At 37.9% G+C, this 123161-nt stretch overlaps 3 protein-coding genes and 1 long non-coding RNA gene across 4 annotated transcripts; 1 reads left to right on the top strand and 3 right to left on the bottom strand.

The window, feature by feature from the left end:
- The first annotated feature begins 24045 nt into the window (after positions 1–24045).
- Positions 24046–26913, top strand: LOC118212260 (growth arrest-specific protein 1-like). Its single transcript, XM_035389973.1, has 2 exons — positions 24046–24368; positions 24525–26913. Exon 2 carries the CDS (start codon positions 24700–24702, stop codon positions 25480–25482), a length of 783 nt encoding a protein of 260 aa, XP_035245864.1. The 5' UTR covers positions 24046–24368; positions 24525–24699; the 3' UTR covers positions 25483–26913.
- Positions 26914–49198: 22285 nt separating this feature from the next.
- On the bottom strand, positions 49199–52986 carry LOC118213233. The gene is made up of 2 exons (XR_004762374.1): positions 52681–52986; positions 49199–50314 (listed from the first exon to the last, which is right to left on the bottom strand). It is a non-coding gene; the product is annotated as an uncharacterized LOC118213233 (long non-coding RNA).
- Positions 52987–63837: 10851 nt separating this feature from the next.
- LOC118212347 (transmembrane protein 8B-like) lies at positions 63838–113390 on the bottom strand. The gene is made up of 13 exons (XM_035390130.1): positions 113065–113390; positions 94397–94586; positions 92075–92282; positions 89549–89682; positions 88525–88793; positions 73771–74150; positions 68711–68807; positions 68290–68413; positions 67267–67409; positions 66447–66625; positions 65634–65780; positions 64860–64976; positions 63838–64260 (listed from the first exon to the last, which is right to left on the bottom strand). Exons 1-13 carry the CDS (start codon positions 113150–113152, stop codon positions 63925–63927), a joined length of 2412 nt encoding a protein of 803 aa, XP_035246021.1. The 5' UTR covers positions 113153–113390; the 3' UTR covers positions 63838–63924.
- A 1359-nt stretch (positions 113391–114749) lies between these two features.
- Positions 114750–121749, bottom strand: c9 (complement component 9). Its single transcript, XM_035390009.1, has 11 exons — positions 121599–121749; positions 121251–121362; positions 120560–120710; positions 119432–119576; positions 119156–119294; positions 117575–117799; positions 116953–117193; positions 116355–116486; positions 116045–116220; positions 115241–115469; positions 114750–115096 (listed from the first exon to the last, which is right to left on the bottom strand). Exons 1-11 carry the CDS (start codon positions 121679–121681, stop codon positions 114939–114941), a joined length of 1791 nt encoding a protein of 596 aa, XP_035245900.1. The 5' UTR covers positions 121682–121749; the 3' UTR covers positions 114750–114938.
- Between the last annotated feature and the right edge of the window lie 1412 nt (positions 121750–123161).

The following is a 123161-nucleotide window of genomic DNA, read 5'->3' as shown; positions in this document are numbered from 1 at the left end:
GAAGTGAGATGTCACACGTTCATTGATCTCTTAGCATACCTCCATGGCCTGAGAGAACTGTTGAAGGAAATGTTCATTTAATGGTTTCATGTGTAAACCACAACCTGTCAGACTGGAAATATTTTTTTATTCGCTAGACTTTGTGATGGCACAGCGTTAAAATTGGGCTTTTCTTTTTGTGAGTTTAAGCCAATCATACAAGAGTGCTTGGAAATAAGCAGGCTGAGGGCATAGCATGGCAAACAGACTAACCAAAATTCATATAAAATGATTCTTTTTTTCTGAATATTGATGAAAACAACATTTCTTTTAAAATATTCAAGAATCTTCTCAGACTGTCTGAAGGGTTAAAGTATTTCAGATTATTAATTGGCCTTGCCTGTATTGGGCAAATACATCCTTGGTTGTTCAAAATCCTAAAACGATTCAAAAGTCAAACATATTGTGTGAGTAATATACATTTTTGATTTTGTCATTGAATCCAAATGTGCAGTTTTGATTGAATTTACCCTTTGGCTGAGGAACTGACAACACATCTGCCCTATCTGCCAATGGTCATGGTTCTTGTACATATCAGTTCTTTATATTCTGTATTTAGTGAACTGTTATGCACATACCTTATCTACCATGCTGGACCCTTTACATTGCTATTGGTCTTTTTGGGGCCTAGAATTGTAGTTTGGAGAAATAGCTCCATCTCGTGCTTGACTTTGGAACAGCAGAGAGTAGACATAAAGGTTCACGGTAATTTTAAGCGCATCCAGTTGTATTGATCAATTTGAAGTGACTTTGAGGCAAAGCCTGTTCAATATTTAAGCATATTCTTCAAAACTATAGAGTAAAATGTTATAGATAATTTTAATGCTGTATTTAGGGGATTATATGGAATCTGTCTGTTACTCTTTCTGAAGAGATTTTTAATGTGACATTTAACCTAAATTTAGCATGTACTTTATTGCTACATTTTTTGAGAACGGGAATAATTTATCGATCATGCATGTCTTTCTGTTAATGTATAGTAAATTGACTGAACCTGATTCTGCTTAATGGTTACACGACATTAAGCTTTTGAATGGAGAAATCCAAAAAATCATTGAAATGAACCAGAATGGATCATGTATAAATTTTGGATGTTTTTTCCAAAATGGGGAAATACAGGGGGATAACTCTTTTTGAAAAAGTAAGGTTTAATGCCAATAAAAAGAAAAGTGTTGCAACTGATACGATGATGTCTCATGCTTCCTGATTTTGCTAGCGGCACTCACAACTGCTTGAGCTCACTTGCACTCCCCAGATGCTCATCAATGAATGCTGCTGGACATGAACCAATATATACACAGGAGAAGACAGGTGTGCTGAATAAATGAATAAAACCCAGGTGCAAACAATGATAAACCAAAGATTAAATACTGACATAGTGACAATGGCTGGGGACATGGCGGCCTCTGGCGGTCAAAAATAGGAACTGTGGCACCTGGAATCTAGGATATGTGATGCACGTGACACAATCTACAGTCCACCTCTGGCCTACCACTATGCCCCAGTGTTAAACTAAGATTATTTTCTTTGGTTTAGGAGAATGGTGTGCCTGCACTGTAGTGACCCTCTCATTAACAGGCCACAGGTGTAACCATAAATCATTTGTGTTTACACAGCTGCCCCTGACGACAAACTCCACCCTCCACAAAATTCTGAACCTCTTAAGGAGGGGGAATCAGGACATGCTTCCACCAGCAGGTAATAGATACCTCGATAAATTGAGATTTTTCAGAAGTACAGTATGTGCTTTATGACAATGTTAGACATACAAGGGTGTACACTAATGAAGTACACTCTCTTCTAAGACTTTATTTACAAGTTTCAGGAGGATACTCAAACATGATATCTTTGGTTCAGCCCACTGCTGTTTCAGGCTAAGAAAGAAAAATCAACAGAAACACCATTTAGCACACACGTACACACACACACACACACACACACACGATGATAACAAAGAGGGCATAATGACCCAGTATGCTTTTTCTGTTGTGTACAAGGTTTGGCAGTTAGCAGAGGGTGGAAAGTTGGCTGTGGAATTCTGAAGGGGATACCTGGATATTTTACAGCTGACTGGATCAGACCAAACTCCCGGTAATGAGGCTCATCAAGGGTCATAGGAAAAACCCCCACTCGCTCCCACACATTTTCCATCACAAGACTCCGTGCACCTCCTCTAACCCTGCAGGATGTCTGCTCACATTAGATCAGATCATCGCCCCTGTGCTGATAATGGGGTGTCCTGCATGGAGGCACTTAAAAACCATATACCCCCTCCCCATCATCCCAAAGCATAGCTTAACCTAGAAAAAGGACTTCGCATCAAGTTAAAAAAGTAGTGTGTTAACTCCATTAAGTCATGTGGCTAGTGGGAAGGAACCTACGATCAGAGAGAAGCATTCAGGAAAGTATTTGACCAGTATACTACAGTTCACTGAGCACTCTGTTAGAACTCATATTTCTTATTAACTTCATTCTGCCTTTTGGCAGTGATTTTAGTTAACAGAATGACACATTGGAGGAACTGATATTGATTTTGGAATCTCTTATGCTAAGGAAAACATGCTATGTCATGGCTTGGAGTCAGTTTCTCAAAAGTAATTGAAATTTTGTTTTCTGTAAATTTTGTTCTTTTTAATAGCCACAGTTGCGAAGTGACTCACTCTAGGACATCATAGATTAGACCATTTGCGGTGAGTGATCTAACTTGTGTATGTTTTGAGGAAAACTTTATTTGCTGAGAAATTAAGTTTGAAATTAAGTCGACCTAAGTTCTGGAATTGATGAGGCGTACTTTTTAATTTTATTTTTTGTATCTCTGGCAGGCATTGTAAGCAGTTAAATGTTGAGGGGGGTTGTCGATTGTTTGAGGAGTGGACACAGCTGTAGGAAATCCACTAGAGGGCACTCATTCTAAGTTTTAAACATCATTTAGCAGCTCAGAACAGGTGGAATTTATCACCCGTGAAACAGAAGCGTGCAAGCATTTTTTCAAGACATTTGTTGTCAGAAGGTAACATGAAAATAACTATCAATCGTACAAGTGCATACTTCTATTATATAGTGTGTCCATTTAATATGACCATATTATATAATTTTTATTATATTTAGTTAAATATGTCTTAAGAATACTAGAGATTGCTAATATTCTTCAGATTTACAATACACCAGTCCCCCCAGTTTATTTATTAATTGATTTTTATTGCTCACACTGTTATTGAATCACAGGATATGCACATTGGCACAGCTATGGGAGCTGTCGTACTGGCTAGAGCCATAAATCTCTCACAGTACCAGGAGGTGTCCTGTTACTGTCTGACTGACACCGCTTCAAAGAACCCTATCATAATGCCATCTTGCTGTGCTCATTGACACCGTTTGCGGATAGGCAGCTGTTTTATTTGGGTGGGTCTAACCAAAAGGGCTGGGTCACAGGAACTAGCCGACCGACGCGATGGAACTGGGTTTCAGCAGCTGCTGTCAAAGGAATGGATTTTGGGTGTAAATCCTTTACACACAGCTAAGTTGAAATGTGGGACGGGTTTAAGTGCAGTGCTTATCAGTTTGGCAAAGAGATCTCTTATATTCTCTTTTCTATGAATTAAGGAAGGATAGCCTAAATAATAAATTCATAGAATACAACACTATGATTCTCCAGGCATTTTTTAATTGGAGTTCTCCAGATTTGTGATGAAAGACACAATGAAAGGCCTCCCAGTGCTCTAAATTGGTGTAGGAGTGTGTTCTATAGGGTCTACTCCGGGAAGGGGGTGGGTGGGTAGGCCTACAGTGACAGGCCTGGTGCAAACACAGACATCAGAGTTAGCCCAGCTTGAGTGCTGTGATCCCCTGACTATTCCACACACAGACAACATTCAGTCCTGCATCAGTGGATGTGTACACATCTCAGTGTTCCTCCCACTGAGCCCTGCATGCTGGCTTGAGTTTTGGTTCTGTTTAAGGGACTCTTGATGGACTCTGTTACTCTCAGCTTCTGATCTAGCCATCTGACAAGTTTACACAGGTCTTTCTCCGTTCCTAGTTAATAACAGTAAGATGTTATAGTAAAGCCTCCAGAATAGTCTGTTAAATGTGACTCCAGCATTAGACCTGTGGGAGTTCCAGTGTAAATAATCAAGCACTTCTTGGACCCCAGAGCACAGCATGCAAAGAACATCTGTTCTTTGCCTTTTTGCTTTTTCTGGGCAAATAACATCTTGGACGTCCTAATTAAAATAGTGTTGTTGCGCAGGCTGGCCATACCTCTGTGGCTGTCTGACCAGAATATATTAATTAATTATAAAGGATGTGATTAACATTTGTCAGTTTGCGGTGACCATTTCCTGCTGTTTAAGGAAACGTAGCATCTTTTAGCTGGGACATTGAAGACCGAATAAACTGATTTTGCAGCCGAACATCCAACACAGTTGCTGAGCCCTAAAAATTGAAATGGGCCTTCTAGTTTGTGGATTGAAAGGCAGGTTGTGGCATATCAGAAGAGTTTTCATCCCTCTAGCAGAATTCAAGGAGATTAGACCATGATCAAAGACTTGGTTGGAATAGACACAAATGCAATGATACTGGAGGTTGGTATTCATTTGTGTATTTGTTCAAGATTATGAACAATCACAAAATTGTCATACTTTACCTAAGTTTCTCACACTCTTTAGTGAAAATCAAAGTAGATGTCCCTTGGTTTGTAATATACTGCACAGAGAAGGAATGAAGAAAAATAAACAAAATGTGCTGCAATGGCATCAGTCCATTGAACCAATCGTGACTGGAGCTGTCAATTATTATAAAGTCTGCTAATGTCTTCTGCCCTTGAAAGCATCGGTAAATATATGACTTCTCAATATTTTGTACAGTATGGGGTGCAAGATAAAATGAGAATGAGCTACCTGAGCCGTAATCCAGCTTCATCCTTGGATTTGTCCCTGTTTTTACACACACACACACACACACACACACACACACACACACACACACACACACACACACGCGCACACACACACACATACACACATACACACAAATGTCATGCATACCTACCCTCATTTATGTGCAGCTTACAGCCAAGAGATTTCATGAACCGAGTGTTTCTTCCTGGCGCCCGTTCCTGAGTGAGGGCATGCGGGCTTTTAGAAGTCCTGGTTCTATCAGTTACAATCTCAGGACAACCATGCAGGGGAATGACGTACTGTATAACTTAGCACAAACAAACTGAACTTCCTGTGGAAGGAGATCTTTAATACTGCATGCTAAAGTCAAAGCGCAGTGTTCTTCACTAAACATAATGATAGAAATATTTACTTCCGTAATTAATACCTGACTGTGATAAATATTTCTTATCTTGATCTTTTTCCCCTGGTGAACTTCACAGGCGTGATAATACAAGGCCATAATGATGAAAAGTAGTAGTCTGCCGAGCCTGATTTTTGACAACCTTTTTAGCACTGGGGGGGACATAATATTGACACATTTTCACAGGCCTGAAAGAAATCGCAGGCTGAATTCATTGAGCTCAGTTGAGCTCAGCGCGATTTTGCCCACTCCTGTTATACTGCAGTACTGTTCGAGAGGACTGCTGAGGGAAATGTACACCCACATATGACCCCAAGCCCTATGCTGCTCCTTAAATGAAAAGGAGTAACTCCTTGCCCCCGTGTCTCAATATTCATTCCTCACAACTCTTGCACCAATGGATTAATTGTATTATTCAAGTTCAGAGTGTCTTTAGTGCCTTTGACACTGACCAAATAAAACAATAAAAAGGAACATAGCTACGATATCCTCCGTGCACATGGCAATGATGAGCTTAATAAGGTGTATTATTTCACAGGAGGCTTGCTATACATAAACAGAGGCATGTTTTTGTGTGCTTTGCCTAACGCTGATAATTCATTCGTGAATATTTATGCCAGGTTCAAGAAATTTTATAAAGAGCCAGCTTCATTTTTGTAAAACACAGAGCTCCTGATTAATCTCTGTCCTTGAAGTTGGCCTTCAGTCTTCTTCGGTCAGCTCCTCTTAAAATGTAAGTGACTCTTAAGTGAAAATGGAAGTGCTTGATCTGCTGTTATTGAAATAATATGCATTTGCTATTGAATGTAACAGATTGTGAAATTACAGAGATGGCCAGAATGGACCACAAATGTGGTGTCTGGTCAGAAAAGTTAAAACAGAAGCAATTCTTGGTGAGAAAAGGTTTGTTTATTTTTTCCCTCAACAGAATTGCATAAAGAGAGCTTTTTTTTTACTGAGAAACGATGAAGGAAGGAGGGCTGACAGGTACTGCTTCAAGTGCTGCAGTCACTCAAAATATTCAATATGTCGGATTTGATAGTATAATTGGATAAAATTAATTTTGTGAAGCAATCCCCTTCCCACCAAAGTCTCTGTCTCTTTCACACACACAAACACACAGACACAGACACACACCCACACACACCTACACACACAAACACACACACACACAAACACACATACAGATAGCTGTTATAGTACTTTACATTTTAGCTAAGGTTCTGAGACTTGGTATTGGAGCATATAAGTCTGGCCAACATCTTTTATTTCATTTCCGTTCTTGGCTTTTGATAAAAGTACTTATATTTTTCTTATGGGGCCTGCTCATGTCAGTAATAATGAATCTGAATTGATTACAGATGCTATAAGTTGTAACAGCTCACAGTACTGTATTGTGTGAATGACTAAATGGAATATTGATTTAAAAATGTGCAAAACTGTGTGATTCATTTATTCAAACTGCATTTTCAATTCATCAGCCTCACACACACATACGCATGCACACACGCACACACACACAAAAAGTGCTCCACTGTGGGCCCATAACAACATCAACACTGCAGCCAACTGTGTTGGTGGCTTTTGTTTGGTGAGATGGAAAAGACGAAACACATCTATCCATTTTAGTACCACTAATAAAGCCAGTTAATGTAGAAGCACATAAACAAGATGTGTCAACATGAAACCTTGCGTGTGATGATGTGTGAAATGTTTTCCATTTTTGTTTCTGAGCCAAAGCAATGTAGAAAGTCCTGGTTTCCAAGATCGTCTTTGGTGAGACTGGGAGACACAGACTGTTACTCTTACTACACTTCAGCTCAGTTCTGCAGAGCCATTCCTTTCACCTGTGGCCCTGGCTGGTGAGACATTTTGCCAAGACAGTTAATGCTATTTTCAGTAATTCATGGATTGCTTCTCCATGCACATTTTCTTTTTTTAGCATTCTTAAAGGCTTTAGTACATGTGACTTTTTATTATTTTATTTTATTGTTTTTAAAACTTCAGTTTAAAAAGAAGACCACACGCAGTATTTCTCCATTTTAGAAACACATAATTTTCAAGTTATTTCAGCTTTTGGAAAGTTGTTTGGGCTTATGCTGAAGGCGTACTCTTTAAAGTTGTGTTATGTGGCAAATTAAAGAATTAAATTGTATGTGTAGGGTATTAGACACCTGTTTTTATTTAAGATAATAATTAGACAAACTGTGCTTGTAAGCATAACAGAGAATGTTAGCAGACCACGATCTATGGTATTGGATGACCTTAAAGAATTATGGAACCCAGGGTCTTGGGGGGGGGGGGGGTTACTTGTGTCCACAGCCCTTATAAACACTGCTTTTATAATTAGAATGTTTTTCTGAGAAGGAAACAGGATGTATTTTTAGAAAAAGATATCTCCAGAGAGCTGCATTCTCATGTAACACACAAACCTCTGAAATTTGAGGTTCTGCCTGTATTGGCCTGGTCCAGGTACCATCTCACCAGTGTTGCCTCTTCAGTGATCGAAAAAGAACCAGTGCACCGCTAGTGTATTCACACTAGTCCAACTGAATTTCAATTCCTTGTGACAGAGAACATCTGGAATTCGTTGCCTGCAAAAACCAGGCATGAATAAAGCTTGCCGACATAGTTCAGTCCCCTGCTACACATTACCATAGATGGTAAGATAGCAAGGAGGACAAAAGTGGTTTGTTTGGAAAATAATGTTGCAATTTCTCCAGGCCATAAAAAATGCATGTTCATGATGGGCCAGGCAGGAATAATGGCTCCTGTTCTAGGTACCATTTTCTTTTGGTCACGGAGTAGTTCATGAAGTTTAATAAAGAAAGAGTACTGTTGCTGGAAAATTAATGCAGGGAAAGAAGTACTGCTGTATTGTTAGCAGTAGCTTAGGCTTAGACCACTAAACTCTTTTAAAACAGGAGTTGCTGTTTTGAATAGGAACCTGCATTTCAGCTTTAGTGCAGTACAGTGGTTTGAGGGTATAGACTACATTTCAAATGAGATTTTGAGCCTGCTTTTCATCGAATACAGCTATGGTGTGCTACACTGCTCTTTCCTCTGTCACCAAATGCACACTGAGTGGCCACTATATTAGGTACATCTGGCTGGTGCCAACTAGGACCCCCTTTTTCTTCCAGAACAGCCTAATTCTTTACGGCATGGATTGGAATCCAATGTGCTGAAATCATTCCTTTTTTTTGCTACACATTCATGCTGCATACCTCCTGTTCTACCTCAGCCCAAAGATACTTTATTGGATTGAGATCAGGGGACTGAAATCATTGCCATGTTCATTGAACCTGTTGGAGATGATGCGTTCTTTGTGAAATGGCGTATTATCCTGCTGAAAGTATCTAACTGGAAAAGGGTAGACTGTGGCCATGAAGGGATGCACATGGTCAGCAACAATGCTTAGGTATGCTGTGGCATTCAAATGATGCTCAGGTGGTGTTAAGGGGCCTAATGCGTGCCAGGAAAACATTTTGTACACTATTACACTACCACCCCCCGCTTGCACAATTGACGCAGGATGGGTCCGTGGATTCATGGTGTTTTTGCATAATTTTGATCCTACCAACTGCATGTCCCAACAGAAATTTATATTTTTCAGACCAGGCAATATTCTAATATTCAGTTTTCCTGTTTTGGTGATCAAGTGCCTACTGTAGCCTCATCTTCCTGTTCCTAGCTGACAGGAGTGGAACCCGGCATGGCCTTCTGCTGCTGTAGCCCATTTACTTCATGTTTCAATGCATTGTGCATTCAGAGATACCCTTCTGCACACCACTGTTGTAAACAGCTGTTATTTGGAGTCTTTCTGTTAGGTTGAATGAGTCTGCCCATTCTCCTCTGATCTCTCTCCTTAAGAAGGTGTTTTCACCCACAGAACTGCCATCACTGGGTGTTTTTTGTTTATTGCAACATTTCTAGAGGCTGTAGAGCATGAAAGACCTTGTGGGCAGCTGTTTCAGGAGTTCTGGAACCACCACGTCTGGCACCAACAATCATACCACTGTCAAGGAACAACAATTATACCTCTTTACCATATATGCATGTTTTATAGTTTGAATTGCCGCCACGTGATTCACTGTTTGGAGAAGCAGGCAATTTGTTTTAATGAGCAGGTGTACCTAATTAAGTGGTTACTGAGTATCGTTTTAGTGATAATTTAAGTATATGGTACATTTAAATGGTAAATGTTTATGATATTTGAGTATCAGCTTGTGGTCAAATCAAGCAAACAAACCTTTTTGCTTCCAGATGAATGTAGCATAGCAACTTGCATTCTATGTTGTTTCTTTTTCAACTATTAAAAAAGGTTTCATGGAATATGACATACATTTGTTCATGTGTGAAGACTCCTTGATAGTTCAAAGTCAAGGTTTAACCATTGCATGGTTGTTGCAATTTGCAATATGTGTCTGCACACAAAGCACACAAAGACAAAGGTATATAACTGTGACTGCAAAAGCAGACAGAATCCACAGATTTTAAGGTTAAGCTTTTATTTATTTGGAAACAGCCTGAAACAGATCATGGCCCTATCTTTTGCTGTCAAGACATAAATATTCACTAATAAATCTCACTCAGATATAAAACTGTTTCATTTAATGTATATACATATACACCCATACCTCTTTTTCTTATGAAAAACATTCATATAATACTGTATCGAGGAAAAAAATAAGGCAAAAAAATAATTCCATTTATATGTGATATAACAGTTTGCATAGGTTTTAAAATTATACCATACATAATGTGAAAGTTAATATGATTAAGCAGCTTCAGCAGTAAGCAGTTTAATCTCTCTAGTTATTCTGTCCTATCTGTATCTCGCACAGTGATACAGCATTTATAGTAGATGGAAGAGATACAGTAGGTGGTAAAGGGAACCAAATAACATTTTTTGTGTAATAAATAAATAGCCAATAGCTTATGTGACGTATACTTTTGAACTCACTCTGTCAATTTGTTGCACTTTTGGTTGTGAAACACACACACACACACACATACAAACAAACACAAAAACTCAGACCCCAGCTCATTTTGGGGGTTTCTAATGTATTTGTTTGAACACATCTGGCCCTGTGAAAACCAATAAACAAAGCCTTTAATGTGTGAGACTGGTTGGTTGCCAGTGTAAATGGTTATACAGTGATTACACGCTTAGTTCTTGTTGTTAGGATTTTAATTTAATGCCTGGCCATTGAGTCTCCACTGCACATAGGGCTTTCTGCATTATATTTCTAGCTTCTTCTAGAAAATAACTGAAAATGAATCCATTATAAATATATTCCAAAGCAATATGATTAATTCAAATTGCCATGGATTGATGTTAGTCATTTACTATCTAGATAAAGAAGGATTACTCTGGTCCATAAATACATGAAAAAAACAGGATAAAATGGTAAGAAATAAAACTGTTTAATGATAAGAAATGATAAGAAGTGTTTCTCATTATACCATAAACATCTGGAACTAAATGGAGTAGATTAGTCAGCCACAGTTGTGGGTAATTTCTGTAGTTTCCAAATTATGTCACAAATAATGACCTCCACATTGAGAATTAATATCCCTTAAGTAGTTTGCGCTCCCTCCCTAGAAGCCTTTCTGTTCTGATCAGTGAAGGAGGTGGCACCTCTTACCAGTGACTCAGCCTCACTCGCTGATTATGCTCTGTGCAATAACTTCCTCTTAAGGCTCCATGAGGGATTCTGGTGCTTGACTCTTCGGCTGACCCCAAACCAGAAACCCCAGCTTTCGTTGAATTATGCTCTGTGGCTTTGAATGCTCTCCAGTGGTGAGTGAGCAGGCGGGCCCTACTCCTTTCATGCATTGTTCTTTCATTAGTCTTATATTCCAAATCGTTAAGAAAGCCGCCCTTCTCAGGCTGGCTGAGTCACAGTATGTCATGCTATTACAAGTCTCAATTTTCTTTTTATTTTATTTTAGTTTCCTCATAAATTAGTTATTTCACATTTGATGCTATTATTGGCTATTATGGGAAAAGTCACACCTCCGTTTGTCTCACATATGGAAAATAGTTTTGATCCAATACTAATTAAAAGGAAGAGCAAGAATACAAATACACTCCTGGCAATTTGTGTATATGGAAAGTTACACTTTTCTCAATGTAAAAATGTACACTTCTCAATGTACAATTGTCTCTGTATAAATAAACGCAGAATGCTGCATTAACGCGGCCTCTGATAATAACCTCTTGACCACAAGCACATAATTGAGCATGTGCATAAAATTTAACGAAAGCAATCGAGTCAATGATCTCGTGTTAATAAATCACTTAGCAATACAAGCCTGTAAACTGTATGGCACTGTGCCTTGAATAAAATGGCACCCCCCCCCCCCCCCCCCCCCCCGGGACAGCAGTCTAGATCTGCACACACACCATTTTTTTCACAGATGTTAAATGTTATTTACAAAAGCTTGAAACTATTTTCCACATCTGAGGATAATTTATTGATATGTGACAGTGCTCTATGAAAACAAAGATGGACAAACACCAATTATTACATTACTAAAATGTAGAAAAAGAGTCAGAATCTAAGAAGCATTCATTAAGTGAGGCAGATCAAAAACCACACTCATCTAATCAAAAAAATGAAAAGCTTCATAATTCAGCCCAGTAACTTTCCAAACATTTGCTTCTCTGCTGTTTTCACGTTTGAGCTGGAAGATGTGGGAACCTGACCCTGGCACAGACCTGGGAGACCTGGGAAACCATGTTCTCCCAATCACTCCCATCTCCCATCACTCCTGTCTGTGATGCCAGGATGCATGGCCAATATGCAAAAAGCGGCTTGCCTCCTCTCCTGCAGGGACAATAGACCATTCAGCCCAGCCCATTAGCTTTGATTGGTGAGAAGGTACAAGGCCTTGCATGGGAACTCCCCATCCCGACTGATTAGCAGAAACAAAGAGAGCAGGCCTAATTTTTTCTGCCTATTTGAAAAAAAAATCTGGATTATCATTGAGGCTTTATCAGCCACAAAATGAATTTCTCACAGACGCCTTTTCCCCTCGCTTGACTGCTGCACACCCAGTGATAATTATAAAGGTTTAATTCTTCCGGTCCAGTGATCCCAGATTATTACAGTGGGGAATTATAGCTGCAATCTACCACATCTTAGCCCCAGGAGAAGTATGTGTGAATGGGTCGTCATATCCAAGGGTGTTTTGTCATGCAGATAGGGACATGCAGCCCTCTAAGACTCACACCCTCCATTCATCAGACCCCGTGACACAAAGACTGGGAGTCCATCACTGGGAGGCTTTCAACTGCACTTTTATGTTGTGATTGCACAGTAGGGTTTTTTTTCTGTATCCTTCTATAAACGTAATTAATTTTATAATTTGACCAGTAATCATGGTTATTTCTTGCAGAGCTGTAGTATTTGCTTGTTTCCAGTTCCTAAAATGCATCACTGTTACAAAAAGGCCAAAATATCTCCATGATGCTGTTACTTCAATTTGAAAAACATGAGTAAATCATAAGTCACAGCTTGAAAAGACCAAAAATGCTAAATGAAGGAGCTGTGATTACAAAGGCTACTGTCAAATATGATAACATGGGGCTCGATTTTTCAGCCAGCACATGGTGTTTTGTGAGATGTCGCACTGGCAAAGTGGTATTTTCATCATGGATATTGACACACCTGAGACTTTCGGTAATTTTGTGACTCCCCGTGCGCCAAAGTGGGAGTAGAGTCGTTGCTGGGAGTGTGTCAGTCTAGATCGTGTGCATTGCAATTTTAGTGCAGCTCTTTGCAATTTTCAAAATGTATCAGATGTATCAAAAGTGCTGTAACTTCTACATGGTGAAACTAAGCTGAGAGTGTGCACTTTAACCATAAGTGAATAGTTTGATTACAAATATAAAATTGTGGCGTACCAAGCCAAATCAAGAAACAAATATCTCTTTGTCCCAAACATTATGGAGCTACTATACCAGTGATTAATGGTACTGTTGATGACTGTCCAATCATTATTCCACAAAGAACAGCGTCTGATTTTAAATGTATTTACCTTTCATCTTACTGAAAGACACATGAAACAGTTAATAATCCAAGTGATTTTACAAAACACCCAAAATATAGGTAATTGAGACAAGTAAACATACACCTTTGTAGTTTCTATGTTGTCAAAACCAAACAGGACATATCCACATACCAAAACATGATATTTGTGCATAATGTATTAAATATTACAGGAAATGTTACTGCAACACCTTGCCCTCCTTTTCCAACTTTAAAATCCTATTTAAACCATGTGCAATCTTAAACCACCAGTAAAGAGCCTGTATACAATGTGATAAAGGAGTGAATTAATGCAATGAAATCCTTATCCACAAATAAAAAAGAGTAGCGTAACCTCACAGATTTCATGGGATTTGCCATGCAGACAGCTATAGTTAAGAGTCTTTCCAATGACTATCTTCAAAACCAACCTTTTTGCTTGTTATTACATAAGTCTTAGCTTTAATCTTTTGTTATCCTACACTTTTTGGCTCATCTCCTTGTCTGAGATGAGTCTGTGTTCCTGTTTCCATAGAACCCTGATATTCTTTTCTGTGGGAACAATGCACACAATGCCTGCTTACGTTTTTCTCCATTTTTTATTGGACAGGTATTTCCTGAGTGGGACAGCCATCATTGCAGCTGAAGCTGATCTCACATTTCTGAAATCTGAGGGCTCTCCATTCTCAGTCGATCCCAGGGTCTGAAATAAAGATCTGTGCTCCCTCTGTCACAGTTAAGGAGGCTGTCTCGTACAATCTCAGACGAATGGAGACGGCAGGCTGTACAAGCACGCACAAGGCAGAAATATTGGTACAATACGGGTGAACAGCTGCTGGTAGGTTGAGGTTACAGGTTGAAAAAGTCACACCTCTATTCCTGAGGTATAGTATGACATGCTGACTGCCAACTTTTATTTAACCCATTAGTCACTGAGTATATGTTAATATATGCTCTGCTAAAAATATCAATAAAAATAAGAATTATAAAGGATATTTTTCTTTTGTGTAAATATTTGTCATTTTATAGATGGCATGTGCAGACAGTCACAAATATCTGAATGACAAGATTATTATAATTTAAATAAATGAATCATTTCTGCAATCAGGCCAAATAATCGCATAAGACTGTGCTGTGGTTCTTGTGCTGTAATTACAGGGATGGTAAATGCAGATAGCTGAAGACTGTTTCCCGTATTTCCAGACTATATGTAATATAATCACTACATATTTTCCAAAAGGACACCATTCATATAGAGAAAAAGTGTTTTCTTTCCTAAATATATTCTTAAGAGCACATTGTGGAACTGTTGTGTGGGACACCGTCAACAGGGTCCAGTATAATACTCACAGCAGCTCTAGGACAGGAATCCCAGCAGTGCGCCTTGTGCCAATTGGCAGTGGAACTCTCTCTAGGGGGCTGTTCTTTGGAGAATGAGAATGACAGAACCCAAGAGGGACTGCCACTTGACAGGAAACCTTGGATGTACATCAGTGAGCTAATTATAACTCAGTAGCACAATGAAAGGCCCTGAAACTGGGGTGCTGCCAAAGTGTCACACGACAGGAGCATGGCATGAGAGGCAAAGGAGTAACAGGAGCCAGTGATGTGTGTGAATGAGGGACACCTGTAGTCAATACCAGTGGGCACTGAAAGCTGCACTTCACATTGCAGATACAGTCGGCATACGCATATTGCAGTCTGTGAGTTATAACACAAATAAATCATGGTAGAAATGACCCATTATGCCATAAAGGACCTTGAGAGCAGACTCCACCTCAGGACTGTAAACTCTGACTGGTCCTGTGTGAGGCAGTGGCAATGAAAATATTGAGCAAGAATTATGAAGCCAAAGTTTTTCAGCCAAGAGATCGGTGGACCAATCTAAAGCTGAGTTAACTATGCCAGGGATATTTCAATCTGGCTCTGTTTTTTCTGGTTTTCATTCTTCCCCTCTAATTGGGCCGATTTACACCTGGAACATCAGATGATTGTAATTTCTTTTACATAAATCAATTAACTATTGGGTAGAAAAGAAAAACACTAGAACTGGCCTTGATTTAAGTAACTAAGCAATACATGCTCTTATCTGAATATAACTCTAATATTAGGCTCACCAGTAGATCATCTAGCTAGCTAGTCAGTTAGATTAATAACATTAATATAATAAAGTCCAAAAATCTATTAAAGCTACTAACGTCCATAACAATTTCCCTTTGCATTTCAGAAGCAAGCACATGTGAAACATTGAAACATGTAAAAAAAGAGTGTTACTTTTAACAAGAATGGTTTTAGATTCCAAGTGTCAGGTGACTGATACCTGTGGATATGAAAACAACCCATATTGAACCCTTCTCTTGCACTAAATAGAATGACATATGCATACCAACAAACCAACAAGCACGCACACACTGCATGATCATACACTGAATCCTTATTCCTGCTGACCTGTACATTTTGTTATGGAACCAGAGCAAAGAAAAACTTTTATATACGCACAATATGTTTTCAATCATTATCAAAAGCAAACCTATCAGGCTTATTAAAGTATCTCCTAAAAAATAAATTTTAAAAAAGCCTTATTTTAATGGCTTTGTAATAGGGCTGTGTGACAGTAATGGTTGCATGACTGAGAAGGTCTATAAACATTAGTCCAGCTTAAATGGCTTACTTTTATTGCATAACCAAAAATATACCCTTTCAAATGTTGAAAGATCATAACCCTTTTTTTCAATGCTTAACCAGATTTTCTTTTCAGTTTAATATTATACTGTGATGAAAGGCATTGAGCTTTAATACAATGACTTTCACTGAGACACATGACATCTGTTTCCATAGCTGTCATAGCTGCCACACAGTCAGTACTGTAGTCACACTGTCATAATTGTCTAACTGCAATGAATGCAGCTACAAAAGGAATTCTAAACAAGAAATCCATTTTAGTCACTTTATCCACATTTGTCTCAAGAAAGAGCTTTTAGAGACCTGTAGTTTATGCTCTAGAATAATGCTCTGGAGAAATGAGCATTCAGCAACCAAAAAATCAGGCCAGCATCAGAGTATTACACGTCTATATTAGCAAATTGTTTCCACAGGGTAGGCTTCTCCCAGTGCATGCAGGGAGAACAGCCAACTAAACATCGCCAGAAATTATTAGGACTACAGATCAAAGATGCCTGGGGTATCACTAAAGGCAGATATTTCCCATAATTCCAACTGCTGGCACTAAAGGTCTATATCTCCCAAAACGTACAGCACTTACTTTTTTCAAACCCCAGGGGTTCTGCCACAGCCATCAGCATAACATCTGGAGTTAATATGCTGGAGAAAATAGTCTCCAAAGCAATGCTCCACAGGTAGACATGGTCATGCCCTCTGCAAAATGATAGATCAGTGGAGAGAGCACAGCACAGTGAACAGAGACAAAACAAATACCCATAGGAAAGCATTGCTATTGCCATGTTTGTTAAGTGACATGCTATGTATTTTGAACTTTTGAAACTCAGATCCTGTGCATGAAAAAGCTATCTATTTCACATCTTCCTGGCAATCTGGAATTGTCATTTACTATGGATATCATTTTTGCTGTAGTACGGGCTCAATTCCCTGCAGTACGGATCTCTGGGAATTTTTCTAACGAATCAAATAACCCTCAAAGGGCTCCAGACATTTCCCATTTTCATGTGCCAGTGCCACGTTCAGAGAGCCAATTCTGGTCTTCAAGTTACGACTTAACAATGTCCCAACAAAATGTGACTGCCATTTTCAGCATTGAGAGAAATGCAAAGCACTAGTACATTTTTAAAAAATCCTGACGGCAGCATCACCTAACAGAAATTAATGGTACTGTCAACTACAATATGTAAATCATCCTCTCAATGACACTTTTACTGTGGAACACAAAGTACTATAAAATGCCATGCACTTACTCTAATCATTAGTGAACATTGAATACAATCTGTGTGGTAATCTCCCCATTTTGAGAATTAAATATCAAGTGCACATTATCCATATGATGGGAACACTTCATTTGTATTTACAAAGCAATTGACAGTTTATGATTTATAATGGACTTTATTTACATGGCTTTAACACAAAGGTCAGTTGAAATGTAATCATGCAATCATATATAGCACTAATTCAATAGTCTGCAGTACCATGATGCAGTTCTTGCTTACCTGGGGTGTCACACAGTCAGATATTCTCAAAAAAGTAGACCTATTCAATAATTTCTAAGTTGGGGGAAATAAATCCAGTATTAGGTGCACAACAGGATTTTTTTTCACATTGAGTTTATAGCTTCCAGCTATTATTTCTTCCTCAAGTTGACTAATGATACAGAGTATTAAGCAGAAAAGGAAACAACAATATTTTGTTCCACACACTAAAAATAAATTAAAATAAAACATTTCTTGACACCTTGACTGATGCATTTTTTAAATAGCAGTGCAGCAGCAACAGAAGTTAATCTCACCCCTGACCCCACCAGCAGTTCATCAGCAACCCCAGCACTGCTACAGAGGGCATGTCCTGAACATTGCACAGCTGAAAATGATTAGAACTTTCCTGCTTTCGTTGTATATCAATTAGTGGTGATCACAAAAAGCTTCAGTATAGTTCATCAGAGCTCAATCAACATTGCCTAATTAAGTAATATAAAAGCACTTCATTTAAATTTTGACTTTTAATTAAATCTAGAATGTTAAAATTGGTGTCATCCCATAGTTGTAATAAGAAGAAAATGTAATGATCCCATGCTCATGATCACCGTACTGGGAGAAAAAAACAGTGAATATCAGTAAAACTGTCACCACACACAGTAATGTTGGATATGTATGGTACAGCGATGACGGCTTCATTACCTCTGGACAGCATGGTGAATCAGAAGCCACCTGAGGGCTATAAAACCCCAATAACCCAGTGCAGGTCCATAACACATGTCTGGATATGCATGTCTAGAGGGCAATAACAGAAGGTAACCCTAAATGCCAGTGGCTGAGAATGTAAACCTTTAGCTGTCACTAGGGGACATACCTGTCATCTCTTGTTTCAAAGGGAGAAACAAAAATATTCAGAATGGTCTAACAACAGTTGGAGCTCATTTGAAATGATAATGACCTCTTGAAGTGGTAATACATATTGAGAAAAAGAATACATGTTCTGGATATTAATCTTGTGGTAGTAAAGTGGCATCCAACCTATTTTTTATTTCTAGTTTTTTTAGACGATTTGAGGAAGTGGCAGTTCATTCAGTTGATCAGTGCCACAGTATCTTGTTGTCTTTTCTTGTAAAAAGTTAACAAGGACTGGGATGCCCCTTTACTACCAGTTTGATAGTATCCTTTCAAAACCATGCTTCAGTATTGCTGGTGGGTTGGCAGGCCTCGGCCCTCCTTCTGGGCATGAAAATGCAGTGATGGGGACACTTTACTAACAGACAGAAATTTAAAAATGTAAATGTGATTCAAATTAGCTATACATAGTCAAAACAATACAGATTTTTAGAAAATTATGAGGCAAACAGGACTGACCTTTATAATAATGCAAAGTCAGGCATGTCAGTAGTTAGCAAATCACTAGCAAATCATCAGTTATCAATCAAAAACAATTTGCAAAGTTTTAGCTAAAGGTTGTACCAAAGGTGAAAAAGCTCTGTTGGCATACACCAAAACAAATTAATTCAGTAATTCTAGCTAGCTCTCCAATTTCAACATTATTAAATTAATTATTCATATTAATTCACTAAAACATTTAGAAAGTAATTTGAACTGTGTGAAGAGTACTGATGATGTAACAGCATTTATAGTATGTGCTGATTGCAAAGGGGCATACTAAGCTTTCCCATAGATTCTTTCGCACATTCTCTGTATACCTCTATAGCCCATTTCAACAGATGCCCATGGTTCTGGAATGTGAGCTGGGATGATTTTAGGGTGATTTGTCAGGGTCTTTTATTTGCGCTTGCTTTCTTTGGCCCTAATCTCCCTAATTGCGATTGGGGTCCTGGAGCCCTGCCAGAGCTGCAAGCTTGGGCCCAGCCATATGCTGAGGTGAAAATGTCACCGGAGCTGTAGTAGAGAACTACGTACGTATCTGGCGCTGTTTTCAGAGGTCTCTTACAGCAAAAATATGTCATTTTAACTGTTTTCAAATATTAAAGATGTTTAAAATGGTAATGAGAGCACACAGTAAATATCAACAAATATCTCAAGCTGTTATGATTGTGCATGAAGTTTTGTTTTGACAGACATTTTCACATAATTATTTTTTTCTTTCCCCTAAAAAAAATAAAATAATAATCAAGACAAACAGGAGCTCGTCCTGTTCAAAAAAATCACACCTAAAAATAAACCAAAATATCTTGATCCCAAAAATAAACATAATATGAGGCTTAACAAAGTTTTTCAATTCTGTGTGCTCATAAAAATGTGAGATATTTAATCAAGGATAATCATGTTTTTAATCAAGTGGCTGGCTGGAGGGCTGAGGTGGGGTGGGGGGAATGTTATACATTATCATTTTCCACCATCACTCTTCAAAAAGCCCAGGAGAGGAAATAAATTTTTTTTTTCTGTGCTCATTTCCTGTAGTTGGATATTTCCTCTTGCACCGCCCGCACTGTCCCTAGTCATCATGAAGATCCTTTGAGACAATGCAGTCTTTTATTTTCTCATCCATGTTTTCCACAACAAATGGCTGAAAGGTCAGGATTCAAGATATTCAAGCTTACATTTCAACTCATATAAATGATTCAATGTGCACAAATACAAGCCTGATACCATGACTGTGTTCAACAAAGAGCAGACAAGTAATAGACGTATACACTGCCTGGAAAAAAAAAAGTTGCACACTCTAATATTTCGTTAGACCTCCTTTAGCTTTGATTATGGCACGCATTCGTCGTGGCATTGTTTCGACAACCTTATGCAACGTCACAACATTTATTTCTGTCCAGAATTGCATTATCTTGTATTGACGACGGGAGAGTCGAACCGCTCCGTAAAGTCTTCTGCAGCACAGGCCGTCAGGGAAGAAAAAATCCATTGCTGGATAACCCGGTCATTCAGTACATTCAGGTACTCAGCTGACTTCATTTTATTGCCGCATAACGTGCTGAGCCTAGACCTGACCAGTTGAAGCAACCCCAGATCATAACACTGCCTCCAGAGGCCTGTACAGTGGGCACTGTCCAAAAAACTCCAAACGGAAACTTTTTTTTTGGCCAGGCAGTTTTATAGAACTGTTTCAAATGTTTTCCCCAGGTAATCGGGTTTTTCTTGACAGTAGGTAAAGTCACAAAATTCTGTTTATACCTGTATTTAATGAGCATAAAACTGATATTACAATTTGTATATAATTTGTTCATTTGTCACCCTAAACAATGTTGTTGTCAAAACACTAAATGTTATCTCAAATCTCTGTTAAATCAGGATCAATGTTACAACTCACTGGATGCAAGCATCAGTCAAATGAAAGCAAAGTAATGTCTATGAAGATACACACTAATATTATCCTGCTCATAAAGTTTTTAATTCTAGAAAATTTCTCTAAAAATTGTTCCCTGACTTTCTGTTACTTACATCACATCACAGAGTATTGTGTATGCTTGCTTGGCAGTGTTTGTAGTGTGTATATGTATGTGTGATCACATAGATTCAAACAGAAGTGCTGTGCAGTATCTTAGCATCAAAATAACGTTTTAACCATAAACACAGATAAGGACCATTGTCAAATCTGTTTGTTCTGGAATGTGTGAAAAGGTTCTCCAAACTCCCTGCAGAAGGATAGTGTTTCCTGGCATCCATCATTTTAGATGTGTGATGTCAGGAAACTGTCAATAATGTCTGCTTTGCCCATCCATGACTGACATTGACTGCATTGTGGTCTGAGCAGTCTCAGTGGCTGGCCTAAAGGTAAATTCCAGAAAGGAGAATGGTACTTAGAACACAAGCCCCTTTGTACCCTTCTCCCCCTCTAGCCACTGTATCAACTTTTTTTTTTTAAACTGAGGAGTGCATTCATGTGTGAACTTGCACAAGATCATTTTACACCCATGCAGGCCCAGAGTCACAAAAGCACAAAAGTAAAAGTATGACCAAAGGGAACCAAGACCCCTGAAGCTAAATCTGTCATAGTTTTAAAGGGTGCTTTCGGTGTTGACAAAGACATTGTCTATTCCATGTAATCTAAACAGACATCACTAAGCATCGGATACATTTTCAAAAAACGGAAATGCTGTTATGTTTATCTGTGGTTATTTATTATTATTTTATTAATAATGAAAAAAAGTGAGAAGTATTTCAATATTAGAAACAATATGGTCACATCAATAACAGATGTTCAAAGACGGTGGTGCCACAGTGGTACATTCTGAATGTCCATTTCACTTCTCATGCATGCTCCACTGAATGATAATGTATGTGTGTCAGTGAGATGGAGATAAGTGTGTCCTAAAATCTTTTACTTTTCCTCTTTAAAAGATCAAAAAAGTAATGACTGATATTGTTAGAACATTATCATTTCCTTGGAGGCCTTGGGTTGGGCGTTATGCTTTTTTAATAAAGATGAGTGGGCTGTCTGCCCTCCTTATACACAGAGGAAAATCAGAGGCAGTTACAGAGATGGGACCACAGAACAGAAAGTCACATGGGGGATTTACATACAGTATGGGCTGAGAAACAGCTGCCCTAAGGACTAAGCTACACAATCCTCCCTGCTTTTCAAATGTTATGTAATAAAACAGGAGAAAATAATTTAACAATATTTTATTCTCAGCCTCATAGTGGCTTCCTTGATTTTCATTAGCACAACTCCGATCCTCATGTTGACAAATGTCAATAGCAGACTCCAAAGGCAAAAAAGCTTAGAATTTAACACATGTGACTAATCAGAAACACCTGTGAAACCATTTGACCCAAATGTTATGGTGCCCTGAAATGGGGGGACTATGTATAAAAAGTGTTGTAATTTGAAATGAAAAAATGAAGACAAGGTTAAAGACTGCTGACTGTCAGCTATAATTTGAGGGGATTTGCGTCCATATCGGGTGATTTGTGTAGGAATTGCAGGCCTTTTTATACATAGTGCCCCATTTTAGGGGGCCAAATGTAATTAGACAGTTTCTTACCCAACCGTATGTTGTTGCATCATTAGTTTATGCACAAGAAAGTTAACATAAGGTCTAGAGGTCTTGATTCTAGGTGTGGCATTTGCATGAGTCTATAGCTATTGGTCTAAAAAGCAGGCCACCTTGAGACTAAAAATTTGAATAAATCAATCTGAGACATATCTAAAACTATTAACTAACTACTTGACACATTGTTATGAAGCAAGAACACACTCAAAGGCAAACAAACTGGTATACCACAGAAGAAAACTTTACATTGTGAAGAAAAAACATTTTCAACTGTCAAACAGATCAAGAACAATCTCCAGGATGTAGGCGTAGGCATGTCAAAGACTACCCTAAAGAGAAGACTACACCAGAATAACCTCAGAGGGTTCACTGCGAGATGCAAATCACCGGTAAGCATCAGGAATAGAATGGCGAGTTTAGAGCTTGCTAAAAAGTACATTAAAATCCGTAGAGTCCTGGAACAAAGTCTTACGGGCAGAAGTGGAAAGTATTAACCTGTACCAAAATAATGAAAAGAGGAAAGTGTTAACAAAAGAAAGGAACTACTTATGATCCAAACCACTTCCCTCATCCGTGAAACATGGTGGAGGAAGTGATATGCCTTGGGCATGTATGACTGCAACTGGAACTAGCTCAGTTCTCTATATTGGTGATGGGACTGCTCATGGCAGTTGCAGAATTAATTCTAAAGTATACATAAACATGCTATCTGTTCAGATCAAACTAAATGTCTCAAAACTCATTGGATGGCACTTTACTGTGGAGCAGGACAATGAGCCCAAACATACTGCAAAAGCAATCAAGGAGTTTTTCAGGACCGGCAAGTGTAATTTTCTTGGCTGGCCAAGAAAATCACATGACCTAAATCCAACATGAACATGCATTTCACTTGCTGAAGAAAAGACCAACAGCAAACAGCCCCTGGAACAAACAGTGACTGAAGATGGCTGCAGTACAGACCTGGTGGAGGTGGTGGTGGGGGGTGTTTATGTATAAACAACGCTGTAATTCCTACACGGATCATCCAGTGTGGATGTAAATGCCATTATATTACAGCTACCAGTCTGCACTTCACCCTTATAGTTTTCCTTTAATTTCTAATATAATGTGGAGGAGTTCAAAGCCTAAACTATCACTGGGACACACACACACACACACACACACTTTCAGTATTCTGGGCTAACATCCAGGGCTTGGGGTGCTCCAAAGAGTTTCAGCCTTGTGACATCTTTGAAAAAAAAATCCGACAAAGATAAAGTAGCCAGCAAAAAAAAAAAAAAAAAAAAACACTGAATAAATTCCACAGGTCATAACGTATTGAAATATTATTTCATAATGATTAACGCAAAACGAAAATATATTTTACCAATGCGGACATACTGTATATCCGTCTAGTCCACTTTCTTCCAGTCCCTCGTGTGCTGGTACTCTTTTCACCGAATTCCAACGTTTGGCTCCACCTCCATACACCCGCCCTTAGTCAACGTAGAAATTTACAACAACTGGCTGAGCCAATGAGGGTATGCTAACCTTTCGTTTTGGGGGTTCAGTCCGTGAAGAAAAAAACTATGCGCCAGATAGTACTCAAGTCATTTAATGCGAAGCACGGTGTTTTGCTTTATACGTTTATTGTCCACATACAAATGATAAAAGTTAGATATGGGATGTTGCGAATGAGATGCTCTCGGTAAGGAGTTAATTGGGCCGATGCGTTTGGAGTGCTTCGCTTAAAGTTGAGGAACACGTCGGGACTGTCGGATTTGTGCATCCCTTGAAAACACCACTACAGAGCTGCAGAAGAAACAGTGGCTCTTGAGCACCAGAGCAAAGAGAGCTTGAGATGTCGAACCAATGTAAGGACTAGGCTACGGCCAAATTTTGCGCTTCTGTGATTATGAAAGTAGATCAAATTGCACTATTAAAAGTAGCAATCGATGGGAGTTTGATACGCGACTTTGTAACTGCTGTAGCTAACTAGCTACTTAAACTTTCTGTTGGCCGACTTGTAGCCTGCAGAACAAACGGCTTTGAAAAAAGAATACCCATTGGATTCCCTGGATTTCCCTAAGATGTATCCTTCTACAACATTTGTGACTTGGATACTTTTGTAGCGATTAAAGCGAAGTGCGACAGCCTTATGTTGAAGTCTAAAATACCATTTGCCTTATCTTCTCTCCTATCACGATGGCAAAACTTGGTAACATTACACAGTACAATTGGAGATTGATTTGGCCAATTTGGTGTCTGTTTGTACTTTTCGGCTACTTCTCAGTTGCCTCTCCATCACATGGTCGCCGATTGATTTGTTGGCAGGCGATCATGAAGTGTCAAGGAGAGCCGGAATGCCACTATGCATACGAGCAGTATTTGCACGCATGTGCACCGGTAATAATAGGAGAGAAAAGGAAGTGTCCCAGCCACTGTATTTCATCACTTGTTCAGCTCAATCAAACTAAAAATGGGCCATCTCTGGAGGACTGTGACTGCGCTTCGGATGCGATCTGCAGAAACACGAAACGGGCAATCGAGCCTTGCTTGCCTAAGACTAGCAATATGGGCTGCACTGAAGCCCGGCGCCAGTGCGAGAGAGACTCGCACTGTAGCGGTGCTATGCGCGATTATTTATTTTACTGTGGTAAACTTTTCAGTGGGGTAAGGTGTACGGACGCATGTCGCAATGTCATTTACAACATGCGCAGCATACCTAAAGCTGAACTCTTGGATACTTGCGTCTGTGATGGAACAGAAAGGACCATATGCGAGTATGTTAAAATAAGCATGAGAACTCTTTGCTTTGACTCACCTGATAAATATGTTGGCAGCGGATTTTCTGATTCGGAGCAAGATGACGAAGATGATTACACTACGGAATATCCCCCGTACGAGGAAAACACAGGTAGTTTTAGCAGACCCCTTAATGTTTTGTCTATGGGGGCATCCATTTTGGTTCTGGTCTCCCAGCTGTAATCATTGAGGTTAATCATCGACCAGAAGAATATTATTGACTCTTGTAAACTGTCATCCAGCTGTGCAATAGCAGATCAGTGTTTTGACTCCAAAGACTATGAACTCGCCTTTATTGTAGTTTCCCAGGGAGCCAGATGACTTTTTATATGGATTAGCATATGTTGTAGACTGTTTGCATTTCTATGCATCCATACAGCTGTATACCCGTTGCGGTAATGATAATGGCTGTGTTGATAATTATGGGCAATATTTCAAGTCTAGTAATCAGTATGTCCCGCAAGACCCAAATGCAAAGAAGTTAATTAAGTGACTATGGCCTTAAAAGAACGATGCTGCATGGAAGTACATGCATTTGTCTCATGCTTTAAGAAGCCCTCAAATGATGATTGCCTTAACCTTTGGTTCAAAGCTGAAAAAAAAAACATAGGATATGATGGGAAATAACTGCATACGTGTTTATTTTATTTGTGACCTAACAATGCAAGGTTGGAAAAGCAAGCTGTATAATGCCAGTACATCATTGTTTGAAACTGCTTTTTAAAGTTTGCCTTCAGGGAATTCTGAGATAAGCATTGCATTTTTATAAAGACCATGTTAGGTTTGAATTTTTGCATAATGGTTGGGTTGTACATATCCAACATGCTATCTTTTTTCATAAGAAAATATTGTGTTCATATCTTAGTAATTATAATTATTTCTTAGTAATTATAATTGATGATCATTCCGGAATGAAAAGCAAACATTCATATTTTAAAGGGAGTTATTTTTTGTGATAAATGTCAACGATTGAACTGCAGAATATTAAAAATAGTCTTCCAGAGATAAGCTTGTGATTGCGCAGTTAAAAAAAAAAAAAAAAAAAAAAAAGAGAACATTCACTGTCTAGAAATGTCTAAATCCACTGTATGACTGCATGGTGTATGTGTAATGAAGGCATAAAACAGAGTTTTAGCAGTGCATACTTGACTTATTTTTATGTTTAATTCCATGTCAATAATCTCTCAATATAAATGTTTCTTATTAAATTGCTTAAATATTTTGTCTATTCAACTGCAAAAAAAAAACAAAAAACGTTTTTGTGCCAAACTCCACTGTACAAGGCCTGCTGGATGCATAAAAACTAGAGACGTCTAATGCACTTGACATGTTTACATACCAATATTTGCTGAACGAATAAACCTTTATGAACCTTGGGTGTAAATGAAAATGGGGAACAATCATTTTCTTTAGTATTTCAGACTTAAATCATGAATATGATTAAGCCAAAAATTGCTGTCAAATGAACTAGGTAATTAAGGCACCCAAAAGAAGCCTTGTTGCAGTGATGTACATGTGAACCATGCTGTCTGCAAAAGAGTTGTGTGTAAATGCACTGATGTACATGTAATGAGTACTAAACAGTTATGAGTAAATTATGGCAATTTTTCTTGATTTTAATATTCCTCTCTTCATGTGCAAAGTTTGGTGTAATATGTTTGCAGTAATCAGTTTTTCTGTAGACTGAAATAACTTGTGGTCCATACTAAACTGTTCAAAATCATTGCATTGTTTCCATGTATAAATATTTTGCTAAGAAATTGCTAAAAATATACATTTTCTAGTATTATTCTTAAAGTACAGTTAGAGACTAATTCTTAGTGTGCTATTTTGTCAATTTGTGTTAGTTTCCTCCAATTTTCAACCACAGTTTTTCCCTGAAGTACCATTAGGAAGCTATGTTAAAACAGTTGAGGTACAAAGCTGCTAAACAGTCAGACAGTTCATTGAACTGACACTGACTACAGTAAACAGAGTAGAATATGATTCATGCTTCTGTGACTTAAATGACTAAAGGTTTTCATTTGTGTATCGTGCACCAAATAACTTCACATTGACCTCAAAGTGCTGCTCACACACTAAAGAAAAAGTTGTTGTTATTATTATATAATTACAGAATGTATTCATACAAACTGCTAGGCCATAGAAGCAAAGCTGTAAAGCATTGGGCCTCCTGAAGAAACCACTACTTACACTGCAAGATAAGAAGCATAAAAGGTGTTTTTGAGTTTGCTGGAGACTATTTTACAATCCAGATAATGTAAAGATGACTTGGATCTTGTTTTAATATAACCGTTGTGCAACAAATATCTTGTGAGAGTGGGGATTTTCTTGCATGCATTTTTTTTCTTTCCCTATACCCTCATAAATAGGGCATGTTCTCCCGCTCTTGTGATCGGGGACTCAAAATCAATGATTGCAGCAATGTTTTATTAGAGGATGGACAAGGGCCCTCAAGCTGAATTAATCAGGGAGAAGTCGAGTGGCACTTCTGTCATGGAAATGTTAAGCACATAATAGTTCAGCCACACAATGTGGAGGCACTTCATCCTTTCAGGCTCGCTGACACCTCTTCTGAGAGGAGCTGCGGGGAAGGATGTGGGAACGATCTGCTGGTTCATAGTCTACACATTGTATGTGGTCTGCTGCAGTGTTGCTTGGAAAGGGGTGGGGGGGGGTGGGGATTGAACATCTGAACGTTTTACTTTCTACACAGTTGCTGTCTATAACTATCTGATAGGCAAGTACTTCACACACACGCGCACACACACATACAGTTTGGTGTCAAATCAAGGCTAAAATGTAATAATTGAATTACCTCTACTAAGAACCTCATAACTATTACTATCAATATTATGACAATTAACTGCTGTTTTTAATTACAAGAAGGGATAGTAATAATAATAATAATGATATGTAATATTATTATTATTATTTTGATATGTAATATTATTATTATTATTATTTTATTATCAATAAACTAAACATTTCCTATACATGACAATGTAATGCAGTTAATGTGTTTATGGTGCTTTGCTGTACTGCTCAAATGAGTTGATGCCACTTTAAGAAAGATTTTCCTGTTAATAATTGTAGCGCTGCTTCAGTATTGCTGGGGATAGTGAAGGAATGGAAGCAATCCCCCCCCCCCCCCACCAAACTTTCTCCTGAAATGTTTTCAATTAACTCCTGGCACTGAGGTGCATGCTCTAAATGGTTTCCCATGCTAAAATGTGGAAAATCTGTAGGCAACGTCTCAGCAGGAGGAGAACGTCATTAAAACAAGCACATCATAATTCACTGATTCTTTGATAATTCACTGATGCCTCCTCCAAAAGATCCTCCATTGATAAGGAGTTTGAAGTGTGTTTTATGGATTTGTTGACAGTAATGATCTTGGATAGATATCCCTGGGCCCTATTATTTTTAAAAGGGTCAGTTTAAGTTATGTGATAAGGGAAGGAATGGCCCAATAGTGTTAGAAGACTAGAAGATATGCTCAATTTATAGGGTATGAGAGTAACATGGGATGTTGTGCTTGGAGGATCCTATGGGTGTGCTGTCATGCTGTATTTTTATCAAAATGAATAACTTATAAAATATAGTAAAAATTGAATAAAAATGCATTAGTATTATGTCCACCAGTATTAAAGTTGCTATTGTTGATTGTGAGTCGTTCTTAAAATAGTATTACCTGGGATTCATATTTGTGCTGCATAACCCACATGGCATTATCCTGATTATAAATATGTACATGATATATCTCACACACACACACTCACACACACCCCCATGCAAATATCCACAGGCCAAGTATATGAAAGGGAAAAACCACTGAACAGTGCTAACAGAGAAATAGGAGTGGCTCTTTTCTCACAAGTGCATGTCAATGTACTGGATCTGTGGTGTTCACTGAATTTACAATAATGGAAATAATCAAACTATTAATTTGTTTTGTTTCTTTGGGTAAAGGCTTTAAGACTTAAGTTTTTTCAGATCCAAGCTGCCACCTTGATTTCATCATGTCAAGCTCTTGTGGAAATAGCAGCCCTTTGAAACGGGAAGGTGATTCTTAATCCAGTTATGCCAGCTGGGTTCTGGTACTCTGGGCTTTAGGAGAAAACTACAGGATTAAATAGTTCCCTGAAGAAACCCTCCACCACTATTCCAGCTATTTGGAAGCTTTATATGTGAGATGGGGGCAGTTTATGCTGAGCACAGGCCTCTTGGAACAGTATTTAAGTATATATAACCCATTCTATGGGTAATTTAGCTACATACACTATTTCTAAATAATTGGACAATTGCTGGATAATCGGAGCCAAACTCTTTACATTCCGCATAAATGGTTACACAAAACGGCAAGCTCCACTTAGTTTAATTTTTTTATTAGTTTTATTTTTAGGTCCAAAGTGGGAGGAGGAGGAGGAGGAGGAAGGTAGTTTGCTTTTACAATTGCCATTGCATTGATGTGAATAATGATCAAATAATGAAGTATGGTAGCAGAAAACAGGATAATGAATATTTCAGTCATATAATTCATGTGGCAGCCCTAATGGAAAATAGTTGACTGGCCCCAGAGCAGCAGTGGCCAGGAGAAGGCTCTGAGCAGGCACACTGCCTGAACTGAGGGGGAGGAAGGCAGGGGCTTCCATTAGGAACAAGCGTGCAGTCAAAGTCTCACACTGTTATTGTATCAGGTTTCTATATCATATTACTTAAAATCTAATGCATATATGGGCTGTGGGGCCAGTGGAACTGGCTGATGAACTGAACAAAGCTGAAATACAGAATTCTTACATAGTCACTGAAATCACCATTTTCACTGTGTGTATGGCTTTTTATAAAAATTCAGTCAGGAGCAAAAATTTATTGCAAAATGCCCGGTGTTTTTTGAGTGTATTTATTTATTTACCAAAGTATATATCTACATAATATTAAGGGCAAAATAAGTTAGATAGCAATGGTCTTTTAGAGGTTTGAGATACAATGATGTACTTTCCTTTTTTCAGTATTTTTGGCTGGACCGCAACAGCGGGGCCAGCCCTACAAACACGAATTACTGACTGACTAACTGACTGAGTGATGAAGTTACACCATTGGTCGGCCGAGTTATGAAGTTACACCATTAGTCAGCCGGATAACGTGTGTTAGGTCCAGCCATATACTAGGTTTTAACCTGGTCTTGTTTTATCTCTCCTTGCCTGACCAAATCCTACCCCTTCAGCCCACACCACAGGTTCCATGTGTATGTCCCATGTTGGATGTTGTACTTTATTACTCTCGGTCAGGGCTCATGTTTACCCACTGACCGCAGCATACACAAACCTGCCCACATACATGCAAAGCTTGTAGATACTGGAGACTGCGGAGGGATAAGACTGCCACAAGCCACAGCACTGACTTTAATAGTGGTGAGTGGTGTTAAGTAGAGTGGAGGGTGGGAGCTGATGGTTGATTGTTGCCTGGTGTCACACACTGCAATGGAAAGGGGTTATGATAGTGAGAGTAAGAGAGACAGAGAGAAAGTGGGGGGGAGGGGGGCAAGTGTGGAGGAGGGGAAGGACCTCTCCCAGTCATGGGAAACAAAGCTTCTATTGGGACTTCCACTGGCCATGGGCTCTATTTACCAAGTGTGAATACTAGAGCTGGGCTATCCCTAGGCCTCCCTAGGATGTGCACCTCTCTCTAGCCCCTCCAATGGCTGCAAAAGAAAATGGGAGCAGGAAAGAAAGAGGGGAGTGGGAGAGAGGGAGAAAAACACAAAACTTGCTGACACGGGGCATAACTTAATTTCCACGGTGGTGGGACAGCTGTGTGGTGTAATCTGCCGTGGCAGGCCATTAAAACTTCAATGCCTGCACTGACCCAGAAGGGAAACTCAGACTGCGCCGAGCCATTTCAAAGGAGGAGGTGATTGTTGCGATTTATGAGTTTGTATTAAGGAAACATGTGCCACTTGCCTCTTTTTGACAGTTGTTGAAGTACTATGTTGTTCATACATACATATGTACCACTTTCTATACCACTCTCGTGGATGTGCCCAACTGGGAGCTTTCTCATTTGATATCAGAATATTCAAAATCTCGTTGGCACTGAACTGCTGTGAGAAAACATTTCTTCTCCTTATATGGCCATTATAGTGCTGCACATATTTTATCGTATCAAAGTTAGGGTACTATTTTGGGGTATTTGGGAATAAAATTGAGGGATTTTGGGTGGGATTCATACCATTTGAAGCATGTTATTCCTATAAAAACATGTATTTTAATTATTCAAAATAGAGTTAATTCATGCAGTATAAGCATATGAATGTAATGATTTCATTCCAAATTTTCAAACCTCTATGAGTCAATATGAGTCAGACTGGGTAAATAAAAATATATTACAGTTCACATAAAACCACTATGTCTTGTTTCACATGAGTCAGTATTATCTGCTTTTGATTTTAAAACAACATAAAAGCATTTTCTACTTGTTTATGCATCTCCCCTCCCCTATATTTTTATGCTGGCTGGCTTTTCTAGCTTGTGCATGCTTATCATCAGAACACTAATCTCATTGTATCCAGACTTGGATATCTTAATGTGTTATTGTAGTGTGGGCCAACCATTAATTTATGTCATTTCAAATAAAAGTCAGGACGTCCACTGCTTCATGGAACTACCCCCAGATTTTTTTTTTCTCCCAAGGAAACACTAAACCGCTCTCTTCATACTTTCTGTTGTTTTCCTGTCCTTTTTGAAATAAGTGGTATGACGATCTGAAAGTAAAAGAGTTGGCAATAAATTGGAGCAAACAGAGCTCCAACAAAACCTTTAGCCAAAATAATGAACCTAAGCTTGGCAGTTGTTTAGAGTTAATAGTCTCCCATGAACTCAATAGGGGCTGGGGCTTCACTCCATTAACCTGACCCCAAGGGCCATGGGCCAAATTGCACACAGTCGTTGTCTTGAGGTTATTCATCGTTCGCACATTCATTTCCTCCTTTATGTTGTCTCCTTTCATTGCAGAGGGCATGCTGGCATACCCGGGTCTAGAGAACAATCTCTGTACAGTGTCTGGGAAGAGAAAGCGGGCTGAGGTCATAAATATGTTAAAGTGGTGCGTGAGTTTAAGTGGCTTTGTAAACCAAGCACAAATGAGCCTTCAGAGTAAATAATGAATATGAAGCAGAGTAACACAGACATTGCAAAGAGGTGTGGAACAAATGTTGGGAACATTTCTCAGAAATTATTATTATTATTATTATTATTATTATTATTACAGGAAAACTCATCTGATATTAAGGCTTTTGTTATTGAAGGCTAGCAACAGTGTGGATTAGGAGTAGTTTCATTTTCTTGACAATGATATCACTGTTAACTGCTTAATTGTGTTTCATTTATTGCTTAGCATTACCTACAGTGCAATGAACGTGCCATTTATAGGTTTTCACTTTAAATATGAAATTAAACACGAACTTTAACCAGACATTCATCTAGAATGTGTTATACACAAATTGCCTCTCAAGCAATGAAAACTAATATCACTTAATTTTCAGTCGTATGTACTTCCAACATTCGCTGTGCTATCAGTAGCAAGAACCCAGTCTTCCCACAGTATTTACTTAGCAAATGTGGCTTAGGGTTGTAATTCTTCAGGACACCCTCCAGTGCTGATAGTAAAAGACTCCGTTTAAATCCAAAAGCAAACATGAATCAAAGCACAGCAGCTACTCAAATACGACAGTTCACACTGTTATAAAAGAGTGCATATTTAGCATATTGTGAAGCTGAATGTAGTGGTATTAGTTTAAGATTCAGTGCAAATAAGTAGTCTCAACAGGCTATTGAAGTAAAAAGCTTGCTACAGAGTTGCTATTCAGAAGAATACCCTAATTCTAAAGCTTGCTACACTACACTTGTAAACACAGGCAACAAAAAGTCTCTTATTTTTCAAACATATTGCATCAAAAATTTGGCAGAGGCCACATTGTTAATGGCATTCAGGAATTTTTTTTATTTTTTGTTAAGGAAACCATAAAAGCCTTATTGACCCCCTCCCAAGACAGCCATAAATCAAGCAGGGAGGCCTGGTTACAGGCTGTGATTGGGGTTAGGGGTGGAAATGGAATTAAGAGGCAGGGAACAAGGCCCATTTTACGCTTTCCAAACATCTGGATCCTACACAAGTTGCTGTATTTCACATTTACTAAATATAGAGTTAAATGCATTATTCATTATGTGTATTTGTGTGTTTTGCACATCTATGATACATCTCTATTATTACTATGAACATGCATATAATCTATTGCTTGTGAATGAAAGATGGTTCTTTTTCCTCTTCTCGGAAATATTATATTGGTTAATACACCTCTGATCCTTGACCCAATGATCTGTAACACAGAGAAATGAATATGTAACTAAAACCACCCGCACTTCTCATTGCTCTTTATAGATCCAAATTTGGCATGAACGTGTCCCATCCTACCTTCACGAGTGGTTTTTATGCCTGGTTGTTAGATAAAGTGTTCTTTCCTCACCAACTGTCAGATTTTAAGAGAAAGTGTATAAAATGGGTCTGAGAGGAAGAGATGCCCAACATTCACCAGTGACACAGGGTCAATCACAGTGTTGTGATATTCAGAGTGAACTGGCAGGCATTGGAGCCACCCAGTAAACCATACAAGGTGTATGGTTGTCTAAGAACTGTGATTGTCCACAGAGAAACACTATTGGCAGGACAGGACACAGAGAGGCTGGCTTTATAGCAGGTCTGGAACTAGCAGCCATCTTAAGCAGAGTGACTTACACACACAGGATGTGAAACACAAGACAGGTTTGCAGAGGAATGCATAGTGCACTAGGCAGCTGTAGCAAATCAACCCAATTCCTCTGAGTGCCCAGGCCAGGGTCAGATGTCTCCTTTACCTCCCCCAAAACCTACTCTAAGCTTCATAGTTTTGTTTCTCTTCCTTGTCTTTTGGAAAACCAAAATAAAGTTACATTTTCTCTCCTACTCTGCCCTCTCAGTATATATAAACAGGCCATCTTGTTAAGGAAAATGTTATGTCTTTGCTTGCTTTAATTCAATTGTGTCACAAGAAACATTTTCCCTGCACTGCAGTGCAGTTTATTGTTTCATTCATCACATTTTATGGAGGAAGAAAATGGCTGCATGAAATTAACCTCACACAGCAGATAGTCTGTCTTTATTGGCTTGTCTCCCTGGTAATTTTTAAACATGCATTGCTGATTTAAAAATGTAATTACAGAAGTCATTCTTTGTCATTGAAGGATAAGGGATTATAAAAATGTTTATAACTTTTATATTTCAGTGCCTTTAAAAAGTTTGGCAGATTCCAAAATTTAAATGTAGCATTTTGGAAATTACCTAAAGAAGTATTTCTATTTTTTCTTCTGTCTATTATGAAGGTATTCAGTTTGATTTCGTGATCAGTCTTGAAAAGGGTATCAGTATTGTGAATTGATTTGTGTTTTTTTTTTCTGGGAGAGAAAAGAACAGCTGTTGTATTCACAGAGCTTTTAACCCTACTATTTAACGTGTATCATGGTTAAAAAGAACCTGTTGCCATGACAACAGCCCTCACCCACGCTAGCCCCCTACCCCTCTGAACTGGTATTAGCTTTCAGTCTCAGCCGGATTGTAACCAGTTGGCCTCTGAATCATGAACTGCCTCACTCATTCTTCATTACAGGCTTTGACGAAGGTCAGGCAACAAACTAAAAGCTATTTTTCTGGCTCCAACTTGCTTCCTTCAAAATGCATGATGAGGGAGTTGGAAATTCTGTACAAACTGATGAACCCTTCTTAAATGACTCTGTAGGCTAACAAATCAAGTCAAAAATCAGATCAACAATGATCATTTAACATATATTTATATATTTTTCTGAAATAAGTCAAGACGTACTTAAAAGTAAACCCCAGGGACAGTCTTTAATTAGATATTTTGAGCTGCTCACATCAAGTAAATTGAGTTTTCATCTGTTACTTTTGACATAAGTTCATGCAATGATGAATATTATCTAATCTGAAATTGCAGACTGCCTTTGTAGATGCACATACAGTGTCAGCATGGTATGCCTGAAAACTCCCACAAAGTCCTGTAATATAATTTGTCCTATAATGGTTTTTATCTGACAGATGTTAATATTTAATCTATTTTATTTGGGGAAAACTATTTGAGTCAAGGAAATTAGGAGCTTTAGCTTGTAATGTAATCTCTGCACTGTTAATATTTTAAAATACAAACACTTTTTTGGATGGGGGCAGAGGAGTGGAATTTTTAAAAATATAGAAACAGCTATTATTTGTATATATCATGTGTATATACTAAGAACTGTCAATTACCACAGCAATTCATGTCTATATGCCACTTGATGCATAGTTTTAAAGGGATTGAGTGGCCTTTTGACATTCCAGACCCTTCAAAAGTCTTGTGTACTTAACTAAATAGCACTGATTGGTTGATGGGTCAAAGGTTAGAGGTGAGAAGCATGTGTTTTTTATTCTGTAGTGTTGCCATTTGTTCAAGAGCAGCCTTGTTGTCTCATTTTGTCCAAAGTTTCCATTTGCTGCAAGCATTTAGCAACTACAAATAGGTTTAATATAAATTATGGAAGTATTGAGTCATATTGCTCAGTGTATTTTCTGGTTGCCAGCCCACATTGTTTTAGCAAGTAAAATCCCCCCACCCATCTTGTTTCTTAAGTGATTTAATTGTTTGTCCTCAGCTTTGAATGACATGCAAACAAATGTTCCTTTCCTTACTGCATACTTATTATGAAGTCTGCTTTATTATGCAAATACAAAAAAATAGCATTGTTTAGGTACGGTTAGCTCTGAGCTGAGTTGAATTCAGTATTTCATTTATTGAATTTTTCATATATTGTATATGTTTTATTTTAGCATACATATATATTGCATAGGTATATATGACATAGCTGGCAGGATCCAAATGACAACTGGTGCAATTTTATTTTTGAAGCTGGAGCCACTGTGGCTTCTTTCATTTTTCAAAAAATTTCTATTCACTCACATATTATGTGTGTTACCCCACTCTGTATTTCTCTATGCATTAGACTATACACGTGGATTAGCTTGGTCGTTAAATTGGGCACAACATCTGGTTGTCCCTGACAAACAAACAAACACATTTGCAGTACATGGAGAGATTGAAGTGCAGTGGATTGTAGGAGCATGCCTGAAGTATTCACATCAGCACATCCACCAGTCTGAGATGCTATCAAGAGGCACGCCTCCATAACTGTCACTACAGTCACTCTTAGTATGTTTTTCAAAGAGATGGTGACTGCAAAGAGAGGAAACAGAACTGAAACAGAACTCAAAGCATATGGTTCTTTTAGATCGAGAGTGACACCAAATAACTTATAACAATAATAATCAACGATGATCTCCTCAGAGGAATCCTATGTCTATAGAGTGAGTCAATGCAGATTCATAAATAAATAGGAGTGCCTCTGTCCAGTCGTAACACTGAAAACTACAAAACCTCATTGACTTAGGATTTGGACCAGCCAACAGCCTACAATTTGGATCATATAATGTTCCAGCCCTTTGCCTGGAGGGTAGTGGTGAGAATAGCATGTTTGTGTAAAGACGTGCTGCATCTCGTGGTGGTTCCCAGCATGTAGCCCAGAAAAGATCCTAACACACACATAACACAGACGCCATCCTACTCCAGCCAAGAGAAACCAGTAACTGAGTTTGTGGATGTTTTTCTCCCTCCCAGACCACAATCTTTCCGGCTGTGGGTTTGGATTCAACGTGGGTGATTTTAGATTTGAGGAGTTTTACATTATAATTGCATGCTTCTACCTTTTGTCTTTTCTGTAGGAAATGAATCCATTTGCAACCATAATGTACTTAAAATAGCTGGTTCTGTCATTCAGTGTAAGTTCAGCTTTATGTTCTGAGATTGAGTAGGGAAGGTAACCACAGGGAATTGCTGTCGTCAGTGTGTCACCTGACTGCACTCATTTCAGTACAGTGGAAACATTAACACATGTGTATTAAGAAAAGAAAATCCCATGGAAAAAGCAAATGGAAGGCAAATAACTTTTCTCTTTAGGACTGTGTCCTATCTTGAGCTTTACAAACCGCAAGTTACTGGTATTTATATGACAAAAATGTTTTCACTAAATAGAAAATGTGCTGTGACAATAAAGATTAATAAGAAATGATATGCAATTGAATAATTTTCATTCTGTTGGATTTTCACACAGAAGGCAGTTCCTATATATATATATATATAATGGCATGACACAGAGAAAACTAAAAACATGGTTTACAACATCGTTTATCTGCATTGCATTCATATTATCAGACCTTACTGAGGGCCTGTAGAGATTATTTCAGGAAGCCAAATAGTCCGAATGGAATCTTTATAAGTTCCTGTTTGCTGTATGAACTGTGGGCAGAAACATAGAGCTGTGAGCTTACTTTGCACAAATAACCTTTTCTTGACTATTCATTGCAGGTGCTGGTTCAGAATTATTATAAGAAGGACATGAGAAGAGCCCCATGGACTCTTGTCTGCAGTGATCTCACAAATCCAGAGAAGAACTGATATATGCACACAAATGTTTTAATAATTCCTCAATTTTTTTCCTCAATAATTTCTATAGTAATCTATATATAAATCTGTGTATAAATGCTTCAGCCTGACTTTCAATACAAATTTTTGAAATACTGACTTCCAAAAAGTCCCACCCCATTGTCCTTATGTGACATATATATACACAAGCAAAATTAATTCTTATGTGTGACCATCAGATAAAGCCTGAACTAGGTACCAGATAAGGAATAGCTGTTGTGACCTGCATACAAGACTCAGGGAAGAACAAGTAGTATCATATTGCTCATATTCCTGCGTTCAAAAAAAGAGAGATTTTTTTTAAAAAAAAGGAAACGTTTGAAATATGATCAAGTGCCTGACAAGAACAACGTATTATGTTTACAATAATTACATCCTAGCAATGTCAGCATATACTTTAAGATGTGTCAATGTGCCTGCCTATCTCTATGTATAGAGAAAGTGATATGCAGAATAAAAATTCCAACTAAAAGACCAATGCATAATATAATACATATAAAATCCTTTTTTATCAGTTATATCACATGCCTATGTGCTATCTGAGGTCTATCTGATACAAATATATACTAGCATATTGAATAGTATAAAATATAGCATATCCTTAATAGTGGAATGACCAGACAGGAGGAAACTTGATAATTATACCCTCAGACAAACAATAAGTCATAGTGTCATAGTTAATACCAGTGGTACGGCAAGATAAATCTTAAATTTTTTATATGAATGAAAAAAAGTTTAATACGTTAATGTTCTGTCCCTCCAGTTTGTGTAACTCGTCAATTTCCTTAATAGATTCCAAAGGAAGATCTTATTCACATAGTCTTGGCTCAGGCTCAAGAATTACTGGCTCCAGGCAGACCATGTGGTTTGAGTCATTTAACATAGTCTTAGATGGGGTCAGCATTTTTGTTGACATCTGCAATAAGAATACAAAAGACTTTAAAAATGTTGTGCTTGTTGAACATTGTTAAATACTGTATTTATAAGCACATGTTGAAAAAAAGTGTAGTACTATACAATATTTTAATAAATAAATCAACAAAACTTTTTAAAAAATTGTTAGCATCAACTGCCTTCATCTACATGTGTCTTTTTACCACTCTGCTGTAATACCAGCATAGACCAGCGTAAGACTGAAGCTGGTACAGGTTTATGCTGGTCAAGCTGGGAATGTGATGTCTATGCTGGTAGATCTACTTGTTCATGCAAGACCAGCTGGTTCCAGCATGCTGGGTACCAGCATCCCCATCTTCACTCCCTCCTTTTAACTGCACAATTTCAGACAGGGCCCATTTCTGTGTGTCTCCAAAGCAAGAGTTTGTTTATCCGCCTCGTGTTCCATTAAATATGTTTTTCATTATGTTCTGCAAAGCAAAATATGATATCATTAGTATATTATTCTGTCCCAAGTGTACCATTTTCTGTCTCTGTTTCTCTTTCTGTTTCTGCCTTTTTAGCTAGCCTAACTAGCAGAAATAAAAAATGCCAAAGTGTTGAAATTTCCTATACACAGTGTAATGTTGCTAAGCTTTTTATTTAGCAAATAATGCATATGCTACTGAACTGAATGATGAACCAGTTCTGAAGAGGTAACGATGGAGCTGTTCCAGTGAGCATTTAGCTGTTGGCACCGTATGGCCAGAAAACCAAAGTAAACACAAACGCTGAAAATGTTCTTTTTTCCCACATTTACTAACGTGGCTTCGAACTGGAGCACAAACACAAAAATACTGCTGCTGTAAAACAGTTGGCAGTTCTAGGTTCAGTGATCTGTAACATGCATACCTTGCAGTTATGAGACCTGTAATTTATGCAAATAAAGCACGGCAAGCATCCTAGACATTGTTTAGATAAAAAAAAGTGAATAAAATAATCTTACGATTTAATTACAGTGGAGGTGTGCCACACACTTAGCAGTGACTTAAATTTCCGTGTACAGCGACTACATACAGGAAATATGATTAATACAAGTTTCAAGATGCAAGAACAATCACTTCATGATTTATCAGTATATTTTAAATGAAAGAATTTGCGCTTGTGTGGCAGGGAATTTTTATACTAGGATAGGCCCAGTCAAATGATAAAAAAAAAATATATATATATGTGTATATATATATATGTGTGTGTGTGTGTGTGTGTGTGTGTTAGCTTATGTATTTTTTGTCACGCTGGCATGTCCATAAATAGTAAGCTAAACAACATGCTACCAAGTGTGCAAAAAAAGACCTGTAGTAGCCCATTGAAATACTGTGTCCCATTAACATGATCATAAGGAAATATGGTTTAATGCTTAAATTTGTTTGTTTAAGGCCAAGCAGCACTAAGTGAATCTAAACATTTTCTTTTCTCCTTCCTGTTTCACAGGTCTGGGAAACACACTTATCTCACACAGAGAAGTGGGGCCCTAGAGCTGCCCCTCCCCCATTGCCAGACTGTGATTGACAGACATGCCCTCCTCCTTTTTGCAGATCTTGGCTTTTCAGTAATACATATGCTTATTGGCCAGATAACAATCAAATTACGCATGCCTTTTGTCCTTTGTACTACCTAAGGCACTCATGGCAATCGGTTGTCTCAGTGGGAATTTCATTTGTTTGTATCTATTTCAGTACTAGTCTCAAGGGTGTCCTCGAATCAAGCCTGGCAGTAACCCAGCAAGATTCCAAAACTGTTCCCTTCTCAACCACTGCACTGTTGCAAGAGGAACTATGATTTACAGTTACCCCAGGCAATCCCATCGAAAAGTATCCATCGACCTCTCAGACCTCAGACACAAAATAGTTGGTAACCTTGCAGCTAGAAGAAAAATGCATTGAGAGAACTCATGAACTTAGAAGAGCAATGACTCCACCAAGGTTCCTATAGCAACTATTCCTTTAATGCAACATGTCAGTCACCTTTGTTAGTTCTGATTCATTAACTCAACTAACTTCTTTATGTTCTTATGAAACCGCAATAACCATGAACCCATCAATAAGTGCCTGATGAAACATGCTTTATGTCTCACACTTCTGAGATATTGTGACATACTGATCCTTGAGCACCTGATGTACATTAGGTCCATATGTCCTATAAGCATGTTAACTATAACCCAGATAATTGAATCTAGTGCTATTTTGTGCCATTTTTACAAGCATTCTGTAAGGAAATATTTCATATCTATAAAGGGTCATGACATCACTTTGACCACATATATTTGACCACAGTGTTTTCATGGGATTTCCAGACTGAGGACAACAATGAGTACAAGCACCTTCTGGGATTTATAATGGGTTCAATCCAACTGTGAGAGATATATCAGCAGCCTAAGTTCATTAGAGTTTAGGCAGACATTAATTAATGGACTAGGGGTGTTGTCTGGTCTGGTACATGTTCTCAAACTGACATTATGCAGATCTTAAAGCCATACTGTTGTATTCTCCTGGTTATAATTGTTCAACATAAATCTTGGATCTGGGAAAGGCTACACTTTTCTGAGACAAACAGATTGATTTGTTTATGTTAATGTATGTATGTATGTATGTATGTTCAAACCCTACATGCCAGCCAGACCCCTCCGTTCTGCTACCTCGGGACGCCTGGCACCTCCCCCTCTTCGCACCTGCGCTTCCCGAACATGTCTCCTGTCTGTTCTGGCCCCACGATGGTGGAATGACCTCCCCGTGGAGGTCAGAACAGCTGAGACACTGACCCACTTCAAGCGACCACTGAAGACTCACCTCTTCAGGCTGCACCTCTCCCCATCCCTCCCTACCTCCCTGTAAATGACTGTAAGCTTAGGGTTGTAACTAGGTAGCTGTTTTGTAGGTGACTTAGTTAATGCACCTGTCTTAACTACTGCTTGTACTTTTGCATAGACTGCGTTGTTGCTGTTTTCATTTGTGTTAGTGTTAAACAGTTTAACCTTCAGGGTCCAAGTTGATCTATGCGGTTGTTCCCTGCACTTGGACCGGTACTACTCTCTAGGGTTTTCGTCATACTTGTTCCTGGTTATGGTTATACACTTTGTTGTACGTCGCTCTGATAAGAGCATCTGCCAAATGCCTGTAATGTAATGTAATGTAAATCTCAATTATGTGAGCAAAGTACACTTGAAAACATTGAAAAAATTAATTTTACTCATTTAAAGCATGTTCTCAGTAATAAATGTAACCGGGTTCATTTAACATGGGATATATTCTTGTGTATTTATATAAGCAGTGGACATATGCTTGCACACGTTAAAACTAAATCAATTAAATTTAGTGGAAAAACTATATTAATAAAACTTTCTTATTGATATAGTTTGGTCACCGTTGTATGGTAAAACCACGTTCAGAAATCAAACTGTGGCATGGTTGAATTTTTACGTCATGCCAATGTAGCTGACACAAGGGTCCCACCCTCCCCATCTGGCAGAGTGAACACAATCCAGAGACACTGACAACATAAGAATATCTTGTTATCTCTCCTGAAACATTCTTGTGGGATTGCCAATATGTGAATCACAGCTGCAGCTTTCCATTCCAAAACTGAAATTGCACACACAGAAGAGAAGTCCTGCTGCTTCATTACACCACGGAGGAAGCCTCCTTTTTGCGCTCTCTATGTTCGGGGAAATTATTACAGCAATGTGTCATAAGAAAATATCACTTAAACACTCTGCACAACATCTGTGCATGACTACCTCTGGTACACAGAAACCTCACAAAGCTCAGTATGTGGCTGTTCTCTTCCCCGCTTGCATTGGGTGTGTGCTCATTTTTATTGTTCTGTTACAGATTAACACACTTCTAATTACTTAACACCAAAAAATTTCTTTAGTCTGGGAGATGTATTGTGCTCCCTGTTCAATAGGTAGTACCTAAGTACCAAAAGTACTGAAATACACTATATGACAAAAGTATCTGGACAGCCCTTGGTGTGTAAGTCAGTTTCTGGACTGCTTGTGTTGCTGCATTTTTGGAGGAAGGAATGCTGGAAATGAATGAAATGAAGACCGCCAAATCAGCCACTGGGTCAACCCATTTTTAACCTGGCTCCAGTATTTTCAGTGAACATTACTACGCATTTCAGTTGAACTGTTTCCAATATGGGGGGGGGGGTGTCTCCCCTGCCCCCCCTTTCCCCACCGCTTCCTATACCCCCGATGGAAGGCTCAACAGGCAACATACAGCAGGAGAGGAAAACGCTAGCATTGTCACCTCACAGCAAGAAGGTCCTGGGTTCACCACACATCTCAAACCAATGTTTTTGGAATACCTTTTCATATTCACAGCTTTATTTGGGCCTGTTTCATGTTGTAAAGGCCCAACAATTAATTAATTAATTAATTTGTTTATGACTACTTTGACAATTCAGTGCACTAATTTGTTTTCTATTGAATATCAGTGACAGTAGTCATGCACAATGCTGTGAAGATGGCATGATATGCATTGCAGTCAGTTGGGGTAGGGAGGTTCAGTTCTCATAGCTGGGGGCTGTAAAAGAGATCAAGGTATACAGGTTCACTTTCTCCCAATGTCTATACTGTCAGGACCTATAAATGACATCATATATATTTTTAAAAGCCTTTAGAGATGCAGTCTGTCAGCACGCTCAAACAGTGATTAATTCTGTGCAATGTGCTGACAAAGTAACTGTGCAGACTTGTATTGTTAATGACTTGATTTTAACCTGATCGTCACTCAAATAGGAGAAATGTGCCATGCACACACATTTTAACACCCATGCACACATACACACACACACCTACACACACACACGCACACACACACACACACACACACACACGCACACACACGCACACACACACACGCACACACGCATGCACACACACACACACACACACACACAGTCAATCAGTGTGCTGTCATGATTGGTTCTAACAGCTAGGGGACATTCACACAGTGTGTTGAGTTCCCGTGCTTCAAATGCTCTCATGCGTGTTGACAAATGTAAGAAGTGAGCTCATAACCTCAATGATCACAGGGCAGGTCACTGAGACAGATTCAGAGGGACTCAAACTACTCATTCAAGCTGACTGAGTGTGACCTGTCTGAGGATAACTGCACAGGAGAATGGAGCGTTCATCAGGATGTGGCTTGGAGGGACACTCTGACAGGTCTTTGTAAAGCACTTACAGGTGATTTTGACACCAAACGACAGAGATAATGAACGACTCAAAATTACACACCCTCACTTTAAAATGGGCATTGGTTAAAGGTGGGGGGTTCTTAGAATAGACAAGCCCAATCGTGCTACAAATCAGCACCTCTGTATAATATTTACTCATTGACTCAAGTGCAAGCCTGTACCAATATAACATTTTCTTCATTTCTCTGGTATCTCTACTAAACCTGCCATGGGCCTGATCATTTGTTTATTTTAAAGTGAAAGATAAGCAGTGGAAGGTAACACAAGGTTTCCCAGAATATCACTTGTGCTATTACATGGATGTTGTAGATGCCTGTAAATGAATTTCTTTAATTTTGTTGCTTTTCATGGTAGATTGAAACTTGTTTAATCTGCTATATGAGGCATGAACAGTGGTTCAGATAATGGAGCTTAAAAGGAAATCCCATCTGTGATTAAAATTATATTCAGAGCAATTTTTTACACTGCAAATGTATGATATTCCACACCTGCCAATGCATTGCTGCAAAAATCACAGGGTCTTTTTACTGAAAAGACTTTCAGTTATCTTGCTTTTACCATCTGGTAGGACATGTATATATGCTTGCTTGCCAGGTTCTGTTATGCATTACTTGAAAATATCACTGTACTTACACTGATTTAGCTGTTCCCTGTACTAATACTTGCCCTTGGCCAACAAACACATCTCATTACTGACTGAGGCACAGCCAATTAATGGTGCCAGGACTGTTCTCAGTTATGAGAAGTGAGTTTGTGATGCAAATGTCCAATGACTCTAATCTGAGGAATGCTGACTCCCTATGAGGTAGGTCAGGCATTGGGGCCTTATTTTCCTGGGAATCTGCTTCAACAGCAGGCCTCAGCCTGCCCCAGAGCTGCACAAAACACATTCCCTTAGGTCAGTCAAAAATACTAAACTAAGGAAAACAACACATTTATTTACATCTACTGTAAATAAAAAGCTGTGACATGGACTCAGCTTGTTAAAAAGGAAGCTTATTTTTATTTTGTCTTGTAAAGCACTATTACTTTGTTTTGACAGGTGCTATACAAATAAAATAACTAAAGATTATCATTATAGCATGTCACCATCAATCTATATATCATTCTTTCCACAGCAGAGAAATTTCACGGTAGTAACAACAGATCGATGGGAGGTGACTCACAGTTCATGCGAGACCTTCCCACAAGATGTGTGGAGAGTGGTTTGGGTCAAATTACTCAAACAATAGCTAGCTCTCACTAGCCATAGGTGGTTTGAAATATTTGCCAAAATGCCATACATATATAAACCCCTTCTTGTTCCTAGCTGCTATAGCTTACCACAATTTTAATTTATTTACACAATTATTTATCTAAACAATGAATCCTTTCACTGCAGAATAAGGAAGGTATACATAAACTGAATGCTAAATGTCAGCTGTACACCTCTGTATTTTGTTCTCTCCACTTAACTCATGCATTCTATTTGGTCCAATAACATGGCACTGAAAAAATGTCATAAGAGAATGGTCGTATCATTGTTCTCTACTGCTTGTAATTTAGTAGTTAAAGTTGTGAATGCAGCTAAGTAATCAGCTGAGACAGTGATTTATAATCATCCCTCCATGCCCAGAAGTAAAATTCCTGGAGTTATTGCTTGTCGGTAGGTCTTAGACTAAGAACCTTATCTGTAGATGTTGTCTTCATCAATGTCCATTTTCTGGTTGAGTGCATTGCACAATAACATATTTTGATTTTATTTGATGTCAATATTGATCAAACAATTATTTTAATTTTCTAGACAAATGAAACAAAGTTTGTGATTGTTTTATCATATTTTCAATTTTATAAAATAAAAAAAATAAAAAAATCAAGAATCATTAGTGCTCCTCACACTGAATAATGAACCTGAAAATAGATAATTACATAACAGTAGTGTGTGCCTATGGAGGTGCAGATTCTTTGTTTTTTCTTTTGTCCTGAGTCGGCCATCCATACTCCCTTGCTAAAACTACATGAGTTGAACAAGGACCAGCCTTTTCAAAGTTGAGGGAGGAGTTGCATTATGCTCTCTGATGTCTATTCACTGTGAGAAAGTTCATCTGAAGGAGGGGAAGTACTCAAGGGAAGGAGTCCATTTCAAAGGGAAAGCTGTCCTTTTGTGAAGTTCAGGTTGCATTAGTGCTCCTAGAAGTTTTTTCTAATTATTTTGGAGTGTGTGTGTGTATATGTGTGTGCATGCATGTTTGTGTGTGCCTGTATGAATTTTGCGTGTATATGTGTGTGTGTGAATGTGTGTCTGGGTATCCACGTACACACTTGCATGCACTTTTTATTTCTTCTTCGCCAGTTCTTTCCATACCAATATATTCAATTTTTCTTTGCCAAGAACAACTGTGAATCCACACTGTTTGTCACAGGTTTAACCACTTGAGCAGTTAATCCATACATTTAAACTACATCAGAGATTTTTATTATTTGCAATATAGCCATTTCAATTGCGATCTTTTGTCCTGGGAATTAATGCAAAGTAAACTCCACCAGCTCTTCCTGGGTTTACTTTCAGCAAGTCTTTGTCCATTCAGTCTCTTGAGTCAAGTGCTGAAAAGAGGGAGCACTTTGTGGCTTTACTGTTTTACAAGAGCACTTCCTTTGCCATCAATTGGGAACAAACAAAAAGTGAGTGTGACCTTAATCATTTTTCACAAAGCAAACAGTATCATGTAAAAAGGCGTACAAATATGACATTGGTAAGAGCTTCTCTAACAAAGGATTAAATGCAAGATGAAAAGTTTAAAAAAATCTGTTTCTCAACAGTGGGCCTTAAGGAAAAAATAACTAAAGAGACAGGCACATATTGCTAACTGATTATAACTCTGTTGCAACAAACTGTAGGAGGGGATCTGAGGCTTTGATTGCTGCATGATATAATTTTGAATGTCCTCTCTCACATTAATAAAAAAAATTTTAAATCATTTGAAGCATGAAGAATAAAAATAAACATTTTGTACTGGATTCCCTCCGTATTTAAGTTTAACCTTAACTTTAACTCAGGATTAAATTCAAATTCGAATTCATTTCTTTACAAACATAACTTGGCAAGTTCAGCAATCACCAAGAGTAACTCACCAAATGTGCTTTTTTTTCATTAAAAAGGGACACTAGCATTTACTCAATTCAAAGTTAAGGGCAGATGTTAGTTGGACCCAGACTATTGCTGTTTTTGACTGGAGGCTCTTTTTCAACTGAAGACTACAGAGGGTGCTGACAAAAAGACAAAATGGCGCAAAAAACTGAACAATAATGGCTGCTTCCCTCAACGCAAATGATCAGTCCTCACAACCTCGCCTGATTCATTTCACCCTGGAACGTTTTGTGTTGTTTTTGTTTAACAGCTACTGCAGCCATTCTCCAGTGAAGAGTGGCACTTGAGTAAATGAAAGGTCGTGTGATGTTGGTTGCTACTCAACAGGGCCTGGAATTCAGGGGCTGGTGTGGTGGCATGGTGGCTTTAGGCCCCCTGCCTGTGCGTTGGCCAGCTGTGCCCTTCCCACTCCGGGCTGAGACAGCGGGACCTGACAGCTCGGGGGCCAGGCCCGGGACCACGCTGTCATGCCCACACAATAGACTTCACTGCCACTCCTGACCATTAACAACACCCCTCTCTCAGCTACAGGATTAGGAAGGCCTGTATAACAAAAGAGTGGCAAACAAAAGTCCTTGTTAAATTGGCCATTAAATTCAGCATTCAGTCATGGAGGGGGGAAGCCTTCAAATGCAGTTTATTAAAAATTATAATGAATATATGATTTTGGGACAAACAGTTTCCAAGACCACCAATAAGGATTGTCATGAGACCTTGCAGTTTATAAATTTCTTTTAGTGATATAATGTCATGCCAGGGTATCCAATGTGAAGATTAATGTGAAAATAGTAGTCATCATAATTAATAGTGCATAGTGGTAACCACAAGAATGCATGGTGTTCAATCATCACAAAAAGCATAATCTATTCTAAAAGGGGCTTTTGTTTGTTTACATGCAGTTCATCTTGAAAGAAACCTGGTGAGTTTGCTACACACACTACAGGCATAGCCTACCATTAGACAAAGGAACTGGCACTGTACATTTTAGGACAACTGAGAGGGTCATTTTTTCCAGGTAAATGAAACTGCAGTATACCTTCTTCTAAATAAAATTTCAGCTGTGGTAGCTATGGTCAAATTTACCCCACACACTTTACTTTCTTCTATGAATGCTTTCTGACCACCAGCTGAAAATTTATTTGACTTAATGTCAATTCCAGCTTGTACCACAACCACAGTAGAATAACAGAAACTGGCACAGGAATGCTTTCATTTATGGGGCCAAATGTAAATCTACTGTAGTCTCAGCAGAGATGTAACAAGACTGAAGTCAAGAGCAGGAAAACAGAAAGAACAGTTTTATCATAAAGGAAAGTAAATACATGGCTGCAAATTTATATATATATATATATAAAGTTAATTAGATAAAACTAAGACACAAAAGGCCAAAAAAGCCCCTTGGCTAAAAATACAAAAATGGACTGGCACAAAATTCAAAAAATGATTTTTTTATTCCATAATATGAGATTTTAGACATCAAAGAGCATGCAACGCCTCCCTCAACTTTGAAAGGGCTGGGTCTTGTTCAACGCATGTAGTTTTAGCAAGGGAGCATGGATGGCCGACTCAGGACAAAAGAAAAAAAAACAAAGATTCTGCACCTCCATAGGCACACATTATTGTTATGTAATTATCTATTTTCAGGTTCATTATACAGTGTGAGAAGCACTAATGATTTTAGATTTTTTTTTTTAATTAATTAAAAAAAGATATAATAAAAAAATATGATCAAACAATCACATGCAATGTTAAAGCACTTGGCGCCATTTTGGATCAACAGCTCAGACTGACGTCACGATCGCATGATCACGGTTGGACAGACAGATCACATGGTGACTGGATGCAGCACATAATTTCCTGTCCAATGAATGCATGTTCCCGTCTTCTCTTTGCCCTTTTCTACTCTTTGCTGCTCAACAGGAGAGACGTGTGGTAAGCACAGTCTCTAAGACAAGCCTAAAGAGAGTGAAGGCCTGCCTATAAATGAGCACACGGAGAGACGCACTGTCTGCTACAGAAACTGATCCATAAAGGGGTCCATTTATTTACTAACTTTACACCTATATCGTTCTGCAACACAGCTGCAAGTTAAATGCACATAGTCTATGTACCTTCCTGCTACAGCTAGGATCGCACAACTTTACTAAAAAAAAAAAACAGGATGGAGACTGGCCTTTTCGACAGACCAGTATAAATATATTACACTTTGACATTATCTGGGTTAGTCATAAAATTTTCTGGTATCATTGCTGCTTCTTGCCACATCCACACATTGGCAGTCTTACCACTCATAGTTGTACTGTATATTCAGTCATATAAATAGTGACATTTACATTTGTAAATAGTCCTGTATCAGTAGGTTACATTATACAGTTCAAGCCATAATTGAGACCACTTTCAGAAAGGGCTTTTCTCTTGTACTTTTTCTGCTAAATAAATAAAGTGAATTATAATCACAGTTTATTTTAAAACAACATGAGCACTTATTTTAAATATCCCATTTTCTCTTTGTAAAGACTTGGAAGGGTCTGACTTTTGTCATCCACATTTTTATATTCTGTTATAATGAATCAATCCATTCATCAAAAATTGGATTTAAAAATGCATATACTTTCAAAAATGATTCCTGCGATAATGTAAGTCATTTCTGTCAAACATACATCTTGACTGAGAATTCAAGATAAGATGAATAAAAGCCTTATATAAACACTCAATATAAAACCACAAGCTGCTGGTCGCCTCCCTTCTTGAATGCTAGCAGCAGTTCAGATGAGTTCAATGTGAGCCATACAGAGGAGTTCATTAATGAGCTGTTAGGGAGGAGAGGTTGCCGGAGCTGATCTGACATAATGAAGCCTGGGATTCACCCCTCATCAGGCACAGAGCGCCCTGCATACCACGCCCCACAAAGACTGCAGCGTGGGGGGCCTGCAGCGGGAGAGGTGAAGCTTGTTTTCATATCCCATGGTGGGGGAATCTGCCCCCTGTTACTATGCAGGAATTAAAACCATGCCACTTCTTCCACATGCTCCAGTCTGACCGATTAAACTGGGAACAAACTGCCTAAATAAATAAGGGAACCACAGCCAGTCACGTCTGCCATGTTTTCCCCATTCAGTGTCTGTTGGCTTCCACTTTTCAGCAGGTACATGTAAAAAAGGAAAGGTTTTATAATAGATTTATAATGCAGAACATACGTGCATGATCGATCAAAGGCTCATAATGAACAGTTCCAAGTATTATAGTACATTAGCTTATCGTTCCTTTCTGAGTTTAAATGGTTTCTTAATATTTCAAGGACTTCTGAAGTGAATTCTTGCTTCTGCGGCCCAGATTTAGTCAGACATTGATCATGGACATCTAGATTGATACTAAACCGGTGGTGCCAGCGTTGCTAAATGATCCCCCAGGACTGCAACGGTGTGAGTCCATTGGGGGGTTAAGTAAACAGATTTCCAAATGAGAGAAAACAGGAGAACACCAACAACCTGCCTCCTGCATTCAGCATGATAGAAAAGCATATGATGAGATTTGGAATTGGCGTTGTGCACTTTTCATTTTTGCTATCTTATTTTAGTGAGTGAAGAAACTGCCACACCAACATCCCCCGCACTAATTATACGCCAACCTCTAAATTTGGTTAGTTGTAATATCAATTAAAGCAGTAATAGTAGTAGTAGTAGCAGTAGTAATAGCTACAAAGATCTTTGTAGTGCTATCATGACACATGGAAATATAATTCAATTTAACTGATCAACTTGAAAATCCAGTTATGGAATATACAGACATAGACTACTGCCTAAGCAAGAAAATTTATGATGTGGTTCAGTATGGCATGTGTTTGTTTTTTAGCACTCCATTACACATAGCATTCATTAAAATTATACTGGCTAACACACAGGGTGTAACGATTAGAGGCCTTCTCTTGAATGTAATGTGGTTTACATAATTTATGCTGGGTCAGAAATAAAGGTCAGAGTTTCAGATTCAGAAAAAGCTTCATTGAGGTCACACACAAATTTCCAGATGTAAATGCATATGATCAAACAGTTCATAATTAGAAGCATATAATTTTGAAGCATAACGATATTAAGGATGGCAGTGTGGCTGCCCAAGAAAAACTAACTTCATGAGTGGCTGACCATAATTTGGGGTTTCACTGGAGCAGTAAGAGGGGGATAAAAAATATGCTAAAGTGCTGGGAAAGGGAGAATCAATGTGTGTGTCATGTTCTGTATGTTGTGAGGCAGTATTTTTGGAAAGATATAGTACTATTTTTTAAATTAGTGGATGAAGGCACTGTTGTGTTTCTGTTAAAAGCTGTATTAATTATCAAGGTATGGCTACACAAAGAACAGCAAATGGAAATTCATAAACAGGGGCGTTGTATCTACTGTAACTGATTTGTTGACCTGACTCTTGGTCCATGATTGCTCCAGCCACCCTAACATCCACCCCCCCTTCTCCCCACTTGACTATGTGTTGTTACTGATGGAAGTGTAATATTGTCGCTCTTAGTGACAGAGTATAAACAAATTATTGTCTTACTTCCTGGCAGTTTTGACTTTCACTTTATAATACAAATGTTTGGAGATTAACACAATGTAAATTCTTCAGACTATTTGCTGAAGATCCAGCATCAGCACTGCTCATCAAGACAGTCATGGATCAGTAAAAAGTTCCTCTCTACCAAGATCCCGATCTACCGGCATCTGAAGTAATAATAATGAACACACAATATTTTCCTGTGGTCTTTTGCCACCCAGTGGAAATTTTTGGTCATGGCATCAATGACATTCCTTATGATGGCCATTGACATGGATTAATAATAATAATAATAATAATAATTATTATTATTATTATTATTATTATTATTATTATTTTCCATTTTATAAACTGCTTATTCCTAGTTAGGGTTGTGGGAAGGGGGCTGGAGCCTGTCCCAGCATGCAGTGGATGAGAGGTAGGAATATAATCTGGACTGCTTGTCAATTAGTTCTGACAATGAATATAGTTTTGTTTAAATTATTACATGTCAAAAAATCACATTGAAAGCATTATCTGAAGCTAAGCTAAAAATTCTGAGTGAACAGTTTAATGGGAGCTCAGAAAAAAGTAACATGATGTTGGCCTACTTCAATGGAGAACTGAACCTGAGCCAAATGCTGTAAGGTGCCAATGAGAAAATTATTCATCAAAATAATTAGCATTCTCTCTCTCTCCCTCTCTCTCTCTCTGTAAGACTGAGAAGTTATCAGAGTAGATGAATTGAGTGCTGGGTAGAAAACCACTTAGTATATGTTGCTTCTGCTGAACCACATTACAATCAATGTTCAGCACTCTAGCTCAGCCATGTACTTGCACACCAGTTAACTATATTGCAAAGCTCGCCGTTAGGTAGTTTTATTTGGAAAGAGGCCAGTGACAGAACCCCCTTGAAAATGGTACACTACCTGTTACCTATTCCCACATAACAGTTTTTCTTGTTTACTTACAGTACCTGTTCAAAGCCGGTTGTATGTGTAGCATTCGGTCCGTCGGAGAAGCGGATTAGTCTCGGGTGGGCCGCTGGTGGAGAGAACACACGCACCTGAGTTGCATTAGCTAATCAGCCCAGGTACTTAAAGGTGTGCTGCTCTACACAGTTCAGGGCCGAGATCGGGAGCTCACACCGAGAGCGCTGTTATGATTTTCGTTTCGTTTTATTTTTGGAATTGTGTTCGAGGAGGAAAGACAAAGATACTAGCCTAATCCTCAGCTGGGAAGTTTGATGAGCTGGTGCCAGCTGATAGGCGGGCCAGCTACGGGCGGCGCACTGGAAAGTGGTCGTGCCGTTTAACGTACTTTCGTCTTTGTTATTTTAGCTTGTTGTTTTAGTTTATTCTATTTTTTTCCGTTTTTTTTTTTTTGATTATTCAAGATCAAAAATGGAAAAACGTCAAATAAATCAAATCTGCAGTTCTTATATTCACCACATGGTGGTACTCTTATCCATTTAATATTTGTGATGCAATCCTTTCTGAGAGATGGAAAGAGCGATTCTAGAAGACGTGATTGAAGTGTGCTGGTTTCTGAAGTCTATCATGATGGTAGTGCTTGACAATGGTATGCTTGGATGTCTATCTACAGACACAAATATTACAAGCAAGTGATTTCATTAAAAATGAATTCTGAAGTGGATGAAATATATAGAACGTCAAAAAATATCTATTTATAGTGGATTGTCATTCCACCAACCCCCACTGGTTGATTGGGTGCCTGGGGTCTCCTTGCCAAAGCTGCACATGAAGTTCTATGCAAGCTTGTCACGTGGGCTTCAATATGAAAAATAGCAGGTTTGCAACACCAAATGTTTTGAAGGACAACTATGGATGCCTGCACTCTCCTGAAGTGGCTGCAGTGACTGCAACACAAATGTGGCTATAAATAGCTATCTTGTTTAAAATATTGCTTCTTTACATAGTTTGAGTTTAGTGATCACCAAAGTTAACTGGCCAGTTGAGTTTATGAATATTAAAACTGAACACTTGCATTTAATTGTGAATTAGTATTAAGGTAACAGGTACTACTGCCAATGAAAAGAGATGGGTCAGTAGAGAGTCATACACTTAATGAACTTCACAAGGGTAAAAAAAGTAGATTTTCCATGCTCATTCATGTGGAATGAAATGAGGGTATCATTAATTCACCAGTACACATCCAACCCATCTTCTAATACCTCGTGGGAGACAACATTTTACACATGAATTATTCAGATGTCCACGCTCTTTAACTGAACATCATGTTTACACCGAGGGCACAGACGTTCATGAATCCTAGTGCAGTCTCAGAACCAGGGAGAACTGAACTCCAGTTAATTGCAGTAGCTTGAACAGAATCCACCATCTGTTTCCTGCCAGGTCTCTGCATCGCTGCCAGCAATGTGTGTACATAATAAATTTATCTCCATTAGAAGTTATTATTAACAATGCAGTGTAAAGTCAACTGAGGTGGTATCAACCACATTCACAGAGAGGAGAGAGGCCTGGCTGGCCTACTGGCCTGCAGCATCTCTTATGATGGTAATCTATAAAAAAAAAAAATATGGATAGCACAGGTGTGTAATCAGGGGTGCCCCCAGAGATTTCGGGCCCCATGAAAAGATCTCACACTGGACCCCACCACCCCAGGCCACAGCATCTTGTGTGTAACTGAACTGAAAATGCAAACACATGATCATATCCTTAAGCCTTTCTTATATAAAAAGATTCAAACTCTACTCCCCATCACTTTGTTTAAACAGGGGCATAGGAAGTAGAGGGGACAGGGGAGACATGTCCCCCCCCAGTATTGGAAAGTCCCCCCCCAAAGCAGCATCTGTTTCCTACATCCCTTTGCCGAAAAAAATGCGACAACAAAATCAGTCCAGAAACGCATCCAGTCCAATGTTTGATCTGGCACAACACATTGTATTACTATGTTTGACACACTTGCCATGTTACATATTTACATAACATTACACTCATCAGCATTTCAGCATTTCATCTGCACCCCACATTCTGAGTAAGACACATTTATTATGTATGTATTTAGTTGTGTGTCTAAAAACAGAATGATTGCGATGTATTTAATTAATGTATTTCATTATTAGAGGGTTAAATACGGTTCAATCAAGTTGATTAAACGTGGTACTTTTATTCTTGTGCCCTCGTGAGGGTGTCTACTGTTAGCCTGTTACTGACTAGGAGATATCTCACAAACATGCAATCATCAATCAATCAAACTTTATTTATATAGCACAAGTCATACATCAAATGCAACTCCAAGCGCTGAACATAAAAAGTGGAAAAAAGAGTAAGTTAAAAGGACACGAGTTTAAATAAAAAAACATGAAAATGAATAAAGACCAATACAGACCAATAAAAGAAACAACAAAGCCAGCTCTTGCAAATGAAGATGGATGAGGCTAGCATATGTCTGCATCTTTAATACCCATAGCTGCCTCTGGTGGAACAATGGATGTTTCCATTAACTATAATATTGAGGGGGCGGATGGGGCTAGAGGCTGGGGAGAAAATGTGTCCCCCCAATGTCATTCTCAGTCCTACGCCCCTGTGTATACATATTTAATAAATACATATTTGGAAAAAAGTGCCAAACTCACAACTGAAACTATTTACATCTATAATTATTAACTATTTCAACTACACACGAACACACATTTGATTTATTCAACATACTATTATACCAGCATGTATGCATGTGTCTTCATATGTAGAGCTCACAATTGCTGAACATTTCTCTCATATAACTGTCCTGTATTTCAAGTGAAGATGAGGAACAAGAATGTGTGTGTCTGAATTTATTCTGATGTAGAGGGAACTTGCAATTAGCTCATTCTAATCACTACACTGATCAGATACATGGGTTGATGAGTCTGTGATGCACAGGCACTTCGGGGAGGATAAGAGAAATGGGGAAAATTCAGATCAGACAGGCACTGAATGAAACAAACGTTTTTTTTTTTTGTTTCCTCAAGATGGGTATTTAGAATTGCAAAAATAAATGTACAGATTCTCGGGTTTTATTAAAGGGTATTCATACATTTTTTGTTAGAATTACATTAAGGTGTGTCTGATTAGCAATTGAATCAAGCCAAAGCAGTGCCTCATCTGTGAAACCTGGCAGTGGGCGTCTTATAGTTTGGGCATTTAATGGCTGCCACAGGTACTGGCTCACTTGTCTTTATTGATGATCTAACTGCTGCTTCATCCAAGACTATGATATGACATAATGTAACAGCTGTAGTTTTTCAAAGCCAAAAATGGGAAAATTTGTGATTAGTCATGTCATTCACCTGATCTGAATCTAATTGAACATCAATTTCATATGCTGAAGAGAAAAAACTTTAGGCAACTAGCTGTAGCTGAAGATGGTTGTGATACAGGCCTGGTAAAATGTCACCAGAGAAGATACTGCACCTGGTGATGTCTATGGGTCCCATACTTCAAGCATGCAAAGGATGTGTGACAGTTCTAAACATGACTACTTTCATTTACACAGTATTAATATGCCCCAAACATTATGGTGCCCTTAAATGGGGGGTGGGAGGCAATATATAAAAAGTACTGTAATTATGGAGAAACAAAAGTGCATAAAAATACACAAAAAGCTGAGAATGTGCACATTCACCACAGGTGATGTGTTAGAAAATTTACAGTGCATACCACATAATCCTATTTTTGACAATAAAGTGCTCTTCCAAATTCTTGACACCCTTGATGAGGATGAGCAAAGAAGGCTGTATAAAAGAAATAGTACAAGTAATGGGCTCTATTGGATGCTAAAAAAAATAAATTTTGTATCCTTTCATACTAAAGCGATTGTTCAGAAAGAAATGTTTGATTTAGCAAGTTTATGTGTACAATTATTCACACCCATGTTTTCTGTATTTTGTGAATAATTACTGCACAATGATAACACTACGGAGCCATTTTTGAAAGTGTTTCATGAAGTGAAGGATGAAGAATATATTGGTGGGAGGGGGGAGGGGGTGGTTAAGCAAATGTTTTTATCCTAAACTGAACTTTGTCATTAGTGTCTCCAAAATTTTCATGATAACAAGGCGTGTTATTGTTTGCTGTTAGAAACATCACAGCTTTTCAACCAGGAAGCTCATTACTGTGAAAGTGTAATTAGGTAGCATGCATTAAGAATCAGAGACAACATTAATAAGGCTCTTTATAGTGCTGAAAAGATCCTCTAATCAAGCCAATGTTTTGCACCAGTGAAGTGACGAGATGTGAGATTCCACACAACTACCTGCTAATTAAAAGATAATGGTTTTTCTGTGAGGCTATATTACATTACATTGCTTTAGCAGAGGCTCTTAGCTAGGAAACTATGCTAACCAAGAACAAAAGTACAAATTCTAAATAAATACAGCCTACATCCATACAAGCCAAAAAGAAGCATAAAACAGTCAAAAATATAACCTGAAATTGTTAAAATAACATAATTAGCACAATTAGCACAAAAGGAGGATGTGCAATGGGGTAGGGATGGGAGCAGAGCCAAAATTAAGTCTGAAGAGGTGGATCAGAAGATGATTCTGCTGTCCTGACTTTAGGAAGTTTGTTTCACTAGTCTGTTTCAAGTTTGTTTGTCCATTACAGACAGCCATTGCGTGAGGGACGGTGCGGCCAGTCACCTCGAGGTTGCAGAATGCACATTTGTAATGGGGGCGTAGAATTTGGAGATTGATTGGAGATATAGAGGGCCTTCTCCATTGCCTGCACTGTGAGCTAGTGCCAAGATCGTAATCTTAATGACAGCTGAGACAGGTATCTAGTGGAGTGCACTTAGGAAGATGAAAGGCAAGTTGTCCGGTTGCACTCTATGCTAGTGGCAGGGGTTTAGTGGCACAACCAGGGAGCATGATTAGATGATAATTGAAATAGTCCAGGCATGAGAGCAATTTTAAAGTTAATACAGATTGAAACAGATGATAAGTCTGCTTAAAAAACCATGAAAACTATAAATAGCCCACATGCTGCAAATTACTTTAATGACCCAGAGATGCAACCGAGATAGTATACTTGTCATAGGCATGCATTCAGAAGTACATAGATATACTGTATTAGTTGTAAAGAAATACATTTTAAGTGTTGCAGCTGTTGTTGGATTGACCTTGAGTATATGTTGTCATGCAGACCGGTCAGCACTAGACTTCTCATGGACCATCTGAAGCAGAAGAGAGAACTTCTGTTTGTTGGATGAGAACAGTGCACCCCTGGATCCAGTCAGGGAGAAATGCCACCAAGGCTAGGCAGGTTGGAGGACTGAAAGAAAGAGTGGGGTGTTTGAGCTGCCTGTGTACAAGAAAAACTATTTTTCATGCTCCTCAACTTCATGCCACCAACTTTGATGATGAAAATATTCAATGTAGGCTACATTTATAGGAATAGCATATTTTTAAGCTTGTGTAGCTGGTATTTATGTGCTGCTGTTGTGTGCAAGGGACTTGTCACAGAGACGTTCTTTAAAAAAAATTCATCTGCAGCTTTTCCAATGCCTTCTATGTCAAGACAATGCGGTGCTCAGAACACACATTTTCCTGAAGGCACCTGGAAGGGATGCAGCACTTGTATATAGTAGTTTGCTTCTCTGTCCTGCGTCATCCCATTCTATATCTCTTTCTCTCACCTGAATAGCATGACAGCAATGAGCACAGACCAGCACTGCATGCTTCAGCCTCGCAATACAACACATCAAAGGTACCTGCCATTTCCTTAGGCTTGAATACACCTGCATTACAGAGGCTCTGAATTCAAATTTCTTGCATTGTATTGCTCATACATTAAGTTTCCCTCAGCAAAGCCAAATGCAAAGGAATGTGGCAATTGTGGAAACTCCGACCAGCTTATGTCAGCCACAGGATGACAGAGCATATCAATGAATCAATACATGGCATTACTAACACAAACACAAGATGATTGTACATTAACTAATGATGGGTGCACATTATTCAAATGTTTATTGAATGAAATAACTATACATAACAGCAGAATGTGCATGTAAATACAGTAGACAATATTTAAAACACCAAATAAAATGTGGTGAGAATGAGACTACTGGCAGTGTGCCATACAATACACAGAGCACATAGGTTATCGTAGCAGGTCACGTCTAATTGATATTTTAATAATTAACTAAGCCATGCATTGTTGCAATTATTCACAAACAAAACATGATAAATTCAGCAATCACCAAAATCAATTCAACAAAACGTGATGCGAAAACACTTTATTTGCTAGTCAAATCTAAGGAGAAATGTTGAGTAAATCAATGCATTTGACTCCGGAATTATTAGGCTCCACCAATGCATGCCAGGTGCCTCAGTGTCACTCTTTCAGCTGAGCCATCAGTGGAGAAGGAGGGAAAGGCAGAAAGGCAGAGCACTGCTGAACCTCCTGCACCTGGCTGCCAGCACTCTGTCAAAAGCTTTCCATTTTCAGCACTCACTTAAGCAAGCAGCAGGGGTCAGTAAGAGCATTTGGCTCACAGCTTCCGGAACCACAGCCTTTGTCCTTCTCCCTCTCTGCTTTGGTTTCAGGAAAATTAAGCTTGTTGGGGCAATTTGCATCTTAAATTAACTGCAAGCATGCTGTGCGCACATGCGTCTTCCAGTAAACGGAGCACATAGCCAGATCCTGTGAGGCAGTATCAGAAATCAGTACACAGGAGAAAAATATATATTCTGATTACAGGTTCATTATAAATGCCGTAGAATAGCTATAGAAGCTTTCAGTAGAAAGCCTATTGAAACTTGTATAAATATATGCAGAATTTGGTTGCAGTAGTTCCAGAGGGCTTCCATGATCTTTTGAAATACTTGAAATGCCACCAAATTCCATATCACCTGACCAGATGTGGTTTCAATAAGCTAAGTCCTTTCTTCTTAAAAAGGGGCAGTTGAGGATCACATACTCCACTTACTGACATTTTCTTTCTCCAGCCCTGGCCCTTGGTGTATATAAACCGACCAGGCTGTAAATGAATTAATTGCAAGCTTCAGTAATTTGAGACATTGTACAAGCTAACTTACTCATGGGTCCAAATTATTGTTTTTGTTTCAGAAAGCATATGTAAGCTTGAAATGAGGGATTGTGTCATGCATACTCTAAGAAAGGAAACAAATAATGATATGTCAAGCTTAAGGGCTTGATTAAGGTTTCCACCAGAATGATAGTTGTTAACAATCAATGTAGGCCAATTAAACTGCCTGGATGAGTGAATGTGGTTTATCCTGCATCAATATTACTGCTAAAAATGTTTTCATCTCAAGTCAAGGAATCTTCTTGGAGACAAGACTTACAGATATTCATCTCACACGTTGGAATAAATGAAAAAGACATGACCTGGAGGCATCTCAGGAGATTCTCAGGGTAGGAATCATCCAGTACTTCCCCGTGCCCTCCAAGGGAGGTTCATAGCCAGGGAAAGCTTTTTGCACTACAGATACAACCACATGTCTTGTGAAATCTACACAATTGTAATGCACTTCTATCTTTGTGTTTTTTTCATGTCTTTTATTTTTAATGAATATAGTGATTTCATGGGAATATCAGGCTGACATACTTCAAATGAATGTTTAACTTAGTTATGACTTCATTATTTATATGGAGCTGTTCTATTCAGGAACCAAATATTTGCTGTTCCTGTCCAAACTATTAACAAGATATTGTTCCTGCCATCTTAAACATTTTCAACTTTTCCCCTGAAGTGCCCTGCCTCAACAAAGTTTTTTTTTTTTTTACTTTTCATAAAAAAAATAAAGGAATCATGCCATTTGAGATTCAATAGTTTAGATAATGCAGAGATCAGGAAAAAAAAAAACAGAACATAAGGAAATGACAGTGAAACTTGAGGGAAATGATGATTTTGAACTTGTGGAAGAGGAGAATTGGCTGATAAAATTCACGGCCATAATTAGCAGTGGTATGTTAATAACATTTACAACCTTAGGGCATGGCCAAATAGATTATGAAAATGCCTGTCAGTTCTCTAGATATAATAGCTGCTTCACTATTTTCTCCCCGAAACACAGCTGACAGTATGAAAGTTTGAGAGTGAATCCACCATACACACACATGCATACAGGCACACACACACACACACACACGCACACAACACAACACAACACAATTTTAAAAAAATTTCTTCAGTAAAAATAGTTTAAAGCAGATTAACCAGGTTGTTGTGTCATACCATGTCATATCAGCTGAGGCTAGATAACTAGCTAACAATAAAATGATAAGTCTTAACATGCAAAGGTGTATTTATTACATGTAAAATTTTCATTTCCATGGGAGGCCACACTGGGGGGGCATTTTAAATAATATCTTATTTTTACTGAATGAAAAAAAACCCAACTGAGGGGCTATCAGAAAACACAGCCTGAAGTGGGATGGCAGGAGAGACGCACGGTGGTACATGCAGGGGTGCACAGTGGTGAAATGGTCTGGGGGACAGGGCAGCCACAGGAATATATTCTCAGCTTCTGCCTCTGGGGAAAAAGCACCGGGGGTTAGCTTTTGCGTGCAATGAATTCCATGGGAGTTCACCGTCAGAACAGTTGGGCCCTTTTTGGTGTGGAGTCGATGATGACTTGCCTGCAGCGGGCATAGATGATTGGTGGTGGTTGGCTCCTAATAACTAAATAATCATGGCATTTACTGCAGCGCTGCCCATGCTGAGCTGTGTGTCCACAGGCCTGGTGGTTCGGTGCATTGACAGAGGTGGAGAGAATGTGAAAGAGGAGAGCAATGGGGTGGGGCAAGTACTTCCTGCACCATAAAGGACAAGGTTTGTATAGATGTGGCTGTAAAAATGGCTTTTTGTGCAATAATGAAAACATTTCCATCTATGGAAATATATAACTCAGTATATTAAATGAGTATACAATAGATATGTATCAGAAAATGGTTATTGGACAAAGTTTTTGACCCTTCATTTGGACATAAATGACAAAGGCCCTGTTCAGACCTGTACTTTGTATCCAGATATATCCAGATTGTGTCTAGATTCAGTCGAGATGGATGTCAGTTCACAACTGGCATCAAAATGCATCTCCACATGCGTCTCGAGTGACCACCTGTGATCGGATCTCACTTCCCCGCTCAATATGCAAATAAACACGTACATTATTTCCATTTGCAAAGACCAAATGGGGCAAGAGGCAGCAATGCACTACCTGTGCCTAGTCTGCCGGAAATTAAAAGAAGAAGAAGAAGTTTGTGAAGACACGCGGGCACGCGGGCAAAATCAAAACAAAAGACGCGCGAATGAGTACGTACTTCCGCTTACGCAGAGGACATCAGTTGACTAGGTGGTCCATCAAAATGGTATTTTCGCCATATATTTTTACGTGCCTGAGACATTAGGTAATTTCACGTCTCGTGCCACGAAGTGGGAGGGCAGCTGCAGCTGGGGGTGTGTCAGTCAATATCGCATGGCGCAGTGCAATTTTGTTAGCTCATCAGAATTTGTGGGTTAGTCCAGTTTGTCATTCGCACTGTTCGCCACCCACTGGCCCAGACCACATCTAAGGTGTATGGCGCAAACCATCGTCAAGCGGATTGCTAATTTTGGGATTTCTAAATTCAGGACAGTTTCCTGCATTCATGTTTCACAGTCCATTCTAAAAGCAATCACCGGTTTTCATGGATCATGTGCTGTGTGAGGTAGAAACCCGGTTTTAAATAATCAAAATAAGTGTATTTAAAACATGGCAAAACCACCACTCATCCAATCGTACTCAGTTCAGTTAAGCCATTCCATTGTTGCGAATTAATGATGGACATTATAATTTGACAAAGTAATGACAAAATGGACCAAGATTTTTTTCCAACCTGTGTATTTTAAACATAAAAACAAATGTTACACTACAAACAAGACATTCTTTCATATTTGGAATTGTTAAAATCCATGTGGAATTAAGCATTAATACACATTCCAGGAAAAAAAAAAACATTAAATTTGGTATAATGTTACACTGCTGTAACATTTAAAAAGTGATTAAAATTCATACTTACTTCCCATACTCACTTTCCTAGAACTTAAACTTTTATTAATGTACATTCTAAATTGAACAAAGACTTTCTATTTTGAATGTAAAAATACACATTCTAAATGTTTTGTAACCCCTTGGTTTTTGCGAATGACCCACTATCTAGACCGTTAGGAGAGTTTTTCATTTATTTACCAGGTTACATTGCTCTGATTTCAGAGTGGACAGTTTGTCTCCTTGTCCTACCATCCTGCTGGTGTTGCAGTACATGGACCATTTTTTAGCACACTTTTTAACAAATTGAGACTGATGTTGCATTGTCGTTTTTATGTGTGTAATAAACACACCTGCATTCTCTTAAAACAGGAATACACACAGGTTACATGTAATTAATTCACACATTACTGGATTTCTCCAGTTGGTAACAGAAGAAAAAATTAATTGAAATAAATGTATAGCTGCTTTCCTTCCCTTTTCCATATAAAACAACTAGATTAATATATCACAAAGTAAATAAAGTGCAACTGACTGCAAAACACACCACATAATATAACTAGTTCTTGCTGTTTAACTTAATTATGGTTACATATATTTATAAAAATGTACAGGTTCACATTTTTGTATCTGAGTGCAAAATATACATTTATTCAGAAATTTATTTTTTTCCTTTCTTTTGTTTCATAAACCAAATAAAATTAAATACATACCCCTAGATTCCATCAACATCTGTCCTTGACTTTAACTGGAAAATCCATGTGAGCACAAGTGTCACATTCTTCATTGCAAATAAGATTTATAACAATATTATCTGTTTTTGCGGAAATAGCCAAACTACATTTGTCAAGAAAAAATAACACTTGTTATAATAATAGTTGTCAGTAAAGACAAGTGATGATTGAGCCCAAGTTTTAGTTTTTTGGCAAACAGTAAGTAAAGTATACAACAATTACAAAGTCACTATGAATTAGCAGCAGTGTTCACCAAAATTTAAGAAATGACAATTTGTTAAAACAACAGGGCTTCATTGTACACGCCAAAAATCAGCATCCAAAATATTAATAATATCCATGATATAAATTATAAGGATATTAAAATAAGATATATATATTTTTCTTAATTGACTTCACGTTTCAAATTCTCTGGCTTGTTTCCAAGGTAAAAGAAGGCAATAAACTGTCTGTGGCTGTGAGAGTATCAGCTTGTACAGATGCTGTTGATTGTGACGATGGCTGGGTCCACCGGGCCCATCTCTTCATTTTCGTTGATGCACAGCTGGTAGCCGCATCCTCTCCTCCTCTGCATTGGCGGCACCTTTGTGGTTGGCTTGGCGCGGGGCGGGAGCAGGAAGCCCACGCTGCCGGCGATCAGCATGTGCCAGATGCTGTGGATGTAGAAGTAGTTCTCCTCCGTCTCCACAAAGGCGTAGAGGGCCACAGCGGAGGTGGCAATCATGATCCCCGGGAAGAGGTAGAACACCCAACGCTTCCAGGTGGGTGGGTAGCAGCGCCGTCTCCGGATAGTGCGAAGAGTCTGTGTGTGTGTGTGTGTGTGTGTGTGTGTACGTGTGTGTGGGAGAGAGAGGGAGAGAGAGAGAGAGAGAGACCAGTGAAATATACTAAATCTGCCACATTAATGTGCATGCATAATGTATTGTATATGCCAACATGATAAGTAAGTAATATGCTTTTAATTTCCTTTCCTGCACTTTCTCACTTTTGAATGCCACTTTAGGATGAATGCTCATCAAGCCTAAACCTGTCACTCACGTGTCTGACACAGATATAGCAGATATAGCTTACTTTTTCATTATCTAAGTAATGTTTACCTCATAGGCCACATGTGGAAGAATGGCTAATTGCTAGCAGCCATTCTGTTGGAATAATTTTAGGGATAATAATGACAGATGGACTCTGTTTTCTGCTCTGAAACATGATGAAAGGTACACTATGACAAGCTGAAATGATTACCTGCATTTTTATTCCATTACAATTTTTCATTGGGAATCAAGTCATCAAGTCACATCTTCATTTTATGATACCCACAGTGCATACAGGTGAATGGATGGGGGCTCCACTGCAAGCTAACGCTGATTAATATTTAGTTCAAAATTCCTCCAAAGTTCTCCTTACCCAAGCAATGGTCATGATCCCCAGGGCAAAGAGGCTGGGTCCCAAGAGGTTCCAAAGGCCATGTCTGTCTAGCTGCAGTGCCATGGACAGTAACATTGCCCCCAGCAAGTACAGCACCTAGCGCAGGAAGAGTCCAGGGCCTTATTAACATTGCAAGGTCAGAGAGAGTAGACAGCCTTCCTGACGCAGCCTTAATGAGAAGCTCCCCAGCCTTCTTGAGGAAGTACTTTCCCCTGATCCGTGTGTTTACTCTGCACCTTTGGCCTATTGTTATAAGCTAACAGGTACCTGTGAATTATCCTGCCAGTATTATCGACCAACATAATAAAAAATGATTGGTTGTCCTACGTGTGTCAGGTAAATGTTGGGTTTGAGATTTCAAAATGCAGATGATAACTCATCTTCCCACAACAGAAGCTTTAGTAAGTGTTTTGTGAGTTCGTATATACGTATCCTGAATATCTGATGACTATTCATTAGAATGTATTAGTTTTGTGCATATTCAGCCTCACATTTAGTTATTGCATTTCTCAATGCTTGCCTGTGAAATATATAAACTAATCTGTTTGTGTGCTGTATAAAGCTTGTTCAAAAGCATTTACCATATAAATTAGACAACCATGAACTGACACTCTTCTCAGACCCATTAGCTATCATCACCGACATGCTTATGGGCTGTTCAATGAAATGTGAACAATTTTTTAAACAATTTTAAAACAGAAGTTTCAATACAACATAAATTGAAAATTGTCCTTTGAAGAAACAGTGACCCACCTGTTTGATGACAGACTTGAGTCTAGCCATGGCGATGACTGTGACCCACACTGACATGAGCGACCCCAGAAAGTCACAGAACTGCAGGACGTCATACTCCATGATGCAGAAGACCACAATACCTGGCTGGTCACACGCGTGGTAGAACTGCAGAGGAAATGCAAGCAGGACCAAACCCTTCTGTAACTATATAGCACATTTCTTAAAGTTTGATGCACATTATTACATTTTGGCATGCAGGAGATGATCTTATCCAGAGTGACTTACACAGTTTCCATTTTTACATGCACTCCATTTCTACAGCTCAATATGTATTGAAGCAAATCAAGGTAAGTGCCTTGCTCAAGGATATGATGAATGGATATAAATTTTAAACCCACACCTGGTACAAGACCAGTTCTTTAACCATTATGTTAAATTTCAACTGTACCACAATACATTAACACACTATAAACAAAACAAAAGAAAGAAAAACTACAGTACATATATCTTGTATAGAATGCAAATTGACTTTAAGAATTACTAAATTAAAGAACAATTGAGCAATTGAAAAAAAACAAAAAAACAACAACAAAAAAGCTAATCTGCACCTTACCAATGCAACTGACAAATATTACTTGGTGCTCTGCAAATAATTCAACCCCTGCAGTCAACCTCTCTGAAATTAAAATATCAAAGAAATATTATAACCAAACTCAATTAATATTAATTTCAGGCTCCACCAAACCATTGAGGGTTTCTTTCTTAGAAAGAAGTCCTGCTTTCTTTATGTAAATGTAAACAGCCGCAGCCCTTCTAAATCCCTGCGCTCACAGTAGAGAAGAACATGGTGAAGATGTAGACAGAGGCCTCCAGCAGATAGTGGCTGCGGATGGCGATGGCCACAGGAGGGACGAACATCAGGTTGCTGAGACACAGAAGCAGGGTGGACAGCAGCTGGAAGCCGTAGGAGTATGCCTCCGAATTATCCGTGCATCCCCAGCCTTCCCAGCCTGACCCATGGAGAGGGGAGGGGGGGGGGGCATACAAATTCAAGAGTTTTTCAATTACTTTTATTTACAAATCAGTCAATTTTGATTAGACACTAATCATATGCTTGTCTGCATCCTATCTATACCACAGTTACTACAGCAAGAACAGGTTAAGTGTGACCATAGAACTAGAAAACTAAGAACGATTTTTCAAGTCACAAAGAAGACTAATTGACTTATCCTAGTTTCATGAAAGTCCCACTGTAAAACTTGAGCCCTGTTTAATTTGGGTTTAACTGAAAGATCAGAACTGCATTATTCATTTTATTAGAAATGCATTTTTGATTGCATTATTATAGCAATCTTTCTAATTAGGCAATGGTTTGGTTGATTATTTCTATTACACAGGAGATGAAGGGGCAGATTTAATTGCATAATTTGCATTTGCCGGCAATTATCTATACTTGACATTCTGTTTCCAATTACTGGGACGTTGAAACATTGCTGTGATTAAAGACACATCATCCTAAAACTATATGCATCTAAGGTCAATCATTTAGTACACAAGAGATTAAATATTGTATATTGAGCGGTCAGCTCAGCCAACTACATTTATACGGAGGCATATCTACTGTGGACTTCCATTTTAGGTATTATTTTACCTGCTTTACATTCACAAGCTGCATACAGGTAGTTGTTGGTGCGGAGGAGTTTACATTGTCCATACGTCCCACAGTCATTTATACAGGGAGTGAGGTAGGTACGTAGGTAAACCTCTGCTGTTACATTGCGGCATGCTTGAAACCTGGAGGTTAACACGTGACGAGAAGGGTGACATGGTGAGCTGCTGTGTCTCAACTGGATGCTAATGTGAGGCCTCTTTCAAAACTGGAATGTTGTAAAGTGAAAACCATATGGATACATCAGACTGGAGCTCGTGGACTTTCATTTTTGCAAAAAGGGTGGTCCTACTGCTAGAAATACTTTAAACGTGAGCATTGCATTGTGTTTTAATGAACTGATTAGTTGAGTTTATGTCAACTAAAAATGCATTTTCTGAAGATAAAGCATTGAATTGAAGGACTGCACAGGTTCAACTTAGGTCTTGGCAATTATATCATTGCTTAGGCTCTAAATAGCATGTTTTTTTGTATTTTTACAATAAAGGTCTATTGATTATGTTTATTGTAAATGTTCCTTCAACCCACATAAAAGTAGGATGCATATGCATGGTAACAAAAGAACATTTTTTTATAGAAAAGTCATATTTATGTATTGTTCTGCAACTGTTTGTGAGCAGTGAGCAGGTTCCAAGTTCTCAACTTCTGGAAGGAGATGATCACACATCTCCTTCTAACACACTGATTCGGTGCTTCTAAGAAACAAGATAGTAAATGGAAATAAAGGAATAAAGTCTGGAGCACACTCATTTTCAGCTATTTTGAAATCAGTCATAAGAACATTTTGACACACACCATGTCTTCAAGAGTGAAAAGTCAAACTCTGATGAAGATATGGTGTGTGCCAAATGTTAGTCTGTTTGCAGAGTGTTTGCAGTAAATTGCTGAAAATATGTGTGCCCCAGGCTGATTCCATTATCTCAATTCTTGACTTCAGGATCCGAAACTAATCATAAAGGTGCAAGGCTCTGGCAAAGTTCAGTTTGTACAGAGCCATCATCTCACCCATGTTCAGTGGCACAGAGTGAGCGCAGACTTAAGTACCAGGTGCCCGTCTGTGGGTATGGAATCCTCAGTTTTGTAACATTGGAGGTGCCATTGACAGAGAGGGCAAACCCAGTGACAGACTCTGAAACCCCAATTAAACAAGGAGAGAAAAAGAATGTTTATACGAACAATTTTGTGTAGAATGGCAAATATTTGTGCTAATAGCAGGCAGCAAATACAATTTGAGCCCTAAATGGCCCTAATTATTTTATCCATCGGTTCAAAACTAACTTTATGAAACAAGGAAGAAGTTTCATCACAAAAACATGACGACTGTTATGATCTCAAAAAAGATATTGGGTTAAAGAAAAGGGGTAAAAGTCACAGCAGCCAGTACAAAGGATTCAGACAATAATGCAACAACACATGTGAACCCTACCTGATTTGCATTTGGTTGTGGAGTTATCTGGTAATGAAAAGGGCATTCCGTGATTCAGACAGCCAAATACTGTGATGTTCTCCTCTTTCAATGAAGACTAAAAAATACAATTATAAAGCATATCATATCATTAAAATATCACACCTGGCAAAACCAAGCATAATCATCAGCAACATGAGAAACATGTCTAACCAATGTTCAGGAAAATGTTGCCTAAACAAGTGAGCGCTGAAGCAAAGTATGTGATTGTTTCACTCAGACAACAGAGAAGTGACTGTCATTGAACCAGCCCTGTCTCAACAGCTGGAAATAAATGTTTGTCAACTGATTCTCTCATTGCATGCATTATTGACGTCTTTATGCAGAACAGTTCTGTGCCGTTCATGACAAGGAAAATTGCAGGCATCAAGACAAAGAACAGCACAGTTACCTGTCAAAAATGTATCCTCCTAACTAATGATCCATTGGCCTGTGCAGTGGGCTGGGGTGGTGAAAGGCAAATATTCTCAATAATGTAAGTGCTTACGCAGTTATTGCCCCATTACTTCTATCTCTGAAGAAATATGGTGCAATAAGGTACAGTTTACCTTAAAGTTGTCTTTTTGTTTTTGTCTGGGATTTTCTTCTTTTTATTTTATTTTAGCTTATTTTTGTTGCTAACTTGTTCACAGCCCTCTAGTGAGTAACTGTAACTGCGCTGCTTATTTGGTGGATTGCAGAATGAAACGCAAATTAGCATGTGCTAGTGTGCAACCTCCCAACCCATTTCTGTACTCTAAATCGGAGACAAAAAGGTAAACCATAAAAACTGTAATTTTAAAGAACTGATAAAACCTCTCCAGGCATGTTGAAGTCAAGGGCATATCTATTACACTATTAGCATCCATTTATATCCGTGTTTACATCCCCAGTTCAACTGATTCTTCTGAGATCTTTTGTGGACTTCAAGAGGCTAAGGCAAGTATTATAAAGACAAGACATGGAAAAGTACTATGTGTGGTAAGCTGCTGGCTCAGCTGGAAGAATGCTGCCCATAATATATGCATTTGTAGTAAAGTCACACTATGAATAACATTTTTGAAGAAACTTTCAAGTTTAATTCATATTGCAGAAAAAATAAATAGAACAGGATTGTTCATCCCTCAAAGAAAACAGTGAATTCCCCAAGTACTGTTAAATTCCTTCCTGCTAAATGACCAATTTGGGTGTATGCATAGATTTTCATAGTTGATAACCTGTATGTGGGTCTTCCTGTCACTTTAAAAGCCATTTTACTGAGCAGAATTTATAAAGCTAAGAATTCCTCCCGTCTTCAGATGGCAGCAGTAATGGTTGAGTAACTGCATGCTAATGAACCCCTGCCTGTCCCACTGTCTCATTTCCCAATGCACAAGCAACAATTGCTGTCACCACTTGTAGGCTATGTAATTTAAAGACACTGCACATTTAACTGAAAAATATATAATAAATAAATTGCTAAAAAAAGTTTATCCATGATTCTTCCATGAAACTGCTATATTTTACCAATAATAAAACAAATATAAGTATAAATAGTAGGCTTTTATCTATGCCTTTATTATGAAAGCAACAACCAAAAGAAGATGGTTAAAGCGTATTCCGTCATGTGTAGTGTAGATATAATTATTTTAATGCCTGGAGACCTTTAAAACAACAGGTGATTACTTACAACTTAATGACACGAGTTAATCTTAACCTAAATGACCTCAGCCTGCCCACTAGAGTCTCTCAGATGGTCCTGCCTGCACAAGCCTGCATGGCTGTTGGCTCAACTTTGCAGAGGGAGGTCTATTTGCATGTAACCCATCACCGTTTGATGCTGACAGATTAAATGAGCAAATAGCCTGCCTCCCATTGGTCAGGAGCTCTCAGGGGTGTGGATTGACAAGCTGGAGCTGGTTTGGCTAAGGACAAACCCACAGCAGTCGGAGAACACTTTGGCAAAAGGCCTGGGCAGTGTATTTCTGGGAAGACGCCACAGTGGCTAGCGCATTTATCGCCCCCACACATTTTAGAATGAACAAAATAAGATGATATGTACATTACATATTTCTCAAAGGATAGAGTTACCACACATTTGGATGGCCTCATCAGGGAATATGATAGCAAAATAAATGCCTCACAAGTTCCTGTACTGCAGAGTGGTGTGTAATAGACTACAGTCTATAACTGGAACACTACCAAACCTAAATAATTTCATATTTGTAAATAATGTCTGATTTGAAAGAGCATTCAGAAATCTTGCAATGTGATAACATTCAATTGAATGGGGAAATAATTGTACTTTCACAAATTAAAGCATTATGCATAATTGCTACACGGATTTAACACACAGACGACATTAAAAAATGATTATTATTTAGTCTATTTTAACTGGCCTTATTGAGTCTTGTTGCTGAGTGTCTGCCTTTTTCTCCCTCATTTTTCATGACCACTCATTAGTTTCAGGTAATTGCCTTTTTCAGAGAATAGCAGGCTGGCTTCTTATGGTTGTCGCTTTCCATTTATTGATGTCTGGCGGGGCTAGGGGACATGCAGTCCAGGCGGTCAGTGCTCCCATCCCCCTTCCCCCATCACACCTGCACACAAATACTGACCAACCTGTTCCCCCTCCTCAACCACCCAGGGAGTATCCAGCCACATTGTGCTACAGACATAAGCCCAATGTCAGCATGCAGCATCTAGTGAACAGGAGTAAACTGAAAGGCAGTTCTAAAAAACCGAAGGACAGGTGCGTAAAGGCTGTGGCCATCCGCAGTGTCAACAGCGTCCTTGCATTAGAATGAAAAAGTGAACTTTTCAGACAGCTCAGAGAGAGGACCTATTCAAAGCAAACAGATTTGCTGCCTGCCTATTTCAAACCTGGCTTGAAAGATTCACCTTGGGCATTGGAGTCATTTACTTCCTCTTTGAGCTGTGACAAAGGCCAACCTGGAGTGAGAAAGGAATCCTCACAGGCAAAGAAAGCTGACAGGAGACCAAAATGTTTGACAACATTTGAAAGACTGGCCCCTCAGGTCCTTACAGCCATGCTGACATTTGAGGATTCACATTCCCCAAAGAGTAAAACGTCTGGCTGGACTGGAGCTATAGATAATTCCGCACCCAATTTCAACAATGTGGGGCTTGTTGCATTTGGCAAGGTATGACATTTTAGCAATTAAATTCAGGCAAGAATTACTTTGTTAAATCTATTTCTGTTATGATATTGGATGTATTTTGATGATGATGATGATGATGATGATGATGATGATGATGATTGCAGCTGTAAGGTGTAGGTTTAAAAAAAAAAAAGAGGTAATATAAAAAGGCCTTTCTTTTTAAGCTGAATCAATCATATTAGCTGAACCTTGCATAATATTTTCCGGATCCCCCATGAGAAAAAGCTTTTAAGAACATTTATCAATGCATAAGTAGGCAGTAGAATAGGAATTAAATACCCGAACCAGGAAAGCCAGAGCTAGAGCTCAGGACAAAGTCAGAGTTGAATACATTAAGATTTCAGGGAACACAGGGCCCGTGTGTTGTTCACATTATGGGGAATGCATTGTTCCAGAGTCTGAGGACATCAAAGGAACGGCTGAAATATAACATCTAAAGGGCAATGCTTTCAGACAAATGGTAGAAATATGGCACTGTGGGAATCAGAAAATATCATTTACTACTGAATTTACATTTACTACTTTGTACACCAGCACGTTGGATTTGAAATGAAACAATGAATATGAGGTTAAAGTGATTGTCCGCTTTAATTTGAGGGTGTTTGCATCTGTATAGGGAATCTGTGTAGGAGTTACAGTCCAATTACAGCCAACATATGAGCTATTGTGAGAATAATGAAACGGCTTATCTTTAATGTTGGTAAGGTCTAAATATTCTCACTACATTTTAAGTATGATTACAAAAAAAAAAGATTTAAGTATATGTATTCTAATTCATAAAATGGCCTAACTGTTGTTTGTTCCCAATCTAAGGTTATAATTCATAGATCCCTCAATATCTGAAGGGACAAGCAGTGACAGTCAGAAGCCACAAGGGAAGCTATCAGTCCAGAGACATGGATAGACCATGACAGACTGTAATCAGCTTCCCAAACACCTGAGAGGCCAATTGTGCCATCAGACACCGATGTCTGCTTGTCAGCTGCCTGCCCAGTTAATGGACACACAAAGTGCAGAGGTCTGAGAGGCCCATGCTGGCTGGATCTGACGTGCTTGTGTGGTGACTACAAACTCATAATGAAGACAAATAACAGACAGGGTTATCAGGCTTGACCTTCACTGTTTTTTAGAACAGAAGAGCCAGCTGCCAAAGCAGATTTATTAGGAATGTTTCCAATAAATTGCATCAGCTGGACAGTTTTTAACAGTCATGTAAAAAAGTATAAAACTAAACAAATATTATTAGTAAATAAGACATTGATTTGCCAATGTAGTGCATCTTAAGATGCAGCACTGAGGGATATTGTGCCAGAGTGATTAAAGTAATGTAATCAATACCAGCAATTGTATTTAAGACGCCTCTCTTAATACACAATGATTTGAGGATTACAGAGTCTGAGGATTACACAGTAGATTAAAGATAAAGATAATTTATCCAGGAATTTAAATGTGTAACCTTTTTCATCGAAACATGCTTATATGTTCAATTTTTCTGAATAAAATAATGCTATAATGAATTAGTCAGATTAAATACTAAATGATTTACTGTTATTATTTTAAGAGAATTATTATTCAAATCTATAAAATGTATTGTGCCTTTTTTTTTTTTTTTTACAGACATCTGTCACAAAGATGCTTTACAGAGTTGTAAAAATATTGCAAAAACCAGGCCTGAATCCCCAAATAGCAAGCACATGAGGTTGTTGTTATTATTATTATTATTATTATTATTATTATTATTATTATTATTATTATTTGCCTTTTGTAAATGAAGATATCAGATTTAGTAACTATTTTTGCAGGAGTCAAGCTCATGCACTTACAGGAACTACAAAAGGGCAAAAGCAGAATATTCAGACAGAGAAAGCCATTCTGACTCACCACGTTGAGGCGCACCTCCATGTTGAGGACTCCTCCACTGTCCAGGACAGGCATGAGGTTAATGGCGAACACAGTGGCCCTGTCAGGAGGCACGGAGATGTTAGGCCCGAAGAAGATGTAGAAGTGCACTGAGAATGTGTCCAGCTCGTTGCGTAGGGTCGGCTGGATGGGCCAGCACTTGGAGGTGTCTGTGATGAGGCCGAGGTAGGCCATGCCGTCCCCGGAGAGAAGGAAGGGGTTCTGTGCTGAGCCGTTCCAGGACAAACTGGGCAGGCCCGAAACGGGCAGGGCCTCTGACGACGAGGTGCCCATAGCGTTGCCGTATGACTGAGGCATATTAAAGGCTGAGGATCCCTTTAGTACAGAAGCTTTGGAGCAATCTGAAAATGAACAAATGCAGAAAAGACAAAGAAAAAGATGAGTGACTGACAAGAAAGTGTGATTATCAGTTTCAATGTTTACATGCTTAGCAGATCCTATCATTTGTACACATTGTGCACATTTTATGACCCATTTAAACTAGGTAAACTCCTCTTGGCTTACACTTTATAATATGCATATATTACTATAAAGCCCTGATGAAGCCTGCATTATACATTTATTGCTAAAGCACAGTATCTTCTTTAATCATTCATATAAATGTACGAAGGTAATTTAGCCTTTATTTTTTAAGGTCTGCCGTAAGTCTTGTGACAGAGAATTTAAGTCCAGAATATCACTTTACGTAGTGAATGTGACACATTCACTTGATGATTGATTTAGAAATATGTTACCTTGCGTTCACGAAAGTGTGGGACACATTTCATGAGGCTTTAGTAATATGCATTGTGCAAAGTCTAACTGAACTTCAAAGGCATACCACCTGAGATTCAGTAACACTCGGGTTCAGGGTCCAATGACTCCTTAATAGCTTTTAACACAGATTATAGCCTGCCTTTCATAATACCTTTCATGATACACAGTCTTGGTAAATAAGACTTCTAATGCAAAAATGATTAACATTCCGGTCAGAAGATGCTGCCCATGGAGGCTTTTGATGTATCTACCTACCCTTTCAATCATCTGTTCCCTCAGTCACTTAACTGAATATATAATCAAACTGAAACATACCTGTACAGTTTTGCCTATTAATCATCTTGGCTCCTGGCCAACAGTTTCTCATTAACACAAGATACAATTTCATGACTCAGATTCAAGTGACAAATGTAAAGACTAGAAAGACAGGTTTCTCAAATAAGAAAAACAGCAAAATATGCCATCCAAATAAACAATGTTCATAGCAAATCACTTTACAGGGACATCTATCTTAGCATGATAATTTAAGATTAAAGATTTTCATCTTTTTTTACGTTGTGGTAGAGTTGTTGTGACAGCAACCTGTCTTCCACTAAATGTGCTCCACTACTGCAAGTATTAACTTCTCAGATAGTGTTAACATGAAAAGGCCTCAAATCAGAGTGTTTTACTGTAGGGCTGCCAGAACAGAATATTAAGACAAAAATGCGTGTCAACATTTTGTCAGGAAAGTTTTTTTTTCTTTTCTTTTGCAAGCCTTTAGCTTTCTGGCTTTGTTACAGCACACTGTCACTGGAGCTACATTTAATAAGCAGATATGAATCATGGATGGATGAAATGACACATCTTTTCAAACTTTCTGTATGTGCTGTTATTGCTGTGGTACACACAGCATTCCTTCCCAGTGACAGATTCTGAAAATCGGTCTTGTTATCTCTGTAAAATTAGTTTATCACTGCATAAACTAATGACATATAATGGCATGTGCTTTGGTGATATACAACACACTGTATAATGGCCCTTTAGCTCATATTCTTCATGAGATATGGAGAAACGAAGCTCAGCATGAAAACAAAATAAAAAGCACTTTCTCCAACAGCATCCAGATAAATCCTTTGATTTAGTGCAGTTAAATGTACAGATATGTTGAAAACATTAGTGTTGAACAGTACATGTGCCATCCCATTCCTATATATGCATGTATGCAGGAATGAAATAGCACATGCACTGTGCAACACTGACGTTTCAACATATTTATGCATTTAAGCAAACTAAATTGAAGGATTTATCTGGAAGCTGTTTTCTTTTTGTTTTGCTTTCATCCTGAGCTCTGTTGCTCCATATCTGAAGAACAATATGACCTGAAGGGTCATTACACAGTATACTACTGAGTGTCCCCTGGAAGGCAACGTGCTTGTATTGTAGCTCACCAAAGCACATGCCATTATATATCATTATGTCCTGTGGATGTCTGAGCAACACAATTACCTATTATTTCTGGAAATTAAGTGCCACAGTGGCATAATTTTTCACATCATATACAAATGTATTAATATATGTTCAAGAAATATTAATTCATTGATTTGTTTTTAATTGAGGAAGTTGCCATTTGCTTCCCTACCAAATTACTTACTAATCTGTAGGCAGTAAAATTCCCAGTGTTAATTCAACTTAATTCAATGAGCTACTTGTCAATTTTTACTGCGCATTTATTTAGTTACACCAATACAATTCCCAAAATAAATAAATAAATGCACCCAAGCAGAATACCCCCAAAGTATGCAAATCCAGTTTCAGTTGCCTTTAATGTTAATGTATGGCTTGTGTAATGATTCTAGGTGTATGACCATAATAATAACCACACTAGTACTGTGCACAAGCCTTTGTCAGTAGACACAGTAATTTTACTGTGCACATCCCCATGCAGGAGGTAAATTCCAGCCATATTTTACTTGAACTGACTAATGAAAGTCATGACATGAAAATGAAAACAAAAACTAGAAACACCACAATTTACCAATTCTGCAGCTAGTCTGTGTGCAGGTATATGCGATGTATGATAAACACAGTCTGATGAAACTATGATAAACAGAAAACAAAACTATTTTCTACAATTGTTTTTTTTTTCACCCTTTTGAAGATAGCAGTTTTACTCATTTGTGAAACTTTTAGGTTGGATCATCAAGCGAGTGTGCTTTCCTTTTCCAATCCTAATCCGTGCTCACAATTATTATTGGTAGTACACAGTACTGAAACCCTGACATTTTGTAATAAATAGGACCATGATGGTGATGTGCAACATGAAAGCAGATTATGCACAGATTCTGAATTAAAAAGCATTTTGCTTGCTCTGTTCCTTGGCAATGCACAAAATCTGTCTCAACAATGAGTTACAAATAAGTATAACATTTAATAACCTTTTTTTTCTTTGTACCTTGTCACTGTGTAGCAGGTATATGTAAAACCTGCATTAAGTAGTGAGCCAAAGAAAACTGTTTGTTGGAACCTGCAATCTTGCCAGCACCTTTCTCTGTTATATTTCAGTGAAATTCAGCTTCCACCCACGCATCTTTTTGTGAACCTGTCTCTCTCTGTCCTACCTGGCAGCCATGAGTCAGTTTTTTGTGCCTACAGTCTTGGCTTTGGAAAGCATCACCTCTAGACAAATAGATGTCTTGTTTTTAGAAAAAAAAAATTAGACATAAAAATAAATGAAAAAACAATTTCCAATTGTGTTATTGTTATTATTATTATTATTATTATTATTATTATTTTAGAGAATACCGTGGTGACAGTCGGTCCGCCTGAGAGGCAGATTGGTCTCGGCTGTGTCGGCTGGTGGAGAGAGCACACGCACCTGGGCTGCGTTGGCTAATCAGCCCAGGTGCTTAAAGGTGTGCTGCCCTCCACAGTTCAGGTCCGTGACCGAGAAAGTGAAGAGAGAGAGAGAGAGAGAGAGCAATAACCAGCACGGGTAAAGGCTGGAAAGAGTGCGTAGTTTTGTTATTTTGTCTTTATTATTTTAGTTTGTTGTGTTTCTTTATTATCTTTACCCCATCCCGTGAGGGTGAAGGGCAAAGCAGTTTTGTTTGTTTTATAGAAACTTGAGTCTCTCGCTCTTTAAAAGTGTGAAAAAAAGACCGGAAACTCCCGGTATCTCCCTGTGTCCAACTCTTCTGTTCAGAAAGGGGTGTGTCGCTGTGTGTGACAACAGCTAAATAAGAAACAGGTATACATCATTGTGGAATCATTGTATAAATACACCGCAGTATTGTTCTCTATTCTCACATCACTCCAGATTGTAATGCAATGATTCAGGACGATATTCATGTAATGACACCTGGAAACTGGTGCCACAATAAAAATGTGAGTCATTAAACATCCATTCATCAAGGCAATTTATTTAATGTTCAGCCAAAATTCAAGGCTATTTCAATTCAATTCAGCTGATTCATTTTTCTTCAGAAGAATAAAAATGAATCCATGGCTATTTGTAGTTTTTCCTATTACTCAATTTGTGCATATTTCCCAGAAACAATAAGTGTTTTACAGTGCATGGTTGATGTGATTGTTTCAGAAAGTGACAAAAAAACCATGGGCTGCCAAGCCCACTTCCAAGAGCACAAGGCAGGCTTCCAGGGGTGATGGAAATGCCATGGGAAAAATGAGGCGCAGCACCACTTGTGCCGTAAAAAGATAGTTTTTTTCCATAAGTCGAGACTGAAAACTTTTTTGAGACAATTTTTCCCTCTTCCAGCGGTCACCCCAGCCACACAGATTATAAAATCAGGCACAATTAGCGAGGCAGGTAGTAATTTCTTAAAAGGCACTGATGCCAAAATGCAGGGCATCCATGGCAACAGCTGTACAGCTGCTACGTAATTCAAGCCCTGTGGTTTCAGAAAAAAAAGCTGAATATGGTCCACTCGGGTAATTCTGGGCATGCCCTTTCTCTGTCCTTATCACACAGACAAATGAAACAGTATAGGTTTATCATTGTCTCTCAATGACTGGTCCTCCTAGCAAAGCCCAGGCAGTGCTCGGCAACGTTCCATTAAAAGCTTGGCAACAACATCAAAATGGACAGACAAAGGAGGAAGGAAAGCAAAGGAGGAGGAAGGAAACACACTCCAAAGCCTTCCTCCTCCACCACAGGAGTAAAACTGACACGGTGCCACACAACCAGCCCTTAGGCACAGGACAATGAGGAAGCAAGCAGGAGCTTTGAAACGCTTGAGAGAGATTACATTGGAATCGATTGTCTTTGCAGACACCAGCGAGATTGTGAATACCCCAGCTTATTTCTCAGGTTTTGGCATTAAACCAAAACAGCACTAACAGGCTGAAGAATCAGTTGTGCACATTGCAGATGCTTACGCATTGTTGGCTATTGTATTTCTTTTGTTGTCAAAACACGAGTAGGCTTTTGGTGGGTATCCAAATTAAGAACCATCTACAGTGTCTTGTAAAAGCAAATGCATGCAAAGTTCTATACTGGATTTATAGTAATCTTGCATAAGTATACACTGTTGAGTTTCACATGGGAAACAATGATTTGATCATTTATGTTTTTATTTATTTAGCTTTATTTAAGCAGGAATGTCACATTTCCACCTTCTCGGCACCAGAGGCTGCCTGCCCCGTGTCCCTAGTGTTGACCGTCTTGTGTTTTCCGTCTTGTGTTTTCCTAATTAGTTCTTATTGTATTATTATTCAGTCTCATCCTGGATGTGTCTGTTCATTTGGTTATTGTTCTCACCTGTGTTTCTGTGTATATGGGTTCCTTGTTCACCCTTAGTCTTCGCTCAGTCTTTGTGTTTCCTATTTGCCAGCCACTGGGCCCAATTTTACAAAGCAGGATTACAGATTTTGCTGGATATCTGCAATATATCAGCAGAGTAAAACCTGTAATCTTCCTAAATCTGGAATATGGACTGATTTTAAAAGAGCTGTTCTGGGTTTTACTCAATGCAGCTATCCAGCTAACTCAGAAATCCTGCTTCGTATATCTCCCTGGTATATTCTCTAGTTCTCCCATCTCCAGGTGATTGTTTTGTTCCTGTGTGCTTTCTAGTTTTGTTGTTTTCCCTAGTTCTATGTGTTTTTCGTGTGCCATTCCTGGTTGTTGTTTTGTTGCCATGTTCCTCTAGAAAAGTCTTTAATTTTAGGCATCTGAATCTCCTGCATTCTTGCTCTGCATTTGAGTCAAGTTGCTTCCTTCCCTGTGACACAGGAAGGTAACTAAGAATCAGTGGTTAATTATATTGATGACCTGTGGGACCAAGGTGGGTAGTGAACTTCAGGGGTTTAGCTGTTCAAAATCATGGGGATGGAAACTTGCCCAGATTGAAAACTTTAAAGGATGACACGTTCCTCTTTTAGTAAGTGCTATGGAATCTTTATTGACCAGATTGAATCATAATTTAGGATCAACCTTGCTTCCAACGGTTGCATAAACTCCAGCTCATTTTGATTGACAGAAATCACCGTACTGTACTGTACCAACATGCAAGTAATCATGTTATCTCAGGGAATTATGTATACTTTTACCAACACACTTCCAAAGATCTGAAAAGACTGGTTATAGCAGACCATGAAGTTAATGCTGAATGGCTTTGTGCCAATCAGTGAGAACAGGACAACTTACAAAAAATTATTTTTCAGCAGTCAATTTTTATAGCCTTCAAGGAGTCACTTTTCAAGGACATGCTCTTTAAATGGTCAGTATACACTGTTGTACCTCTAATATGCATAGATGTTGCAGGCTGAATAGTCTTTACTGTTGTTTGGTGTTTAGGCAAGCCAAGCCTCATTTAGGCAATTGGTTCTTCCATGGATTTAAATGTAGATCAGAAAGTTCTGATGGGCTGATGACAAACAAGTATTTTGCAGAAAAATGGAGTAGTTATGCCTAAGAATATAACCAGCCAAATGGGTCTATGTTGTTTCTCCTGACACTATAATGAGATGAAAGGAAAGACAAAGGAAAGACAAATGTTTTAAATGTACTGAGGCCATTTTACAAGTTGAAATGTTTATATTTTCCACCACAATGGCCCAACATTTCAAATGAAGTTAGTCACCAGAGTACGACTCATAACCGTAAACACATTTGGCTAACCTCATTCTTTCTTAAAAGCTAGAATAGTTATACTCATTCTCACATATTGCTCACAATTACTAATGCAAAATGTATTTTTTCACTGTGCAGAAAACAAAATAAGATGAAAAGGACTCTCTGAACGAGACATGCAATTATCTATCTTGATAATTTGATGTGAAAGCACTGAGTCTGTCAATGAAAGATGCAGCAAACTTGTTCATTTATATATCACATAAATTCTGTTTCTTTGAGCTCTGGGATTGTTGCTTCTCCAAATTTTATGCATTTGATGTTGAAGCTCTGAGCTCCCATGGACTTAAAACTCTGATTGTTGTAAAATAGCCCTCTTTTGTTTTTTGCAAACAGTCTCTCCACTGGATGCCATCAACAGACTAAGAAGACAAGCAATGCAAATGTAAAAGAATGCCTTCTGAAGAGAAATACTGAAATGACCTCGATAAAACAATAATATTTCTGGTTGAAATATTGAGTGTCCAAGAAATATTATCCCTGAAAAAGAAGAAAGAGACTATATATATATATATATATATATATATAGTATTGTAATTCAAATGTAAATAAGCCACACCTGGTTGAGAAACTTAAATAATAAAAATGTGCCCAAATGAAATTATTTATCCCAGTGTCTCATATGTATTTCATTGTTTTGCTTTGTTCTTTGTTGCAGAGATATGTCTTTGGCAAGGCAATCTATTTGTGCAAAATATTTTATGTTTTGTTTTTCTGTTTATTGTCTCTGTTAGTTTAATCATTTCTCTACAGTTTGTACTAGCCAGTGTGATGTGAATTAATTTACTTCAGTCATCTGTCATTTTTACCTGCCAGCTTTGAATATGGTTTCAATTTCTTCCATGGGAAAGATGGAATGAACAATACCCTTTCTGGATATTCACAATTATATGTATGAAATATTTTTCACAAAAATGGTGCTGGACAGGCCACGTACCTCGGTTGGGCTTTTCTGTGTTCTTATGTTTTTGATAGCTGATAGTGACAGACAACTCGGTAGAATCCAAACTTTAGGGCCATCGACCATTTCCAGAGGAATTACATTTAGCTAAATGGTGGATGTGCACATAATAGTTTTGTATTTGAATAAATGTTTTTGAAATAATGTAATATTTTATTTCTTTCCATGCATCTTAGTTGCAGCCACGGCATAAGAGCCCTGTTTTGCCATATAATATTTTTGCATATGCACAGAACATCGTAGTTTGTTATATATACATATATACATATATGTGTCTTAGTAAGATGTTTGGCCACCATGAGCCACCATAACAGCTTCAATGCACCTTGGAATAGATTCTGCAAGTCTCTGGAACACTACTGGATGGATGGAAGATATTCCCTCATTTAGTGTTTTGATGATGGTAGTGGAGAGTGCTGTCTAACAAGTAAATTTCCCATAGGTGTTCAATTGGACTGAGATCTGGTGACTGTGAAGGCCATAGCATATGATTCACGTCATTTTCATACTCATCCAACCATGACCCCTCATGCTCTGGAGATGGGGGCATTGTCATTCTGGAAGAGAGCACTCCCATCATGATAGAAATGTTTTATCATAGAATAAAGTTGGTCACTCTTTATTTAACTTAATAACAATTAATAACAATTAGTCGAGAATGTGATTATATGCTGTAGCATTAAGAGTTACCTTCACTGGAACTAAAGGGCCAAGCCCAAACCATGAAAAACACCCCAAACTGTGCTGCTTTATTTTGCTCAGGTTAATGTAGTAAAAGCTACTGTAAATGTTAGCAACTAAACCCCAGAAAAACATGCTTGCTTCTAAAACTGAATTTTACGCCGTTCTGTACGTGTTTCTGGTTTGCGGCTTTCATGCAACTTGCATCACATTTCAGTCAGAATTTCACTGGAGTTGGTCACTGTTTTAAGATGTTTTTCCCGTGGTTTTGATACAGTATTTCACAAACATAAAACAAATAGGTCAATTCAGACATTGTCAGTTTCATTATGGTCTAATAGTTTTTTATATATTTATATTTCTGGAAAGTCAGTTTGAAACACTTGAGTGCATTTCCTTCCAAGCTTTCTCCACTATGTGTCCCCCTCAGCCTTTCTTGGGAGTATAGCAAGCAAGCACATTTATATTTTACAGTTATTTTGTTGTCCTCTGTTTCTGTGTGAAGTCATGTGATTTTGAAAGTACTGATTCAAATGTGTGGCTGATTTGTAACTTTCAGCAATAAAAAGGCAGGACTGCAGATCTTATCATGGCGTGACGAGTTCTTTCTATGAATATATGAATACCTTTATTGCTTGAGCAAAGTACAATATGGCTGCTCAGTGCAGAACAGTTTGAAAAATGTCAAATTTGTGTTGCATGGAGCACTGTGTAATCAAACTACAATTATGTTTCTATGACCATAAAACTATTGGAAACTCTAAATTGCCCACAGGTATGAGTGTGTGAGGGAATGGTGTGTGTGGCCCCATGATAGATTGGTAACATGACCTGGGTGTATTCCTGCCTCTTGCCCGATGCACACTGGGATACAACCTTTTATTTATCTTTTTTGTAATTTGCATTAAATACACTTTAATGCTCTTTTATAGTTTGTCTTATTATAGTCAGCATAATGTGCTGTAATAGCTTTACTCAATGTCCTGTGTTGCTGCTAAAATCCTGATTCAGTAAACTAATTTCCTTCAAATAACTCCATCAGCAACTACATTACAAATAGCTGCTGACCAAGTCTTTTCAGTCCAATAAAGCAGAAATTAGGACTGTAAGGATATATGATCTTTTGTCATTTTCATTATTGAAAATTAAAGGAGGGTGTCTGCCTAAATAAATTTGTTCAGTCTTTCACTGCATATCCCTGGGTGTTTGTCAGCAATTCCAATTCTTCCTATTTTAATATAGTAAAATCAATTTATGTATTTAATACAGCATTATCAAATATATATATAAATAAATAAATAAATAAAATTTAAAAATTTTATTAACACAGCATATTTTACAAAACATATCTTTCACAAATTAAGCACGCCTAATAAATAAATAAATAAATAAATAAACTCCTGAGGGATCAGAGACAAGGAAGGCCATAAACCTTGGAAGAAACTGGAGTGGGGGAAGCCCAACCTCCACTGGCTAGCACAGCTTGTAGGTCTGCAGTGATGGAATTATCACTATACTAATTCCAACTCTGTTATACATTTGGGGCAAAGAAAAAAAAAAACAGCAACAGATTTTTCAGTCAGTTTTTTTTTTTTTTTGTATGTGTGTTTCTTAAGCTTCTTATTGACTGATTAATTGCTAGTGGAAACAGCGCAAGTACGTCAGTTCTCTTGTGTAATTACATTATAATTGCAGAGATACAAGCCCTTCAGGAATATGTAGCTAAAAAGTGTACTATAAGTTAATTACCAAGTAATCAAACCAGCTGTGAGCTGGGTCTCACCAGGACGTTCATTTATATTCACATTTGCCTTTGACAAATGATGCAGCAAAATAAGATGCAACATAAAAATAAACTGTCTGCAGTTGACAAGTGCTTTTAAAAATAAATAAATAAAATCATTCTTAATAACAAAAACATTACAAACTGATGTCATAAAGAATGTAATCAATGTGTGTTGTTAGATGCACAGATACTCAGGGTCAATTTTTCCTTCAAAGCAAGCTAGCAATGTTTCTTGGGGTATTATAAAATACACCGTGTCTGTGAGTGTTCAAAGGGGAGTAGTCTGGGAATATGCTGGTAGCATTTGACTATCCATTTCATCTTAAATAGCTTCTGGAATGGTTAATTAATAAATGTATCTAACAACATTTCAAAAAACACACTGAAATGATAGGTGTATTGAACACAGAATCACACTAGGTTCAGTTTCAATATCCACAGAAACTTACTCCCAGCTTGCAGATCACATCAGTGACAATAAACAAGAAAATCTATTGCTGGGTTCGTAGCCCATACTGATCAGTCCATAACTCTGAGGTTTGCATCTCTGAGGTTCTGCGGTATGAGATCACCATTTTAACATTGAGAACAATTTAGGAAACCAATTACAATAGTGCAGGCTCCCTTAAAGCTTAAAAGTAGACCCCATTATGGGGAAAAAAGCAGACAAGGCCAGTGATAATAAAGACAATATCTGAGTAATGATTGCAGCTCTCAATTATTTATAACCATTAACGGCATATTGAAAAGCTGAGCATAATATTTTCCAGAGATGGATTTTCTACGGTAAAATATTCATGTGGATGCACCCTGTGGTAGTTCTGGCTGTCAGCTGAAGTGTTTCCTAATTTAGGAACAACTTTAATGGGATTATAAAGGAACATTTTTTATTAAATTGAATGGCCATTAAATGGTAATATGATGTCTCATTCCTGGATGGAGTCATGGAGACCACACATCCCATTTCTAATAAGAGAGTCCCATATTGTATTTTTATTCTAATTAGAGCTGTCTCAACCAACCGCTCTGTTTCTGCCTGGCTGATGATATATTGCATTAACTCATTCATTTCAAACTGTTTTTTATCAAAGTAAAAGTAACAAACCATCGTGATGTCACAATCACTCTAAAATGAGGGAGATATCTTTCCTAAACCTCAAATAATATTCAGCATGTAACTGGGCTATTTTGTACTAGAATGCTCAACTCACATCAGATAAAGTTGAAACTGAAGCGGTAAGGAACTGTTTACACTAAGAGGGATGATGATTAGATGACATGTTGAAATGGAGCTAGACTAGGAAGGAAACCACAAACACCCGTACTCCAGCTTGTTAGTGACACTATGTATAGTGCTGTATACAGTGACTATATTCCAACTATATGATTCCACATCATAAAACAGTTTCCCCATATTGCACTGCATCAAGTGGGTCTAAAGGAAAGGTTTCCCCCTACAGTTTATTCCAGTATACTCCAACTGGTATTCCCAAAATGTGCATTACAGATCATATATCCTGTCCTTGTATGATCTGCTAATGATATTCTCTGGCTAGATATATAAATATAAACTCAATAAATACCAACATACATCAATTAAGACGAACAACAAAAACCTGTCAGTACAGTTTAAATTATGGACGATTAAATAATGTATCGTGGAATTATGGAATTATGTTATATTACTGCTACAGCGTGAACACCAATTTAAAGCACACTCAGCTGAACATTAATTGAAGATGAAAACTTCTAATGTGCCCCAGGCTTTTAGATCACACATCCCATTCATCTGCTGGTGTGCTATAGATCATTGTGTTCATTGTTGGAAAAGACTTGGCTCTGTGAATTGCTCCAAAAACATATTCTATCCTTTATTCTCTTTATTCTCTCCTTTTTTCTTCTTCCCTCATCCTTCTTTCTCCCTTACTATACCACTGCAGGACACAAAACCTCTACAAACAAATAAATGTACTGAGTAAGGCCCAAGTTTTCTATAACAAGCTGTTGGTGTATAAATTTATTTTTGCCATATAATAAAAAAAATAAAATGAATTGAAATTTATTGAAAACCTTTCTCTATCTGAAACATCAATAGCATGCAGTATATTATGTGCTTGAATGAGAACAGTAGATTGCCGAACATTAAATACTGGACTACCAAACGTAATAAAATACATAAACAAGGTGATCATAAAAGAAGATTCACCTTGAAATGTTTTGATCCTTCAGTACCTTGCCTGATGTTTCAATTATGCTGTATGATAAATAACACTCAATACAAGTACACATACACGGTGTGTTGTCTTATAACAGATGTTGAAAATCCTTTTACAAGCAGCCTCAGTCTATCCAGGTGTCATTCAGCGGAGGCAAAATATCAGAGGCCTTTTGTTAATGAGCAGTGATCAGCAGCCCAATTAAGAAAACTATTTCTCAAGGCCATTGTTATATTGAGAGTAAAGTCTATGATAAAAAAAAAAAATGATATTGATAATGAAAAGTTGAAAATTATATATTAGTTAGTCAATAGTCTAGTAGGATAAATTTGTTATGGTTTTGAAAATTATTATTAAATTGCATTGACTTTAAGCAGATACTTTTCCCTTAAGAATGGCAATATCTGCCCATTTTTGATTAATTAAGACTCAAATGTTTAAAATTCTCGCCCATCAAACCCTTGCTGCTATTTATAAATTTCAACAGAATCAGAGATGGAAGAATACTATTGGGGCACAAATTGTTTAGAGAGGAAGAATTAGATATGCATGCACACACAGAAAAGCAAACACCTCAGCTATTTCTGGCAATGACTCCAATGAGTAATTAAATCAGCTAAGCGGTGTAGAGAATAAGGCCGGTTCCTCAAATTGGAGCTGCAAGCTTGAGCCCTTTATACCATAAAACTGACCAACTGCTTACTAGTACAAAATACACAACAGAAACCATCATTATTTGTCAAATGTATCCTTCAATGCAAAGAGTTCATTAGGGTGATCGTATTGCATCATGTACAGTGAGTCTTTATTTATTTATTTATTTTCCGCAAATGTCCTTGATTCCATCAAAGGGAAATATGCCTCAGGGAGACATATTAAAAAAAGAAAGCTGATAGCAGCCTGAATATAAAGATCTTATCCATGGTCAATTTCAAAGTAGCACATAAATGAAATCTATCATTTTTAAGCTATGCAAAATGTGCCCGTGGCTGCAATGCCATGCGTACCCCTCACATTGGAAAAAAGAAGGATTTCATTTAACTTTTTTTGAATTTAAATATTCCTTTAGGGGTCTGGGGAGTCATTGAAAACCACATAAAAGCTAAATGAACAAAGGTTAAAAAACAAACTGAATGGCTTTTCAAGTACAAAATCATCATCGAAAAAAAATAAAATAATTTTGGGTGGGTTGGTTCAGGCTTTCCTGGAAACACAAGTTTGCAATACATCATACGCAACCCTCATGTTGCCCTTAATGTATTGCATAAATGTTGCTAAAATAATGCGTCACTAATCTTGGTCTGACCTGTTTTCCATTCAGCTTTTGTAAAGTATAAAATATAAGTTACTACCTGCATGTGTCTGCATTTCTAAGCATTGGGAATTTGTGCAGTCTGCACTGATTTCTCCATAGTCGCTCTGGAGATACTGTACCATTCAATAGTGTCCTAAAAATGGTTGCCAACAACTTTTGTTTTGTCCTTTATTTAGAAATATGTCTATTGCAGAGGCATAGCTATGAAGGCTGATTTATTTTACTACCTGTGATAGAAAAATGTTGCTCGAATTGTTTACTCGAGCAATATTGTATATCTTTTGTGTTAGGAAGAGTTAGGGTTAGGGTGATTTTGTTTCATGGCACAAGTGGCAAAAGGCAATTTATATTGTGAATTGCATATTAAAAGCACCAAGAGTTTTACTGTAGGTGGATTAAATTGATTTGTACTGTAAATCTGGAGTGTGCACTAAAAAACATGTTTGCTATATAATTGTGCATGTGTGCATGTTTTAATAATATCAAAAGGTTTTACAGTGCATATTTACATGCAGAACATAACTTCAACCACAATGCTGTGACACCATTTGATATCATTTCACTCATGGCTTAGATAAATGCTGATGTAGTGGAGCTTCAGGGCACACAGAACTCATTAATGCTTAAGTCAAGTGTCAAGTATCTTTCAATTATTTTGTAATACCCAAAACCTACTCAGAGAACACAAATACACCATATACCATTACTTTTATGGTTTACCTTCAAATGTAGCTGACGTGATGATAAACTAATCAAATTATTATGAAGCACTTGTTTTTTTTATTTTTATTTATTTTATTTATTCCCAAAACATTCTGAAATATAGCCAGGAAATTCCACAAGCAGATTTTTTCATAATGGACTGACCTTTGACCCGGACTCTGATGCGGAAGTAGACGTCGACATTACCGAGGTACCTCTCCACAAGGATGTAGTACCATTGCTCCCAGGAATGCAGGGGCATATCCAGCTCACAGATGCTCTGCTCTTGGCAGTCCACAGAAGAAGAGTTGTGAAGTGGGGGTGCCCTGGCTCTGATCTTCAGCAGCAAAGGGCAGCTCTCTGTACTTTTGTTCCTCGTACTACAGTCAGCCAGCTGCACTTTTAGCTGGGAGATGTAGTTAGGAACGAATATCCTAAAACAAGCAAAACAGTTCAGTTATGTGAGGTCCAGTATGCATTAAGCAGTAATCATACATTCAAAAATATGGTAAAAATTAGGTTTAAAAAATGATATGAATGCAACTTAATTCATTTACAGTTGCAGACAGTTGACTCAATACTACAATCCTAAGTATGAGCTCTTCATAGCATTACACGCTTTCAAATTAACAGTATTTTAGATCTGTTACCCCAAAGAGTAAATGATATTCCATCACAAAACTGCTTGTAATTGTGGAGATTAAAAATGTTATGGTGTTCAGTGCTATTTAAGTGCACAGTGAGCACATTATGGTAGGTAATGGAGCTGTTTATAATCGGTCAATATTGTTTGGCTTTTGTATTTTTCCTTCTCCCTCAGATTTCTTAGAAAAAAATCTTTTATTTGCTAATTGAGCAGAGAGCACATTTGAAATTAATGAACGCTGGAACCCACCAGAGCAGACAAGGAGAGACAGGATGTGCCTAGAATGAGGAGCAGAGTGTAGGGAAGGGGTGGCATTGCTGTGCTGAAAATACATTACAGTATGACTCTACAGAGCCACAATCATTCTGCTCAGTGAACATGCTTTAAATTCATAGACCATATGAAATATCTCTCTCACTCTGTCTCTCTTTCTCTTTTTCTGCTTTCCTCTCTCTCTCTGCTTCACTCACTCTCTCTCTCTCTCTGTCTCACAGTATACTGAGGTGCTGTTTATGTTTCAGTATGGAAGTAATAGCCACTTACTTGTATAGTACTGATCTGTTGTGAACTGGGATCATCTGATCTATGAAGTATCCAGGGTACAGCACTGAAATACCAATTAGCCTCTGGACAATGAGCTGTGGTTGAAAGAGGTATTGACATTCCTCGTAGAGTCCCTACAGATGGAGTGAAGGGAAGAGGACTGTTGAGTAAAAGGTCATGCAACAATCTTCTGTAGGCTGGTAAATAAATAAATGAATAAATAAATAAGTGAACAACCAAAACTGTTTTGCGATCAATGAGAACAAGTGCCAGGACATTTTGTTCAGTCAATGAATATAATTTGAAATTTATTTTTAATGTATTTTCTTTAGACAAGTTGTTTGTGATTTATAGCTTTGACAACTTTTTTAGAAGTAGAGAAAAAGATCAAGGAATGAAAGATTAGTAGTCCAGATTTATAAGAATACACATTTTCACCGGGTGATTGCGTCATTCTCTGGTTGGTGGGAAAGGGAAAAGGGAAGGATGTGCGTGTGTATGAACTGTGTTATTTATGACAGCTTAAAACAGCAAATCATAATGAAGACTCCCAGTTCTCAGCTCAGGCTATCCCATAGCTCTGGGAGGTGTCTCTGCCTACAGTGGGAGTCATTGACATCAAACATTCTCAGAGCATTTTCAGAAAACATTATTCTGTAGTTTTGCCAACAATTTTTAAATGTGCCTAAAAATCTGAACATTCATCAGATTTACGATTCAGTTGTGATACCTCACAAGGCACTGTGGAATCTTTATCTTTGTATTTTCTGGTTGACTTTATTGTGCATGCAGTGCTGTCAAAGTATCTTCAAAACAACCCACGTTCCTGGTGAGGTTACTGAGCCATGTTATTACTGCACAGGAAGTCAGTGATTCATTGGCTTCTTTGTCTGTTCTGTGCTGTAAAATGAACATTGTTTATAAACCTTGTTTCACAGCCTACATACACTGTGACTTTTTATATATTTTTTATATAATATTTTTCAAAATAGCACGGAAGGAAACAATCCAAGGGTATGCAATTGATCTCACAAGGCAACAGCATTTGAAGAAAGGTGAAGAAGAACACAAACAAAGAACACACACAGCATTGTTTTTAACCAAATCCCTACATGGATCATTGTTTATGGTTGCAGTTTATAACATACAGTTGTTAAATACAGATGATGTGAATTTAACTACAGCACAAAAATATTTCAAATTGGTTTTAGCTGGTTACATATTTACATTATATTCATATTAGAATCCTACATGTAAACATTATCTCATAAAAAACATGTTTTCAACATACAAAAATGTCAAGTTACTCACACATACAAGACATACACTGTCTATAACTCATTCATTCAAACTGGCAAAATCTAGGCCTGCCATTAAAAGTATTGATGTCAAAAAGACGCCAAGTTACTGTACTACAAACAATATATGCTATCTTGCCTCACCAAAATTAAATAAGCTGTATTCCAAAGCAATGCTTCCCAATGTTTCCTCAATTGTTTCAAGTCACTTGGCCTTGTGTGTATAAGCATGCAGTACATGGACAGGCAAACATATGTGTGGATGGGTTTGTGAGAGTCAAAGTTTATTGAATAGGTGTCTATATGTCCAAATTGTATTGGTATGTATGTATTTAGCTACCCAGCCTGGAAAAAAGCAGGTTAAAGAAACTTGTTTCTGGCTGGGCTTGAACCTAGTACCCCATAGTCTATAGACTATAACATTGACCACTAGGCCATGAACAGACTAGCTGTTGGAACTAGGAAATTTCTTGGGTGATAACAGAAGAGCTCCTGTGGAATCCATATGGCTTTGTAATATTGTAGCCGGTTAACTGAACGTGTAGATGGTATATATCATAATGCAGTGTATATGTTCGGTGAACGGCGGGTAGGTGTGGTGCAAAAAGCAATAATTGAGAAGTACTTGAAGAACTTGGCAGGATGGCAGGTATGGATAATTATGGATAATTATGGACAGCATAAGTCCAGGCCAATTCTGTCAGAATGGCCATTGTGTATTTATAGCTCATTATTAAAGTATTGTCATCTAGTTTCTTCATGACTCTCATTATGTGGTGATACATTGCGGTATTCATCTTTAATCATCTTTGTGATGACTCATATGGTGGATGTAACAGACCTACAGTATGGTGCTTACGCTCTGTACCGGTGATACTCATGTGACTGATCATTCCTTCGATTAATTTTAATGTTTTAAAATTTGATTTTCTTCCATTAGTGATTTCCTAATATTAAGGGAAATTATTATTATTATCATTATTATTTACAGTGATTTAATCTACGGTCAGATTTCATCTATCAAAATAACTATTTGGGTTTTCAGGGCAACACCAGTGACATCAGTCCTTCATATTGCACTTGCTGTTTTGACTGAAAGTCTTTTCTGATAAACATTAAAAACATATTCTGTATGTTCAGCATAAAATAAGTGTTTGATGGTCAAGTATGTTCCCAACAGATGATGGGATGCATCCAAAAATGTCTATGAGGTCAGATGTAGACTTACCTTGACAGAAATCTTCCCCTCATCCTTTGGTAAATGTGCAGCTAAAAACCAGTCCCCAGGAAGGGGACTGGTGACGTTGAAGACTCCAGTTGTCCTGTTGGGTAGCGTCCATGTTAGGGTGACTGCAAACACACTGGGGACCATGGTGTCATGGGGAAATCGAGTATGGAGGGGATTTATTACGGGTGGGGCCCCGGATCGGAAATACCTGCAGATCAAATCAACAGATCACTCATACATTTATGGTGGGAATCGCATTAAAAAAATCCATAACAAATACAAAAAAGCATCATACTGCCATACTTTTAGGAATAATTTATGTTTAAATTTATGTTTTTTTTTCAACTGGACATTTGACCCACAAAGTGCCATGTTGCACAATTAATCACTGGGTCCACAGTGAACGTAACTTGCATCAGGCCATTTGACTTGGTACTTTGTTTTTCTTACACATATAATGTCAAGTCAGGCCATTTTACAGCTGTAATCTGGTCTACGGTGACACATTAGTATTGCTGTATTGTTGCATTCATTATCAGAAAAAAGAAATTTTAACATTTAAAACACGATGTGCTACTAAACAGTTACAGAGTTTTTTAAATTTTATTTTGTTTTGTTATGTCCATTTCTGTCCATTTCATATTTCAGTGCTATGGAAGTATGCAATTTTTATTGAGGAATTTATGAGTTCAAGGCACCTTGTATGGCCTTCTGAGGCTACCAGAAACATTCAAACTTCTCAGAAAATCACGTGTTTGGATTTCTAGAGAAAGACGGTGTAAAGTTTTGGAGAAGTTTGCCTGTTTGCCTCTAAATAGTGTCACTCTAATGTCAGTCCCTTTCAAGCACCATCCTCCAGCTTCAAACCAAGGTACATTGAGGACTCCCAGCACTGAGGCACTCTAAACTGAGTGCTGCATTGTTAAATTATGAGAAGCAATTCTCTGCATGTCGCACGAAGACCTTGGGAGCTATACAACTGTTTGGTTCCTCGGCTGAATTGTGCCTAATGAGAATCCTCAGCACTGAGCAGGAAGTTAGCTATTGATCCAGGAGTAGTAAAGCATGGTTGTTATCTTTTGCCTCAGCTGTCCTGCTGTCTCTCCCACACTAATCCTTCTATATATCCACCAATTGCCATACAAGAACCAGATTAATTACATAACCCCGCATTATCTGAGTGCTACAAAAAAAAAAAAAAAACATTTCTCCCCCTAAAAGGAGATGCAGCACCCTTATTCTCTTCGAATATGTGATAAGGACTGGCTATATAAGAAGCGTTTCACTAAGCACTCCATTCCAAGCACAGAGGGATTATGCATTAAACACAACTGTACCTGATGGTCACTATAGCAAATTAACCAATTTTGTGACTACACTATTTAAAAATATGGCTAAAAGTATGTGGACACCTGAACATCACACCCATATGCACTTTTTGAACATCTCAGCCCATGGAAACCCATTTCATGAAGCTCCCGACAAACAGTTCACGTTGTTTCCAGAGGCAGTCTGGAACTCTGTAGTGAGTGTTGCAACCAAGGACGGACTATTTTTACACACTAAACGCTTCAGCACTTGGCAGTCTCATTCTGTGAGCTTGTGTGACCTATCGCTTGGCGACTGAGCTGTTGTTGCTCCTAGATGTTTCCACCTCACAATAACAGCACTTAAAGTTGACCGGGGAACCTCTAGCAGGGCGGAAATTTGATGAACTGACTTGTTGGAAAGGTGGCATCCTTTGACATTGAGCTCTTCGGTACGACCCATTCTACTGTCAATGCTTGTCTATGGAAATTGCATGGATGTATGCTTGATTTTATGCACCTGTTAGCAACGGTTATGGCTGAATTAGCCAAACCCACTAATTAGAAGGTGTGTCCACATACTTTTGGCCATGTAGTGTATATGTAGATAGCTCATCAATCATGTGGAAATTTCCTATGGTCAGAAGGATTCTTTGAATTAGTTATTAACAACGTTCAACAACTAAATGATGTACACATTTTTATGCAGAACAACTTCAAGGTCAAAACCTTTTTTCTAGAGTAATAACTCCTGTTCCAAGAGCAAAGAATTTTTAAAAAATGGCTGACTTCCTTGATTTTCCAGTCTCTGAATGTAAAAAAATAAATTAATTAATAATGCATAGAGTATGAGCATGTATTAATGGTTTCTAAATGTAAAGAAGCACATGTGGGCTCAAGCAGAATGAAAACATCCCTTCACTATCTGCACTCAACTTCCATTCTGCCTCAGTTATGCAGCGATATGTCCCCCAAGCCCTCACTGTCTACAGTCCCGGCACAGCCCCACACTCACACGGTGACGTTGCGGTCGGGACAGCTGTCTCCAAACGTGCCACCCTGCTCCTTGAACGTGATAAGGTTCCAGACAGCGACCACAGTGTCGTCAGGCACATTGAAGTGGAACAGCTCCACGCTGGCAAATGACCGGAAAGCATTCAGTTTCCGAGGAGTACGGGTGAAATAGTCCGTCACGTAAAGGCAGTCTGCGGAATGAAAAATGGAGAAAACTAGTTAGGTGACAGGTGATTTTCTTTTTGTTCTCAAGGCAGAACCATTCCTAATATGAGTTGTATGACTTTTCCAAAAGTTTTCCTTCAATTATTTAACGTCAAATGATCTTGTTCAGGGTTTGGGACCCGTTTAGATCCAGGTACTATCCAGATACACTTTTCTTCCATCTTTACCATTTTGAGCTGTGTGTGTTGAAAAGCATTATCAGTTCTTACTGCCACTTAAAACCTTGAATTTTAATCATTTCTGTCAAAATGCTATAAGTCGTGATCTTAAATTTACTGACTTGCTGTGATTTATAGTGACTGATTTATATGAATTAGCTGTGATTGCCTATATACAGTGTATGGATTCTTAGATGGGAGCTGTTGTGAACCTAAGCCAATGCACATTATTATATATATAATCTCCTGCTCTTCTTTTTATTTTTGTTGCTTGCAGTTTTGAAATGTTGAGTGGCAGAATATTTAATGACTCAAGATCAACCCTCCACCAAAGACTTACACAAATCTTCAAAAATAAAAACATTAAAAACAATTTGAAAAGCCATTTTTGTCCTAGTCTATGCGCTTGGAGTTGTAGGATCCAATTCTTCAAAGGACACAGGCAACATCTGCATGTGTTCATTAGCATTTCACAGTAAATCTCCTTTTGCTTGAGAGACAGAGCGAATCAGTGCACTGACAATTTTGTTATACACTAATGGACTCTCTCGAGAATTATATTGTGGTATCTATTAGATGCTCTTTCAATTGTTTGGGGGGAGAGTCTTGAAATTTGAGATTTACAGGTAAAAAACTGAAAAAATTGAAAAAATACATACAAAACAGCACATCCAATGTCAGACTGCTTTAAAATTGTAGCGTAAATCAGACAGTAATAAATTCAACAATAATTGAAATACTCATAACTACATGCCAGTGCTAGCATTCATAACAGCAACATAAATAAAAGCATGTTCATGCCTGAAAAGCACAGAAAATATAAAGATCTAGCAGTCGGAGGGTTGCTAGTTCAAACCCCAGCCTGGGCGTATCGAAGTGTCCTTGAGCAAGACACCTAACCCCTAACTGCTCTGGCGAATGAGAGGCATCAATTGTAAAGCGCTTTGGATAAATGCAGTCCATTTTACCATTTAGTGTTCTATCTTTGTTGGAAGTACTGTTTCCCTGAGAAGGGTCTCTCCTTCAGTCCAGTACAAGGGTAAGAGTTCACTCACTACCATTTGTCCCCTCTCCATTTATTCTCTTTGTATCCCCTATGCAGTGGTTGAAACCTGTATGTGTAGTTAAAGCAACTCCCTAGCAAGAGTGAACTGTGTCAGTAGTTTGCATCATTTTTAATTTATTAGAATTTTTATCAGTAATAATTACTCTGCAGTGAAAGTCATATTTCTAATTCAGCCATCCACTAATATTTAGATGCACGCAGAACACACTACAGTGGAATTCGCATCAAGGACATATTTTGCTCAAAGGGCTATGCAGTCAATAAATTACTAGATCATTATTAAATCTTATGTCAATAATTTGCCAGCAACAAAGTGTAAGCCTGTTCAATATTTAGCCTTTTGGTTTATTCCCCAGACTAGGGTAACCACATTAAAATGAATAACATCTCTGGCTCAGGGCTACACTCCCTATATCACATTGATAGTAGATCAATTCTAAATGACCCATTTCTCTAAACCAAAGTGTCCTCTCGGGTTGCTTAATACCTTGATGGTATTTGAGATTGATGGCATCCCTTCTTCCTCAATTAGTAAGACAGTAATAATGGGATCATGTGATGTTCATAAAGTAGAATTGTTTTAATCTTGTTTTAATCTCTTCAAACAGATAAACACCTTCTGCATAGTAAACTCCAGAAAACAAGATGGCTTTATGTATTGTCTCTTGTCATATTTCATATTTCAACAAGGGACTTTATAACGCTTCCGTTCCAATTTTAGATTGGTTTGTTTACCGTTGCTGCAGTTGATGAAAACAACAAAAAAAATTCAGCACAAAGCTGGAGTTTCAAACTCAGGAGGTCATGGTATACAGACAGGAAACCTTCCAAGGGAGTGCTGGACAATGGTCCCTGTAGGGAACCCAGCAAGCTAGTATCATGCCTTTCATTGACAGAAAACACCTCTGGTTTCTGAAGGCTTAAAGACAAAGAAATGCAGACAGGGCATTCTGAAAGATTTATAAGGAGAAAAATAAATCTTCGGAAAAAGGTCACATCCACATAAAGCGGAAAGAGAAACTATGGATGATTCCACAATTCTCTCTGACAAATCCACCAACCCAGCACAAATAAACACTGTCATACCATCCATAAATATCCAGGGGAAGTGTATTGTAACATATGAATGACAAGTGACACAATGCAAAATGATGGCTTTGTTTATTTTACCCGCTGGCGTTCTGTTTGGCTTTTTAGTTTAGTTTTTCTTTTCCCTGGTTTTCACATCAAATCCAGGTGGAAATGCTTTAGTCTCTATTTTTAACATGCAGAGGGAGCTTGAGAATGATGTACACCATAGAATTACCCCTGTGCATACAGGAACATACAATATGTCCACAGAGAAGGGCTTCACAAAAGCTTGCCAAAAACGAACAAGAGGCCTGAGGAGTGCAAAAACAATACAAACAGCAGCTCACATTCACATGCTGGCAAAGTGTGTGTGGGTGTGTGTGTGTGTGTGTGTGTGTGTCTGTGTCTGTGTCTGTGTATGTATGTGTGTTTATTCATATGTGTGAGGTGGCGGGTGTAAGTTAGGACTAGAAAACTACTTTGACACTGCTCAGGTTCTTTCAAAGGTCTGTTATTAATGTCTGTCTGAGAGCAGTAAAGATAGTAAAGAGAGGTGAGGCATATCTACAACGTGAAACATACTTATTGACTCACTGGCCATCTGTAGGAGATTGTGTGGGTGGTGAGATAACAGAAACCTTAAAACCTCGGAATGAATTTCTGCAAGTGATATTACTTACAAAGCCGACAGCATTGGAAACGGCAAGCAAAAAAGGCCACGGGCTCCTATGCTCTAGTGACTGCTCACCACAGAGGTGGCACACCAGGTAAGCAATTCACCCTGGTCCTACATAAGATCCTAAGATTATATTCTTCTGATAAAACAGAGGAAAAAAACCTGACAGAGGAGGTTTTTTTGTGTAATCTGTAGACATGCAATCATTTGCTGGATGTGCTCTTTAAATATCAGCTCCTCTTTCTGGAGTAAAATGACTGCAAAAGTAACTTCCAGTAAGACAGTTGAGGGCATCCTGTATGGCACTGGCTTATGTATGTATTATGCATGCCACTCTGCTGGCTTAAAACAATGACAGCAGGGGGTAGGGCTTACAAAGATGAGTGTGAGGATGCAGAAATGTAGAGAAGGTTCTACATCCCTGCATTCCACCACCACTAACTGAAAAATTGTTGGTTTAACAGGGCAATGCTTGCTTTAGCTGCGGTCCATCTTAAATGCCAGAGCAGAGATTGACATTTATTTATTATTTAGACATAATCAGCCAGGGAAGACCAGCCCCATGAGCTCTGTGGGGTCCTGTTTAAACAGCGTTCAGTATTTGCTACCACTTTCAATCAAGAACACAGGATATTTATCATGTGAACCTTTATACTTCAAACTGAAAAGCTAATTATTAGTAATGCACTCCAATCGTTATACAACCTATGAGCTGTAGAAGTGTGAAACCTTTTCCTGTCAGGTCTGTGTATGGTTACCACAATGTACAATAACTTATAGCACTATACTTAAAACAGACTGCTTCTCTTTCACCTCTGTCCATTGCATAATTAATCGGGTACTGAGATGTGCAGGAGAGGACATCACTGAGAATGTGTTTGCATACATGTCAACATGTCTCAGCGGAAAAGCCTTTCATCCGATGATTTATACTGCAAGGATGAAAATGCCTGCTATTTGCATGTAGAAATGACTTTGAAGATTGCATTGACAATTCTATGTGCTAACATGACTATTAATTGCATTGTCATGGTAAATGAAAGGCATATTGAATTTTGTCGGGGCATGGTCATTAATAGAGATCTCATGGAGACATCACACAGATATGCTCAGGCTCAAGTGGAAACCGAGATACTAAAGTCAGCAACAACGCTCTCAATTTAAGAAAAAATGCACAAAAACATTATTTCATTTTTACAAAAATGAGCGTTAAATACAATTAGCTACACATAATTGTCTCTCACACCTTAAGTCATCAATATAATTTTGGAGTTTTTTGTCCATGTCAAGCTTCTCAAATTGTTCATTCATTAGTAAACTGAATCTCTTGGTATGTCTAAAGCAATGATTCATCAAACAGCAGCTACTACTACTGCAATCAGTCACACCACATAAACACAAAACCATATCCATATCATTCGAATGCCTTTGGGTGACTTTTTGGGGACAACGTGGTCTGATTGCCCTCAACAAGCCAGTTTCATCAATGTAGCCTGTCTGTGAGGATGCCTCTTTCTTGGAGAAGAATACTGGATCTGGGAAGAAGAGCTGGAATGATGTGAATATAGTCATTCACATCATTCCAGCTCTTCTTCCCAGAATGACTATGGTAAATTCAATTTACCATAGCCATTCATCGGATGTCTGTTGTTTCTTTGAGAACAGACTGAAATTGCAGCGATTGCTGACACAGAGGCCTTTCAAGCTCCACGTTGGGAACAGTGTGTGGGAACAAAAAGCATGCGGGGAACAAATCTTTATGAAAAGGCAGGCATTTTCCCTCGAAGCGTTTAGTCAGAAGGCCAAGTTTTCCACCAACATGAAGTCCTCTATATATTGCATCCCTCCATAGATATCACATAGGGCCAAAAAACAGTTTCTTTTCACTAAAGCAACTGAAGCTTCCAAACTTACACACTACGACAGTAAAAAAAAATGTTGGTGGTAAGTGGTTACCTCATCCAGTTTTGTTCCTTTCACATTCCTACACGTAGGTGATTCCTGTTAAACCTCTTAAGCATTTTTGTTTTTAAGCTCTATTCTGAGGTTAGTAACATAAAAATAATCAACAACAGCATATTTACTGAATTTCTTGCATCATTGTTATTGATCATCAATGGGTATTGTGGTTTCTGACATACTTCAGAAATACATTTTGCAGGTGAATGAAAACGGGGAGCCTGGCATAGGCTGGTCACAATTAAAAGTTGTGAAAGTGTGTGTGAAAATGTTTGTGCTCCATTTTGTTTAGATGATTGACTTTCTCTTTGCTGTATTTTGAGATAAATACTTCAGGAAACTCCAATAGTTTTAAGTGCCTAAATACAAAATCAGTGTGCTTGAATTTATTGAATTTCCTTTGCCATTAATTCCATAACATCTTCTCTGACAAAGGGATTTCATTCCAAAGCTTTGATTGTGCAGCATGAAACTCAATACCTTATCTCCCTGCCAGCTTCTTTCACTGGTGGGCATGTAAAAATGTGGCCTTGCACCCTGCTACTGAGAGCCACTTGTTTACAGTCTATAATGAATGCAATCATTCTAAAAATGCACAAACTGTGATTTTCCATGGCAACAAGGCCATTATGAAGGGTCAGAGTGAAAATGTACAGGTCTGACTTTGGACCATAAAAGATAAAAGCATACATAGAAGATCCAGAAATTCATTTTTGTCCACTGTAGAGGACGTGGGTCTTTGGTCTTAATCTCAAGAGCCGTATATTCTACTATGCTGAAATTGACACAACGAGGGGCATTCAATAAAAATAAAATAAGTAATATTTTTGAAAATATTTTCACTCCAACATGTGTTATTTCTGCCAGGTCTCAGGAGGACCTTTTTTTTAAAGGATTTTTAAAAATGTGTCCTGGTCCTCTCCCAAGTGCTTACAGGCTGCTGTCACAAGGCGGTTATACATGGAGTATCTGGCAGGGACCTCCTCAACATCCACCTTCACATGCCCTCCTGTGGAGCAGCTAACTGGTCCTTTTAACCACGGAGAGGACATTCTCTGTCTCCATTGTTTTTGCAGTCCTGACAATGCCTGACCTTGTTAACTACAGCAAGAGGATAGGGTGAAAAGTATACTACTGAGGAAATAGCTACACAGCAGATTGTCTGAGTAATGCTTATTTAGCCTGTATTGTCCACTTAAATTGACAATGAAAATAACAACAAGTGAAATATGCACCCAGATTTTTTACATCTCTGTCAAATATGTAAAACAGTGTGTATCCCTTAAGAAATGATACTTCATTCTCATTATGCTGCACATGCACACCCCGGAAAGCATGATTCTTGAATTACAGCCATATATCTAATATTGATTGCTGTTGCCTGCATGTATCAGCCATTATCATCTCAAGTTATTGATTAACAAGATGTGTACACTCTAGGGCTCTACATAGATTAGCAGAGGTCTTAACGCTAATGTGCACACCTGTAATTAGTGTTTCAGATGGAATTCTAATTAATCCGGGAAACAAATTTAGTAATACATTCTCCTTTATACATTCTCGTATAACATTGGCTGCAAGACAAATTACTTTAAAATAACAATATTATATTAATATTATAATATTATTATTTGTCTGTGTGTCTGTTTGTTATCAGTTCTGATGGAAAATGAAATACTACTACCCAAGCATGTTAAAGCAGAAAAGTAATCTTATTTGGATACCCCTTGCCAGTTTTTGATAAATACTGAAAATGCAATATAGTTTTGATGGGACATTAGAAAATCAAAGCATGCTTTGTAGAGAATGAGGTGATAGAGAAACATAATGTAGGGACCCTGCAGGCATTCTTCAGATTCTGTAACACTGAAACCATTCAGGGAAGCAATGACATTGTGATGTTATACTATACGAGTCGTGATAACAGAAAGATACAATATTACATTATTTCTAATGAAGAATAATGTAGTATTGTATCTTTCTGTTATCACGACTCGTACAATCAACATTGACATGATGAAGTGGCCAATTTATGTAGGCCACTTCATCATGTCAATGTTGATTGGTAGCAATAAGCATCAAAATACAACTTGTTTTTAAACTAGTTTCTTAAGTTCAATTTTGATGATCAGTGAACATGCAAAATTTTGATTGTGAAGAAAAAAATAAAAGGAACACTTGCCTTTATTTGTGAGTCAAAGTTTAAGCCAAATAATAATTGGACGCATCTGACCCATTGCTGGGTATATAATTTGCATTTTGCATGCATGAGGAAGTGGAAGTGAGATCATATTACCATATATCTCGGCATTGGCAAAAATGACCTGTGATGACTGAGTATGTACTTGTACATTTTCTCTTGGTTCACTATCAATTCCTTCCAATTCAACCGATGGTCGATTCACCTTCACTGGGAAATTCAACCATGGAAGCAACGTTAATCTGCCTAATCACAGAGGAAAGCCAAGCACCAGGGCCAGCCTTCAAGATTACAAGGTAATGTGATACAGAGGAACCACAGAATAGATTCACCCTCCATGACCTCTGAGTGCCAGGAGTCACCAAAACCTCTGCGTCCTTGTAAGACTCATTAGAATAGTGTTGTCATTGTACTGACCTAGCATATTATTTTATTTATTTTTTTTTTTAATAGATTTTAATTTTAAATTGCAAGTACTTCTCAAAAGTAGATTTTGCCGTTTCTGAATTTCTGAAATTACAGTTGTGAGCATTTGCTTTGTGTGTCAGTAAAATGTGTTTGTGACACAGCATGTTTAGAGTACAGTACCACTGCACTGCAGATTCTATTAGGAATGTGTTCTGTTTTTGAGATCTGTCTTCCATTGAAAACATCCATCATGTCATTATACCACAAATACCAAAGCTGTCAGCTCACTCTGACACTATGATTACACGAAGGCACAGTATTCAAAAGCAAAAATACTTCCAAAACAGCTGCTAAGCAGATATAAATGTGCATGTTACGGACACAATAGTTCAATATCAAGTATGACCTATTGACCTATTGACCTGTTGACTTTTGTAGGGAAAAACAGATTTGATACCATCTTATTGGGGAACTATTTTAAACTGAATTCAAAATGTACAAAGCCACTGTTCCATACCAAGCTTCCTTACTGAAAACAGGAGTGAAACAAAAAAGGATAACAATTTTAACTGGGTCAGGTACAGTAAAATCTGTGATACACCAAGAAAGCATGAAATTTCTTGGAATAAAAGTGAAAATGGGACAATTTTGAGTGGGCGGTGGTGAGCCATGTGAGTCACATGGTGTGCTTCCCTGGACTGCGGTGCTTGAGGACGGGTAGTGGCGCAAATCCTGAAAGTGCTCCCTACAGCAAACCACTTCTCACTCGGCCAGGCAATCTAAGGCCTCCCTGGCAATCAGTGACCTTCTCCGGGTAAAGCCCGTCTTCAATACCTTTCAGCTCCACTACCTCTATCACAGACACTCATTCCCTTGCAGCGTTCCGACAGGCACACGTTGGGCAGCCCTTCAGAAGCCTGACTCCTTGAAGAGCAGCCCTAATGCGCGTGTGTGCATGCATGCGTCTCTGTCATCACACAGACGATAAATCGATGGCCCCTGTTCCTGCACATGAATTAAATAGATGTTTCAATCAGCTGCAAAGCCTGCAGTGGCATATCTGCTCATTATCAAGTAAAAGTGACGACTGTGGTGAAGCAGATGCTTACCATCTGCCGAGCTGTTCAGTAGTCCATTTAAAATACAACAAATCATATGCTTAAGAGCAATTAAGCAATTGCTTTGCCCTGACCATGTGAAGAACCAAATGGAGTGGCCGACAGATTAGACTCATTATTGGTGCAATTTTTAATTCTGTCTATGGTTGTATATAATGTCATCTGTTAAAATTTACTTATTCCAAATGATACTCTCATCTGGAACTGATCAATCAAAAGGGGATATTGCTTCCTGTCCAGTGTTAACTTAATAGTTCAATATTTACTGTGACTCATTGAGACGATGATGTCACCTTCAGTTTATTATCTGTGAGGTACCTAGGCAAATTAAGCACTTTAAGTAAGCTCATCATTTGTATATATTAGTAAATCTTGTCATTGTGCTATCAGACAATGAAAGCATTGCTAGAATGAAAAAGACTTCAGACATTTTCTCTTAATACCAAAATAGATTTGCACTCAGTATATGAACATTGGAGTTATGTGGAACCTGAATGAACCAGACCCATTTAATTTCAAAGAAATTCTGAATACAGTACTTTCTTACTATTTCTCAGAGCCTGCATGGGCTGATGGGTTGGTTTACCTGGAAAATTGTGATTTATTTGTTGTGGTATAAAGGCTTATATAAAGTACCAATACTCTGTGAATTGATCTAAACCAAATAGAGGCATGATTCTTTCAAGGGAATGGTCTATACTGATGCATTTTATGAGAGTTATCATTTTATGAGTGTCATTTTTGTCCACCTTGTATTTATGGGGTTAATTTTTTTTTTTTTTTTGCATGACTTCAAAAAATAATAGAATACTTAGCGCAATTGTTATCCTTTCTTTAGAGGTTACTCGCCGTCTTGTTTGGTCACTTTGTCCCTTTCTTTTATTCTTTCTATATAACATATTTAAATTCACAACATGATATTCATTTTATTTTGGAAATAACATGGAATAAATTGCTAAACCAATAATTCAGGCTCCATCTCTCATACTATCCTGAAATCACAAGCAAGTCCTTTATATCATATGTATTTCCTTAACATATGGCAAAAACACAGTGAGAGGACCATTATTCCCAACATTACCAAAATGACCACATCATTTTACCCAGCACCCGGGAATTAAGAAGATAGGCATTAGTGGGTTAAGATTTCCCCCAGCTACTTCATATCCCGCAAATTACGTTAACTTTACCTTTTCATTTGATTGCAACACCTCCACACTTTTTAATTCATATTTGCACATTTTTAGAACATACTTTATATTAAGAGAACTGTACTGTTCTTTGCACAACTTCCCATTCCTTTATTCTTCTCATTCCTTTATCCCTGATTCTTTGGATCATTCTCTGTAAATGTGATACCAAATAAGAACTAGTATTGGATATTTAAAACCGGAAAAGGAAATAACAAATATGTGCATGTCCTTCATAATCTCACATGGCTTTAGCATCACTGAATTAAATTAACTAACATAGAGAACTTGAGTGGAAGACATTTGCTTCTCAGTTCCTGCACTCAACAGGAACTGGAACCGTAGACTCAGCAGTGTGTTTTAACCTAGAGAGTAATCATTCAGAAAGCCCAGCATGAAATATTTTTTTGAGAGGGCCTCTCCTGGCTGATGTAAAACCAAGGGTGAATTTGATTTGCAGTTAATGATGGATCTTAACCAAGAGCTCTGTTAATAAAGTTTACGATGTGGGTGAGTTTAACACCCTGCTTGAATATCTGAAAAAAGTCTCTGATCATTAATCTATCTCTAAGAAAACACCCGGTGTAAATTTCCACTACAAAGGCATTTCGAAGTTTTATGCATCTCTAAAAAAGAGTCCGTCTAAGGGGATAGTGGCATTTAGTAATATCTTAATAACTAATACTATTAAATATTTTGACTAATAACTCTCCATAAAAAATAATTCATAGACTAATAAATGCCTTTTCTCCATGTTTTGGGGCAGTGCCGCTGAAAATCGGTAGTTATAATGGACATGAGCTCCATGCCAGTTCATTATGTGTTAATGTCACATCTAAATACAATTAGAAAAGCAATTTGGCAATGGCTTTTAGTTCCTTTCAAATTCTATCAAGTCCAGTTTTTAGAAACCAGTCTCCCTGGAGGAATATCAAAGTTTCATGAGAGTGCCTATTTGCTGTTTTATTGCCTCAAACGGGTTGGGAAATGTTAGAAGCCTATAATCCTATGGCTGTGGCCCAAGCCTTGTGCTTTACTGTCTGGAGTTATAACACCTATACCTGAAAGCGAGGAACCCATTTGTCCAATTCAAGAGGATGTTGTACCATATACCCGTTAAGACAAACTATAAATACAGTAAACATGCAAAAAGTTCATTTTTGCAATATGTAGTAGTGCAACATGGAACTTTTACTCATTACATTACTTTACTTTTATTTGGCAGAAGCTTTTATCTGAAGTGACACACAATAAGTGCATAACAAAGGTCATTAGTGCTTATACATGCAGTTGTACTGAGTATACCTCAATTTGTACAGTGTTTTTGGTGAAAAGACACATGGACCATGGCAAACATCAAGTCTCTTCTGCACTCATCTCTTTCATATTTTTAACCCTACAGGACCCAGGGCAAGGTCCATAAGGTCATTCCAGGTCCATTGCTGCTGTAAGCATCTGCTGCCAGTCATCAATGTGAAAGTGATTCCCAAAAAGAAGACAAAAATCAGCACATTAACATTGCTGAGCACTGAGAAGACCATGGAAATAAGGAAATTGATGTGCAGAGGATATAGCATGATGTCTGATGACTTATGCAAGTTTGTCTTCAGGGAGTGAAGAGGCTGCAAAATGCCCCAGATCTGTTTTTCTGTGATCTATGGTCTTTGGGAGTTTGAGTCCTTCTCATAAGGTAATTAATCAAAATAAGACCTTTATAAAGGAGATGCCCTAAAACCTTTCAACTTCTTTAGTGAATGAGGAGAGGGCATTTACCTATGGTGGTTAGCATAGTTTATCTCCTCCCATGTGTGATACAGCTTCACCATAATCTAGATAGGTCATGAAACCGATATAGTTATATAGTTAGGAAGGAAATATTTATGTTACGAAAGACAAATGTTCGTATTTGCAACAGAAAATTCAAATTTACATTCCTGCTTTTGTACATAAGGTGCATTCGATGTGTTTGTTTATAGTGGTCTGCGCAGGTGTTTCCCCCAGCAGGGAGTTGGATCATGGCACAGTCCTTCCCACAGCTCATTGGGCTACATTAATCATTAAATGAATCATCTGGTGCAAACAGCTCACAACAATGAGCAAACACACTGTGAATGCAAGAGCTGGGTGAGAGTCAGGCAAGACAAGGCACAAATGCAAAGTAAACAGCCTCGAGAGAAGAGGAACAATCAACATTTATACATGTCCTAAAGCTCTTCTAATTTATTGTCTTCTTTCTTAAAAAAGACACAAGAAGCCACTTTTGCAAATATAAACTTTTATCTCCACTCTGTCTGCCATTGTTGTTTGCTAAGCTAGAAATTCTATATCAAGCAAGCATTAACTTTTACATTTTATTTCAAGAGCCAAATGTTTTTTTTTTTTTGTTTTTTTTTTTAACATCTCTCTCAGCGCACTAATGTTTGTTATTGAAAATGCTGTGTCTTGCAGATTAAGTATCCAATAAAGACACAACATCTTTTGATCACACTAAAGAGGCCCAAATGGACAAACTCTATCTCAAACAAACATAATGTGCACATTTGTTACTATGTTTTGGGGATCATGGTCCAAGAGTTTCAAAAGATTTCTTAAAGCATATAAAAACAAATTTGTATGGTCCATCTTACAAAAGATTTATTACAGTAAGCTTCACAGCATACCCCAACCTAAGCCCTCCCAAAAGCAAGCCATTGGCGACAGTGGCAAGCAAAAACTCATGAGAGGGGAACCATAATCAATAGGGCGTCCATCCTCTTCTGGCTGGCTGTGAGCTCAGAAAGAAATACATATAAATAATAAAAAAATAATTAAATCTGTATATTCAAGATCCTGCTTAATCACATGAAATACACAAGGGGAATTAGGGAAAGCTGAGGGATGCACAGAGAAGTATTAATATACAATGCAAATGGTGTGTGCCCAGGTAGCCCCCAAGGTACCACAACAAAATGAAGCTGTAAACATCAAGGCATAAATCCAGGCCATTGCTGAATGCCAACTGCAATACATTGCTACAGTGTGTATGTCATTGTGACCAGAAAATGACTAATTAACTTCAACTAGATGGCAAAATTTTGTGTGGCGTTAAGATTTTTCTGTGATTTTTAAAGCAATGTGTGCTGTAATTTATAATACGTTGCACAGAATGTGTTATAAATTATACAGGTAGCAAATATTAGTGTATTCCTGCTCAGTACATCACTGTTAGTTGTAATATACATTGAGAACTGCTGTATCATGTTCTTTGGATGTGTTTCATCTTGTTCTTGAACCAGTTATAAGGACTATTCAATCACTACTTGGATATTAATAATAATTAATTTTTCAAATGACATAGATTATATTGTTAAATATTTGAGAACGCTATAATGTCAGTGAATTACTGATCAAAGCATAAGTTGATTAATCAAGCTAACCGCCACCACTCTTAATTAATAGTTATTAGAAGGCTGATGGATTATACAGGTTAAGTGTGCCCGGGAACATCTCTGCATCTCTGCTTTGTTTTTTATTGAGACTGGAGGCTTTATTACAGTTGTAGTTCAGCATGACTGTGGGAAAAACAGCTGTCGGTTTTCAAAATTTTATTCCATTCCCTTTGTTGTCCTCCCAAAAGCACAAAACTTCCATGGGAGTGTTTACAGTGGCAAAAAGAGTGGGGCTGTAATCAAGCCACGCACATTAACCGATTTTGTTTCTGTATCTTTTTCTGTTTCCGTTTCTTTCTGTTTTCTGATTTTTAGTTTGATTGCAAGACCCAAAAGCATAGATGAGAACAAACTCTCTGCATTTTGGTTTACGCACACTCACCTTGCATTGCAAAAGAATATTGGCTGCACATACAGGCAATTGCAGCGGTAACATACCAGTTTTAACAAAAAATAAATAAAATGTTAAAGCACTAAGACAGAAAACAATATAGAAAACAACCATTTAAAAAATTGGAATGAAATGAATTTCTTGTGCCATTTACTGTAATACCCTATTCTAAATTATCTCAATTTTTAGAGTTTCACTGAAAAAAGTCACTGATTATGGTTCTCAGTTTTTCAGAATGCGATACAATCAACAGGTGCTTAAATCAGCATTTAATTTCAATAAGATTAGATTCAATTAGATTAGATTAGATTCAACTTTATTGTCATTGTGCAGAGTATGGGTACAATAATATAATTTTTTACCTGAATTCATAAAATTTCTGTCTCATATCAATAGATTGAACATACTGTATACAATATATGTGCACAGCTCTATTCATACAAAATAATGTACATTACAATATCTTCTTGAAATCCAGCAGGAAAGTTTAAAGTTTAAGGATTTATTTTTTATTTTTTGGCATAATATGTTGCAGTGAATATATTTTCAATAATATTTTTTATTTTATTTTTATTTGTGTCTCTTGCTGTGTTTCAACATAATAGAGCAGGTGGCAAAATGAATTGCCAGGTCTCAGGAAGATATGAGTGGGAAGAAAACAGGCTTAATGACATGCTGATTTGAAGGATGAATTCATTCCACATGCACGGCTCTGTTTTGAAAGAGAACACCCTTGGGGTAATAGTCAAAATATAGAGTATACTGTAGGTAGCATCAATTTCACACAGCAAAATGTTCATTGTAGGGCACACCATAATACAGATTACTATGGCCTCATTTGTTTATGGACATAGAATTTCCAGAATTGTATAGAATATTAATAAAGTATTCCCAGTAAGTACTCACGAGCAAGAATTTGGTAACAGGAAAACCCATCCTGCCAGGGGTATTAGCCTTTTTATGATTTGTTAAAGTCTCTGAGCTTTGGAGTGGGAGAGCAGAGATCAGTTAACACGTCCATCAAGTAAACTCATCTTCTCAAAACCGCCACTTGCCAAATTATCAGTCCTCACCTACTGCCCCCTCTTTAAGTGAACACATTCCCAAGCTTCTGACTCACATGCATATATCACACTGATGGACAACAGTACCTAACCATGGCCACCCGCTCCCTTTCTGGAGCACACTTTCGGTACATGACACCCAGCCTCTTGGTGAAGCAGAATGTCCTGCTGCAAGTCCCTCCTACGTGATACTGCGTCGCCTGACAGGCATGATTTCCACAACGTGTTAATGAAAATATATTTCAAAAGGCCTTGGGTCTATATTGCCTGTGCAAAATATGGAGCAACCAAGGAGAAAAATGTGGAAAATAATTTGTCTGTGTCTGCACAGAAATCATTATATATTTGAAATCTATTCACTTTCTTGCTCAAAAAATATATGGCGCCCAGCAGCCCCCTGAAGATAACTATGTGTGCGTGTACATGCACACTGGGGCTGTTGGGGGGCTCATTCTGTTTGGGCACTGTTCCAGTGCATGGATGCAACTGGCATCAAATCCACATTATGCCAGTGATTGTGCTGGCAGACACGTAGTGTGACACAGACATGGCTTGAGTATTGCCCTGAAATGTTCAGATCACTTATTTGTCCCAAGCAGGGAAATGTGGTTGCAGTCAGGGTTAAAAAAAAAAACTACATAAAAGCACAATAGAACCACATGCAACAAGGTTGAAACACATTAAGACAATGTATTGCATTAGTATATTTAATCTAGTTATGGCTACAACCACAAAAGAGTCTCTGGTGAATTGTTTTCTAAACATGGGCACCCTGTATTGATGGCCTTGAAGGAAGTCTTTCAAACACCTTGTACAACAGATGGTCAGGCCAATCCAGGATAAAACTGGCCCATAGAATAGAGGCATTACTATATACCTGACTATAGAATAGAAATGACTGTCTTTGTTGTTTTTGTCACATGAATCTTTTGCCTAGTTTTGTCTTGTTCTTCTTTTTCACTCAAAGCGATAGCTTGAGACCAGCCTTTTGTGCCCATGAGCATTTACTGTAGTGAAGAAGCACTCCCATTAACTCAAGGTGAAAACAGCGCAAAAGTCACACTTTTACTTTGATGGATTTCAAATCTCTGAGAACCATGCTTATGAGAGCTACTCTGATAATGTAGCCATACTGCGGACACTCTTGATGGCCTGCAACAGGGAGATTATCGGGGATGGTTGCACATGTCTGGCATTAGAATTGTGAAGACAGACTGGCAAATGATTTCACAGGGAGCCAAATACACTCATCTCAAAGTGAAATGTGCTCTGCGAGTTGAAGGGAGGAGAGCCTGGAAGGGTGTTTGTGGCAAAGTCTTCCTTTACAAATCCCCTCTACCCCCATTTGAGGATAAGAAATTTTCCTCTTACCTCTTTTGAACATGTCAACATAAGAGCATGTATTATTTTCATTTTAGTTTGCTGTGCTTTTTAAGGTAATATCTTTTTCATGGGTATTTTTTCCTCTCTTGAGCTTGCTCAAAGTATCCAAAATCCTTCACATTTTCTCAAGTACATGAACAAGCACAACATGCCCATGTTTTGTGGCTCTGAATCACTCCAACAGTTCAAGCCACACAAAAGCATAAAGTAGTCCAAATTTCAACAAAATATTCTGTCACTCTAGTATCAGATATTAAAATTAGATACTAGTATCATATATTTACTATCTAGTACTGGTTAAAGGATATGTTGTATTTCTTTCAGCTTACTTCACACCCAAGCATCACATCAGATATACAGAGCTTGTAGTATATGCTACTTTGTCTTCTTTTACATTTAAGAGGTAAAATACAGAAAGTGAATCAATTTCACCAGATCTTCAAAGGTAGATTTTTCCCTCCATCTGTGCTGTATGTTTATTTACAGTATTCTGTAATATTATATCCACTATATTTGTGCATATTTCTTTGTGTGCATTTCATATATTCATTGTATTTTGTATCAGTCACACAGCTTCTAATATCCACACCTCGGCCAGTTATCAAGAAAGTGTGCTCATTCCAGGTTAAATAAAGGTAGAAGAAAATAATAATAAAATTGGTTGAGGTTTTATTATTTTGAATTAAAAAACAGTTGTGTTGTACCATGTATTTAATTGCCTTTTGTCTCTCTCTTACAAGGACTCTCCACCTCCATAGCAAAGCATTATGCAAATTTGTTGAAGTGGTCAAAACATTTTGCAAAGAGTCAACTGGGGGGAAGTCTCATAAGTAGATGTTCCAAACTGTATTGCTTGAACATGCTTTTGCTGGGTCAAGAAAGGAATGGTGTAATGGATTCTTCTCTGACTCGCAATCGAGCCCTCATACCTAGTCTGTCTAAAGAAGACTATCACCTGCATTTCCAAGGCAGCCATGTCTATACCTTTCCCTCAGAGGCATGTGATTGGTTTGTCAATCTATTATTTAATGATTACTTCAAAATGTTTTTAGTTCACATTGATTGCACGATCAAAGATGCATAGCCTAATCGTGTAATGAACAATACATCTGTTGGATAGTTTCCCCTGTTTTCAGATGTTTGTATTTTGTAGTTTAGAGGTTTAACTCCTCAACTGATTAGCTAATCCCTCTGAATGTCTGTTCACCATTTGGACAAAGTTTGCTTTATTTAGACTTGAAATTATACAAACAGGATTCTTGAGGCCACTAACGGATAATTTCAAAATGGATATAGCCTATTTCACACCATGCCATAGGTCCTCATGTAGAGGTTAAAGATTTATGTGATATGAGAATGAGAGGACATTCAATGTGTTTGCCCATCCAGCCTTCCTCAAACAAAGTCGATTGCATGTTTTAAATCATCCAACCTTACTAATAATAATAATAATAATAATAATAATAGACAAAAATAGGCTATATAACCCGTCGTTTCAACCTGCCACCTGCCACCACAAGGTGTTTTTTTGTTTGTTTTTTTTTTCCAAGCAGGAGTCAAATACTTATTTGCTGACGATTTAATCGTCGTAGACAGTACACCGGCTACATTGCTTTATATCGGCTACATCCTCTATACCACCTGTGGAAAATGCAGCCTATTCGTCAAATGGATTTTCAATATGTAGTACTGGTTTTATTAGATTAATATTGTTGAAATGAATACCGCACCAGCCCAAAGCACGATAAATATAAGCTGCTAATGAATGTAGGCGACGAGCAGACGACAGACAGTGTTTGTTTTTATGGAAAGTATTCTGATCATTTTTCTTATTCTGGTCATCCTGGCGTATTTGTATTTACTACTCTGCTTAAAATGTATAAATGTTACTGCGATTATACTACTACTGGTACTACTACTACTTCTTCTATTAGTACAACTATTACTACTACTGCTGCTGCTACTACTACTATCATGCTGCGCTTATTGCTAAATACTAACCCATATAATACATCGAATTTAAATTACAATAATTATCGGAGAAAAGTATGTGGTAGCTAACTGGAGTCTATTAAGAATCCAAGTGTTAGACGCGTTACGTGGTGTCACTTTTAAGGTACAAAATAGCCCTCATTCATCGACCCAGCACATAATTCGTATGAAATTGCGGAGAAAGATGAATACGTTTGTTTCACAGTCATAGTTCAAGGAAGGTAATTCACCGTATAACACAGTGAGATTCTCCGAAGTGTTTCAGTACCACTTCGAAGGAGAGCTCCACTGCACCAGGACCAGACGGGAATTTCGTTCTTGCCCCCAGTTTATGACTCACCTCCGAGACAGCAGAGATAGGTGTGAACAATCAACAGGAGATGCAATCGGTCCCGATCCAGTCCCGAAGCGTTGAGTCGCCACATCATGATGAACTGAGTGTTCACCTCCGCATATCACGCATGCAATTTTATGTCGCTATGCTCTTCCACATTTTCAGTTATTGCTCAAGCCCAGCTGTTCACGCATGACGTTGTTGAGATGGCAATTCCGAGAATGCCACGCCTTATTTTGCTGTGATTTGCCAATAGGAATCATTCAGATGCGATTCATTGGCGGTCTGTCCTGTCCGTTACTATGCGATGCAGTTGTATGTCTCTCATCTGGGGACATGATTCTGAAAGTTAGACACCGCTGGTATGCAATAGGATGGACTGGAAATACATTTATACATTTAGACAGTAAGTATGAGTGCCAGCTATAGCATAATTCAACGTGTGTAGTCATTGCTCATAACACTGTGTATTTACACTGGACCTCAAAATCTGCTTGTTAAAATTAGTTTCAAGCAGGCTGCTCTACATTAAGCAAGCTTAGTCTTAGGTTAAACCACTTTAAGCCTAACGTCTCTTCTTAACCACAATGTTTTCACTGTGCGGAGATGTCTTTATAATCCACAGAATGTAGATAATATAGCCAAGAACACGACTGCAGGTCTACATTGTGTGGTGTGTGACTTGGAAATCAGAACTGTATGTATTTTCTCAGTTTTGTACAATATGCTTATTTTAAAACGAGATAAATGGCGCCCTCTTGTGAACTTTTATTATTATTATTATTATTAGTATTATTATTATTATTAGTATTATTATTGTTACATGAACCACATCCTTCAGTTATTTAGCAATATACCTATTTATTGCACGTTATGAATATGCATCTCATATGGAATCCACCAGTCGAGAATCTTAAACACTTAGGAGATTTCCACTGGGTGCCCCTGCACAGGTTTATGACTAAATTTGCACTATGATGATTACATTAAAATCAGAAATCCCATTCTCCTGCCTTTTGCAAGTAAATCATTTGTGAGTGTTCGGGTAAGATCATTAACACTGTATATGTAACAACCATTATAGCCTACTTGGCAGTCACTGTAGTATGGAATCCCTGGTGTAATGTTATGTTTTTTCTTTTTTTTTTTCTTTTTACTTTTCTCATAGTGCACTTTCAAATGATTACTATTAATTTATATTATTACAAACTAAATATATAGGGAAGCAGAACTGTACAATGGCTTCATAACTCCTTTCAGATTAAATATTTAATAATATGAACGTGCAATATGTCCACTTGAATCTTCAGTGTTTGTTTTTTTTTTTTTTTTTGTTAAATTAAAGAGCTCATAGAATTAAAGAAGAAATGTAATCAATCCATCACTCACAAAACAGCATTGTTTTCAACCTTATTTCCTGAATGGCTGAATTGTAAATTTGTTCCGGTCAGTTTGTTTCAATTTTAGAAATACACAAAGCAGCCTACTTCATAAGTTCTTAAGTTAAAATTTGAACCAATTTTGTACGATCATTGTGTCCCAAAAAAGATATGATATCATCCTTTATATGCAGTCAAATAATAAAAGATGACATTGTGATGGATTATGAGTACTGTACAAGTGTACTCTTTGTGATGGAAATTCAGAAAGTTCCTTTATGAAGTTTTTATGATAAACTAATACAGATTTAATTCATATTGATAAAAGTTGTTTATTAAAAATACCATTCATTTTGTTGTACAGGCAATCCAGATTTATCTTTTCAATAAAAAATGAAAATTTGTAGTCAGTGAAGTTTTGCAGATTCTATCTACTGTTCATGATGAATGTCTACAGTTGCAGATCTCTTTCTTCTGACCAAGGCAGATTATTTGTGCTTTTCAGCAGTAATCAGAATCAAGAATCTCCCCTTTGCATGTGCCAGAAGTGAGGCCTTTCGTGTTGCAGGTGCGGGTCCGAGTTTTTCGTCCTCCAATGCAGCTGGTCCAGGAAGACCAGCAGCCCCAGTTCCCCTGCTGGACAACCGTGTTCTGGTGATCTGCAAATGCATTTTATGTTTTATAACAAAAATCAGTGTGACAAAACATGTGTTATCTGACGTGCTGTTTGAATGTGAAAAATATGCTCTGCTACAGGGAGTAATCAACATACAGCTTTGCTGACAAGTGATTATCTGACTTACGTTTCAGCTCTTCGGACTTGATATTTTGACATGCCAGCCCCTCGAACTGCGGGAGGCATAGGCAGAGGCACTCGCCATCAATCAAGGTGACTGTGCCACCATTTTGACAAGGCTGGCATTTGCAAACATTGTACTCGGCAATGTAATCTTCAAAGGCTCTCTTCAAGTTGTCTTTCTTGACATCGGCATGGGGCATATTCAGAGGAATCAGGGACTGGATTGCTTCAGGCTGTGAGCAGAAGAAGACGTAATCAACATAGGATTTCTCCAGCATAGCAGGTTTTACTGGAGCAGTAAATAGGTTTTTTGGTTGAGATGTGAGAACACTGTATACCAGTATATAATTTACTAGCAGGAATGCATTATTAAGGAGGTTAATCTATTAGTTGATCTACCTGTTGCCAATTAAGTTATCTTTTTTTCTAGAGGGCATACTTTCCATTAAAGCTGTGTTTCCCAAACACTATTCTGGATCTACGTTTTTATTGTTATCATTCCATCTGATTTCTCAGGGATTTTGCTGTAAATTGAATCCTGTTCCTTGTTTAATTGCATTTCATCTGCTAAAATAATTTCAGAACATGAGTACTGAAGCTTATACAAAAATTAAGATAACTCAGACCTGATTAATTGAGATGTCACATGAAAAGGTGAAAAAAAACAGGTGCTCACACAAGCAGGGTTGGGAAGACCAATTGTGTATGCTATTTTTTGACAGCCTTAATAGGCATAAGCATGTAGTGGATTTGCTGTTAAATGATTATGTAATTTAAGAAGTGAAAGGAGAATTTTAAGTGCCCTCACCTGGCTGTGGACCACCACTGGAGCAACAGCGAGTGACTTTGCCCATGCTACGTAGGTATCCACATCCATCACACCAGTCTTCTCAATTTTTGTCTTCAGAGCAGTTGCAGTTTGGATTGTACCCCCTCTGACAGATGTCATCACCTTGTCAATAAGTGCATGTTCATCTGTAACTCCTGTGTGGAAGTGTCATATATTAAATACACATCATGGGTCAATGAGAACTGTGAACATAGCAACCCTTGTACCTTGCAAAGGAAGGTATATAGATATAAACATTACAATCAGATTACAAATGAGAGAAACTAACCATCATCTTTCATGATTAAGTCATTACAAAAGCCTGGTTTAATTGAAGCTGTTCCTTCAGTGCCAGGTACTCCCTGGACGGTAACTGAAACATCAAGGCTGAAGCAGTTCTGGACATCCCGTGATGTCACTTCTGCAGACACAGAGTAGATGGAATGAAAACAATTTCATTTCCAGCAACATGGACAAACATTTCCTCATTGTACACTACATGTGAATTGATTTGACTTGATGAAAGCATTAAATGTTGAATTACATCACCTTTGGACAAAATCATAACCACTTGCACTAGGTGACTTGAAAACATGAAGCCTGAATAACATCTAGTCAACTTGTATGTGCCAAGTATTTAAATCAACTCTAAAATCTAACCATCTAACCAATCATTTTTTCCTCGGAAATTACTTCATATTTATCAAATTATACCATGACATTTTACGCATATATTATGAACATTTTATGAATAAGCATTTTATGCATTTTAAATAATTGATTTAATATGGGTGCTTGTTCATTCAGAATAACCGCATATATCTTTGATATGGTATTTCTACAAAAAACAGTAAACTGTTCATTCAACCCATGATTAAAACTCATACTTTTGGTTTTCATGTATTCCTTGTTTAACACATAGACAAGTTCATATTCGCCTCCTTCCTTCCCAGACATGGCATAGTGTGTGCCATAATCCTCCAGGAATCTGAAGTATTCCCCCTTTGCATACTCCAACGGCAGATATGACACATCTGTCAAGAATGTGTCTGTCACCCTCAAGTCACGTGATCTCATTCTGAATGTGCCCATCTGAACCTGGCCTTTAACTCGCATGAAGGACTTGTTCTGAAATGCAACAAAGAGGATATAATGCATGGAACCACTTTCCTTCATCTACAGCTTAGCAAAAGGAAAAATAGTGCAATGTTTGTTTACAAAAATTCATAAACAAGCTAACCTAGTTTAGTATGTCCTGTGTTTCTGGCTGACATTACTGTACACTTGAGACTTGACAGACTGTATATCACTTTAAATGCATGACCATTTTAGTCTAATTCAGAACAGGCATACACCAAACCACACATGCAGTATCAGACATAATACATTCTCACAATTCATTTTGAAATGGAAATGCCACCCTATATGAAAGAATATTGTTTATCTGTGAAGCATTTTTGATGGGCGTCAATAATTTGGAGGGGACTATATATAATTGGGATTTCTTACCTTGGTAGCTGTATGTTCAGTAACTTGTTTAATGATTTCTTTCCTTCCATATGCCAGACTTAAACCTGCATTTGTTACATTTAATGTGGTAATTGGAATTTCAGTGGGCTCAAATTTGTAAGACAATCCCACACTTATGGAAAATTTGTTTTCCTCCATAATTTCCTTGAGCAGGGTACTTGTTGTTTCAAAAACCTCTTTTGAGTAGGACTCATCTGCACGTGTCTGGAAATGAATTAAAAATTAAATGAAAATTAAAATCTTCAAGGCACATAAGCAAATTCTCAAAAAGAAAAAAAAAACATAGTTAAAGTAGTTAGTCCTACATACTAAGAATTTAGAAAGTATTCTTATTTGAAGTGCACTTGGGACATATAGTAACTCAACATGTTCCTTTGGTTTTATTTCCTTTTTTAAATAGGCCTCAACATTTCCAGTTAAGAACTATAAAAATGATAATTCCAATACTGATGTATAGAATCACATCAGTAATATTTGGATCATGAGTAGTTCCTTTCTTTCTCCAGTTTCCTCCTTCCATCATTTTATCATTTTGGTACAGGTTAATACTCCTCTAATCTATCTATAAGAGTTTGTTCAAGAACAATTTTTTTAAATGTACTTTTTAGAAAACTCTTATCAGTACATTTTGATTTAGAGGCTTAACAGTAGTTTGCATCTTTTAATGATCTCTCTGAGGTTATACAAGTATGGTCTCTTTTTTTTCATCTTGCAAAAAAGTACAAAATAACCGCATTGTGCATACTGGGTAGTGCTCTTGATCTGTTTGGCAGTTGCTATTGCTGAGCTCACTAGTGTGTTCCTGCTTCTTAACAATGTACCAAACTGCTGATTTTGACACGCCTAATGTTTCTGACCCATGTATTCATATTTTTACACCCAATGATGGCCTGCTTCACTGGCATGGACTCTTCTTTAGTCTTCATGTTGAGAGACAACAGAAATGGAATCCAAATTGGAATTCCACACCGATAATCTACTGTAGACCGTTTATTAGCTTTCTTGTGCACGAACTAATTATGCAACAACATACAACTGGCCATGAAACAGCCAAGCAGCCAATTAATATATGTCCCGCAAAATGTGTGGAGGGATAAAAATAATGGGCTGCGATTCCTACATGGTTCACCCGATAAGCATGTAAATACCCACAAATTAAAGCTGACAGTGTGCACTTTAACCTCATATTCATTTTTTCATTTCAACAATGTGATGGAGTACAAGACACCAAAAATTGTGTCAATGTCAAAATACTTATGGATTACTGTAGCCTATATTTACCAAAACAATTTACAAACTGCACACTCAACACAAAACAATAAGAAATAACACAATATAATGACACAAAAGCTAAAAATGGGTCTGCAGTGAAAAGCCACAAATAACCACTATATCCACTAACAGTTTGCCTTCACTCTCATTTCTTTCCAGCCCCAACATTATACAAACAGGCATTTTCTGCGTTCAATCAATGCAACATATGCAACATTCCAAAGGTTACATCTCCAATAGAAAATATACTCTAAAATGGCTTCTTTGTTAAACACAGAATGAACTCACGTCATAGTTTAGAACTGCGACGTTCCATGGGGTGCGGTGAAACTCTAAGGTGTTGGGGTCCCTCACACGGCTACATGCCCCATTAAAGAATTCATTATTGAAGGCATTGGCTCTGGCCCCTGACCCGAGAATGCTGATGCTGTTTTAAAAACAATAGAGGAACAATAATTGTTTGCACAGGCAATATGCCCTTCTCAGAAATCTACCACAGTTTAGCTATGCATGCATCATACTGTTAGATACGGTCAGTATTGCTATTATTTCTCAGAACCTCACCCATATCCTGCGTTTCTGGCCAGTTCAGATAGCTCCATTTCTTTTGCTCCACACGGCCGCCGTGGTTCATCATCGCAATCTTCATCAGAGAAATCCCCACAGTCATTGTCTCCATTGCACACCAACCTCTTCTTAATGCAAGTGCCTTTTGTGAGAAATGCCCATGAACAATATCATTGTCTGTGGGAATATAAATGTTATTGCCTAAGCCCATGAGTCACAAAAACAATAAAGCAGAGAAATGCAATTGAAAAATATCATAAAATGAAAAGATCTGTGTACTACTTACACACACATAATGCAGTGGTTCACAGACTTAGAAATCATTATTCCCTCTATGTCATTCCTTCGGCAATGGGAATGATGAACATGATGATATTGCATTCATCATTAGTGATTTTCTTTACTCATTATTCAACACAGTCTCTATCCTTTGTTGACTTTTTTGACTTATTGTCTGGTGAACCCAGACTGCTCCAGCATCAGCCAGACCCCTCTGTTCTGCAACCTTCAGACCTTTGACACCGCCTTCGCCCAACCAGTCCATTATCATTAATTATTCACAGCAGCTCATATTGGTAGAACACAAACAATATGAGTAGCCTACCTGCCCAGGCTTCAGGATAGTCGCATTTTGCCTGCTGATATAAATACACTGCTAAGAAGAAGGCAAGCTCTGATGCTGCGTTCATTCAGAATTCCTGCTCTAGATTTTGTTCAAAATACAATCAGTCCGGTAAATGTCCTGTTTAACGGTTATGATATTCCATATTCCATTTTTCTTGTAACGTTAGGTGAATGTAGCCTATACCTGAAAACTAGAAGCCCCGCTAATTTTATGACCAATCATCAAACACTCACGTGTACATGTGAATTGCTTTAGTTACAAATTGGTGTGCTTGAATCATTTCAATGTAAAACCAAGCAAACTAAATGAAAATATAGAACAGTTACCTACAGTGTAACTCTGGTGCGGACTTTAACAAACAAATTAGGTGTAGAAACAACTTCATTGTACTTTCCCTTCAAACGTGCTAAATACCAGTGAAGTAGAGTAAAGCAAAGTAAAGTGGTACCAATACAATGGCAGCCTATTTATGGTACAGTGACAGTGTGGCTTTTCAGTACCTGATTCACACTGAAATTCAGTGTTTGAACAGGGAGGATTTTTAATCTCGTCGCAAGCGATTTCCGTCTGGCAGGCTCTGCGCTCCCCCAGGGGCTGGTTGCAGACAAGCCCCCCAAATTGACCAAAAACCTCCACGGTTCTCGAGCGGTACTGAAAACAGAAAATACGTAGACGCAGTCGATTACTTAGCTGCTCAGATAGTGCCCTGAACATATTTTTAAATCCTGGCTTCTTACAGTTTTGATTAAAACATTTCAAAAATGAATTCCTGGCTTCTTTGAAAGACATTATAAAAAAATTATCTAAATGTCCATTAAATAATTTAACTTTAAATGGTAAATGATCTATACAAATCTTTATATGTAGTAGCTATTTTAATAGAATTATGCTCAATATTTCATTTAATTTCACACAATTGAATTTTTTTTTTTTTTTTTTGGGAATGCAAATTATAGAACAAATTATAAATTATGTGCTCGGAATGCTTAGAATTGCATCAAACTCAAGTTCCTGGAATGTCCAACTGCTTTTCCTAGATTATGTATTGCTATTTCAACTTTGCTACAAAACTTGTGGGAGATTTTTAAGTTCAGACTCCTATTTTTTGGTGAATATAGCATTTGAATAATAGAAATAAATTGAGATTATCGTTAACATAGCCACTCTCCGTGGTCTGCCACTGTCTCTCACCTGCATTTTCGAGCATGGATCACAGGTGCTCCAGTTTGACCAAGGGCCCATCTGACAGTCAATTGCGCCTTGTCCATTTGCCTCCCTTGCTGTTCGTGTCAGCTGATCATCACTAGAGGTGACAAGACCCGTTGTATTATATTCTATTTTAAATTCATTAAGATAAAATATCAAAAATCGTAAATGTAATATCAATGGAAACTAAACTTTAATAATACAAATACAATGGATTAATATTATAAATCAATTACTTCAACATTTTTTTCAACTTAAAATTAAGTTAATTAAGTTATATGACAAAAAAATGTGCATAATATATATATATCATGTTAAATAATGAATACATACTTTGCAGGTATGGCATCCCCAATAACAAATGCAATATAGTTTAAAATGCCAAATGTGACACAAACAGCAGACATAGGCTTCATGTTAGCAATCACAATATGAGCTTGTGTATCTGAAGGACTTGTGTCCCAGTATTTAAATACAGACTTCTATTAATCATTGTCAAAACTGATGGATTCCTATCAAAGGTCAAGTCTTGAAAAGTTAGATGTGAAATCCCCTTTTATTTAAATACAGAGAAGTCCAATGACCAACTCCTGCCAGTAAATGACTCTCACCACAATCTATTCAACACCAGGCAATAAATAACAGAATCTAAGTCAACACAAATGTAGAACACTGTATTCAAAATGTAATGAACATATTCTTATTAATAGTCAATTTAGAACCAATCCATCTTAAGATTGGTTGGTATAGCTTCATACCCGAAATGCATGCACTTCATATTTTAAAGAAAATGTGTTCACAATGGTTCATTTTAACATGGAATACAATATCACATCCATAATTAAACATAATGAGACAGTAAAAGTACACAACCAAATATAATGTGCAACATTTAGTTAGATTTTTAATGTATATTATTTTATAATGAACCACACAAATCTATTATCAATATGTATATTGCAGCAACTGCTGGATAAACATTTCAAATTCAAATTTTATATAAAAAGTAAATGCTTGTTGTTGTGTATCGCATTGTGTGTGTGTGTGTGTGTAAAGTTAGTTTTAAACCCATTTCATGACCTCTTTTCCTCAGCCGTGGCTTACAGGAAAGCAAATACAAATATTTAAGGGTTCACTCAGGTCAAACTAGTGAAGCAATCACATTGGGAACGCAAGGTCCAAAATACCTTTTAATGTTCTGTGAAGCAGATTAGTTCTATGAAGATCTTCTTTGCACATGTGTGTACATATGAGCAAGTGTGTGCATGCGTGGATGTGTGCGTTCATAACCTCCAAATGTATGGCTGTTCATTAAACGTCCAATAGAGAGCAGTGTTGTTTGCAAAACAATACAGGTGAATTGAACGGCTCCATTTGAAGCAAATGTTATCCTTAGAGCTTGGGTTTGAGTGCTTCAGGTGACATTCACAGCCCTTCACAAACAAGAGCAAATGTTGCATTGGTATTTTTCAAAAACTTCAGCAGAGACACATCCCAGGCTATTCACTTCTCACAATGCATTTAGTGCCCCACCTAGGAATACATTTTACTTTCCCCAAAACCAAAGATTAACCTTCCATTTTGTTTAAATAGGCATGCATTGTAAACACCATACGTTATTTTACAACTTAATCCAAATAACTGCAATGGGAACTGTGAAGAACACATCACATCCAGTGCTCTTCCGTGGCTATGTTCTTGTTTGGCTGCTCTGTTGCTCCATGTTTAGTGCCCACTCATGTTCTTTGAAGCCTCAGGTAAGTATCTATTCAGAATGTTGTTTATAAACACATTCTGTAGTTTATAGATGGCAAAATTAGCTGGGCCTTGAAAATAGTGTATTAATCTCCACTTCAACGAGCAGCCCTCCATTATCAGTGAGACGTATTCTCCCTC

This window comes from Anguilla anguilla, chromosome 14, assembly GCF_013347855.1.
Source record: "Anguilla anguilla isolate fAngAng1 chromosome 14, fAngAng1.pri, whole genome shotgun sequence".
NCBI lineage: Eukaryota > Metazoa > Chordata > Actinopteri > Anguilliformes > Anguillidae > Anguilla > Anguilla anguilla.
This window is presented reverse-complemented; position numbering and strand designations above follow the sequence as displayed.

Bases quoted from the DNA above. Each gene is read 5' to 3' on its own strand.
- LOC118212260 (XM_035389973.1), top strand. From the start codon at position 24,700: ATGGCAAAACTTGGTAACATTACACAGTACAATTGGAGATTGATTTGG.
- LOC118212347 (XM_035390130.1), bottom strand. From the start codon at position 113,152: ATGATGTGGCGACTCAACGCTTCGGGACTGGATCGGGACCGATTGCAT. The intron at 89,683-92,074 runs GTAAGTCTACAT...CTCCATCTGTAG, and splicing joins AGGGGAAGATTTCTGTCAAG to GGACTCTACGAGGAATGTCA. The intron at 66,626-67,266 runs GTAAAATAATAC...TCCATGGGTCAG, and splicing joins AGCTTGTGAATGTAAAGCAG to GCTGGGAAGGCTGGGGATGC.
- c9 (XM_035390009.1), bottom strand. From the start codon at position 121,681: ATGAAGCCTATGTCTGCTGTTTGTGTCACATTTGGCATTTTAAACTAT. The intron at 117,800-119,155 runs GTGAGTTCATTC...ATTCATTTCCAG, and splicing joins TCGCAGTTCTAAACTATGAC to ACACGTGCAGATGAGTCCTA. The intron at 117,194-117,574 runs GTAAGAAATCCC...GTTGCATTTCAG, and splicing joins CTGAACATACAGCTACCAAG to AACAAGTCCTTCATGCGAGT.